This window comes from Brachyhypopomus gauderio, chromosome 9 (assembly GCF_052324685.1).
Source record: "Brachyhypopomus gauderio isolate BG-103 chromosome 9, BGAUD_0.2, whole genome shotgun sequence".
NCBI classification, from domain to species: domain Eukaryota; kingdom Metazoa; phylum Chordata; class Actinopteri; order Gymnotiformes; family Hypopomidae; genus Brachyhypopomus; species Brachyhypopomus gauderio.
The window spans coordinates 13,990,148-14,116,351 of NC_135219.1; the positions used below are offsets into that span (position 1 = coordinate 13,990,148).

Below are 126,204 nucleotides of genomic sequence, written 5' to 3' on the forward strand. Positions count from 1 at the left end.
GTTCTCTATGTAATTTCTATTTATTGCTGTGTGTATTGGTTGTAATCGGTTTGTACTGTTAAGACTTTATTTACAATAAAATTAATGACTGATCAAAAAAAGGTGCTGCTGTGAGGATTTAACAACACCATATTATTACATACGTTACATACATAATATCCACTCGGTAGAACATCTGACTACAAAACATTTGACTGAAAATGTAAATCTGATTTAACATTCTTCCAAAATGTTATGCAAAACAGTGTGTTCATAATACTCCTTATGGACTCAGGTCTTCCCGTCTTGTTCAGTGTAGACAGCAGTATTGTGTAAATGTTTCCATGGTGATTTCTCCCGATATCTCGGCTGTGATGCCCTAATCAGTGGGATTTCCTGCAGCCAGCTCCCAGTGAGACAGGCCACGCCTCCCGCTCTAAGAGACCACGCCTTCATAGGCTACGCCCCCAGCCTCGTTCTGAACACTCACATTGTCCCTCTCACCTGCCCACATTCCTCTCTCTACTCAGTTCTGGACCTGCAGACAGGCGGGGACCACCCAGAGTGCCGGGCTTGTCCCATCGGAATGCTGTGCAGGGGGGCAGCGGTGAACCCTCCCTCTCTACGGTCAGCAGATCACGTTTCTTGAGGTCGAAATCAGAGCTAGAGATGCCCAGGCCCAAGGGCGGTGGGCGAGAACAATCTGAGCGTCTGTCGGCGTTCACTGGGAGAACACAAGGAACATCATATGTGGGCCACATTTAAACCCAGAACAGGACGAGATTACCAACAGTAACCGAACAAAGCATCCGCCACACATCCACTCAGGGCCGGAGTGGGACACTTTTTCAGCCCGGGAGTTTCATGCCCAAATCGGGCCCAAAATTATTTTCCCTCCCAATCGGCCCAAACTAGAGATTGACATGAGCGGAATCCTCCCGATTAGTCACTGCGGCTCTGCATCCACTGCAGCCTCGTCTCCAGCGCATTCCGTGGCACTATGAAGGTAGCTGTCTCTCTCGTTCCGCAAAGCGTAGGAAAAATAATGCAACGGCCATGATGCGGTCGCAGCGGGCACCAACAGGCTCGTTATTATTCTGATAGCAGCCAAGAGATCCGCAGTCAGCCGATCGGTTATTTATTAGGGCGGCGGTGCCAGGACGGGCGGGGAACCCTCTGTGTCCTAACCGACATAATTGGCTTCACGCTGGGACGGTGCAGAAACAGATGCGTCGGCATCACGGATGAAAACCACCGGCTTCGCAAAATATGCATGAATTAAACAGTTATCCGTTTCGGCTCTCTGAATCATACTTTCATTGGGTTTTTAACGATTCGTTATAGGGGATCCGTTACAGTTGTATCGCCGAGCACGGAGTTCTGTACCTGCGACACCAGAGAGATTCAAGCGTGTTCTCTTTCATTCGGGATCAGAAGCAAATAAAACACACATTGGACTGAGCAAAACTGTTAGAATTCCGCCTTGCACTAGTTACGTGTTTTATAGTATTAAAATAGTTCTGTAATAATCGGATAATATTAAAACGCCTTACTGTATAGTTCACACTGGTTAACTATGAAAGCGAGGAGACCTAAGCCGAAAACAAGACCAGTAGTCTATCAGACGTGCACATCACCCCACAACAGCCCCGACCCCCTGCTGACCCCCCCTGCTGATCCCCCCCCCGCCTCGGAGAAGGTCAGAGGTCAGTGTGTGGACAAACACCAGGCGCAGTGCCCACAGCAGACCCGCTCTGGCTCGGTGCGAGGAGAGGCACAGAATCCACGTTGCTCGAGGTCCAGTGTAAAGTTCCACCGTTACTGATGGTTTGGGGTGCCCTGTCATGTGCTGGTGTTGGTCCGCTGTGTTTTCCGAGGCCCAACGTCAACGCAGCCGTCTACCAGGACGTTTTAGATCACGTCATGCTTCCTGCTGCTGACCATCTTTATGGAGATGCAGATTTCATTATCCCAACAGGACTTGGCACCTGCACACAGTGCCAGAGCTACCAGTACCTAAAGACCATGGTATCCCTGTTCTTTATTGGTCAGCAAATCTGAAAATATGTGGGGTATTGTGAAGAACATGCAATGCAGAATCCAGACCCAACAGTGCAGAAGAGCTGAAGGTCGCTATCAGAACGTCCTGGGCCCTCATAACACCTGAGCAGTGGGACAGACTGATGGACTCCACGCCACGCAGCATTGCTGCAGTAATTCAGGCAAAATGAGCCCCAAAGTATTGAGTGCTGCAATACAAAAAGATTAACTTTTTGAATGGAATTACTGAAATAAATAAACTTTTCATGAAATTCTAATTTTATGACCTGCACTGATTGTAGTCTTTTCTGTCAGCGTTATTTGTAGTATGTTATAGGGCTGTCGCAATAACCGCAATATTGTAATACCGCGATATTCACCTGCCAACCGCAGGGAATTCCAAGCAACCGTCACACCGCGATGTTCGTGTTTTCTTTTTTTCCACAAGGTTCTTCTTGTTTTACACGTAAGCCACTTCGCTGCGTGTGTGGTGGATGTTAATTACTATTTAAAAACTTTCGTATCCGCTGCTTCTGAGTGGCCTTTTTATGGAAACAATTGCGGCTACTCTGGTCGCAAAACCAAATGTGACCGCCAGTTTGGGAGCATTTCGGCTTTCAACCGAATGAAAAGAGAGAGCCGGACAATTTAGACGAGGCAATATGCAAAATCTGTGCGCGAAAGGTTGTTGTGAAACGGGGAAACTAAGAGAGCTCGCGCACATGCCGAGCTCGAGCTACCTGCACGAGCCCTAACGCAGATCCCATCGCCTGGTGGCGCGACAACCAGGTTAGATTTCCTCTGCTTTCTAAAGTGTCCCGCAAGTACATGTGTATTTGTGCAACGCCCACACCACCAGAGAGAGTTTTTAGTGCTGCCGGAAACATTGTTACCCCACTTAGATCCTCTCTGAAACCACATAAGGTGAACATGTTGGTTTCCTAGCACGTAACAAGGACATGATAACGCCGGACTAAACCTAGACTTTATTACTAAAGGAAGGGTTTCGTTTTCCTTCTTTTTTTTAAACGAATTCTGATCTCATGTGCTCAAGTTTTTTTGCCTTCTTTGCACAGCGCAGATCAATCGTAGGCTATAAGCTGGACTTTGTTTCCATGAAAGAGTAAAGGAGCGTTCTTATTGCGCGTCATTAGCCTTACGTGCTCTGCATTTAACAATAAGGGCTGTTTAATTTGTCCTACAACTGTGTCGGCTTTGTTATAAATATATAATATTCTTAATAACAACTGCAATAAAAACGTGTTTATAATAGCACTTAAATCAGGATATGTTTGTGAAAACAACAAAAATGGCGATAATACCGCATATCGCGGTGTGGAGCCCTGTTAATTTACCGCAGTGGAAATTCTTACACCGCGACAGCCCTAGTATGTTACACGGTACTGCTGCGTTCCCAAACAGACATCAAATCATCATGAAAAATCATTCACCTGCTCGCTGTTCTCTTCACAAACTCGCTCTCTTTATTTTGGTGGTCAGCAATATGATATCAAACATCGTATCACAATATTTTTAAAAGCAAACCTTTAGAGAGTTTCGATAGTTTTACTCACACGAGTAAACGACAAAATTTAAGAGCAAACGACATAATCTACTTCTTGTTTCCACAGAAAATGGTTCGGCTAAATATCCTCGAATGCTGGATTCAGAGACCCTTCCCAGGCCGCGGTATCTGGAGTGAATTTAGCTGGAATGGAAGCGGGAAAATAATAATTTCAAAAACAAAGTCAGTAAATGAAAATTGTCACAATTTGACTCACTCGTGCCTAAATTCGCGTGGGCTGTGGTGCCCTCTAGTGGACACGAACAGAATGTCTTACCCTTCTTGGTGAACGTCTGAACCAACAAGACAATCAGTCCGGCTCCAATCAGCAAACAAAGTGACGACCCCATCCCGGCAGCGACATACACAAGCATGGCAGTGCCTAATGGTGTTTCCTCCACTGAAACACACACACACACACACACACACACACACACACACACACACACACACACACACACACACACACACACACACACACACACACACATAAAGGGCTTTTTAGCATCATAGTGAACATACTGAACTTCAGTACCTGCTGATTTAGTTTTCTCTCAATTTCTCTAACGTAAGAATAACCGGTGATGTCACTGACCACGTTAAGAAATACACTGGCAGTTTAGCACTACAACAGCTGGGATCACGCCCAGCGTGTGTGTGGTCAGCTCACCCGGTTCTTCTGCAGTTCACTCCTGTTTCACTCCAGTCGGCGCTGTGTTTGCATGCTGAGGTACAGAGAAATCCCAAAAGGATCGGTGGTCTTACCCATACAGGTGGGAAAGGCCTCCGTGTGTGTCCACAGCCCGCTGGAGGTGCAGTTCAGCTCACTGGTGCCGTTCAGCACGTATCCTTCGGGACACTGGAGCAAACACTGGGAGCCGAAGCTGAAGAGAGCCCTCGGGTGGGTGCAGTTCATGGACGGGACAGACGGGACACCCGGCAGGTCCGGAGAGGAGAGGGGCTCGCACTGAACAGCTGTGTGTGCGTATATGTGTGTGTGGGAGTTTGTGTGTGTGTGTGCATGTGTTTGTGTGTATTTGTGTACATGTGGGTGCATGTGACACATGTAATAAAAACAGAGAGGGTGGTAATAAAAACAGCAGGTCATGTAAAGACAACAGAGGGTAAACTTCCGTCACGCCTGAAACATCCGTACCTGTGCAGGTGGGAGTCTGATGTGTCCACTGTCCAGTGTGATCACACTGGGTTATATTTGAGCCAATCAGCTCGAAGCCCTCCTCACAGCTGAACACACACGTGGAGTTGTAGCTGTCTGTGTTGATAGGATGGCTGCAGTACATAATCCAACCACTGGAGGCAGCAGAGAGTGGGCCACACTGAACAGCTGTAAATTCACACAAACAGTATATCAATGGTGTGTTCAGGTAATATCGAAAACATACATGGCTATAATTCAATCTTCAAACTGACTTCTCACAGGAAAGGAGTTTTTTACAGAGGAGAACTCAAACATTGGTAGATTACCTTGACAAACAGGAAGTGTGTCGCTCCACGTCCCCTGGGAGGTACAGTGGGTGACGTTTGTGCCCACCAGCAGAAAACCGACGTGACACTCTGACCAACAGGAGGATCCATATCTGAACTCTCCCACAGGGTCCACGCAGTGCAGAGAGCCGAACGGGACAGACTGGGGTGCACCACACATCACAGCTTTAACGATATTAAAGCACAGTAAACAAACACAGCACAGAAACTCATGATAAGACACATTCATGTACTGATACTCGACACTATGGCAGTTTATTCTACTTTTCTATGGACTCAGCAGCAGGGGGCACTGTTGCGCAGGATGACTAGAACAGTGCTAGAAATCCCTTTAAGAACACCAATTCAGACCTGTTAATCGACAGTGCCTGGTTTATGGCCATCCATTCACACTCCTTCATTGACAAATAAACTGTTTCAGAGGTTGACACAACACACTGTGGATATGTAACGATGTGCTAGCAGTTTAGTGAGGGACCTTCTGAAGACCTCGTGTCTGCTTCAGTCCACACATGGTCGAGATTTTCTAGCGAAAATACAGACATTCCACAGGAGGCCAGATTCAACAGTGGATGTGCCAGATCCAGGTGGTACTGACCAATTGTGACTCTATAACTGCTAGATAACTGATTGTACTGCCTAGGACAGAAGTGTGTAACTGAAACATCAGTACCTGTGCAGGTGGGAGTCTGATGTGTCCACTGTCCAGTGTGATCACACTGGGTTATATTTGAGCCAATCAGATCGAAGCCCTCCTCACAGCTGAACACACACGTGGAGTTGTAGCTGTCTGTGTTGAGAGGATGGCTGCAATTCATAATCCAACCACTGGAGGCAGCAGAGAGTGGGTCACACTGCACCGCTGTAAATTCACAAAGAGTGTATTAAATCTAGGCAGGCCAGGCTCATGGTCTTCTATTCACAATATTCTGTATTAAAAACTAATATTAATGTGTAAAGGTTTAAAAGATTCATCTGTAAAATGCCCCATTACTGAATACAGCACAGTAGTTTTGACAACTGCTGTCTGTGACAACACTTTGACCTTTGATGTATCTGTTCAAGTAATATCGAAAACACATTCACTTTTCAAACTGACTTCTCACAGGAAAGGAGTTTTTTACAGAGGAGAACTCAAACATTGGTAGATTACCTTGACAAACAGGAAGTGTGTCGCTCCACGTCCCCTGGGAGGTACAGTGGGTGACGTTTGTGCCCACCAGCAGGAAACCGATGTGACACTCTGACCAACAGGAGGATCCATATCTGAACTCTCCCACAGGGTTCACGCAGTGCAGAGAGCCGAACGGGACAGACTGGAGTGCACCGCACATCACAGCTTTAACGATATTAAAGCACAGTAAACAAACACAGCACAGAAATTCATGATATGACACATTCATGTACTGATACTCGACACTATGGCAGATTATTCTGCTTTTCTCTGGACTCAGCAGCAGGGGGCACTGTTGTGCAGGAGGAAGAGTGTTAAAAAACCCTTCAAAAACACCAATTCAGACCTGTTAATTACAGTGACTGGTTTCACGCCCGTTTATCGAAAGATAAACCGTTTCAAAGGATGACACAACACACTGTGGATATGTAACGATGTGCTAGCAGTTTAGTGAGCGACCATCTGAAGACCTCGTGTCTGCTTCAGTCCACACATGGTCGAGATTTTCTAGTGAAAATTCAGACATCCCAAAGGAGGCCAGATTCAACAGTGGATGTGCCAGATCCAGGTGGTACTGACCAATTGTGACTCTATAACTGCTAGATAACTGATTGTACTGCATAGGACAGAAATGTGTAACTGAATCATCATTACCTGTGCAGGTGGGGGTCTGATATGTCCACTGTCCAGTGTGATCACACTGGGTTATATTTGAGCCAATCAGATCGAAGCCCTCCTCACAGCTGAACACACACGTGGAGTTGTAGCTGTCCGTGTTGATAGGATGGCTGCAGTTCATAATCCAACCACTGGAGGCAGCAGAGAGTGGGCCACACTGCACCGCTGTAAATTCACACACACAGTATATCAATGGTGTGTTCAGGTAATATCGAAAACATACATGGCTATAATTCAATCTTCAAACTGACTTCTCACAGGAATTTTTTACAGAGGAGAACTCAAACATTGGCAGATTACCTTGACAAACAGGAAGTGTGTCGCTCAACGTCCCCTGGGAGGTACAGTGGGTGACGTTTGTGCCTACCAGCAGAAAACCGACGTGACACTCTGACCAACAGGAGGATCCATATCTGAACTCTCCCACAGGGTCCACGCAGTGCAGAGAGCCGAACGGGACAGACTGGGGTGCACCGCACATCACAGCTTTAACGATATTAAAGCACAGTAAACAAACACAGCACAGAAACTCATGATAAGACACATTGATGTTCTGATACTCGTCACTATGGCAATTTATTCTGCTTTTCTATGGACTCAGCAGCAGGGGGCACTGTTGCGCAGGAGGACTAGAACAGTGCTAGAAATCCCTTTAAGAACACCAATTCAGACCTGTTAATCGACAGTGCCTGGTTTATGGCCATCCATTCACACTCCTTCATTGACAAATAAACTGTTTCAGAGGTTGACACAACACACTGTGGATATGTAACGATGTGCTAGCAGTTTAGTGAGGGACCTTCTGAAGACCTCGTGTCTGCTTCAGTCCACACATGGTCGAGATTTTCTAGCGAAAATACAGACATTCCACAGGAGGCCAGATTCAACAGTGGATGTGCCAGATCCAGGTGGTACTGACCAATTGTGACTCTATAACTGCCAGATAACTGATTGTACTGCCTAGGACAGAAGTGTGTAACTGAGACATCAGTACCTGTGCAGGTGGGAGTCTGATGTGTCCACTGTCCAGTGTGATCACACTGGGTTATATTTGAGCCAATCAGATCGAAGCCCTCCTCACAGCTGAACACACACGTGGAGTTGTAGCTGTCTGTGTTGAGAGGATGGCTGCAATTCATAATCCAACCACTGGAGGCAGCAGAGAGTGGGTCACACTGCACCGCTGTAAATTCACAAAGAGTGTATTAAATCTAGGCAGGCCAGGCTCATGGTCTCCTATTCACAATATTCTGTATTAAAAACTAATATTAATGTGTAAATGTTTAAAAGATTCATCTGTAAAATGCCCCATTATTGAATTACTAGCATTTTGACAACTGCTGTCTGTGACAAAGCTTTGACCTTTGATTTATCTGTTCAGGTAATATCGAAAACACATTCACTTTTCAAACTGACTTCTCACAGGAAAGGAGTTTTTTACAGAGGAGAACTCAAACATTGGTAGATTACCTTGACAAACAGGAAGTGTGTCGCTCCACGTCCCCTGGGAGGTACAGTGGGTGACGTTTGTGCCCACCAGCAGAAAACCGACGTGACACTCTGACCAACAGGAGGATCCATATCTGAACTCTCCCACAGGGTCCACGCAGTGCAGAGAGCCGAACGGGACAGACTGGGGTGCACCGCACATCACAGCTTTAACGATATTAATGCACAGTAAACAAACACAGCACAGAAACTCATGATAAGACACATTGATGTTCTGATACTCGTCACTATGGCAGTTTATTCTGCTTTTCTATGGATTCAGCAGCAGGGGGCACTGTTGCGCAGGAGGACTAGAACAGTGCTAGAAATCCCTTTAAGAACACCAATTCAGACCTGTTAATCGACAGTGCCTGCTTTATGGCCATCCATTCACACTCCTTCATTGACAAATAAACTGTTTCAGAGATTGACACAACACACTGTGGATATGTAACGATGTGCTAGCAGTTTAGTGAGGGACCTTCTGAAGACCTCGTGTCTGCTTCAGTCCACACATGGTCGAGATTTTCTAGCGAAAATACAGACATTCCACAGGAGGTCAGATTCAACAGTGGATGTGCCAGATCCAGGTGGTACTGACCAATTGTGACTCTATAACTGCTAGATAACTGATTGTACTGCTTAGGACAGAAGTGTGTAACTGAAACATCAGTACCTGTGCAGGTGGGAGTCTGATGTGTCCACTGTCCAGTGTGATCACACTGGGTTATATTTGAGCCAATCAGATCGAAGCCCTCCTCACAGCTGAACACACACGTGGAGTTGTAGCTGTCTGTGTTGAGAGGATGGCTGCAATTCATAATCCAACCACTGGAGGCAGCAGAGAGTGGGTCACACTGCACCGCTGTAAATTCACAAAGAGTGTATTAAATCTAGGCAGGCCAGGCTCATGGTCTCCTATTCACAATATTCTGTATTAAAAACTAATATTAATGTGTAAATGTTTAAAAGATTCATCTATAAAATGCCCCATTATTGAATTACTAGCATTTTGACAACTGCTGTCTGTGACAAAGCTTTGACCTTTGATGTATCTGTTCAGGTAATATCGAAAACACATTCACTTTTCAAATTGACTTCTCACAGGAAAGGAGTTTTTTACAGAGGAGAAATCAAACATTGGCAGATTACCTTGACAAACAGGAAGCGTGTCGCTCCACGTCCCCTGGGAGGTACAGTGGGTGACGTTTGTGCCCACCAGCAGGAAACCGATGTGACACTCTGACCAACAGGAGGATCCATATCTGAACTCTCCCACAGGGTCCACGCAGTGCAGAGAGCCGAACGGGACAGACTGGGGTGCACCGCACATCACAGCTTTAACAATATTAAAGCACAGTAAACAAACACAGCACAGAAACTCATGATAAGACACATTCATATACTGATACTCGGCACTATGGCAGTTTATTCTGCTTTTCTCTGGACTCAGCAGCAGGGGGCACTGTTGTGCAGGAGGAAGAGTGTTAGAAATCCCTTTAAGGTGTTTGGCAGTGCGTAATTGAACATGCACGCTGTACCTTCACACGTAGGTGTCTCTGCTGACCAGCGGCCTGTCTTTAGACAGGCCAGCGTGTCCTCTCCCCTTAATGTGTATCCTTCCTCACAAGACAGAGCGCAGGAAGAGCGGAAGGAAAACTTTCCCAGGGGATCAGCACAGGTCATGTGACCCTTTTCAGGGGTCACAATGGGGTCACAGGTCACTGCTACAATAATAAAATACCATAATGGGTCAAACATGAATGCATATTTTTTTCAGAATTTAATTGACTGAAGAATAGCAATTACCTTTACTTCTGCATTTACGACATCAGTGTGAGAAAAACGTGGTAATGTTACCCAATGAATTGAAAAATGTTTCACAAGAAAGGAAGGGAGAGGCCTCAACGCTGAGAACTAAATGAACTAGCACGCGTCATCTGATCTGTACCACCACAGATAAATCACAATGGAGGACAGTGGTAGCAAAGCCATGTCTGAGTCAGTACCTGTGCAGGTAGGGCTCAGGAGTGTAACTGAATCATCATTACCTGTGCAGGTGGGGGTCTGATGTGTCCACTGTCCAGTGTGATCACACTGGGTTATATTTGAGCCAATCAGATCGAAGCCCTCCTCACAGCTGAACACACATGTGGAGTTGTAACTGTCTGTGTTGAGAGGATGGCTGCAGTTCATACTCCCACCACCAGGGGTATTGGTCATCGGAGGACACTGAATAACTGTAATTTTGAAAGATTAAATAGGTCTTAAGTGTCTGCCATAATATATAAGGTTGACTGCTATAGTGGAGACAGAGTGGAGTCAGGACACGCACTCTGGCACTGGGGAACATCACTACTCCACTGTCCTGATGCTAGACACTGTAGAGTCTCAGAACCCTGCAACCTGTAACCGCGGGAACAGTGGAACTGGCAGGACGAATTCAGTTTAAACTCCCCATAAACGTGTTTACACTGCACAAAACTGTGGTCTGGATGTCTAAAGAAACCACAGTCTACAGCTACAACAAGAGAGAAAAAGATAGACATTACAAAGTGTGTAACACACACACACACACACACACACACACACACACACACACACACACACACATTACTGTACCTTTCTCACAGAGGCGACCACTGAAGCCTGAAGCACATAGGCAGGTGAAGTTACCTATGGTCTCCACACATTCAGCGTTCTTACTGCAGGACGACTGGAAACAGGATGCTGTATACATGAACAAATATTTTTTATTATATATGTCAAAAATGTATATAAAATAATAAAATAAATTTAAGAAGGTTGAACTAAACAGTGCTATATGTGAGATGAACTCTGAAATAATGAAAGTATTTGATTATTTATAAATTATTTTTATACTTATTAACTGGAATGTGGCAGTGTCAGTCCTGTGTTTGTCAGGCTGCATCATTGTACATTTTTAAATCTGTGTAGATGTCTACATCTATGACATTTCAGCTCAGTGTGGTCCTGTGTTTCAGGGGTGAGACTTATAACAGAGAGATAAAGACTCAGTACCTTTATAACAAAGAGATAAGAACTCAGGACCATTATAACAGAGATAAAGACTCAGTACCCTTATAACAGAGGGAAAAGACTTAGTAGCCTTATAACAGAGGGATAGGGACTCAGTATTCTTATAACAGAGGGATAAGGACTCAGTACCTTTATAACAGAGAGATAAGGACTCAGTACCTTTATAACAGAGCGCTGCCTTCTTTAAGCTGCACTTCGCATCATTCCACATGGCTGTGTCCTTTGACCTCTTGATGTAGATCTCCACACAGTCTTCACCAACGCCCTTGTCGTTGGGTTCGTCTGTGGCCCAGTTGGCTGCCTCGGCGCTCAGGGGTTTCTGGGTGGCCACCCACACCCACTGGCCCTCCACCTTCCGGATCCCGATCCAGTAGTAGTTCTTATGGAAGGGCAGCACCTGGTTCAAGTGGGCGATCTCCTCCTTGTTCTGGATGGCCACCATGCCCGTGTGGTGCTGCCGGCACCAGTGGAACGCCGTCTTCCAGTTCATGTCAGTGTCCACATTGTAGTGGTATGTCCAGGACTGCACTTCTAATTGGTACAGGATTAACTCTGTTAGAGTTACACAAGACTTTCCCAAAGCTTACAATGAAGTCTGAGGAAGTCTGCTCGTGATACGCTGCAGTAGTTATTACTGGAGTAAAGTATTATGAGTAACTATAATTATTATAATATTATAATGATCATTTTCACAATTATTGTTATAATATTAATATTAATATACTTACATAATATATAAGTAATTATACTCTACCTTAAATAAATACTTCATTAAGCATAAAAATACATGTAATCCAGAATTGACAGAAATTTTAATTGGAACTATGGAGTTACACAGTTACAGACGATACAAATGTCTTTTTAAGCCCTGTGGAAATCCAGGAGAGACTCTTTTCTGGTTGCATCTGCCACTTTAAAACCAACTATTTTACAAAAAGTATCTGAAAACCATTGTAAACTACTCTGAGTACTGAATAAAACATTTTAATTTCTTTGAATATTGAATCAAACATTTAAGCTACTCAGAATACTGAATGAAGTGTTCAAGCTGCTGAGTTAAGCACTTCTTTAGATCACTGGCTGGAGATGGAGGAAGAATTTAGGCTCAATGAGTGTGAACGTACCATTATAGGCCATGACAAAAAGGGCCAGCAAGCCCAACCAAAGCCTCACATGCATCTGAGGAGACTTCTAATGGACAACGTAACAGGAACGGTGAGCGTGTGTCTGGCAGAGATGTTACAGCAGTCCAGTACAGAGTGCACTTTGCAGGTGGCAATAAAGTCAGTGAAATAACTAGTAAAATAAATTTATCAATAATTAGTGATAATAAATGTATAGTCCAAGTCATTAGAATATACTCTGGGTGTAGCAATGGTTTACCTTAATAGCACCGTCGGAGTAATAATTCTACACCCGTTCTGCACATGTCCAACTGCAGTTTAACATGGTGGGTTGTGGGTAAAATTGTCTTACACATACAAGGAAATGATGCAATTGGTGCGTTGTGAGAGTGCCAAATGATACTGTTAATCATACTGAAGGAAACAGATGGAAACAGAAGTCAGATAATCATTGGTGCAGTTCTGCAAAAACATGTCCCTGTGGAAGCCTCATCCATTAGGAACTGGAGCCGCAGCTCTGTCTGGGACTCTTGCAGTGTAGTCTCGCATGTCTGGTGCATCTGGGATTTGGATGAGTGATCTGGACTAGTGATTTGGACGAGTGATCTGGACTAGTGATTTGGACGAGTGATCTGGACTAGTGATTTGGATGAGTGATCTGGACTAGTGATTTGGACGAGTGATCTGGACTAGTGATTTGGATGAGTGATCTGCCAAGGACAAGGGAACCTATAGAGGGTTCTACAAGAAATCACATAAATAAATGAAAAAAATGAATACATGAAAGCATAAATAACATTTAAATGAGAGAAAAAGTGTTATGGGATGCTCGCAGTGCCAAAGAGTGGCCACCAGAGGGAGGCCATGAGCTAATCTGGTTAACCTGATCTGTAGGTGTCCCACCCTATAACTTACATTTACATTTACGGCATTTAGCAGAGCATCTTATCCAGAGCGACTTACAAAGTGCTTTGCTTCTGATCACAGAATACATCCTAGGAAATAGTACAGATAGGCCAGAATTCAAGACACCATTGAGTCAGACTACTACTAAACTACAGGAGTCAATGTCATTACCTAGTGTTTTGCAAGTTAGACATTTGCCAAGAAGCACAAATAACCATAGACAGACAATTTAAGAACACGGCAAGTGGTATCAACTGAGTTATAACTCTGTGAGCTTCCCAGCACTGAAGCAGAGCAGTGCTCTCTAGCGCCCCCACTCTTGCAGGTCCATTCCCTTCCCTGTAGTGATTTCACCTTGTGGTTGGATTATGCCACTTTTCTCCACTTCCCTTCCTTGCTCCAACTCATCTGCACTCAAGTCGATTTCTGTGTTTTCAGAGTCCTAAATGTGTAAGTGACAGCATCCATTTAAATGACAGATCAGTGGGTGTTAAGCTAAGAGGCTTTAAGACCAAAGGGAAGTGAGAAAGGGAGGGGTCAGAGGAACACAATAAACTACTGATTTTGGTCATTCTGTTCACACACGCACGCAAATGCACACATGCATACGCACACACACACACGGGCACAAACACACACACAAAGTTCCACGACTGTCCCTAATGTAGAGCTGACGCTTAAAAATGCTAAAAAAAAAAATCACCAAACATTTAGTGAAAATTTCAGTAAACGTTAAATATCTTTCGGGAACACGTCAGTTTATAATGTTTTTCATAATTTTCCCCTTTTATTTAGACAGCTGGTAAAGCTTAAGGAAAACAGCCCTGATTTTCATCGTGATCTTTGCAAGGAGCACATAATCCCTGACTATGAAAAACAATGAATACAATGAATAGAATGACTCCCAGTACATGGTAATCGAAAAGAAATAGCTGGGAAATCCTGCTGATAATGATAAACCCTTCCAGATAATGATCCATCCATCCATCTATTCATCCATCCATCCATCCATTGTCATCCGCTTATCCGGGTCCGGATAAATTGAGAGCTTTGCCTTTTGGCTCATATTTGACTGGATAGCCTGTAGCAGCTGTAGCAGCTGTTGTGGAAAATTTCTGAAAATGGATGAGGACTCAGACGTGGTTAAAATGATTATATATTTATATCTTTTAATAAATTAAATAGGACAAAGACAGACACAGACATGAGAGCAGAGCCGGAGTGGCTAATCGGGAGATTCGGGAGGATTCCCGATGGGCCGGCTCATGTCAGTCTCTAGTTTGGGCTGATTGGGAGGGAAAAATAATATTGGGCCGGATTTGGGCATGAAACTCCCGGGCTGAAAAAGTGTCCCACTCCGGCCCTGCATGAGAGTCTCATTCAAGCATGACAACTCTGAAAGAAAGGGGGCAGTCCCCCTGCTTATATACAATCCTAAACACAATTCAGCAGTTCTAACAAGCAGGTTATCTTAAGCACAGCATGTTCCAAAACATAGGCGCCCAGCAGGCTACTTTGTCTCACATATGTGTATCTCCTAATATGGACTTCCTTGAGTTAGCGTAAGCAACTGATGTATCAGTTGAATGCAGAGAAAGCTAAATGACCCAAGTATAGTAGCCTAGTGACCAGTTAACAGAGTGCTCTTACCCTTTGCACTCCCCTTGACTTGGGTCACAGTATAGCACACATGCATAATATGAACTAAGCATGGTTACACTGAATCACACTACTTCAGTATTGTCTAATCAAATGACATGTACTAAATCATAAAGTTCATAATGATCTCTTATAATCTAAATGACATGACCTAATCAAGAATGACATAATTTCTGTCACACAGCGGGCCCAGTACCCTATACTCCACAAAACACATGTGGACTGGTTGAGCAAACTCCCATGCACCCTCTAGGACCCTCACATGGGTGAAAAGCTGGACCAGTGTTCCACGACCAGGACGGAACCCACATTCGACTATCAACCAGACTCTCTTCTCCAGGACCCCTTCACAGACCTTACAGGGGAGGCTGAAGACTGTGATCCCCCGATAGTTGGAGCACACCCTCCAGTCCCCAGGAGATATGAGGGCAGGTCACCCAGACCAGGAGATATGAGGGCAGGTCACCTAGACCAGGAGATATGAGGGCAGGTCACCTAGACCAGGAGATATGAGGGTAGGTCACCTAGACCAGGAGATATGAGGGTAGGTCACCCAGACCAGGAGATATGAGGGTAGGTCACCTAGAGCAGGAGATATGAGGGTAGGTCACCCAGACCAGGAGATATGAGGGTAGGTCACCTAGACCAGGAGATATGAGGGTAGGTCACCCAGACCAGGAGATATGAGGGTAGGTCACCCAGACCAGGAGATATGAGGGTAGGTCACCCAGACCAGGAGATATGAGGGCAGGTCACCCAGACCAGGAGATATGAGGGTAGGTCACCCAGACCAGGAGATATGAGGGTAGGTCACCTAGACCAGGAGATATGAGGGCAGGTCACCTAGACCAGGAGATATGAGGGCAGGTCACCTAGAGCAGGAGATATGAGGGTAGGTCACCCAGACCAGGAGATATGAGGGTAGGTCACCTAGACCAGGAGATATGAGGGTAGGTCACCTAGACCAGGAGATATGAGGGCAGGTCACCTAGACCAGGAGATATGAGGGCAGGTCACCTAGAGCAGGAGATATGAGGGCAGGTCACCCAGACCAGGAGATATGAGGGCAGGTCACCTAGAGCAGGAGATATGAGGGTAGGTCACCCAGACCAGGAGATATGAGGGTAGGTCACCTAGACCAGGAGATATGAGGGCAGGTCACCTAGACCAGGAGATATGAGGGTAGGTCACCTAGACCAGGAGATATGAGGGTAGGTCACCTAGAGCAGGAGATATGAGGGTAGGTCACCCAGACCAGGAGATATGAGGGTAGGTCACCTAGACCAGGAGATATGAGGGCAGGTCACCTAGACCAGGAGATATGAGGGTAGGTCACCTAGAGCAGGAGATATGAGGGTAGGTCACCTAGACCAGGAGATATGAGGGTAGGTCACCTAGAGCAGGAGATATGAGGGTAGGTCACCCAGACCAGGAGATATGAGGGTAGGTCACCTAGACCAGGAGATATGAGGGTAGGTCACCTAGAGCAGGAGATATGAGGGAAAGTCACCTAGAGCAGGAGATATGAGGGTAGGTCACCTAGAGCAGGAGATATGAGGGTAGGTCACCCAGACCAGGAGATATGAGGGTAGGTCACCTAGACCAGGAGATATGAGGGTAGGTCACCTAGAGCAGGAGATATGAGGGAAAGTCACCTAGAGCAGGAGATATGAGGGTAAGTCACCTAGAGCAGGAGATATGAGGGTAAGTCACCTAGAGCAGGAGATATGAGGGTAGGTCACCTAGACCAGGAGATATGAGGGTAGGTCACCTAGAGCAGGAGATATGAGGGTAGGTCACCCAGACCAGGAGATATGAGGGTAGGTCACCTAGAGCAGGAGATATGAGGGTAGGTCACCTAGAGCAGGAGATATGAGGGTAGGTCACCTAGAGCAGGAGATATGAGGGTAGGTCACCTAGAGCAGGAGATATGAGGGTAGGTCACCCAGACCAGGAGATATGAGGGCAGGTCACCCAGACCAGGAGATATGAGGGCAGGTCACCTAGAGCAGGAGATATGAGGGTAGGTCACCTAGAGCAGGAGATATGAGGGTAAGTCACCTAGAGCAGGAGATATGAGGGTAGGTCACCTAGAGCAGGAGATATGAGGGTAGGTCACCTAGAGCAGGAGATATGAGGGCAGGTCACCTAGAGCAGGAGATATGAGGGAAAGTCACCTAGAGCAGGAGATATGAGGGTAGGTCACCTAGAGCAGGAGATATGAGGGTAAGTCACCTAGAGCAGGAGATATGAGGGCAGGTCACCTAGACTAGGAGATATGAGGGCAGGTCACCTAGAGCAGGATATATGAGGGTAGGTCACCTAGAGCAGGAGATATGAGGGTAAGTCACCTAGAGCAGGAGATATGAGGGTAGGTCACCTAGAGCAGGAGATATGAGGGTAAGTCACCTAGAGCAGGAGATATGAGGGTAGGTCACCTAGAGCAGGAGATATGAGGGTAGGTCACCTAGAGCAGGAGATATGAGGGTAGGCCACCTAGAGCAGGAGATATGAGGGTAAGTCACCTAGAGCAGGAGATATGAGGGAAGGTCACCTAGAGCAGGATATATGAGGGTAAGTCACCTAGAGCAGGAGATATGAGGGTAAGTCACCTAGAGCAGGAGATATGAGGGTAGGTCACCTAGAGCAGGAGATATGAGGGTAGGTCACCTAGAGCAGGAGATATGAGGGTAGGTCACCTAGAGCAGGAGATATGAGGGTAGGTCACCTAGAGCAGGAGATATGAGGGTAGGCCACCTAGAGCAGGAGATATGAGGGTAGGCCACCTAGAGCAGGAGATATGAGGGAAGGTCACCTAGAGCAGGATATATGAGGGTAGGTCACCTAGAGCAGGAGATATGAGGGTAAGTCACCTAGAGCAGGAGATATGAGGGTAGGTCACCTAGAGCAGGAGATATGAGGGTAGGTCACCTAGAGCAGGAGATATGAGGGTAGGTCACCTAGAGCAGGAGATATGAGGGTAGGCCACCTAGAGCAGGAGATATGAGGGTAAGTCACCTAGAGCAGGAGATATGAGGGAAAGTCACCTAGAGCAGGAGATATGAGGGTAGGTCACCTAGAGCAGGAGATATGAGGGTAGGTCACCTAGAGCAGGAGATATGAGGGCAGGTCACCTAGAGCAGGAGATATGAGGGTAAGTCACCTAGAGCAGGAGATATGAGGGTAGCTCATTCTTGCCATTCCTGACACTCCCCCCCCTCATTACCCAGCAAACACAAGATTATGGTCTAAAGAGGTTTCCAGTATTTCCAGCTCACATATAAAGGTATTTAAATACACATCACACTTCATATCACAGTTCATCAGTTTTTTTTTATTGTAGAAAAACACACTGTTATAATAATGGCACATTTATTGACAACCAACAAGTTTATAGACTGATTCACATTGGTATGATTGTTTAAAAAATACACACATATATAAAAACCTCACAAAAGCATGTTCAATAAATTACATAATAAATGCTTCCAATGGGAAGAGTATATTTACACAGTAAATTAAATAACTGCTAATAAAGTCCATTTATTCAGTCATGGCTCAGTTTGTTTCATTCGTTCACTCTGATGTCTTTGTGTTGTATGTCCATGCAGTCGAGTCCTGGGTCAAGAGAAGAAGGAAAATATCAGTGGCTAAATTCACTTCAAACACTTAAACAGTGACATTACACTAAATACAATATTCGTAGTATGTACTTTACCTTGAGGAGGTGTGACTGTTTTAAATTAAACTGTCGGTGCTACTCTTGTATGTCTGGTGGGGCACGTTGATGTCCGAGTTACTGAAAAGGAAAACCACAAATGCAAAAACATCAGCTATCGGCATAGACCGAGCCACCAGTGTAGGTATCAAAAGGGTTCCACATCAATAAGGTTTCACAGAAGCAGAAGTCATATAAATCCATAACTCACCTCAGATTAAACCTTTTAGCTATAGGCAAACGAAAAATAATATAATTAGTATCATTGTCATCATATATAAACTATACAATGTGTTAATTCATCTCAATATTATAGGTACCAGAGAATTACACAAACACATGACAAAAACATGAAAACATCAGGACAGAGTGCTGAGGTGCTCACCTTTCTGCCTGAGTCTCTTCATTACCCAGAGAGCCAGACCAATGAAGGAGAGAGCAGTGGCTCCCGCCCCCAGAGACAGGCCAGCCATCAGGGGTCGGGACAGGCTGGGGGCTGGAAGATACAGGTCTGACGTGAGGTCTGATCTGAAGTTTGATATGAGGTTCTGATCTGAGGTCTTTTGCGAGGCCTCATCTGAGGTCTGATGTGAGGTCGTGTCTGATTGTTATACCTTGGCACTCAGCCTCTTCCCCTGACCAGTTGCCGTTGAGATTGCACATCACCATCTCGTAGCCATGGAGATGGTAGCCATCGAGACAGTCAAAGGAACAGACAGTACCAACGGTTGCCTTCTCTGAGGAACAGCTGATGAAGCCGTTGACTGGTTCCTGGAGGTGTGGGCACATCACTGCTGAGGGGCCGAAAACACAGGGAGGAACGTCTGAAGCTTTTTCACACCTACTGTGAAGTTTTACTGTCAAACATTTCATTGTGTAATGAATGAAGGACGCATTGAAGTCCCTGGCAGTACCTGTGCAGTGAGGAAGTGCACTGCTCCATTCTCCCGTCTCTGTGCACTCTGTGCTCACTGCCCCCTGGAGGTCAAAGCCCGTCTCGCAGCTGAAATGGCAGGTTGAGTTGACTGTGAGGTCATCTGAACTCCTGCTGCACTCCGAGCTCAGATGAATTTGTTCCCCTGGTAACCTGCATCTGATAACTGCAGAACGTACACTTGAGTCAGTGATGAGTTGGAATAAAAGGGTTGTTTGTTCACTTTGGTATGATCTAATTTGATTAGAATTGGTATCGATGTCCTTGTGTAAGGGGTGCTCAACTCTTCTTGGTTGAAGGCTGAAGTCAGGATCAGTTTGGTGGATTCTCAACTCTTTGGCTAATTGCCAGGTTTAGTGTGTGTTGTGACTGTAGGCTGTGGTTTAGGTGGAGGTAGTGACAGTTAAAAGAGGAGGATGGAGGTACACGTGAAAGGAAGAGAAGCAGAGAGCAGTAAGATGGAGATCCAACAGCTACAGGTCACAGGACAGTAACTGTGACACACACTAATCTTACATGAACACAGGCACTCAGAGGGAAGGTGGGAGGCAGATCTGTGGGTGAAGGAATCACCAAACTGTGCTGAACTTCAGTTCTCCACCCACTCCAACCTCCCTCACCACCGGGTCCCCAACACCGCAGGCCTCCCTTATAAGAACACTCGGCCAGAGTCAAGATGGTGAAGGAGTTACCTTCACAGTATGGCATCTTCTGGCTCCACTGGGCAGACTCGGTGCAGGTGATCTCTGGCGCCCCCTGAAGGCGAAACCCGTCATTACAGCTGAAGCTGCAGGTGCTTCCAAAACTGATAATGTCCCCACTGCAGCTCACGGTGCCATGCTCAAACTCCTCCAGAGAAGGACAGTGAACAGCTAGGATGGAGAAACCAGAGTGTAGGTGATCTGAAGTCTGATCTGAGGTCTTTTGGGTCTGATGTGAGGTCGTGTCTGATTGTTATACCTTTGCACTCAGTTTCTTCCCCTGACCAGTTGCCGTTGAGACTGCACATCACCATCTTGGAGCCATGGAGATGGTAGCCATCGAGACAGTCAAAGGAACAGACAGTACCAACGGTTGCCTTCTCTGAGGAACAGCTGATGAAGCCGTTGACTGGTTCCAGGAGGTGTGGGCACATCACTGCTGAGGGGCCGAAAACACAGGGAGGAACGTCTGAAGCTTTTTCACACCAAACGTTTCATTGTATAATGAATAAATGACAGAATAAGAACACTCGGCCTGAGTCAAGCTGGTGAAGGAGTTACCTTCACAGTATGGCATCTTCTGGCTCCACTGGGCAGACTCGGTGCAGGTGATCTCTGGCGCCCCCTTAAGGCGGAACCCGTCTTCACAGCTGAAGCTGCAGGTGCTTCCAAAACTGATACTGTCCCCACTGCAGCTCACGGTGCCATGCACGAACTCTTCCAGAGGGGGACAGTGAACAGCTAGGATGGAGAAACCAGAGTGTAGGTGATCTGAAGTCTGATCTGAGGTCTTTTGGGTCTGATGTGAGGTCATGTCTGAGTGTTATACCTTGGCACTCAGCCTCTTCCCCTGACCAGTTGCCGTTGAGATTGCACATCACCATCTTGGAGCCATGGAGATTGTAGCCATCGAGACAGTCAAAGGAACAGACAGTACCAACGGTTGCCTTCTCTGAGGAACAGCTGATGAAGCCGTTGACTGGTTCCAGGAGGTGTGGGCACATCACCGCTGAGGGGCCGAAAACACAGGGAGGAATGTCTGAAGCTTTTTCATACCAACTGTTTCATTGTGTAATGAATGAATGACAGAATAAGAACACTCGGCCTGAGTCAAGCTGGTGAAGGAGTTACCTTCACAGTATGGCATCTTCTGGCTCCACTGGGCAGACTCGGTGCAGGTGATCTCTGGCGCCCCCTGAAGGCGAAACCCGTCATCACATTTGAAGCTGCAGGTGCTTCCAAAACTGATACTGTCCCCACTGCAGCTCACGGTGCCATGCACGAACTCCTCCAGAGAAGGACAGCGAACAGCTAGGATGGAGAAACCAGAGTGTAGGTGAAACCAAACAGACACCATCATGAAAGACAACCTTAATTAGACAGAATCAGTGGTATCTAGCACTGTTGGAATTTTTATTTTTTTTAAACTGCCTAAAATGAAATGAAATTTATAACATTAATAATGAAATTTATATTAAAAACAAGATTACTATGTGCTTTACAGTATGAGCTTAGCAGTAAAGGGCGTGTCAGGGACACCACCATGCCACTGTAAAGTGTACAGTGTAAAGTGTACAGTGCACTGTTAGTGTATGCACTTATCACATCCCCTTACCTTCACAGGTGGGCACAGAGTCATTCCAGTGTCCAGTGGCACCACACACCAGCTGTCCTGAGCCCGTTAGCGTGTAGCCTTCCTCACAGGTGAAGCCACAAGCTGACCGGTAGCTGAAGTGTCCCAGGGGATCTTCACACTGCATAGTTCCCTGGGCTGGGGGGGACATCTTCGAGCACTGGACAACTGCACACGTAGCAAAGCAGTGTGTGGGTCAATTGAAGCAAAGCTGTAAATGGTCTCTTTGTGGTTTGGACTATGGCAGAATTAAAGGTGCTCACCTTCACACGTGGGTGGCTCGTTAGACCAGGTCTTGGAAGCTTCACACCGCGTTGTTTGAGAGCCAGATATCTGGTATCCCTCACTGCAGGAGTACTGACAGTGAGAAGCGTAGGCGAAACGTCCATTAGAATGGGAGCAGTGGACAATGCCATTCAGAGGAGATGAGACTTCCTTTGCTGGGCACTGGATAACTGCAGAGGAGAAATGATGGTGGTGGAGATCAGCTTGCACAGAACTAGGACGCCCGAGTAGACGTGTACGTGTAGGTGGCCAATTTGGTCAGGACGTCCAGCTGAAGTCACTCACCATGCTCACACTTTGCTCCGTAGAATCCTTCAAAGCATTCACACTTGTGACTGTCGATGATCTCCACACACTCGCCATGCTGACCGCAGGAGTCGGCCGTACAGGACGCTGAAGGACAGAGGAGCAGTGTTACTTTGCCTGACCCCAATTACCTTTCGTGTTCTTGTTTTACATACAGTGCTCATATCATACACTCAATAACTTGCAGGTTGACCATATAAAACCATAGAGGTAATGTGTCTCGGGTAATGTAATGTCACTGCGGTCTTTTTCAACACCTACCTGTGTAGCACAGAGCTGTCTTTTGATTGGTGCAGAAATCATCATTCCACTTTCCCGCATCGGTTTTCCTCTTGATGTAGATCTCCACACAGTCCTGCCCTATGCCCCTATTATTGGGCTCTTCATCTGCCCAGTTCTCAGCATCCGCCGTGAGTGGTTTGCCCGTTCCCACCCAGACCCACGTGCCATTGACCTTGCGAATGCCAATCCAATAGTGCCCGTGCTTCTTGGGAAGGATGCTGTTGAGGTGCTCGATCTCATCGTGGTTCTGGATGGCCACCATGTTTGTGTAGTACTGCTTGCACCAAGACTCAGCCTTGCTCCAGGTCATCCTGTGGTCGGAGTGGTGGTAGGACCAGCCTTCTGCTAGCTTCCACAGAGACACCACTGGGGTAGGAAGCAAAGACAGGGGCTCACCAAGGCTCCAGAACACCAGGCATTTCTAATACACGTGCTGGGAATATTCAGAGTAGACTACACACAACCTCTAGCATTTTTAATAGAATTACTGAGAATATTCAGAGTAGACTACACACAACCTCTAGCATTTCTAATAGAATTACTGAGAATATTCAAATTAAACTACACAGAACCTGTAGCATTTCTAATTCAAATGCTGGGAATATTAAAATAAGACTACACAAAACCTCTAGCATTTCTAATAGAATTACTGAGAATATTCAGAGTAGACTACACACAACCTCTAGCATTTCTAATAGAATTACTGAGAATATTCAGAGTAGACTACACACAACCTCTAGCATTTCTAATAGAATTACTGGGAATATTCAGAGTAGACTACACACAACCTCTAGCATTTCTAATAGAATTACTGGTAATATTCAGAGTAGACTACACACAACCTCTAGCATTTCTAATAGAATTACTGAGAATATTCAGAGTAGACTACACACAACCTCTAGCATTTCTAATAGAATTACTGGGAATATTCAGAGTAGACTACACACAACCTCTAGCATTTCTAATAGAATTACTGGGAATATTCAGAGTAGACTACACACAACCTCTAGCATTTCTAATAGAATTACTGAGAATATTCAGAGTAGACTACACACAACCTCTAGCATTTCTAATAGAATTACTGGGAATATTCAGATTAGACTACACACAACCTCTAGCATTTCTAATAGAATTACTGGGAATATTCAGAGTAGACTACACAGAACCTGTAGCATTTCTAATAGAATTACTGAGAATATTCAGAGTAGACTACACACAACCTCTAGCATTTCTAATAGAATTACTGGGAATATTCAGATTAGACTACACAGAACCTGTAGCATTTCTAATTCAAATGCTGGGAATATTAAAATAAGACTACACAAAACCTCTAGCATTTCTAATAGAATTGCTGTGAATATTCAGATTAGACTACACAAAACCTGTAGCATTTCTAATTCAAATGCTGGAAATATTCAGATTAGACTACACAAAACCTCTAGCATTTCTAATAGTTTCGCTGTGAATATTCAGATTAGACTACACAGAAACTCTAGCATTTCTAATACAAATACTGGCGATATTTAGATTACACTAAATCCTTCATTACATGTTTTTCTTACTTGAAAAGAGAATTATGAGGGAGAAGAGCATGCATGATGTGTTCAAGCTTCGTGTCCTGAAACAGTCCTGAAAAAACAAATCAGCGCTTTCAATAAATCAGCCGTTGACATTCAATTACACACAAATATTGCAAATAACTGGCAAAATGGATGAATGACTTGGATTCATTGTACTTACCATTGTAAGTGTCTCTCAGGGAGTATTCCTTCAGCGGTGGTGTACGACGGTGGAAGAGATATGCCTTTATCAGAGATGTGTGTGGTTCTGAGCTTAAGACGCTGAGATGCTGTATTTATATACCAAACCATTCAGCAGTCTGGCATGTGTCCACTTTTCCCGTAATCTGAGATGACGCTGAAAGGGAGAGCTTTGGAAAGCCATCCCCTGGAAATACCCTCCTTTGATACACACCACACTCTGATTTTTTTCTCACTTTCCCCTATGGGCTGAAGGAGGAAGGAAGACGTGGTGACAACACCCGGAAACTGTCCTGTCGCCCGTCTCCCGCGTTTTCCTCGCATGCCAAAGACATTCCATACAGATCAATAAATTAGCACATCTGCAATTTACTACAGTGTGATCATAGCATACTCTATATAAGAGGCCTGTTGCATATTAGTTGACCTTAGATTATATACATTACATAATTTATAAAATAGTATGTATTGGTCTTATTTTAAGAAATCTGAATACATTTTTGTTCCATTTACACATCTTTAATTCACAAATATTTAGTCATAAATGTTTATTTTAATAAATGTTTAATTTCAACAAGGCCTTTTATTATCATGATTATTAATATTATTATTATTAGGCACCATTCGTGGCTTGAAACCTTAAATTAGAATTAAAGAATTAGAATTAAATTAGATGAATGTTCGTTTTTGTTTAAACACACCATAGCTCTCCATACATCCCATACATCGATTTTTACACACATTCTAAGTAGAAAGTAGTGAGAAAAAGGTATTTCCAGTATTGACTCATTTAGTCATTTTCATCCACAAAATTAATTATTAAATCCCTTTGATTTTCCATGTCTGAAAAGGTAATAGTACAGCTCTGGAATCTGATTTTTGCAGTCCTGATTGTTAAAGTGACTGACAGGTTTCCTGTCGAGGTCCCAGTAGAGGTGTCTAGTAAGCAGGATATGAACCATGCTCATTAGGCGCTCAGACAGGCGCCTCTGATTGCTATGTGTCTCCTAACAACTCCATGTCCTGTAAATCCCTCCCCAGATTCCCTAGACCAGCCCCCCAATGACATAAAATAACCTTTTGAAGTAAATCTATATGAGAATGATAAAGGCTTTGGTTAAGCATGCTTTAATATCGTTCAGGTTTGTTATAATGTGTCCTGGTAAAGCATTGATGAATTATTCAAAAAGCCATGTTTAAATCTGTATAAAATTTATTTGATTTTCTCTCAGAATGGGGTTTTGGATTCTTAACTTACTTGTGATTATTCACATCAGTAATACCCGGGCCTTGAACTCACATCTCTTTGTATGAATATGAATAACCCAGCCTGCCTGGACAGAATGGTAGAGCCCATGTTCACAGGGGTCATGTGTCTGATATACAGTATACTGACAAATATATGAAAGCCATTCTGAATGACAGCAGCTCCAGTAGGGAACGTGGCATCCATCTACGCTGTTTTAGCCCCCAAATCCCCTGCAGTGACATTGTGTTGTCTTTCGAATCTGTGTAGCTCTAATAGAGGAAACTTTCTCCTGTGTGTGTATTACGTGCTAGAGTGAAGGATAAAGCTGAAGTTCAGCTACTGTTTCTCCTGCAAGAACAAAGACAGGAATTCTGCACAGTACAAGATGCATATCAGATCTCAGCATGAAACAGCACCAACGTGACTGCAGAATTCAGTAATGTTTTCCACTGATGACGCTTTGTTCTTCACATTTACAAATGTTCAGCACAAAAAGATTTCTCACCTCACTGTGCTGATTTGAGGAAACTGCTATAGAAAGCTTTGAACCTTCACTCACAGATGGCCCAAAGCATCGGCACAGGACTGCACGGCCTCTGCTGGGTCCAACGACAGTGATCAGACTGCAGTGAGCAGACTGCAGTGATCAGACTGCAGGGTGTACAGGTGACGTTGGTCATGCCTGTGAATTTGGCCCCTGCGGTGTTTTGCTGAGGTGGCGACTGAGCCTGTCACACACGGCTTTACTTGACCTTTGGTCCAGGGTGTTTTCACAAGCGCTTCCTCTCATCCAGAACAATAGAGGTTCTCTTGATAGGCTGGTGTCAAAAACACACACACACACACACACACACACACACACACACATACCACATTCTCACCCATATTACATGTTTACACTAAAACACATTTATTTAATCAATGCATCAAGTATAATGTGCGTCAGGCCGTGATATAGATTCCCTGAGATACAGATTCTTGGGAATGACATATACAAGTCCTGCACAGTGGTCAGAGGGATTATAAGCAATTCTTCTTGCAGGATAGTGACCAGGGCTCTACGTGATGCTGGTGGAGGAAAATACAGGCCCGTAGCCAGCATTGTGATGGGGGGATCTTTTTCCCCCAAAAGTGGAGTGAGAGGGGGGGGGTTATGTCTTATATGTTTCCTCTATGCTGCGCCTATAGCGATCGATCGCCAGTGGTTGGCGCCAGAGCGAACTAGTAACTCAGTGGGTTTTCCATCCACCGAGTTTTTGCGCATTTTGAAAATGCGCATGAAAAAAGCTGGATGGAAAAAGACCAAAATTCGAAAAAAGCCCCAAATATGGCAAAAAGATGTTTACGCTAGGAGGAGGTGGAAAAGTTAGACTATCGCATCGCCAAAATTCGGAAAAACTGGATGGAAAAGGGTTTTTCGCATAAACGATGACGTATCATGCCTCAAGTCAAGTGGTTCTGTACATGATCGCGATGTAAAGATGGCAAATGGTTCTGTACATGATCGCGATGTAAAGATGGCAAATGCATACAAAAACAGTTCTGGAGAGAGCAAAAATTGAATTTAACTTCTCCATGTAAAGAAAAGAAAAAGAAAAAAATGTTTCACGACCTCAACGTGCAAAAATACGTAACTGCCAGATGGACGTAAAACCACTATTGTTTGGCGTCCTCTCACGTGATCTAGTTTATTCGCCTAACTGTAATGAATGGAAACAAGGCTTAATTCACATTTTTTTCTGCCGAAAATTGGAAATTGCGCATTATTTTTTCGAAAGGTTTGGATGGAAACCCGAATCATAGATGTAGATCGAAGATAAATAAACTAGATTTTTTTCAGCGTGAGAAATCGGATGTATGGCGTGTGAGCGTGTGAAAACGGTCAAATGCGCGTGTCTCACGCTCATTGCGTGAGAGTTGGCAACACTGTTATAAGTTTGTTGTGAGTCTGTTGTTGCTGTCCTTATTTGTTTGTCTGTATATTCACCGGAGATTAACAATTCATTCATTGAATAGCCTACCTATCTTGAGGGACATGTGTGTACGGAGGGAGGGTGCGGGTGCGGGTGCGGGGGCAGGGGGGGGATCGAACGAACCCTTCGATCCCCCCTGGCTACGGGCCTGAAATATTTGTGTGTGTGTAGCTGGCTTAAGGTTATATATATATATATATATATATATATATATATATATATATATATATATATACTGCTCAAAAAAATTAAGGGAACACTAAAATAACACATCCTAGATCTCAATTAATAAAAATCTTTGAAATCAGTTGAAAATCTCTCATTTCTACCTGTTGTCTGTTCCATTTGCACACGAGCAGATGAAATTGATTCACAATCAGTGTTGCTTCCTATCTGAACACGAAGTGTGGATGACTTGAAGTTACATTGTGTTGTTTAAGTGTTCCCTTTATTTTTTTGAGCAGTGTATATATATATATGTACATACATACATAACCTTAAGCCAGCTACATCAACAGCTTATATAGTTAAAACACATACAATTATAACTAAATTAGCTAAAGAATGTACAGTTAACACAAACACAAAATGTATATAAAACAAAGTTAAAACACATACAGCTAAAGTATACATAGTTAAAGCATAAATTGTTAAATCCAGTAAAATTTAAACTTGCATATGCAATCACAAACTAACTTAGAAATGTCAAAGCAAGAAATTTACATGTGAAGTTAATTTAATGTTGCAGGGCAAAGAATAGCTCAGGTCAAAATATGTATGTGTGTGTGTGGGGGGGTGTCCTAGTTATAAGAAAGAGAGTATTTCACTGTACGCTTTTTATATTTTGTCTCTATAGAAACTGAAAGATTTTAAAATTCCTGCTGATAAGTCTGGACTGGGAAATTCCGTCTGCTGATATGTCATGGGATGAAATTAGAAGAGGAAGTGTAGGAAGGCAGTGAAAAGATAGGAATGGGAGAGAGAGATAGAAAGAGGGAGAGAAAAACAACACCACTTAGTCACTTTAAAATAATGGAAGGATGTTCAAAAGTTCATTTCCTGTCAGGGGTTTTTCTAGGATTTAATTACATCTTAAAATAATCCTGTATTACTTGCCCCAGACTCAGGCTCACACACACACACACACACACACACACACACACACACACACACACACACACACACACACACCAACTATACACATTGGGCCTCCAGCCCCAACCCCAGGCCTACACACACACACACACACACACACACCCGACCTCCAGCTCCAGGCCCGTCCGCCTGCCCACTCACCCACAACACAATGCAAACATCTCAGTGCCGTGTATACTCAGTTATGGCAGTAAAGTTGAATTTAAACAAAGATTCCATAATTTAAACAAGTCATTAAAATGCAATATTGAGTGTATTATATGCGTTTATCTAGCTCTTTCATGGCAACCTTGTGTTTTTCAGTCCTGCTGCTTTAAGTGGGAGGAGACGCGACACAACTGCTGATTTGAGAGCATACTGAAATATCCGCAGACTGGTCAATCGAAATTAAAATGACTGACAGTTTAAACCAAGTCTCCGACGTTGAGATTGATCCCGATGGGAAATTTAAATACATTTTAGTGAGGGTGACGGTTAAAGGTGGAACGGATCATAAAGACATAGTCAGGGGCACAAAGAGTGCAGAGTATCACAGTAAGTTGGTAGCAAAGTGAGCGAACCTGCCTGTGCTAGCTAGCTACTTAGCGGACTGTTTGCTTTTGGCCAAGAACCACAGCTGCCTAATTTTAGCTGTCAAAACTGCGACTTCCCAGAGACGCAAATCGTGTCCGATCACGATTTACTAGAAGAAAATTGGGCGAATTACTCACTTGCATATGAAACACCTTTTTGCATATTAAAAGTTATTTTCCAGGTGTACTTTATTACTCTGATACTCTAGGAGGAAGCCATGGACCCTGGAGCTGTGTGAGGTGTTTAATCATGCTCGAATGTCTCCCACTTTAGACCACATCTTTGAAAAGGTCAGCCCTGCTGTGGAGAGTCTGGGTCTAGACTGCGTCTGCCTTGGTGGCGGGAAAATAGAACACGACAGCAAGGAGAAGAGACTGCGCGTGTTTGGAGAATCTACGGTAGTTAAATATTTACTGTTCAACATTATGATATATGCAAAAGAGAGATCTGAAATCTGAGCTATTCTTGATTGGAAATCTCATAAACAGGTCATTAGGTCAGTGCATGGGGTGATTTATACCTATTTATTCATAAATGATAACACATCATAGTGTACAGTTCCAGAAATTAATGTAAAATGGTGTCCTGAAAACAAACAAAACCAACAAAATGTTCTGTGTGTTTGTAGGGTTATGGGAAGGCTGACCATGCAGTGACGGTGGAAAAACTAAAAGCTGTCTTTAAAGATTATGATATCACAATGGAATAAAAGCAAGCACAACATATGTGTGAAAATGGCCTCATTACAACTTTCCCAACCTTCAGCCCTTCTAATGTGTGGGCTTCACAGGAAGATATGTGTCCTATCCATACAAGAGTATTATGATACACTGTAAATGATTAAATTACTTAAATAAATTCATCAACACTTTTCACTTGTATGTGTGGTCCTGTATCCATTCTGAAATGTCTGTCTGTTATGCAGGAATAGAATAGAAGTCCAGATTGAGTTTATTAGATTTATACTGGCTTGTGATTTTATTAATCAAAACATTCATTTAAGTGCAGTATAACATCTACCGGGGTGGTTGTGTTCATTATCAATACTCCATTACTACTGTGAGTAGTCACTAAAGATTATTGTCAGTAATTTCAGAATATCAATTTGAAATCGAAATCTGTGTTTAACTGCTGTTTTTCTGTTGCCTTTGATCAAGCACAGATGAGGAGGCAGTTCTTAATGGAGTTAGACTTCCGCTGAGATTTCTGCTACACGATTTGAGGCTTCTGAGAACAATAGAAATGTATTTTGAAGGTGATGAACATCAGTTCCTAGAGATGTTATCAGCTTTCCCGTAGTCCACGTTTTCCTTCCTCCACTTATTAAAACACCATTAAAAGTGAGAAATTAGAAAGTGTGTTTTAAGAGATTATACAGTAAATGCCAAAGTGGCTGCAGATTAGTGCATTTACAGTAAAGATAAAGTGGCCTGCAGTTATCAAGGCCCGCAACACAGTGTTTTACTCTCTCATGCAGTTAATCCAACACCCTGCAAAACTTCAGGGAAACACTATTCTCTAATAATGAGATCTCTGTTACAGACTAATCTGAAAAATAGAAACTGAATAACATTCAATGTGCAAAATAATCATAGGGGTGGGAGTAATTGTTAGTTATAGCACACTATCAAACAAGAACATTTAGTACTTATTATTTCTTAAAAGGTTTTTTCTTTCATTCTGTATAACAGAATAGGAGCCAATATCTAATGTTAATACAATGGCCTAAAAGTATTAACTAGCAATATCTCTTCATAAGGAGGAAGCAACTCCCTGTTTTTCAGGCACGCTCTGTTGATGGCCAAGACACTGAATGTGTGCCATTAAACCTATTGATAGTCACAGGAAGCCTTGAAGACTCATTCCCGCACGCGGGAGGAAGCCACTGTTTATGAATCTATACTGGCATCCTGCCCAGCTGGATCCTCACCTACGGGAATGCCGGAGCCCTTCTCCAGACCTCTATTCAGCAGAAGCTTCATGCCTCCTACATTTCGTGGAAATAGTGAGGTCGGTTAAGTGTTAAGATCTGCCAGTGAACGAGTGCTACATTCATTGTGTTTTTGATACTGGTATGATTGTCCTCTCCAGATTCCACTGCACTCCAAACTGAAGTAGGTGCAGGTCAAAGATTGGGCTCACCTTGGCAATTTTACTAAATTAAAATTTAAGGAAAACATTTAAAATATGTTACATTTATGTTCTCTAAATTATTATTTTTGCTATACTCTGCAATAGATTAATTTATTTTGCTTTGAAATGTGAAATCTGAAGCATGGTTGTCTGAAAGAGGGAGCACAGCAGTGTTAACCCAGCACTGGAGACACACTCCTACAGAGAGCACAGCTGTATTTACTCAGCACTGGAGACACACTCCTACAGAGAGCACAGCTGTATTAACTCAGCACTGGAGACACACTCCTACAGAGAGCACAGCTGTGTTAACCCAGCACTGGAGACACACTCCTACAGAGAGCACAGCTGTGTTAACCCAGCACTGGAGACACACTCCTACAGAGAGCACAGCTGTGTTAACCCAGCACTGGAGACACACTCCTACAGAGAGCACAGCTGTGTTAACCCAGCACTGGAGACACACTCCTACAGAGAGCACAGCTGTGTTAACCCAGCACTGGAGACACACTCCTACAGAGAGCACAGCTGTGTTAACCCAGCACTAGAGATACACTCCTACAGAGAGTACAGCTGTGTGCACATATTCGATTTAGCATGTCTGTCGGTAGTTTAACTAGATTTTTTGACGTCACCCTTCTCATGCAAATCGTTTTAGTAACTCCACCCTACCCACTTTCTACGTTAGTGTTCTGTGGGACAGATATATAGGTGTTCAGGTACTGAAACCTCTAAACAGGGCTCTCAAGTTTTGGATTCATGTCAGAGTGTGAGAGTTGTTGACGGGGGGGGGGGGGGGGTGTTGTATATCGCGATCGATCGCCAGTGGAGGGCGACATAGATATGGATCGGAGGTAAATAAACTAGATTTATTTTTCTCGCCGTGTGAAATCGGAAGTGTGGCGTGTGAAGACGGTCAAATGCGTGTCACACGCTCAATGCGTGAGACTTGAGAGCCCTGCTCTAAAGAACCGCGGCAGAAATCACCCACGTAACTTTCTGAGAGTCAACACGCGAGCTAATGACGTATTTGCTCAGGGAGGATGCGCGCGCGAAATGTTGAGCTATACCATTTTCTCCCCAAATGAAACGTATTAACAGATAACATGTCAGAGCACACAACTACAATTACATTAAATTGGCCTTTTCATTTATATCTCTTGCACTATGCAATGCTATATATACGGGCGATTTTGATCGCTTTAATAAACTGTCCGTCACAAATACCCCTTCACAACAGACAAATGAAATCGTCCGTGTTTCGGACAGACGAGGTAAATTCAAAACGGGGACATGATCTTTCCCGGTTTTACATTAAAGTTTCTTTGGTAACATATATTTCATTCTTTATTTGTCTGGTTGGTAAGTGTACTACGTTTCGCTAACTATCTAGCTAACGCTTTATAAAAGAACGCGAGAACTGGCTAGTTGTTAAATACGCGTAAATAAGTGTGGTTAACTACTAACGTTAGCGTGTTAGCTGTCCCAGCTAACTGCTGGACTACGGACCTTTAAACGTGTCGTTGGTGTTTCTTGTTTCTCCTCAAACCGACGTTTCTCGTTGACCGACTGCAGTGATTTCTCACCGCGCAGCTGCTTAGAAATGTCTCAGGCCACCCTGGTGGAGGAGGTCGTTGGCTGGAGCCCGGAGACGTGTCGCCAGGAGCTCAAAGTGGTCCTGCCCAAGCTGGTCATATCCTCTCACGGCTCTCTGTTGTCAGAACAGAACCAAAACTGATGTGTGGTTGTTTTAGTTTTAGTTTGTACCGTCCTGAACCCACTCCTTGACTCCTTACACTCCGTGCATGAGAAGACCAGTAGCCGGGAGGAAAACCTCAGTACGTTCTGTCATTAAACGCTCAAACTGAGCCACTGGTTACATATATCGCTTATTGACCTGTATGGGTTTAATATTTGTAATGTCATAGTGTATAATGCACGTTGTTGGTTTGTGTTCGCAGACGTTTTGCGTATTATCGTAGACATGTTCCTTCCTCACCTCCCCTTGTCCGAAGTGGAAGATAAATGTTTCTCCAAAGTCCTGCCAAAGGTACGACGTGCCACTGCAACAGGTGTATTAAAGATACCTGGTTTAATCATTCCATAGACATTTATCAGTCCTCAATGATAACAGGTGGTGGAGATGTTTAACAGCCTTTTGGAAGAGCTCACCAAGCAGATAGGAGGACTTTCTAGCCAGAATACAGAGCTGCAAGCCTTCCTCAGGAATATTCTGCAGGTGCACCACCAATCTTCTGCCTGGCTTACTGCGTACCATTTTAGAGAAATGTATAAAACCTGTCTCATCAAACAATGGCGTTCATTCATGATCAGCAATAATCATGTTCACATATGTGCAGTATAGGGAGTAGTATTCTGGGAAGTGGTTGCAAAACTCATTAAAACAGCATCACACTCGCATCTCTGCCAGTGCAGAGAGCATCATGCCGACGTGTAGGTGCCACTGAAGGTGTTGTCACATTGAGTTGTTAAAGTGCAGTTATGTTGTGCTGGTCCAGATGATGGTGCAGACTGTGGAGGTTCTCTCCGCATGCGTGCGTCACGTGTGCTCCTCCGAGGAGCTGCTCTCCCTGGTCTCCATCCGCTCCCTGCCCCCCTCTGTCCTCCACGTCCTTAAGGAGACATTCCTGCACTGCAAGGTAAGCCCTTGGCACACCTGCATCACAGTGTTTAATAGAAAACACTGTAACTCATTATTATAAACATGCCCCTATGTATAGCTATGTATGTAGAATTTTTCATAATCAAAATATTACCTATAGTAGCTACAAATCGTCTAAATGATGGTCAGTAAATCTCTGTTGATCTATATTTCGTGGTCTGCAGGTAATGCCTGATGGCTAAGTTGTAAGGTATGATGGTTGTGTGGCTGATGTGTGCAGGAGAGTGAGGTCATGTACAGTGGGAAGCTGTCGCTGGTGGGCGACCTGCTGCAGACCCTGTTCAAAGAGGCGTACTCGCTGCAGAAGCTCCTCATGGAGGTGCTGGAGAAGAGCAGCTTGGAGAGCAGCGCCTCTGAAGAGGAGGTCGTCACCATAGTGATGGGTGTGTGACGGGAGGGAAGCTCAGGACTCCACCATTTGTGTTACTGGAGTGACACTGTAATAAGTTGATCCAAGCATGGATGTTGGTGAAGGATTGTGGATGTTGGCGAAGGAATGTGGATGTTGTTGACGGTGGCATTTTTTGTTTTAATGTGCAGTGATTCACAGTCTCCTGGACATGTGCTCAGTCATATCCAGTCTGGACATCGCCCTTCATGCCAACACATGGAAATTCATCATCAAGTGAGTGAAACAGTCTCAACTGTTAATTACCTATTTTTTAATTTCTATTATTGTTTAGTTTGGACTATAGTGCCAGACTCTCACACTAGCACTAATTCATGGTCTGTTTTGCGCTGTAGTACCTAATCTTTACTACGGCTGTGTTGGGCCGCTCCAGACTGGGGAGTTTCTTTTTCCATTAGTGTTTGAAAGTGTTGGCTCCTTTATGTCGAACCAGTCAGCGAATGTTTGAGTTATTGAGCTATCTGTGCTGAGAAATCTATTGAGCATGTTTGTAAGACTGGAAGGGTTAATGTCCATACTCAGAACACTAGACTGGAAGGGTTGATGTCCATACTCAGAACACTAGACTGGAAGGGTTGATGTCCATACTCAGAACACTAGACTGGAAGGGTTGATGTCCATACTCAGAACACTAGACTGGAAGGGTTGATGTCCATACTCAGAACACTAGACTGGAAGGGTTGATGTCCATACTCAGAACACTAGACTGGAAGGGTTGATGTCCATACTCAGAACACTAGACTGGAAGGGTTGATGTCCATACTCAGAACACTAGACTGGAAGGGTTGATGTCCATACTCAGAACACTAGACTGGAAGGGTTGATGTCCATACTCAGAACACTAGACTGGAAGGGTTGATGTCCATACTCAGAACACTAGACTGGAAGGGTTGATGTCCATACTCAGAACACTAGACTGGAAGGGTTGATGTCCATACTCAGAACACTAGACTGGAAGGGTTGATGTCCATACTCAGAACACTAGACTGGAAGGGTTGATGTCCATACTCAGAACACTAGACTGGAAGGGTTGATGTCCATACTCAGAACACTAGACTGGAAGGGTTGATGTCCATACTCAGAACACTGTACTGGTTATGATTCAGTGACCTCTTTGCTTGCAGACAGAGTGTGAAGTATCAGTCCCTGGTAGAGGAGCACTTACGGCACAATGACATCACTTCTGCTTTGTGTGAGGACCTGCTCGTGTCTGTGCGTGGCTCTATGGAGTTGGCAGCTCAGGTTCAGCAGGTGCGTGGGCAGGTGCGTGAACCGTTCTTTTTACTCGTCATAAATCTTTGGGACAGATAATTTTGGGAATTATTCTTCACATTATGAAACAAACATTCTGACATCTAGTGGTCTGGATGTATCGGAGCCTGAGCCTGCAGGTTTTCGTTCCATCCAAGATCACCTAATAGATCAGCTGTTAGATCAGGTTAAGATGACCTGCCTTCACTCCCTAACCCCGCCCTCGCTCCCTAACCCCGCCCTCGCTCCCTAACCCCGCCCTCACTCCCTAACCCCGCCCTTGCTCCCTAACTCCGCCCTCACACAGGCCCTTTGCAGATGACCAACTCCTGGCCTAAATGACAACAAAAGTACACACTGCACATGCAAATATATACAGACTATCCAGTGGTATTATACAAACTACAGTGAAGGTTGGCTGTCCTGTTAGACAGTTATTACAACGTCTTCTCTCTTATAATTCTCTAAAGGAAACGATGCATTGCCCTGAATACAAGCTTTTTCAGAAGACCACCAAGATGTGTAGGTTTTTTACCAACACATTAGTCCACTACATAAAGGTACCTACAGACAGACAAACATTTTATCACATTGACTTAAAAAACGTGCTGTTGTGGTAATGTGTTGGATTCTTTCTTTGGCAGGAGTTTAAACCATTCCTTTCCAAGTCCTGTAGTCATTTTTATCAGATCTACCTTCAAATCCTCAGGTAAACCAGGTGCATCATAGAATAATACTCTGTGCTGTGGTAATATTGCTACAGGCTGCAAAATATGATATGCAGAATATTATTATTATTAATGTGTAATAATAAACACACATTCTTGATGTAGGTGTGATGTGTTCATATGTCTACTACACTTTAGTACAACTCGGAACACCTCATGTTTTTATATATTTGCAAAATATTAGCGACTGTACAAGGTTGCTGTTTAACACGGTGCTCTCAACACACTTTTGATTCACAACGGTGAACTTATTACAGCAACCTTGCACCCGTTCTGTGAAAGCGTAGTTTAGACACATACTGTGAAAGCGTAGTTTAGACACATACTGTGAAAGCGTAGTTTAGACACATACTGTGAAAGCGTAGTTTAGACACATACTGTGAAAGCGTAGTTTAGACACATACTGTGAAAGCGTAGTTTAGACACATACTGTGATTTTAATAAAAGGATTTTACGTCCTAGTAGAGTATTACAAAAGACAGTTTTGCAGTAACTAATCAGTGATATTTCTGGTGGTTTCTCTCTCTTCTCTCTCTTCCTATCTCCTGTCTGTCTCTCTTTGAATATGGTGTGATCTCTCATGCCTGTCTCTCAATGACTGCCCCCCCCTCCCACCACTCTCTCTCCCTCTAGTAAATTTCCCCCGAGCCTCTCCGCCCCAGCTCTGCCCCCTGCCCTGGCCCAGGAGCTGAGTGGAGCCGTGTTGGTCTCCATGGATGCCATGTTGAGTCAGCTTCTCTCCCTCCGGTCTTTTGCTGAGTGTGCTCTGGCGCCGGCCCCCAGTGAGTCCACATCACTCCAGCTGCCCCTCAGCTGCCCCTCGCCGACACCCCCTGTTACTGCTGTAGTTCCACCAGCTTCAGGAAACATGGAGTATGCCAGTGAATATTTGCTGATGGTCATACATACTTTCTTAGACGGAAGTGTTTGGAGGGTCTGATTCATTTGATTCTATTTCCTCTCAGGGAAAACAAGTTTATGTAATGTAAGTGTGTGCAGACAGATTTTATTTGTGTGCATGTGTGAGGGGAAATGATTTGGAAAGACTGATGTCTTGAACCCTAGTGCTCTTGAGTGCTGAGTTTGTGTCCTTTTCAGCGGGTTTATAATCGGGACACTGTAGCTACACAGTAGGTCATCGTGTAGGAGGTGAGTGTGTGTGTAGGTCATCGTGTAGGAGGCAAGTGTGTGTGTAGGTCATCGTCAAATATGTTCCCTCAGGCAGATTCGTGGGAGCAATCTCTGCTGTGTTCACATCTTTGGGAATCCAAGGTGCTGCTTGGCCCTCACTGCGGTCGTATCTGAGTTATGCAGAGAACTCCCCTTGTTTTACTAAAGCCCCCCATCTTTGTGCTAACTCAGCGCAATCCAAAGTTCTGGTTCTGCACCTAAGATAACACACTTCCCAGGGTCGTCTCCTCGGGTCGGCTTGGGGACACGGTGGTGTGATGAGTTAGTGGTGTGCACACTGGGAGACCGAAGGAGAGGGCTAACGTGGAGGCGCTCGGACACGCTGGTCTATAACTGCCACACAGTTGCCATTTAGGATAACGCACAAAATTGAAGAAAGGTTTACGTTCTTTAGCCATGACTCTAATCCCCGTTTTTTGTGTTGGAATACGTGTAGATGGTGTCCTGGCTTTTGTGAGGATGGGGCCACAGTGGTGTCCTAACCCTGGATGGTGTTTGTGTTTGTGAGGATGGGGCCACAGTGGTGTCCTAACCCTGGATGGTGTTTGTGTTTGTGAGGATGGGGCCACAGTGGTGTCCTAACCCTGGATGGTGTTTGTGTTTGTGAGGATGGGGCCACAGTGGTGTCCTAACCCTGGATGGTGTTTGTGTTTGTGTGGGTGTGTGTAGCGTGCGGACCCCTCCCTCTGCCCCACTGCCTGCTGCTGGTCACCGTGCTGGGGAAGCTGTCCTCCCTGCCAGAAGAGGCGCTGCGTCTGTGGTGTGATGGCAGTCAGTTCTCAGAGGAAACACCCAGGTGTGCCATCTTGAACATTTTTGTTTTTGCTTTGCTTTGTTTGTTTTGGTTTTGTCTTTACAATCGCTTTCTCGTCGGGGAGGGGTCACATGCAGGCCACGCCCCATCCAGTTTGGTAACAGTTGTATAATGGGACATGGAGATCACGTGGGAGGTGTGGCTGCGTGAGATATCTAGATCAACGTGGGAGGTGTGGCCGCATGAGATATCTAGATCATGTGGGAGGTGTGGCTGCGTGAGATATCTAGATCACGTGGGAGGTGTGGCTGCATGAGATATCTAGATCACGTGGGAGGTGTGGCTGCGTGAGATATCTAGATCACGTGGGAGGTGTGGCTGCGTGAGATATCTAGATCACGTGGGAGGTGTGGCCGCGTGAGATATCTAGATCACGTGAGAGGTGTGGCCGCATGAGATATCTAGATCATGTGGGAGGTGTGGCTGCGTGAGATATCTAGATCACGTGGGAGGTGTGGCTGCATGAGATATCTAGATCACGTGGGAGGTGTGGCTGCGTGAGATATCTAGATCACGTGAGAGGTGTGGCCGCATGAGATATCTAGATCATGTGGGAGGTGTGGCCGCGTGAGATATCTAGATCACGTGGGAGGTGTGGCCGCGTGAGATATCTAGATCATGTGGGAGGTGTGGCCGCGTGAGATATCTAGATCACGTGGGAGGTGTGGCTGCGTGAGATATCTAGATCACGTGGGATCAGCCTGTTTTCTCCCTTGCAGGCTGTCCGTGTTTGAGGCGACGTTCCTGAGCTTTCGCCAGTGCCGTGTGGAGCGGGCCGTGCCCGTCTTGTTGCCAGGGGTGATGCTGCACGGCCAGGCGCAGGGTGATGTCAGCCTTCACCAGCACGTGTGTGTGCACCTGTGTGCCTGCATCGCAGCGCTGCCTGCTCACCACTTCCCCCTGCTGGTCAGTACACTGCACCGCACACTTATTTATTTATTTATTTATTTATTGTTCTACTTGCGGTACTAGACATCTAAGCCAGGTTTCCCAGTTCAGACATCAGTCAGCGTCTTGGTTTTATGCAACATCCTCTCACACCTGGCCCAGCTAAGCCCTGCTCAATCAAACCCAAGGCTTTGACCTGACTGGTGTCTGATTTGGTGGTCAGCTGTTAACTGATCTCCAGGGGCAGAAATGGTGTATGTGGGTCAGCTGAGCAGCTCAGCACATTGACCAGGGTCATTTGGCTTTAGAAACCTGATCTCTTTCACACAGTAACACATGTGTTCTTGTGGTCCAGGAGCGGGCCCTGTTTGCTTCCCTGCTTCAGTCCGATACCCAGACTGCCGTCTTGGCCTCAGATGTCTGGTGCTTTCTGGCTCGGTGAGTGTGTGCACATCCCCAGCACTGACCACCACGATCCCATCACACTCAACTGGGAGCAAACTCATGGCTCCAAGGGTCTTTCCACATTTATGTGTGAAGTTTTGCATTCTGTTTGAAAGTTTCCACTGTGACTGATATCACTGAAATGTAAACCAAGAAACAGTGTTGTGGTTGCACAGATGCCAGCAGACAGACAGCAGGTCCAATTCAGCAAGACAATGGCTTTAAAGCTACTGTGGTTGATTATGATGTTCTTGATAACTTCCACAAGCTACCATAGCTGTCCAGCCCTCTCATCAGTGCTACACGCAGCATTCTAACCCCACCCTGTCCCAGAAATCTCCACCCTACAAAGCCCCAGGGGGTAGCTGCAGGCTGTAGGCTATATGCTGCAGGCACAGCAAAAAGGATCAAGACAAGGAAAGCTGCCTCTGCATAGAGAGGCTGATGTTTAATGCCACCTCAACCAGGCCTTCCTGCTATAAGAACTGTAGCCCCAGAGGCCATTGCTGTACCATAGATGTGAATAGATATATAAGTGCTCAGTCTGTGCTGATTTGTACATGGGCCAGTTAAAAGACCTACAGTTCATTGCTTAAATATTCTTGTGTTCTCTCTCTCTCTCTCTCGTCCTTGTTCAGGTTTGGCACGGCTGAGATCTGTTTTCACCACGTGCTCCTCACTGCTCACCTGGTGAATATGACCTTTTTATTGGTGCTTATGGGTGTTTGGGAGATTGACATGGGGGTAGGCGTTGATCCTGCTTGTCAGCTGTGCAGAAATTAACATTAAAGAATACCCAGAAATACAAATTTGTTAACACCAGGTCTTAATATTATATTATTATTTTAATATTCATATTAATATTCTATTCAATAAAAACTTTTTTTTTTAACGCTCTAGTGGTGATTTTTAAATGTTTCCTGTGTGTGTGTGTGTGTGTGTGTGTGTGTGTGTGTGTGTGTGTGTGTGTGTGTGTGTGTGTGTGAGTATAGATAAAGTCATGTCGCAGTGAGGGTTATTTGAAGTCCCACCTTGGCCTGCTGCTCCGACGCCTGCTCTTCCTCATGTCTTCACACCACCAGGTCAGAGTCACACACACACACCGAAATATCCTGTTCAGTTTGCCCCTGGCAGTGACCTGTTGTCAAAATCAAGACACTTTTTGATTCAAGGACTCATTTGCTTTATCTCCAGCACCTATTGTGTGTGTGTGTGTGTGTTTCCTCAGTTGGAGTTTGTGGAGCGCTTCACACCATCCCGGTCTGAAAACCTGTGTGTGTGGCGTGCAGCTCTGCTCAGAAGTCTTTGCTTGGAGGCACGCGTATGTGTAGAGCGAGAAGTGCTCAGCAGCGCCACCTCTGCCCTGGACGCCTGGGGTACTGCAGGCTACAAGCTGCACTCCATGGACACACTGGTGAGCTGACCTGATCTGTGAGGGCAAGCTGACTGCGTGGGGCTTCCCACCTCATATTGTGTTTCCAGTCATGAATTTTTGGGCGAATTTCCTTGGTATCAGATGTTTTTGCTCGGCAGTTGACAAAATGTTGTGGGCTGAATCTTCACTTGTATTCACGGATTAATCACTTCTTAGTCAGCCAGAGTGACTGTTATCAGTGTTATTGATATAGTTGCCTGGGAGTGTAGAGGTGGAGTGGAGGTCATTCCTGTACATCTGCAGTGTGGTGGGCGGACGCTGGGTTTGTGTTCTCGTCTGGTGAGCTACTCGGGGTCTTAAGCACGATGGCTGATGCCATGGCCACTAAGCCAAGGTTTCTGTATTCTGTCCCCTTTCCAAACTAACCCTTGATAAGCAGGGACAAAGAAAACACAAACCACACCCACAATATTTCCTTTATAAAACAGTGCTTGATTTAATGGGTCTGACCATGATGTCTTCACTGCCTTTTTGACCACTTTTAGATTAGGAGTTCTATTGAATTAGCAGAAGGACTTCTTTCCGTTTGACGTAGTGGTGGCTGATAATGCACATAGTGAAACAGCCTTCATCATTTATATTTAAACAATGCATTTACATGTGAGCAGAAAATAACTCCCCTGCTTCCATTTGGTCACACACAAACCCCCACAGTTGCTTTAGACCTTTTCATTGCCATAAACACAGAAAGGATCCTCTGTAAAGACAGGGCAGTCTGTAAACACAGAAGTCTATATAAAACCGTATATGGTTCCCAGATTAAGTGGTTAATTTTTTCATGAACAAGTTCTTATTTTTAGCTAGTTGCATGTCATCACCTCGCCTGTCCATAAGGTCTTTTCCCAGGTGTCTTTTGTGATATTGGTAAGCTCCGACACATTGGTGGTCAGCATGTGGTGGTGAAGGGGAGGTGTTGAGTTCCTCAGTCATGACGTGGTCTCCTGGGCTCTTTAAGGTCAGACGCTGTTGCTGAACTCACCCGTGGATTTCTGCTCTGCACCATAACAAGCGGTTCATATTGACAGGCCTAATGTTTTGCTCATGTTTCTGGCCGTGGTCATTTTCTGCCTTGTGGTGTTTTGTTTTGGCATTTCTTTGGCCACTATTTTGAGAGACAACCCCAGTGTCTTTGGAAAGGTCACAAGCAACAATTCGCTCTTAACCTTTAAAGGCTTTTAAATAATGCTTGACCTTTAGAAAGCTTAAAACATGGCATAAAAGAAAGAAACTTGGCTTAAAAGACAAGACACAGTATTGTCCCTTCCCTCTCTCTCCCTCCGTCTGGGTTCAGAATGAGGTGCTGTGTTGTGTGCTGGAGGTGGTCCGATTAGACCCTCTGCAGCCTGAAACTGAGGCTTCTACACTGAAGATTATTCACCAGCTGTGGAGTCGTATGAGTGCCGGGCAGGTGAGAGAGACCTCCACACCACACTACCTGTGCTAGCCAGGTGAGAGAGACCACCACACTACCTGCGCTAGCCAGGTGAGACCACCACACCACACTACCTGTGCTAGCCAGGTGAGAGAGACCACCACACCACACTACCTGTGGTGAGCTCTGATTGTGGTGTCTCCTTGGCTTAGGTTCAGGCCCACCCTTCTCTTCAGGGGACCCTGAGGGTGCTTCTGTCCGTCTCTGCCATCTTGATTAAAAACATCAAAGCATGCACCATTGCTCAGGTAACGTGCGTTCTCTCGGTTGTCCCATCCTCTCTCCATCCCAGCTGTCTAGTCATCGATCGCTTTTCCTTCCCCTGTAACTGTTGCTTTATCAGTATGGAGAGTGTAACAGATCTACAAGGAAGAATGTTCCACTGTCATTTCTCTGCTGTTTGCTAATGTGTATTTGTAAGGCAAGGCAACTTTATTTATATAGCACCTTTCATACACACTGGCAATCCAAATTGATTTACACAAGAAAATAAGAAGCTTATTACGACCTGAGGTCTATCACATTAGGAAGGTCATTGCCAACAATATATAATACATAGAAATTAAAATAAGATTTTAAAGGAATAAAATAGAAATGAAAAATTAAATAATGAATTCAAAGAGGCGTATTGTAGCCGTTTTCTGTGCCATTTGCTATTGTGGTGTATTTGTAGGCATTTTCTTGTCTAAGTGGCCTGGATCTACACGCGCTTCCTGACGACCTGCTCCTGGCTGCTCTAGAGTTCCTGTCCTCCATGGGGAAAGTGTTCATTCCCTCTGACATCCAGGTAGGGTTGGTTCTGTGGGCCACAGGGTTTGCCCTTCTCTGTCTGTCTGTCTGTCTCTGTTTGCCTTGGCTGTGTGTGCTCAGTTATGTTTCTCCACATGATGCCTTGAGTCAAAAGATGTATTATTATTTATTTTAAATTTATCTCCACAAACCACGTAACTTTTGACTGCGACATACCACCATATCAGATCAAAGGACCTGCGTACACAGGCTTGGTGGGATTGTAATTTCTTTTTGCATAATTTATTTCAGGAAACAACCAAATACCTCAGAAAAGAATTAGTCTCTAGTTATCTTATGTTTTATTATGTATACATGTTTATTTTTAATAGTAATCATCAAGTATGGATTGTAGAACAATGATGAAAGAAGGCAGTGATATGACTAATGTCATTGGGATTTAGGGTGGTGGGATCACCAGAATCTTCCACTCCACTAATATAACTGCACCTTCTATTACTGAACTATGGCTGAACACATTAGTGCTTTGATCCTGACAATATAATCTAGTGAGAAGCCACATACGACATGTGAAGTATGAGAGAGGGTAGATATGTCGGCCAACAGAATAACCTTTGTGTGCACATATCTTCACGTGCTACCTGAACCCCCTCTGCAAAGAGCTTACAATAAAATACAAATGACCAAGTCTGGGTTTTCACTGGTTACTGGAGTAATCTCTTTATTTTTGAGTATCTCTCTCCCCCCTTTTCTGTGTATGGAATATCGGTGTCTTTGTCTGGAATCGTCACCTGTCTGCTGTCTTGCTCCTCCTCCCTCTGTGTGCCGTGTGTAGTCTCAGGTGCTGCCCAGTATCGGTGGTCTGTTTGGGGTTCTCCTGGCCCACCCGTCCTGGCTGCTCCGACAACACGCACTGGAGGCCTTTGCCACCTTCGCTGAGGTCAGCACCCCCACCTCCACCCAACGACCTTCACGCACGCCACAACCTTATCATAAGAGCACGATAACAGAACACCAGACAAGCCACGCTCTATGTCAGAGCCAGTTACAAATAACTGAGCTAGAAACATTTTAGTATTTTTGCATTCTTCCAAGGATACCACCCCCCTCTTATTTGTGTTCAACCCTGATGTTAAGATGTGTTTTCCTTCATCTAAAGGTCACCAGTCACGAGGAGGTCATCTCTCAAAGCCTGGTGTCAGAGGAGACCAAAGACAAAGTGGTGAACTTCCTCAGCAAGGTGCGTCACATGCCATAAGCCGACCTCCGGCCTGACGGGGTTGTGGTTGGTGTGTGTGAGTGATGATGTCTGTGTGCAGACCGTGGCAGGACGGGGTTGTGGTTGGTGTGTGTGAGTGACGATGTCTTGTGTGCAGACCGTGGCAGGACGGGGTTGTGGTTGGTGTGTGTGTGAGTGATGGTGGCTGTGTGCAGACCGTGGCAGGACGGGGTTGTGGTTGGTGTGTGTGTGAGTGATGGTGGCTGTGTGCAGACCGTGGCAGGACTGGAGAGCCGGGAGGCCCGTGTGGAGAGGCTGAGAACGGAGGCCATGCTGACAGAACGACACAGCCACACCCTGGAGAGAGCAGCGCACACACCTGTACACACACCTCAAGAGGTGAGATGTGTGTACTAGTGTTGTCAAAAAAATCGATATATCGATACGTATCGATACTGAACATTCTGAAACGGTACAATACTCGTTTCCCTTAAGTATCGATTCTTTTTACATAAAATGCACTTTCGTTTGACCCACCCAAGCTGCCGTAATGCACAGGACAGTTTGTAATGCTAATATGGCAGCTAAAGCAAACGCAGTGCTGTTGGATTCGAAGCAGATACAGATGGAAAACCGAAGGATATGAACAAGCCCGTTTGCAAGCGGTGCTTTTGGAACATTTCAACGAAGGGCGCTAAAGCCTGGTTGAGTGACCATAGCGCTCGACTCCGCCCACCTCGCGCGAACCTCTGCGAGCGGTGGAGGCGTTTATACTTTCCGCTTTGCAGTGTTGTCCGAAACTATATGTGGTAGTATAAAAGAAACACCCCTCAAAACAGGGGAATGCACACTTACCTGACGAATTTTAATGCTGCTTTGTGTTTCAGGTTTGAAAAGTGCTGCAATTTAGGCTAAAGTACTTGAAATGTTGAATGTTGAAACTACTTCGTTTCACAACAAATATCTGTCTGACTGAACAGTTTTCTTGTATTACATTAACAAATACGAGCCTCTTGTAATTCCAGGATGAAACATGAGAGAACGTGAAGACGTTAAGATTGGGCGTTTTGAAAATAAACAACCATTAAATAATGTGATTAAAAGCGCATTTCGAATCATTTCGAGTATATGTATAAATATTTAACTTAATTAAGTTTAACGTGCTGGGAAATATTGGTACAAGCGCTTGAATTGAACCCTGCAAACATGACTTTGTTCATTGCGCTGAGGCGCGGCGCGTGCGAAGTGAGGTGCACGACCTCGCGTGCGCCGCGCTTCAGCGCGATGAACAAAGTCATGTTTGCAGGGTTCATACACCTTGTGGAATTCAAACACTTGTATGTCACTTTCAAGGTCCATTTCAATATTTCCCAGCACAAGCAAAGACACTTTGTCAGACGTTCAAAAGACGTCCACTGAAAAGCCAGAATGAAAGTTTTAGCGACGTCTTATTAAACGTCTATTACTGCCGTTCAGTTGCAGTTTTTGCACGTCCTGACATCCAATAAAGGTCCTAGTCAGACGTTCAGATAGAAAACTCGTCATAGACGTTCATGTTAAGTTAAAAGGTTAAGGTCCTAGTCACACTGTCAGATTTTGAACCAGTTTTGAACGTCCACCAGACATGCAAAAATGGGTCTGGACTGACCGACGTGATACAGACTTGATTTTAACGTCTTTCTGACGTCGCATGTTTGTTGGGATAAGTTAAATATTTATACATATACTCGAAATTATTCGCTTTTTTATCACATTATTTAATGGTTGTTTATTTTCAAAACGCCCAATCGTAACGTCTTCACGTTCTCTCATGTTTCATCCTGGAATTACAAGATGCTCGTATTTGTTAACACAAAAGAACCAGGGCTCTCAAGTCTCACGCATTGAGCGTGTGACACACGCATTTGACCGTCTTCACACGCTCACACGCCACACTTCCGATTTCACACGGCGAGAAAAAAAAAATCTAGTTTATTTACCTCCGATCCATATCTATGTCGCCTTCCACTGGCGATCAATCGCGATATACAAACCCCCACCCCGCTCAACAACTTACGTTCGCCACCCAACAATTAACGTTCGCCATCCCCCGTCAACAACTCTCACACTCTGACATGAATCCAAAACTTGAGAGCCCTGCAAAAGAACTGTTCAGTCAGACAGATATTTGTTGTGAAATGAAGTTACAATTTCAAGCATTTTCAAACACAAAGCAACATTCATTTGTTTGTTTATAAAAAAATTAATAAAAAGGCTTTAAAACGGAAATTAGCACCGTATCTGACTTTGGTATCGAAAATGGTATCGAATTTCAATATTTTTTTAAGTATCGTATCGAAGTTGTAATTCTTAGTATCGTGACAAGCCTAACACACACACACACACAGAGCTGGCAAAGTGCCCTGTCTGAATCCCTGAACATGTGTGTATTTTCCAGTATATTTGGGTAGATAGTGATGTAGAGGGTGCACACGGAGTGCTTGGTATCAGTTATGGAAACTCGGGAAACAATAATTCACTGGCTATACAAGATCACAAATACTGAGGTTGTCTGAGGTTTGCAGAGTAATGCCGAGATGATCCTAGTGAGTCTTAGAGCAGTGTGTTACAGACAGATGAAGTGTTTACGAAATGACGTCTGTCAGTGATTGAAATGTGCACTGATCAAGGAATTCACTGCACTACATGAGGATTAGAGTACGTCCCCCCTCTCTTCTGTAAAGGATTAGTGTGCTGTAGTTTCTCTTTCTGAGTCGTGTGGTTCTAGATGCATGTGCAGTCTGACCTCTGACCTCCCCCTCTGCCTCCACCAGCCCCTCCCAAAGCGAGCGCGCCAGGAGCCCAGCAGCGAGGAGCCCAGCAGCGAGGAGTACCAGCGCCACCTGCAGGCAGCAGAGAGCGCCCTGCGAGCACTGCAGGACATGGGGACGGCCGCCCCTCCCCCGCCGTGGGTGCTGGCCAGACTCCAGACCCTGCAGACGCTCATCGCCCACACCAGCACTGGCTCCGCCCACAGTGCCCACACCAGCACTGGCTCCTCGAGCTGCTCTTAACAAACTGCCGGGTGTTGAGGTGCAACAGGACAAAAATACTGTCCCTGGCCAGCCTTGTTTACAAGGACAAAATCCATGTTCCCTTTTGTAATATTTGTATATCTTTATTACTTTTTTGTATTAAACTTTATTACAGGAATAATTATTTGCAATCAGATCTTGCAATTTGGATCTTGTAATGTCCATATTGAGGGTGCAAGCTCTTAACCTTGCGGATAGTTAAGCCAACACACCCCGCACACACACAATTTACCACAAACCATTTTATTCCATTGACCGCTGTCAGTACAAATAAATTACATCATTCTCTTTCATTCACACATGTGCGTGCGTGCGCACGCACACACACACAGCCCCATCCCAAAATCAAGTAAACACATGTTCAAACAATATATTATATATCTTTATATTGACACTGGCTGTTTTTTGAAGGCCCGTCCTTGTAAAAGGTCAAATATGGAAGAGGTTCATGGCAACAACAACATTTATGTGTCTGAAGGTGAAACGCGAAGCAGCAGCCGGCGTTGCCATGACAATCACCCTTCATGTTTGGCAGAAGCTTCCTATGTGATTCATGTGTAGCAACGAAACTCACAGCATCAGTCATGGACAGGTGCATGCAGTCAGCCCAGCACCGTCAGAAAACCCCCCCCAAGAAGAGATATTCTTAATCCCGCTTCCTTAGAAATTAAATGACCGCTTACCAGAATGACTAATCTCTGGATTTATAACATGACTATTGTAGTGGTCTTGACCGAGATACTAGAGCACAAATATATTAGGCAAAACATGATGCGTCCAGTTCTCATTGGCTACTTTGAACACATTTCATATTTATCGATTGCCAATCTATATAAAATAGATTGCCCCAAGTTGGAAAAATGAACCCTGATATAACGGATATATCCTGCAGAAGCGGATGCCGGTTGAAGATGTTACTGGGGACAGCCGTAAACGTCCTGCTGGCGTGGGAGGTCCCGCTACAGCAGGCCTGAAGCTCCAGGCCTGTGCTGTGCCGTCGTGGTATGAACCGGCCCGTCTGCCGAGACATGAGCAGCGTTCCTGTTCGTACCACCTCGGTGAGCCCATTTGTCTCACGTGGCCTTTCATGCCGTTGCGTGTATGGGTCAGAGGTCACCAGGCATTCTCATCCTCCCAGCTGATGTCCTCACCGTCACCCCAGCCCTCTCCTTCAGCCTGAGGGAGGAAGACAACAGCGGTCAGTGCAGCCCACGAGAGGACAGAGACATGTCCACACCTCCAGGCTTAACTGCAAATGCGTCATTGAAGATACGCTGCAGTACCGGAGATGTGTACTGGACTCCTGTTAAAACAGACTGATTTTAAAATAGTGAAGCCATATAGATTAATCAAAGACCAGCTTAGAAAAGAGTATTAGTAGCTTCAAAAACCAATATGAGATTAAAACCTGCCTAACTTTGTCATCAGTGAAAAACCTGTTTACAAGTCTTCCTGTTTAACTCATTGTTACTGAATGGCTTTCTGAAATTGCAACAGAAAAGATATGCAGTTATTTTGTGTTTTGAACTGTGAACTTTGAACTGCCCATTTCCTGCCAAATGTCAAGCAGAATAAACCCCTGCTGTAATCATTTCTACCCCAAGTCTAATTCGAGGGTGTGATCACCAAGCAGGACATGGTGATCATGACAGACCTCCTCACCTCCGTCAGGTCTACTGCTGCAAACCTGGCCGTCAGTCCCAGTGTGTCTAGACTGGTGGGGGTGTGGCCAGCGTCACGCTGCGATGGAACTGCACCTGCCGCCAGGTTGCTGAGGGAACCGTTTGATTGGAAGAGCATGCTGGGAGATGACAGCTTTATGTCTGGTACCATATCAGCAAAGAAATCCAGCTCGGGGTCGGTGTACGGTCTCTTTTTCACTTTGATGGTGAACTCCTCTCCCAGCCCCAAAGCCGCCGCTCCCCTACGAGGACCTGTGGGTTTGGGCTCGGTGAGCGAACTTGGTTTGGTGAACTTGGGATCTTCTACAGTTTGGTGACAGTCAGTAAGCCACGATGCGTTCTGCTCCTCTGGAGTGGGTTTCCCAGCAGAACTCAGCTTGAGTGCTTTAGACACTCGTTCGTGTCCAGGACCGGATGTAGACCCACACTCTTCTCCAGGCTCTCTTGAGGACTTTGCGGCTAGGACGGGTGTGCGGGGCAGTTGGTCTAAGGTAACCTTAGAATCCTCAAAATCGTCCCAAGGTTCGTCCGCACCGTGGGCCGTCGCGGGCGGTGGGTCAGAGGGGCCGTGCTCATGCTGCGTGCTGGGGTGGAAAGGCTGGCTCACGTCTCCGTTGGGCATTTCATCCGCATCACCCCAGTCGGGCCACGCCTCCTCAGGTGGGCCGTTCCTCACCTCCCCTTTCACGAGTGATCCATCCATCTTGCTCATCCCTGTCACACACACACAGAGCACCTTCATCATCCTCATTACTCTTCCCTCCGCCAAAACACAAAATCACGCTGCACAAGTATTAGAAGGACAGCTGGTGTGCAGCAAGTGTTTTGTATGGAAGAAGAAGAAAAAAAAAAAAAAACCCCAAAAACCACCCCGACTCCCCCAGCCACGCCCGTCTCCCCCCGGCTTACCCGTCTGCACTGTAGCGGTGCGCAAGACAGCATCGTGGTCTCTGACTGGCTGGAGGCAGTCCAGGTTTTCCAGAACCAGCTCTCGGCCCTCAAAGGGCTTAGAAAACTGGAAAACTTTGGAGGGCTGTGATACGTGAGGAACTGGAGCACCTATGACGTGGACCGGCGAAGCTGCACACACAAAGCCAGAAGCAGATTTTGATGAACCACCATACGTTACTGCGTTAAAACACCTACAGGCCTCAGGAGAGCCAAAGAACAAGTGATGAATAAGCTTTCACACACACTGACTCCATAAATAAATGAGTTCACAGTAGAAAAACTTGCTTTCGGGGGTGACTTCTGCTGACTTAGTGAAGTTGGGCGTGGTCCGTTTGAAGACCTTCATCCTTTCCCCGCCCACAACGACCTGTGCCCCTAACAACGGAACCAGCACAGCCAAGGACTGCAGCGTCATGGCAACCAGTGTGTCGTTTGTGTCTCTCATTCCCAGCAAAACCTGCGAGACAATTTTAAATCTTTTAAATCCTGACAGGTGAACGGCTACAAATATAATGTTATTATATAATATAATAATGCTGTGAATATTCTTCAGATCCAAATCATCTGCACTAAAAGCCCTGTCAAAATACAGTGGTGCCATTAAGCAGTACAGATTATTGAGACCTCAGATTTATCCATCAGTACATATTATTGAGACCTCCAGAATTAATGAGACAAGCTCAGAATCTCAGGTGGTGTAGTCTGAGGCCTGTATAATCTCAGATTGTGTCTCATGGGTGATGTTCCTGGACTGTTCTCACTGCTTAGACATCATCACACATGAACACACATGCATGAGCGTGGACGGTATCTCCTGTACCTGAGGTAGTATGTGGCTCTTCAACTCGTCATGGGAGAAGAACTCTGCGTAGATGTGCATGTGAGAGAGGAGGACCATCCTGACATGCTCCTCGTTTCCTCTGAAGAGCTTCAGGAGCTGTGGAACCACGTACCTCCGATACATCGGCAGAGACAGCAGGAACTCATCCCCAGCCCTCTCACTAGGATCTGACAGAGGACCACCACACACAGAACATCACACATCAACAGGAGCCATCAGGACTTAACCTACTGCAATGGACCGTTCTGTGGACCACCCATGCATCAGCGTAAATGTGTGATGAAAACAGAGTAAAAGACATGGCATGTGTGAACATCTGCGTACCCTTCCTGGGATGTAGCAGGTGAGGCAGGAAGCTCCTCACAGCTGTGGGTTCAGCCAGCACCAGAGAGTTCAGCAGCTTGGGGACCAGACGGGCTCCAGTCAGCTCTTCCGGGAGGCTGTGAACTCTGTCCAGCAAAAATCTGGGAGAAGCCACACAAATCCTTAACAACGCGAGCGACCTGTATCACCTGCTTCACGCTACAATAAAATGTCCATGAGGAACGAAGAGTCTCTGGTGAGACTTTAGAGCTCATTCCTATATGGGTACACTACGGAAGACACAGTCTCACTCTGTACTCCGTTCAAAGACAGTGATGAGAGAGTGGCTAGGGCTTACTTAAAGAACTCATTCTTTTCCTCCTCCGATTTCAAAGTCAAACTCTTCAGAAAGTTCATGATGTCCAGAAAGTCATTCCTGTTGAGAAGACCAACATAAAAGTTCTGAACTGAATTTTCTGAGCAAAAATTACCACCTGCAAACAAGCAAGAAATTAGTCAGAATGTAGTTTTGAAAAATGTTTCCGAAGACCCGGAATCTTCCCATGTTCAGGCGTTACCAGGGCAACAGGAGAATCACACCTGAAAAACTCATGCGTGAGTAGACGGCTGAGCGGCAGACGATCCCTGGGGTCAGAGGTCAGCAGGCTGGCCTGCAGCGTGCATCTCAGACTCTCGGCGAGCTCCTCAGACACTGAGTCAGAGAGACAGGAAATGACATCAGCCAAACGTGCACCGGCAGACACAGAATGTGCAAGACCCTCCCTGTGAGCGCAGCCACGGAAACCGAGAGTTAGACAAGGCAGGGAGGCGGAGCCTAAGGAAGGATGTCCCGGGAGACAGATGAGGACACACTGGATAGACTAATGACTGAGCAAGATGGAAAAATCTGAGCAGAGTGTGGGGCAGTGACGGGTGTGCTCGTCGCCACTCCAAGAAAAACACGTTTATTCTGAAGAACAGCTGCTGAGAGAGTGACTAACCGTATCCATTCAGGAGAGGGATGAGGGAGCCCAGCAGCACGCCGAAGGAGAAGGCGTCACGCGCGTGGGCGTGTCTGTCGGGAAGCGTGCTGAATCCATCCAGCTACAAACAAACTGGGGTTTGTTACTAATCCTGGTCCACCAGAGCCCCACCTGTGTGTGCGGAGGGACAGTATACTGCACCTGCTCCTCGGGGGGCACCGCCGCGCTGTCTCTTACAGCCTGGACACTCGCCAGGAACTAGAGGACACACAACACACACGGTGGACAAAATCACACACCTTCACGTCCTTTAATACAGAGACTCGGACCGAAACCTCTGGATCTTGTTCAGCACAGACACAATAGTGAGGAAGATGAACACTGCGTCAGAAAGGCGGTTCAGTCCAAAGACCACTCAGCTTTCATCAGCCTCCTGGGCTCCAAACTGAAGGGTTGGTTCGTTTTATTGTCTCTCACCTCTGGTGTTGCCTCGTTAAACTTGCAAACGGTCTCCATCCCTCCCAGCTTCCAGTGTCCGTCCTCGCTGACAAACACGGAGGACATGCACACGTTGTTGTGGCTCAACGTTCCCTGAAGACACACGGGCAAACCGGCCGTGAGCAGACCGAAACGCCACCGCCGTGTTAGCGCGCGCGCTGGCTTACGCCCCCGCAGGAGACGTGGGGTCTCACCCTGTCGTGCAGGAAGACGAGGGCCTGCAGCAGGTCGTAGATGCCGGAGCAGATCTCCTGTGGGGTGAGGTCGTCCAGCAGGGGCCCCAGGGGCCGGACTCTCTCCGTCACCAGGTGAATGTCCCCGTCCTGCATGCAGCACGAGTGGAAGCGCAGCAGACTCGGGTGTCTCAGAGTCTTCAGGTGCTGCAGGCAACAGACCAAATACGAATGATACAACCACCAGCACAACACCAAAGAAACCTAAACCCGCATCAACTGGTGCTCTTAATAATAATACTGATTATTATTATAAATTACATAAACTATAATTATTTAACAAATTATAAACTTATAGAGCAGTTTTCATACTTAAAATCAGCTGATCTTTTTTAACAAAAAAATACTAAAATATAGTAGCCTACAATACATACAATTTGTTAACTTAAAACATAACATCCTCATACATACAGGATGAGATTTTGAGTATCCTGTGCCAAACCATGAGAGGTTCACACAAGGTCTCCCAGAAACCACAGCATCGCGAGCTCATCTGGAGCTCATCTGTCATCATGGACACACCTCCCTTCATCAGTTATTCACTGGGTTAAGCCCGTGACACCTCCAGAAGGTGTAGCAGAGGTGTAAACCCACACAGGCTTTCAGATGTAAACCCACACAGGCCCCTAGAGTCTAATGCAGATCCAGACATTGTTAATGCACACTCAGTAAACAGTGCTAATCTCTCTAGATTTACCCTCTGCACTGATCCTACACAGCCACTCCCTAACCTGTCTAGTTTAACGCGTGTTCGTCGTTCAAACGTCACATGTCTCACGTGCATCTTGACGGCGCAACGTACCTTGGCCGCTTTGTTCACTTTGTCTCCGTTGCCCTGCTTGTAGACGAACACGGAGGCAGACTTCCCGTCCTGGAGCAGGGCGGAGTACATGCGCAGTCCCGAGGGCAGCGTGAGCAGCGGCTCCTCCAGCACGCGACCCCGCAGCGCGCTGCTCTCCGTACCCATGCTCGCGCCGTCCGAGCAGGCGACGTCACTTCCGGGACGGAAGTCCAGTTAGCTCAGTCTGCGAGAATGATCACAAATCCTGTCATAATTCTGCTTAAAATAAACCCCCTCCGACCCAGAGACTGCTGAAGCGCGCATAAATGTCAGTGACTTTAAATCTCGTCGTGGTGAGAATTCAGGTCGGACACAAGAGTAGTAAAACACACACCAGTTACGCAAAACTAACACGGTCCAAGAAGACCTGGACACCTGCGAGAAGCGGGATGTCCGCGGGGACGTGTGTCCTCCTGTGTGTGTGTGTGTGTGTGTGTGTGTGTGTGTGTGTGTGTGTGTGTGTGAGGGGGGGGGGGGGGGGGGGGGTCACCGACTGTTTCTGCTGTCTGATCTTTCTACATCGGATCAATTACTCCAGAAACAGTCGGACAGGGAGTTCAAGTCTTTCTGGGTTAGTCAAACACAAGCAGCCGTCACCCACACATGACAGGCGGGGAGAGCAGCTGGTGGGCCGGTGTGCGGTGATCTACCTCCCCGCCGTGTCAACCACCACGAACCGTGACGAGTACGGAAGAGTTCACCATGCAGCCTTAATACAACAAACCCCTTCACCTTCTAGTTAGGGCTGCTAGGCAGGGTATAGACGCCTGACTGCATATACAACAACCCGTTTCTACTGTGCACGAACACCCGAAGACTGTATATATATATATTTATATACACTTAAAGTTGAGACAGTAAAAACATTGATAGTCCGAAGCGACACCGTCCACTCACGTACCTGCGCCGCCGCGTCTCTGCTTGGCGAGCTGGCTAAGAAAATCAGTTTATCTTTCTCACAGATCTCATTGCGGCCAAAGAAGCTAACGCTTTAAATATCTGGTTTGCATCCGAATAAATTCGTGTGGGTTTTAGACAAAGAATTTTCGAGACTACCAACCAGTTATAGTCACTGATTGTATCAAAAATATTCTTAAAAACGCGGTTCACTTCCTGTTTCCCCAATAACAAACAGAGGCTCTTCCGGTCATGGCGGGACAACCGTTGGCAAATCATTTTGTTATATGTCAAACTGTGGGTTATGTATCCCGTCAGACAGACACTTGTGTTTATGCTTGTTGGTTTCTTCTTTTTTTAATTTATTTTTTAAAAGATATATATCTAGCTAATCGGCTAGCTAGTTTGTTTTGGACATTTTATGAAGATCTGTAAACCTGCTGGTGTGACTTTGGGACTAACGATTAGACAATATTATAAGACCGACTAAAAAAATTATTTTAATTCAGAATTCTGATTTTTTTTAATTCAGAAATGTTGTTTTCAGATTAAATTTTGCATTTCATTTGGAAATCAAGGTCTCAGTCTGAAGGAAGAGTGGCGAGGCACACAATCCAAGCTGCTTGAGGTCTAGTGTGAAGTTTCCATAATCAGTGATGGTTTGGGGGAGTCATGTCACCTGCTGGTGTGACTTTGGGACTAACGATTAGACAATATTATAAGACCGACTAAAAAAATTATTTTAATTCAGAATTCTGATTTTTTTTAATTCAGAAATGTTGTTTTCAGATTAAATTTTGCATTTCATTTGGAAATCAAGGTCTCAGTCTGAAGGAAGAGTGGCGAGGCACACAATCCAAGCTGCTTGAGGTCTAGTGTGAAGTTTCCATAATCAGTGATGGTTTGGGGGAGTCATGTCATCTGCTGGTGTGGGTCCACTGTGTTATACCAAGACCAAAGTCAGTGCAGCTGTCTGACATGTCAATTCTTATGGCAAGGCATTTTAATGCTGATAGACATTGTAACAGAGTTCACCTGACTTTACACTACAGTAGTACACAATATGTACCAGGTACAGTGTGTCACCTGACTACAATAGCAGTGCCAGAAGTGGAGTGTTAAAAACAAATGCAACTTACAAGCAACTGTAACATGCATTGCATTTGTATACCTAACCTATGTCCCATACAGTTACAGTCACATATTAGTCACACAATTACAATCACATATAGTTAGTCACGTATTAGTCACACAATTACAATTACATACAGTTACAGTCACATATTAGTCACACAATTACAATCACGTATTATACAGTCAGTTCAAGTGAACATTTGTTTTTTTTCATTGACTGTCACTGACCACAGTGGTCATATGTAAAAATCTCACTAGTTGACTTGTTATAAGTTATACTACTACATATGAGTTATACTACTGCAAAATGCCTAATCGCATCAGCCACTAGTCTCTCTCACAGCGTTCCTGAGAGCTATGCCTGCCTCGCCTGGTGGTGACTAGTTCACAAGGCCATGAAGTTACGGAAAAATGTTTACTGACTAGAGGACTGTAATTGGATTATAATTGGACTTTCTTTCACACTGGAAATGCCTGTTCAGTGCTAGTAGAAATTATAAGTTTGTCTCAAGGTATGACTTCAAATGATGGTTGGATGGTTTCCACTAAAGGGGGGTTAAAGGCTAATTTGAGGAACCTAAGGTAAGTGACCTTTTGTAACTTGTAAATTACATCAGTCCAATGGTGACAGAAATGAAAATGGTCTCATTCCTGGTGAGACAAGGTAAAAACAGGACAGTAGCCAAATTAGCATCTCATCAACAAGTAAATTTCCAATAAACAAACCTTAGTTACATAGCCTAAACTTTATTTTCTTCCAGTTAAACTATGAACAATACCGAGTTTCCTCGAATATCAAGGCTTATGATGTAATTGTTATAAAATTACATTTCATTAATGTTTTTACTACTGCAATTCAAATTAGGCGCAGCTTTATAGATCAGTAAGGCCACACGTAGTTTCAAGAAAATGTCTGGTTAGTGGTGCTTATTGTAGTCTAATGATCACCATTTGAAGAATTTGTCTTTGACTGATCATTTCAGTAGGCTTGACTATCGCTTAAGTTGCGTCACTGTAAAACGGGCCATGCCAATGGAACATTTGAGCCGTGAGACGACGGTGGTGCCAGGTGGAGGGCTACTCTCTCCTCATGTCCGTCCCAGTCCTTGGATAATGAAGGAAAACATGTTCAGCGCAGTCTGCGCCTGAGTCCTTTCCCGTCGCCCGCCAGACGATTACGAATCCAGTGCTTCTGGACTAATTGGACGGGATAAGGACCGGCCCAGGAGAACAACACCTACGCGTTCTCCCTCTATAAAAACAGCAAAAGACTAACATCTGACAGAGGATCGTTTATAAGGTAAGGCGAGACCCCTACTCTACTCTAGTGAATAATTATTAGGGTATATTCGTGGGCTCTCTGTGTCCGCTGAATGTGCACAGGTCACTGCTGAGATGACAAGGCCTTCTTATCTACTTCTGGTGTTGGCGTGTGTTCTTGTCACATGTTGTTCTGCCCAGAGTGAGTAAACACCGCATCTGTTTGTTTTGCACCATTATGAAAATATATTTTGCTATTTTTAAAATGTAAACATATGTCTTTCAGAACCATGCAGCTTGTTTAATTCCTAAAGTTGTAAACCTCTTTTTGCACCTATTTGATTAAAACCAAATAGAAAAAACTAAAAAAGGGACACATATATATGGTATATATAGTAAATATATATATATAAACATGTGATTTCACAGAAAGTTGTGCCGGTCGATGTGGAGAATCTTATTATCGGGGCAGCGCGTGCCAGTGTGACGCCGAGTGCCTCGCGCACAATGAATGCTGCCGAAACTACGAGGCACTGTGCACTACAAGTACGATTCCGCGTCCGTCAGAAACTCAAAAATGTCCCCCCGTTTTTTTGTTACTTAAAAACAAATGGTAGCCGTAATGTTTTTTTTGCCGTGTTCCTGTCACAGGAGACTCGTGTAAAGGGCGCTGTGGCGAGCGTTTTAAGAGAGGAAGAAAATGCCACTGTGATACCGCGTGTGTCCAGTACGACCAGTGCTGTCCAGATTACGCGTCCGAATGCACCGTGGAGGGTGCGTGTCCAACTGCTGTTTAAACTTTACTCATTTATTTAATTCATACCGTAGGACATACTATAACATAGCCCATACATTTTACAATTGAGTATTAAAAGTACAAGTTAACAATTTAAATATTACATGCACTAACTTAAGTATTTGACGTTAATTGGCATTAACATTACATCATGTCACATCATGTCTATCATAGACAGTGCTGTCCAGCCAGAGAACACACTATAGCTGGGCTGCTAACCTTTACCTCACAGAGGAACAGTCGTGCATGTACAAGTGTGTGAGGCTGTGGAAGCAGATGTGTAGTTTATCATGTCCTTGCTGCAGAATCCAACAGCATAGACGAAGAAGGAGATGAGTCCGAAGTGGACCCTCAGGCATCTGAAGGTGAGATTATTTTTTCCTCTTTAAAAAGAGAGTGTGGCATTCCATCATCCACGACTTATTTTGCAAAAGTGAAATCTAAAAAAGCACCTACCTACGGAAGCTTATATATGATTGAAGGAAAAAAAGTCCATATAGTATTTCATAATTATGACTCAGTATCTCGTAATAATGACTTACATTCTTATACCAAGTCATAATTACGAGATACTAAGTCATAATTATGTTTTACCTTCTCATAATTATGACTTGGTATTTCATAATTATTATGACTTATCTCAATCATAATTGGTGTCATAACTATGACTTAATATTTCATAATAATGACTTACAATCTCATAATTATGTCTTAGTATCTCATAATTATGCCTTAGTATCTCATAATTATGACTTAGTATCTCATAATAATGAGATGAGATGCTGAGATATTAAGTCATAATTATGAGATCGTAAGTCATTATTACGAGATACGAAGTCATAATTATGATAAAGTAAGTCATAATCATGAGATTGTGAGTCATTATTATGAGATATTAAGTCATAATTATGAGATACTATACTCAAGCAGCTGCAATGGGCTTCCATACTTTCATACCAACCGATCAACTCATCTTGCAGGTTATTGTAAAGAGAATCATATGTTTCTGCAAGTAGTGTCTCGCCCTGTTTGATCTTTGATGTTTAGTTAATCAGATCAAATAAGTTTTTAAGAAATCTGGAAAAATTCCAAACGTCATGTATGACACCAGGACTAAGCAGACCACTTAACTCAAATAGTTTTAAATAGCACTGTTTTCATAGTTTGTTCACATCTTAATTAAGTTGATTATACTTACCTTAATTAAGTTAATATAAAATAATTATCGAAATGTAAATGATCTAATGTTAATATTCTTGTAACAAAATCTGACATTTAACTTTTTTTTCTTTTACACTGACATTACAACTGCTTTACAAGACTTAAACTACCCTGAGGCAGAAGGTAAGTGTACTACAACACAGTGCCTTTCCATATTTTTAATTCTTAATTCTAATAGTTAAAACAAACTCTAAAAAGGACACTGTCCCAATATTTTGCAGAACACTTATCCACAATATTACAGTAGTATTTCTTTTATTTATTAGCTTGGTTTATGCAGTGCATTACATCTGTTTATACACAGTGGCTTATACTAAATGTTTTCTTTGATCTAGTGGTGGTTGGTACCACCCCTGCTGTGGTTGATAGTGGCAGTGGAGGACTGTCCTCCTCAGATATGGAGCTGGAGCCTGCTGTGGTCCAGCCATCCCCACTCCCAGACCGGCCTGATGTTGACCCTGACGTTGCCCCTGATGTTGACCTTGAGCCGAGTGAAGTCAGTGTCACTCCAGAAGTGTCTCAGGCAGGTGGAGACATCTCTCCTCACCCCGAAGACACGGACACCCCAACGGCAAACACATCTGTCACCTCCTTCCTTCCTCCGGGCGGTTCAACTCCTGAGACGGCAGGTGATGACCTCATGCATGAATGTTCTTCAGCTATCATCAGGATCCAGAGTTTGTCCTGTTACTCTGGCTCACTGTCATAACACTGTCATAAATCCCCATGGGGATTTTTCCCCCATGGGTGTTTTTTTGCTGCAGTATTTCTTATTAACACTCTTTTCTTCTCAGATGTGAATCGACCTGAGATGGTCCCTGGCAGTCTCACCACAACTCCTGCCACACCAACCAGTACACCAGCATCTGAGCAGCCAGTGCAGAGCACACAACCAAGCCCTCAGGGAACCTCGGAGACCAGAGCCACTACTGCAAGCACTGCTCACACAAATAATACTGAAATCGATGCCTCCAATTCAACCAGTCAGCCTTCTGACTTGCAGCAACCTAACAACACACTGGCCCCAGAAACAGCTGCAGTTACTCAGGCTGAACATGCAGAGCACTTTGAGAACGTCGACTCTGAAACGGTGGAGATCCAGAACAAAGACCCAACAGAGAAGCCCAGCAGTACAGAAACAAACACAAATGCACAAGATGATAATATGACTGTTCTCCCCTCTCCAGAGGAGGACAAGCCTGAACCTGTAGGACCTTCCTCAGGAGCAGAGCTCAGACCTACTAACCCAGACCAGCCTGGAGAAGCTCCACTTCCAGAGGACAGCAGCCAACCACACACACTGCAGGATGAATCAGGGCCCAGTGAAAAGACACCCTCAACAGGGGTGGACACCAAAAATGTGGACCCAACAGACACGCCTAGCACGACGAATAATGAAGGTGAAACTGTAAGAGGGATCTCCTCTACAAAAGAGACTCCCACCACCCCAGGCTCCCCCGAGAACCCTTCTCCTCCTACAGCAACACAGAAGCCAACCAAACCAAAGTCAGACACTGCGGACGCTCTTGATGAAGGTAGTCCTTGGGATTATCAGGCGGGTAAGATGTTCAGGTTTCCCTCACATCTGCTTAAAACTAATGTCAGAAATGTCATCAAGCAGTTTGGAGCAACATGGCAGATCATTTAAACAAAATCTTCACATGTTCTAAATGACAGTCCATACTTGGCTGTAGTACTGGTAGTTGTTAAAAACATGTTCTGCTCCTTCTCCATAGATGCAAACAACGACACTAATCTCTGTAGTGGGCGACCAATCAACGGCTTGACCACACTACGAAACGGCACCATCGCAGTTTTCCGAGGTCAGGGCCAAGCAGCCAATCAGAGCGGTTCCCTTCGTTTCTTTCTCCAGCAGTGATGGTGTTAAACACAAGCCCACAGCACAAGGCCACTCTATTTCCTTATGACTCCAAATAAATCAGAAATACAAAATCAAATGTATTTATATAGCGCTTTCTACAACAGCTGTCGTCACAAATCAGCTTCACACATGTCTGAGTCCAAGCCCCAGTAGGTAAGCCAAAGGCGACCAGTGGCAGAGAACATCTCCCTAGAGAGAACCTTCACCAAACTGTGCTGGACACAGGCTGACCCAGGACACACCCTTGCTTTAAGAGAACACTGACCTTATTTAAGTCTAAGGACTAGCCTTTAACAACACAGTGAGCTATCAAAATGAGCCATCAACAGTTTTGTCTACACGATTGGTCTGAATTCACCCATACACCTGTATAAAAGGCAACCAAGCTGTTGAAGTGTTTCAGATGTGTCCCTCACCACTCTGTACTAGGTCACTATTTTTGGATATTGGACTCCAAGAGGAACCCAGGACCTGCTCAGGGTATCACAGATGTCTGGGGAATTCCCTCTCCAATCGACACGGTCTACACACGCTGTAATTGCCAAGGAAAGACCTACTTCTTCAAGGTACGGGCAACAATGGCCCTCAGATGTGCAGGCGATTAACAAGTGCCTGCCCAACATCCTAGTGAACATCACCTGTGTTCAACAGGGGAACCAGTACTGGAGGTTTGAAAATGCACTCATGGACCCAGGCTTCCCCAAACCCGTCAGTGAAGGTTTTGGCTTGGGAGGTCACATCACTGCTGCACTGTCAATGCCACGGTACAGAAGCAGGAGGGAGTCCGTGTTGTTCTTCAAAAGAGGTACGAGTCAGGTGTTAATCTTTGTGTCACCTCCCTCAGTGGAAAAACATAAAAGAAAACACCTCCCACAACTGCTAATAATGAGTGTAGTTAGCGCAAGCATAATTTTGTATCTTCTTAAAGGTTATTTTAGCCAGTTAATGTTAGTCCCTTACCAAGGATGTTAATATTTACGGCTAGTTACTGACTTTGGTTAGGATACAGAAACATTTGTAGAGAATGACCCGATGTGTACAATGTTGAATTTCCTTTTTGTTGGGTGTGTGCAGGTGGACTGGCTCAGAGATACACATATCGCATCGCACCTCAGTGTGGCAGCAAGCTAGCAGTATACACGACCAGCAGGAGAGTCAGGAGGAGCAAAGGTAAGAGTCTCTGTGCTCACACACGGGGCGAGACAGTGGGACTGATCAAAACCTGCTGCATTGTAGTTGTTTCTTGGAAAACATTAAAACAACCAAGAAATGAATGTGCAAAGGGAGTAGGCGAAGTCTGTGTTTACATAAGCACTTACGTAAACATGAAAATGGACAGAACTCTGAGAATTCACGACCACGTGCCAGTCTGTGATGCAACTCTGTTCTCCAGGAACAAATGCGTCACCAAGTTCACTTCAGACTGTGATTCCGGGCAAAGGAGCTCTGCTTCCTGAGGCCTAAACCTGACCAGTGTTCCACCATTTCAGATCCTGAACTGGGGCAGGAGATCAGCATCAGGAGTTGGACCGGATTCCCTCCACTCGTCACCTCTGCGGTGTCTGTTCCCACCACCACCAGTATTGGTGATGGGTACAAATACTACATTTTCTCACAGAGTAAGTTCACAGCCAGCTCTGGATTCAAGGTCTTTCTAAAACTGGGACACATTTTCTCCAAACTTCAGTAACAATCAGTACCACATGGCACATCTGCATTTACTTTGGGCACCACCTCAAATTACCATTAGTGGTTACTGAAGATGTTGGTATGTAGTTTTGGCTGGTCGACTCTGAAATCATGTCTAGCTTGGGTCTCCATCAGGGGTGGGTGGGGTCGGTGTAGCAGACCAGACGCTCGTAAGGGCTTGTGTTAGCGACCATGACGCAAGGCAGTGCCGTCTGGCCACGCTGTCAGTAGCAAAACACGAAGGTCTGGCCTCTGCCTTCCTCATGTCCGTTATCGGTCTGCCAATACTTAGTCAAGAGTCTGCCAGATGTGTTTAATGAAATACCTATGTCATGTAGAAAATACACTTTTTAAAAATAAGATCAACAGTTGTATAATTAATTGCTTACAGCCTTCATAATTGGCTACACCAATAGTACTAATTACCGGTAATAATCGTATTATTGCTAGTAACAGTGTGTTCTCTCTTCCAGCCAAATACTACAGTTTAAAGCTAGAGGGTGAAACGCCGGTGATCCTGACCCCCAAGGATGGGCCAGGGAAACACAGGACGGCCAGGAGCTGGTTCAGATGCCCAGAGACACCCAGTATGTAGCACTGGAGGGCTCTGTCTCAGGGTGCATTCCTATTGGTCAAGCCAGAGAACCACACATACACACGTAGTGATACTTGGGAACATTTGTAGATATTATTGACTCAGTAAAGTTCTTTTTTTGGCCAGAAAACTCTTTATTGTTTACACATAAAATCAGCCCATAAACATAAAACAAAAGGACACGTGTATAATGAAACATCTGAAGCAGAGATGTGGAAGGAACTGTATTCGTCCAGTTTGTGTTGAAGGACTGGAATGACAGCAACACCTACAGCAGGGTCTTCACCTGGCAAACCGTCCTTGCACCCCCATAACTCCTAACCCATCTGCAACATCAAACCAACAGCATTGCCCACAGTGAACACACGTCTGTCAGGGTCGTGCTGGAAGTACACGGTAACGCTTTTCACCAACGACTGTAAGAGTTTCAAACCATTATTAAACATAACGTTCTGCTCGAGTCTGGGTTGTCTGGGTTTGATCATGTGACGAGGCGTGGTTGGCTAGCGAGTGGAGTGCGGTGAGTGTAAGGCGGTCGTACCCCTCTTAACGAAGCCCCTGGCGCCACGTCCTCGCGTCCACTGCCTGCCCGACCCGGCTCCCGATTTGGGGGGCTGGCTGCTACTCGGGTCTGAGAGAGCGCCAAAGCGTTCGGCCCAGAGAGACACGGGAGCAAGACGAGAGACGCAGAGTGAGACAACAGCGTTTGTGTGATGAGTCACTGTGGTCACAGCACACTGGCCCATTAAAACCAGTTAAAGCCCTGTTGGAGGTGGGGATGCTGGAGACTGGTTTTCTTTGGTTTGATGGTTTTGTGCAAACATCAGAATGAGTGTCATGTTCAGCTGCTCTGTTCTACAGGGGGTTGAAGTGGGACTGATTCAAGGCCAAACATATTTAAGCTCAGCAGATGTTCAAGACACAGGGAGGTGTGTGAGTGTGTGTGTGTGTGTGTGTGTGTGTGTGTGTACCTGCAGAGCTGGAGGAGGGCTCTTGGCTGGTAGATGGGACACTGGCTTCATCTGAGGGCTTTCCTGACCCCTCAACCTCTGTTGTCTGGGAGACAGGATCCAGTGCAGCTTCAGCACTGCTTCTGTCCACACACACACACACACACACACACACACACACACACACACGTTTAGACACGCCCATTTCAAGCAAACTACATGTACACTGCAAAACCACAGAACCCAATGCCTATTCCCAATGAACCAATAGAGGGCATGTACATGATGTCACAGTTGGTGGGAGTCAGTGCAGTTATGACCATTGAGTGGCAGTGAGACCGGGTGGCAGTGAGACTGCTGTGCAATTGAATGCACAAATAGATGCGAGTCAAGTTTTAACAGACTTCCAAAATCTAAAGAAAAGTCGCAAAGACAAAGTCTTTAGACAGCTAACCAGGTATCCTTGTAGATCTGGACGTTAGTGAACAATAAAAGATGACCATCACAACATTTTGTCAGATTTAGGAGTAGGGGCCATTTTACCTGAACAATTACACATTACTGAGGGTAAAAAAAAAGGTTCTAATAAACGATAAAACCAAAATATTCACTTGGTGTATTTTCCCAGTGTTGAAGTCAGGGAGACTCCATATAGAGTCCAGCTGCATTTTAAATTTAAGCAAAACCTTTCTCGTTTCGTTCACAGTTGTCCCTAGTGAACACAGCCACGCTGCAGAATGTGCTGACACCAACGCCAACACCAACGCATACCCTCTATACTTATGACCAATAACCCACACCCAATAACTTGTCTTCCTTTACTGTGACCGTATCACCCCAGTGACCCAGACCAAAGTGCACAGCACTTCAGCGAGAAGTGGTGGGCGGGTAAGGGTCATTTTACGGTACTTTGAGCTCACCCGTCGCCCCCTGGCTCCAGGAGGAGGGAAGTGCGCTCCTCGCTGGTGCTGGGTCCAGGCGTGGATGTGCTCACCGTGGGCACAGACTGGCAGGCGTGCTCCGTCGCCTCCGTGGAGAGGGTCTCCGAAAAGGCAGTCACTGATTGGATAAGGGAGAAAACTGAAAGCTTTGCCAGGAAACGAGAAACAGACAGACAGACAGACACACCCACCGTACAGATTGAGGGAGGGGCAACAGTGCACTGCGAAGGTGGTAATTAAGGCCCAACCAAACCTACAGAGGTGAAAATCCTGTTCATCACCACTGGGCTATTACAGCAGGACATTAGCTTAGCATGGCAGGCTAGCCTGGTCAGGGTTATATAATAAATGCTGTGAAACGTAGCACGTGTTGCTGGTTATTTTCCCCTCAGGAACTAAAGCTGTGAAATGGTCAAACTTTCTCTGCAGATTCAGTAGAGCCCGAGTCATAATGGGACAGACACACCACTCGCTGCACCAAAGCCTGGATGACACATGCGTGTGCGAACACCAGGTCCATACCAGGGTTGGCCAGCTGTAGGGGGGCGGGGACACTGTGTCCCTCTGACTCCGCCTCATTACCGGGCAGGAAGAGGGGGCTGTCGTACAGACCCAGTCCTGGAAACACAGACACAGTCAGGATGGGACGCTCACATACTCGTATCCAAAGCATACACAGGAACAATTTTGAGGCCACAGATGTCCGGTCACACGAGAGGAACCCTACGAGATATGCACGAGTGAGCGTTTGCTGGTGGTGGCCGTGGACCAGAGTGGCAGTGTGTGGGGTTGGTGAATGGGGAGAGCACACTACCTCCTTGGGAAGCCAGCTGTCCCAGATCCGAGTGTGAGGAGCTGGTCTGAGGGAGGTCGTCCGGGAGACCGAACCCGAACCGTGGCACGCCTGCTACCTGCGGAGAGCTTCCACACACACAGAACACACCAGTCAGCACTACTCACAGCACTTTGTGGGCAGTGTAATCCGGATCTGTGATCATGGACAGATCATGGACTTGACTCACTGGATGGCCTCGGCAAAGCCGTCCGAGCGGATGGGCACCACCAGCGTCGGCGTGCTGGGGACCATACGGTCGTCGTCCTCCGGGAACAACTGCTGCTACAGGGAAAGGACATGAGGACATTGATGAGGAGAGGACAGTCTGGGGACGCTGGACTCCACCCAGCCCACACACAAACACACTATACTTACTGCACTGCTGGCTGTCCCTGGGGTCAGCTGGCGTCGGACAGGAATGCGCTGAGGACACACACACACACACACACACACACACACACACACACTGAAGTTACTGACTACACAAACAGCAGGTCATGGGCCCACACAACACCTGCGGTTAAAGAGATTGCTCTATACATGCAAATAATCTGACTGTTCTAGATTATTAATTGACCCACTTACCTGGACCGGAACAGATGGACCCAGCTCCTGTGTAGGCGGGGCCAGGATGTTAAGTCGTGGAGGAAGTGGGTGTTGAGGTCTCCTTGGCGATGGCAGAGTCCGAGGAGCAGAGCTGCTGATTGGTGGATCAGCTGAGAAGGGGTCCAGAGGGCTGGATTCAACTAAAGGGGTGAAACAAGATGTCTTAGCGTCAGCCGTCCTGCATGAAGACGTCTGTCTGCAGTCCAGACCTCACGCTTCACTGCACATACCTCAATGACATCTGAATACACCACAGGTCACAGAAACAGTAGGAGCAACCAGACTAAGTGAAAACGTCTAGACACGGTGCGAGTGGATCAGCTTACAGCTGGGCGTCTGCGAGTCGGCCATCCGCTGGGTGGAGTCCAGCGTCCCCAGACTGTCCTCCGTCTCAGTGCCTGGGTCTGTGGCGTCAGGACCCTGAGAGACCACCAGAACACACAAATGAGGGGGAGGGACTAGTCAACATCACACCCTCCACGTGGGACCGACATCCCTGGGTGGAACCAATGAAAACGCCAGTCACAAATCACGTCCTGTTATCATGAGACAGGATGAAGTCGTCCTCCAGACAGGGGGACATGCGAGGGTTGTCCAGTGCCCACACGGGCTTTGCTGTGACCTGTGGTGTGGTGAGTCACAGCAAACACATGGGGCCTATAATGCGGCATCCCAGTCTCATATTTAGAGAGTGAGTGTGCATGTGTGCATGAGTGAGACCCTCTGGATGGTCACCTTCATAGGCCTCGTTGTGTGTGTGTGTGTGTGTGTACCTCCGGGTCAGCACCCTCATATGAATTGTGGGTGTGAGTGCGCCTCCGGGTCGTCGCCCTTACAGGTTGTGTGTGTGTGTGTGTGTGTGTGTCTCCTACCTCAGGGTCGTCGCCCTCATAGGCCTCGTTGGGATCTCCACTGCCACTTCCCTCGTTGCTTTCCTCCCCCTCATCTCCGATTCCTCCTTCATCATCTTCATCATCATCGTCTTCCCCATCTTCCTCCTCCTCCTCCTCCTCCTCTTCCTCCTCATAGTCCTGAAACAGTGGCAGTAACAGTGCAGCTGCTGAAACACAACAGCCTCCCAAGAGCAGCAGCAGACAGAATCTCCTGATGGGGGAACAAGATCACTGCACGTGGCCTCTGCCAATACAGACGACTGCACGTGGCCTCTGCCAATACAGACGACTGCACGTGACCTCTGCCAATACAGACGACTGCACGTGGCCTCTGCCAATACAGACGACTGCACGTGGCCTCTGCCAATACAGACGACTGCACGTGGCCTCTGCCAATACAGACGACTGCACGTGACCTCTGCCAATACAGACGACTGCACGTGGCCTCTGCCAATACAGACGACTGCACGTGACCTCTGCCAATACAGACGACTGCACGTGGCCTCTGCCAATACAGACGACTGCACGTGGCCTCTGCCAATACAGACGACTGCACGTGGCCTCTGCCAATACAGACGACTGCACGTGGCCTCTGCCAATACAGACGACTGCACGTGGCCTCTGCCAATACAGACGACTGCACTGCTTTTAAGCAGCTGTTCAAAAGATGTACTAGGCACACAGTCAAACTTGTGTTTTAAACTGACCAAGTCAACACGGAACATTACTCAAAACCAGGGTTAAGACGTTCAGATGAAGGTGTGCATCACCTGCTCCTCCTCGTCTGTCTCCTCCTCCTCCTGCTCTTCCTCACTCTCCGAGTCGGTGATGATGACGATGACCTTCTCTCCAGAGTTGTCCTGGCTGTGTGCGTGAGCCGTGCCGGGTCTCTGGGTCAGAACGAGCTCCATGGGGACGGCCTTGGTGACTATGGGCTCCACTTCCACCTCCTCAAGACTGGGGTAGCTCTCCAGCTCCTACACACACACACACACACACACACACACACACACACACACACACACACACACACACACACACACTTACCATGACTCAAAGACAGATACCTGCTCTATAATACTGAGAGGGTCTTCAGAAGCCTGCTGAGAGCCCACGCCCACACTTACCTCCACCAGGTCAGGGCCGTCCCGACTCTCTCCCGTCACCATGCTCTCAGCCTCAGTGCTGTCCTCCGCCAAGATCTCCTCCTACAGCCACACACACACACCCAGGGTGAGGGGGGGGGGGGGGGGGGGGGGGGGGGGGAGAGACATGTATACACACACTCATCGAGTCTCTTGATTCACTAAACGCCCCCCACACCAGCACAGTCTCTCACCTCCATTCTCTGCACACGCAGTTTCTTGGAAATGGGGGGTTCACTGGGCTCCTCCTGAAGCTCCGCCTCCAGACCCACGCTCTCTGGCTCCTCCTCCCGAGGCCTCTTACTCAACACCCCGCCTGACGTGGCCGACACTGCAGAACACAGCAGTTAAAGCCCCTGCACACCCCACACACTACACCAGGTTCCGAATGAGCAATCGCACCACCGTTCAGCTCACCTGTTGGAAACACCGCCGTGGACGTGGAGGGTCTCTCCACCTGCGAGGTACTGGGCGTGGCCTCCATCATCACAGCGGCGGCCGTGACGGGCTGGGCGGGCTCCTGATTGGCCGGCTCGGCGGCGGGGGGCAGGCTCTGCTGCGTGGGCTGGACGAAGGCGGTGGTGTGGCTCTGCTGCACGGCCAGCACGGGCGGCTGGGACAGGGCGGGCTGCACGTTGGGGCTGGTGGAGCGGGTGGAGGCGCTGGCGTAGATGGGCACGTGCTCCACCGCTGCCTCGGCTGCCTGCAGGGCTGGAGGGGAGGAGGGAGCTGTTAGAACATTCAGCAAAACGTGGGAAAACTGAGGAAGAACAGCAAGCAACACTCACCCTCCTGGGACTCCAGCTGGGTGGTGGGCATGACCGTGGCGGTGGGCGTGGGCTGTGGGCACCGGGGCGGGCGTGATCATGGGTTTGATGCTGGCCCGGGGCGTGGGCTTGTTCCCGGGGATGGCGGGCGGTTTGCTGGGTGCTGCAGCCAGTGGGGTGGGTTTTATATTAGCCGTGGGAGGCTCAGAGGAGCTCGCACTGAAAGCAGGAGAGAAACACGAGGAATAAAAGCTTGCACTGATATTACACTGCTGCTACAAACCTCCTTCCACCACACCAGAGTGGCAGCACTGCTGGACCCCCGACACACCCACTAAGGGCAGGGAGACACAGCCCAGTTGCAGAGCCATGCCCCGCCCCCCACAGGGCCCCGCCCACCACAGTACCTTCCCCGCTCTGCCGCCGGCGTCGGCTTCAGTGAGATCTGCCACTGTTCTGCACCCCTCTGCTGGTCCTGGGTCTGACGACAAACGACGGGTCAGAACGGGTCAGACTCATCCGTGTATCACATTGCTGGTGCCCTGCTCCGGGGCCTCGTTCGTGTGTGTGTGTGTGTGTGTGTGTGTGTGTCACCTTGCTGGTGCCCTGCTCCGGGGCCTCGTCCCTCTGCTCGCTGTGTCTCTCGTGTTGCTCACGCAGGTCTCGCAGTTCCTTCTCCTGGCGGTTCAGGCGTCCCTCGTACTGCGAGCGGAGTGCGTTCACACGCACCTCCAGCTCGTCACGCTGCTGCTTCAGCTCCTCGTTGTCCTTGGCCAGCTGACCCTTCATGTCTGCCAGACGGACCACACACAGGGCTCAACTAACCCCTCGGGACACACACCAGGTCAGTAAGAACTGATCCTGGATCAGCTCCCAACAGATTTAAGCAGCTCACCCATAAGCTGGTTGATCTTCTGCTTGGCCCCCATGATGGCCTTCCTGGTCCTCTCCTCCTTCTCGGCCAGCTGCTGCTGGAGTCGCTCCTCCTGGGCGGATTTGTCCTGCAGCTCCTGGCGCGAGTGCGAGAGCTCCCCCTGCAGACGGGACACCTGCTCCTGCACCGCCCGCACCTCCGCCTCACGCTCCCCGGCCACCTAGAGGAGGACGACCACGATTACGTGAACGAACCCAGCAGAACACATCTACCCCTCCACTACCACCTACGTGCTCCACCTCTCACTACAGATACCTAATCTGGGACGGGGGGGTTGTGTCCATAATATATACATTGTGTCTGGAAGGGTTACACAGTGCTCAGACCTTCACTGGACTCTTCATTGGGAGCTCTTGGAGTGGATTTAGGTGTTCCTCATATGAAAGGGAAGTGTTCTGAATCAAACCTACACCTTTACTTCTGCCCATAAACATTAGAATCCTAGAACAGCTGATGAAAGGACAACTGTGCATGTTAACCGAAAAGAGACCTTGGGTTCCTTGAAAGGCTCTGCATAAATACAACTTCATTATCACTCGCACGTATGAAACGTTTCCAGTGAACACATTGGCCAGTCAAGAGAAAAACATGGAAAACAATCTATTAAGGCCATAACTATTCCAACAAATGAAGAATATGAAGGAAGTAAAAAGTATCAAGTGTTAAGACATCAGGTGTTCAAGGAAACCCACTCTGCCTCATCATGTGACCACTGAAGCTAACGAGGTCTTGCAGTGACTCACTCTGTTGAGAGTTTCTAGTTGGCTCTCCAGCTCCCTGGTCCTGGTTTCTGATTGGCTGAGCGATTCCCGGAGGTTCTGCAACTCTTGTGCAGACGCCTGTTGTGCCTCTTGGTCCTGGGCAGGAGCCGAGGCTGCCGCTGCCACCACCTGAGGGACAGGAGAGAGTGTTACACCGTCACCACCGTCACCACGACCACCGTCACCACGACCACCACCACCTGAGGGACAGGAGAGAGTGTTACACCGTCACCACCGTCACCACGACCACCACCACCTGAGGGACAGGAGAGAGTGTTACACCGTCACCACAATCACCACCACCTGAGGGACAGGAGAGAGTGTTACACCGTCACCACGACCACCACCACCTGAGGGACAGGAGAGAGTGTTACACCATCACCACGACCACCACCACCTGAGGGACAGGAGAGAGTGTTACACCGTCACCACCGTCACCACGACCACCGTCACCACGACCACCACCACCTGAGGGACAGGAGAGAGTGTTACACCGTCACCACGACCACCACCACCTGAGGGACAGGAGAGAGTGTTACACCATCACCACGACCACCACCACCTGAGGGACAGGAGAGAGTGTTACACCGTCACCACCGTCACCACGACCACCGTCACCACGACCACCACCACCTGAGGGACAGGAGAGAGTGTTACACCGTCACCACGACCACCATCACCACGACCACCACCACCTGAGGGACAGGAGAGAGTGTTACACCGTCACCACCGTCACCACGACCACCACCACCTGAGGGACAGGAGAGAGTGTTACACCGTCACCACCGTCACCACCACCTGAGGGACAGGAGAGAGTGTTACACCGTCACCACGACCACCACCACCACCTGAGGGACAGGAGAGAGTGTTACACCGTCACCACGACCACCACCACCTGAGGGACAGGAGAGAGTGTTACACCGTCACCACGACCACCACCACCTGAGGGACAGGAGAGAGTGTTACACCGTCACCACCACCACCACCACCTGAGGGACAGGAGAGAGTGTTACACCGTCACCACGACCACCACCACCTGAGGGACAGGAGAGAGTGTTACACCGTCACCACGACCACCACCACCACCACCACCTGAGGGACAGGAGAGAGTGTTACACCGTCACCACGACCACCACCACCTGAGGGACAGGAGAGAGTGTTACACCGTCACCACGACCACCACCACCACCACCACCTGAGGGACAGGAGAGAGTGTTACACCGTCACCACGACCACCACCACCTGAGGGACAGGAGAGAGTGCTGCACCACCACCACCACCGTCACCACCACCACCACCAGGTCCGCAGGCACATGCTAAGAGGGGAGCTTGTCGTACTCACCTTGTCGTGCTCAACCCTGAGCTCCTCGTACTGGGTCTTGTAGCGGCGGCCGATCTTCTTGACCTGCATGATGGTCTTCATCTTCTCCTGGATGTTCTGACTCTTGGCTTCCAGCTCTTTCTTCAGGCCGTCCCTCTCTGCGGTCACCTTGCCGAGGTTCTCCCGCAGGTTCTGCACCTGGGACTGGAGCATGGTGACGGTTCCACTACTCCTGCAGGAGAAAGAGACGTTACGAAGGTCCAGCCCCTTGAGCAGGGCAGGTCTAGACCAAGCAGGTCTAGTCTCAGCATGGTTACTTCTGTAACTGCACAATAAAGACAGCACTCTGGCATCCAGCCAGCAGGGAGTGGAGGATCTGCACCTGGCTGAGTCGGCCTTCAGACGGGCGGACTCCTCCGTCAGCTGCTGGATGCGTTTCAGGTGGGCCTCCCTCTCAGAGCTCAGCCGCTTGTACTCCTCTGGGTCCGTGTCCTTCTGCTGGCTCACCAGGGTCTGAACAGACACGATCAGATCAGGGCCACCGCGTGACTGGGTGGTGACTGGGTGGAGAGGTGGGAGGTGCTGACCTGCGTACGGGCTTTCCAACGTTTGATGTCCTCTTCCAGAAGTTTCTTCTCGGCCTGAAGCATGCCGCTCTTCTCACTCAGCTCAGTGTTGGACTCCTGCATGGGCAGGATGTCCGACTCCAGCTTGCGCACCTGAGTGGGACGGGACCCGAAGCATCTTTTCAGTATAACCGCCACTGCGTAAACCATGTCAATGTAACCACTCTAGACTAGCCCATCTGTCTACACTATAATGCACTATAATAATAATCTTTATTTGTATAGCACCTTTCATACATACATGCAACTCAAAGTGCTTTACAGAATAAATAAAAAGAAACATTAAAAGGAAGCAAAGACAAAAAGAAAATGTTAAGAAATTAAAGATAAAAAGGAAACAAACAGAATAAAAATAATGACAAATTATAAAGTAATAATAATGTAATAAAATAAATATTAAAATAACTAAATAAAATGTAAAAAAGTAAATAAGAATCTGCAAAGCTATTAAAATAATTAGAAAAGAGTTAGAGTTTCTTAACTAAAAGCAGATATAAACAGGAAGGTTTTGAGACTCTTCTTGAAGCTATGCAGGGAAGAAATGCATCTGAGCTCTTCAGAAAGAGAGTTCCAGAGCTTTGGGTCATAGTGGTTAAAAGCACCCTCGCCAATCTTTAATCGGCTTTTATCAAAGGTAACACCCAGGTTCTTAACACATAGTTTGGCATTCAGATTCATTTGATTTAAATAAATCTGGACATCATTCCTTTGTGAATCACTACCAAGAACAAGAACCTCTGTCTTCTCTTTAATTGCAGAAAATTGTCAGACACCCATGTCTATATCACCTATGCAGTCAAACAATAAGCAAATTGATTTTAGGGCTTTAGGTTCTAGAGAAATGTAAAGTTGAGTGTCATCTGCATATTGATGATAACTAATACCTTGTTTTTTAATATGTGGTAACGGAAGCATATATAGGTTGAACAGTAACGGCCCAAGAATTGATCCTTGGGGGACGCCACAAGTTATTTTTTGACGTGTGGAGGAAGAGGTACCTAATGCAACATAGTAATCATGCTGCGCTTAAATCTAGCAGAAAAAGGACTGAGAGTTTGCCTGCATCCTTATTCAATCTCAGGTCATTTACTACCTTAACTGTGGAGAACTCTGAAACCAGACTGAAAAGTGTTATTTATTTGATTTACTTTGACAATCATTCAACTGGATTGACAACTTTTTCAATGATTTTGCTAAGGAAAGGAAAGGTTAGATATAGGTTGACAGGATCAAGATTTCTGTTCTTTAATAGTTGTTTAACCATAGCAGTTTTAGGAATATTAGGGAATTCTCCCAGTTGCAGAGACTGATTTAACAATCTTTAGAACTTCATTAACTAATGAGTACAGAATCTGCTTGAAAAAGCATGTTGGTAAAGGGTCCAGTTCACATGTAGAGGATTTTAGTGATGGTCACATCAAGTAGTGTTACCATGTAAACTTCTTGGAAATAAGACATATTACAGTTAGGCTGCTTGTTGCTATGTTCTGCCTTATACTAGTAGTCTTGTCCCTAAAAATATTGCAAACTCCTCACATTTTTTAACTGAAACTGTTTCAGGGAAGACACAGGAGGTGGGGTTTACTAGTCGATCTATACTTCTGAACAAGGCAGCGGAGTTATTATTGGATGAATTGATTAAGGTAGATAAGTACAGTTAATAATACAGTTCCTAACTCTGTGTGTGAATGTTTCAACTAATTCATTCCCATTTTCTGAGAGAAGGGAGGGACTGTATCATGTCTGTGAAGGCCACGGCACTGCCAGCACTGAGATAACGCTTGGTTATTGTGCACTTTTTACCAAGTGTTCTAGTAGATAATGACATATTGAAAAGTACACCAAAATGATCAGAGATTGCAACATTATTAACCTCTATGCGTTTAGAAATGATCAAATCTAAAATGTGGCCATGCTTATGAGTTGGGCTTGATACATGCTGTATGAGATCAAAAGGGTTAAGCATCCTCATGAATTCTGAAGTGATTGGATTTGTGGATATATCCATATGAATATTAAAATCCCCAGCAATTAAAACAATCAAAAGCCATTAAAATCCTAGAAAGCATTTCTGCAAAATAGTCAAGAAAATCTGTATGTAGTGTGGGAGGATGATGGATAATCAAAATAACTGAATAAGTACTGTTGAGATGGTACTGCCAGATATTCAAACGTAGGATGTTCCCCTAATGAGATCTACTTACAGCGGAATGGTTTATAGTAAAAACATGCAACACCACCACCTCTCTTATTTACTCTAGAGATATTAAAATAGTTAAAGTCAGGAGGCGAAGCTTCATTTACAATATTGCTGAGAATTCACTGAGTGTGCAGGAGAAGTAGGTGAGTTTCTACAAGACTGCAGACTGTAGTGTTGCAGAACCTCTTCAATCTCCTGGAGTTTACCTATGAGACTGTGGACAGATTCTGACAGGAGATGGTTGGGTGCAAGTTCCACATGTGGGTGATTCCATACATTAGATTATCCACAAGCATTTGAGTCCCAGCCTTGTTAGGGTGAAGCCGATGAGGTTTAAAAAGCTCAGGACGCCTTCATAAGATGCTGAAATTGTCAATGAAGTTTACCTTCTGATGTGCACAGGCTGTAGTGAGCCAGCTGTCTGGTAAAGTGACCACTGCCCCGACGTGCAGTTGGTTTCGGTCCAGAAATGAACACTTCACACTGGGAAAACTCCAGTATGTCGAGCAGATGGTTAGAATTCTGTTTCAGAATCTCAGACTGTTGTTTGTAAACATCACTAGAGCCAACATGCACGATCAGTCTTTCCATAGCTGGATGATCATGCAATATGCATGGAATCATGGGTATCACTTCACAGACAGTGAACACAAGGAAAGCAAAAGGCCTTAATACTGTTGCTCCATACATCTCTGATGACTGAGTCCCCAATCAGCAGTGTTTTGGGCTGTGGAGGTGTTCCTCATCTCCTTTCACCGTTAATGCCTCGGCGGCTAACATGGTTAGCATCCCGATGGCTAACATGGTTAGCATCCCGATGGCTAACCCTATTAGCATGCTTATTAGTTAGCTGCTGACTGGCATGGTTTGCAAACTGGTGGTTGAGACGCGTGTGGCCGCACTGACGGCAAAAACTCTTAGGATGCTTGTTAGCATGCTGCTAGCTAGCACGGTTGGCAGCCTGATGGTTAGTCCGCGTGTGGCCAGAGTTATTTGCATGCTGTTGCTTAGCAGCCAGACTGGAGTTGGTTCTCTGATGCTGATTGGGGTGTGCTTGATGTCCTTGATGTCCTGGAGAGGGAGGCAGTATGTTGTGGTGAGACTGCTCGATTTCTGCTACTCCAGTTGAGGCGAGAGCTTCATATCTGTTATCTAAAAGAATGTTCTGTTCTGGAGATGGCTGCTTGCCACCGCTGCTGTGCTGGTTTCTGCTGTGTTCCTTCCCCCGAACAAGAGCCCAGCCCTTATCATTTTTGTTGTTAACGGGATTGGGAGTTGAGACCAAGATGAGCTTAGGCTTTGCCCCAAGTACATCCCAGCGACAAGGCAGAGAGACGTCTCTGTCTTTGCCAGTCGCAGTTTTATTAGCAGTTTGTGTGGCTAGAATCGAGTCCAGATATTCTTCATCCTCCCTTATAGAGTGTAATGTATGGATTCTTCCTGAAGTTCCGCAACACTCTGAGACAGTTTGATAGACTCAGAGCAAATAGATGATGTGGAAGCATGAGTCATAATCAAAACAATATCAAAGCACCGGGCACACAAGGCTCAAATATCCAAATTAAAATTCCAAAATGCAAAATTAACACCCAAGAAGTTCTGGCAGGTATTTCACAGCTGGGAACAATATCAGCCGCCGATAGAAACAGTGCACAAAAACCACTCACTCACAAGGTTAAGGCGCAAAAAACAGCTCACTCGCAGTGTCGGACTGTTAGAATGTGAAAAATGCGAAACAATCCTTTATAGATAAATTTAAAAAGCTTACCAAGTGAAGTAATGAATCCCTTTAACTTGTAAAAATAACTTTTATCTTGTAAATATAAATCAAATAAATGAAATAACTGTACAGAACAAGCAGAGCTAGCAGAAAAGCATCTGAACAGCAAAAAGCAGGAAGTGAATATCTTTATAACTATAAGACCCGCTCCAGACCGCTCACACCACGCCCCCAGAACACCCTCACCATGCCCCCAGACCGCCCTCACCACGCCCCCCCCAGACCGCCCTCACCACGCCCCCCCCAGACCGCCCTCACCACGCCCCCCCCAGACCGCCCTCACCACGCCCCCCCCAGACCGCCCTCCTGTACCTTGGCCTGGGTTTGCTGAAGTTCCTGCTCCAGCTTCTCCTTCTCATCCCGCAGTATCTTGTTGGTCTCCACCAGCACGTTCATGGTCTCGGTCTTCTTCATCAGCTCGTCGTGCTGGGCCAGGGTCTTGGCGGTCACCTGGGCAGGGGGAGGGGGGTTAGTACTGCATGACCAAGCCAGGCAGGGCGTGAAGGCGAAGCAGCCGTGGGTCGGTGCCATGGGTCGGCGCCGGTGTACCTGCATCCTCTCTCTTTCTGCGATCAGTGAGCCCTGAAGCTCCTTCAGCTCCCGTTCCAGGTGTTCCACACGCAGCCTGTGTCTCAAACTCTCACCCTGAGCCACTTCGAAACGAGACTCCGCGATCTCCTTCTCCCGACGTATGAACCTGCGTACACACACACACACACCAGGTTCTCAACAAAAAGCTGCCAATTTATGTACAGAATAAACAAGTATTCTTCTGAAAAGTAAAAGAGTCAAGTGGAAGAGGTCAGAGTTCAGCAGTGTGAGGGGAGGAGGATCTCACCGGAGGATCTGCAGGAGCTGCTCCTGAGACTTGTTCTCCTCGGTGACGGAGGTGTCCAGGGAGGCCTCGCTGGCCGCCTGCTGGAGCCGGGTGGCCATGCTCCCACTCAGACTCTGGAGCTGCTCATGGAGAAGATCATTCTGCCTCTGCAAGTCTTCAACGCGCGACTCCATCTTAGCCTGCTCCTCCTGAGACGGACACACAAGGAGCTTCAAACACCAACACTGCCTACACTTAATACCCACTATGCACTGTGTCCGTGAGCATCTGTTCATTGGTTCTACTGAGCCATGTCTTCGTGTGCGTCCATGTGCGTGCGAGCACCTTCAGGATCTTCTCCTGCTCCTCCCAGGACACGCGTGCCTCCAGCAGCTGAGCGCTGGCCCTCTGAACCCTCTCCTCCAGCTGCAGGCGGTGCTGGCCGGCCTGTAGGGCCTGGGCCTTGGCCGCCTGTAGGGCCTCCACGTCGGCGGCGTGAAGCAGCATCTCCTGTTCGTACTTGTCGTGGGCCTCGGCGGCCAGCCGTGCCTGTTCCTGACAGTCCAGGAGAGCCTGCTGCTCCTGGGCAGAAGCCACGCTGGCCTGCTGTAGAGCGTCCTGGAGCTCCACCTGCAGCCGGCTCACGCTGGCCTGAAGGTCACGCACCTGTGAGGGGGCAGCACCGTACAGGTCAGCTGCTCAGAGTATGAGGAATCGGCTTCTCTGGACGACAGGGGTGTGGGACGGAGAGAAACAGACCTGCTCCTCGGCAGCAGCTACAGATCTCTGCCTGTCGTCCTGGACGTCCTGCTTCTGCTTCTCAGCTTCTAGAAGCTTCTGTTCCAGATCTCGCAGCCTCTCCTGCGCCTCAGTTACCTGGGTCTCCACGGAGGACCTGACCTGCTCAGTCACCTGAGCGAATGTGTGTGTGACAGAGAGGGGGAGAATGATTGAGAGAAGGATCACAATTGTTCATCCTATACATCACATTTCCAAAAGCTTACAAGCCTAGTGCACCATACGTAAAAAAAAACTCCTAGAAATACAGTATAATCAGTGATTGAAGGTTGAATTAATTTCCTGTTTCTCTGGAATGAGTGTGATTGTGGATGCGCTGAACAGCTCCCCCTAGAGGTCACCGAGAGCTGTACCTGTTTCTCCTTGTCCAGAGCCTCCTCCAGACTCACACACATGGTCCTGTACTGCTCGAGGGAGGAGGCGCTGCTCTTCACCCTCTCGGCCAGCTCCTCAGCCCTGACTTCAGCCTGCTTCAGACGTCCTCGCAGATCCTCCACCTCGTCCTCCGCGTCCTGCCGTCCTGCACGCGGGACACAGGTCACAGGTTTAACCCGCAACATCCACCTTAGGGGGATTAGGGGCACCCGTCGGTGGAAACAACTGCGGTGACGGTGTGGGGCGAGAGCACAGGCGCTGCTGACCTGGAAGGCGGGCGGGGACGGTGGGCGTGGCCAGACTGCCCTCTGCGCTGCTGATTTGCTGCTGTAGGGTGCTGAGCTCCTGCTGGGCGGTGAGCAGCTGCTCTCTGGTCCTCTGGTGCAGCGTGCTCTGGGCCTCCAGCTGCTTCTTAGCGTCCATCAGCTGCATCTGTAAACAACGACACCTGTCCGAGTCTGGGACTGAAGAGTGGCCCAGAGACGGGCATGAGGACAGGAAGAGACGGGCATGAGGACAGGAAGAGACGGGCATGAGGACAGGAAGAGGCGGGGCATGAGGACAGGAAGAGGCGAGGCATGAGGACAGGAAGAGGCGAGGCATACGTCCTGATTGCGTCCCAGCAGGTGTCTCTGTTCCACCTCGTGCTCCAGCCGTTTCTGCAGCAGGGTGATCTCACGCTCCTGCTTCTCCACCTGCGCCGTCAGACGCTGGCGTGTCTCTGTCTCTGAGCGCTCCAGGGTGGTCTGTGAGGACAGGGAGGATTAAGAACAAACTAATGTCACCCGGGGGAACGCGGGGGGGGAGAGGTTGTCTCTACCTGGATGGATTTGAGGTTGGTGAGCAAGAGGTTCTGGCCACGTTGCTGGGTCTGGAGGGACTCCATCTCCTGGGTCAGCCTGGTCTCCACCATCTTCAGCAGGTCCCGCTCCTTCTGCAGGTTCTCCACTCGAGACTGAGGGCAACCAGTACCAACAGTTCAGCACACACACACACGACTACTCAAAGGTAAAGAATTTTAACCTCAAAGGTAAAAACATAATACAGCAGACCAACAAACACCTGGCACAAGTAAAGGGGGAGTGGGATCCTCGAGACTGGAAAGAGGAAGAAAATAAGAGAGAGAACAATGTGAGACACCACGAGATGCAGCGAGACCTCACCTCAGCCACGCTGAGCTTCTGCGTCGATGAACGCAGGTCTTCTGTGAGGGTGTGGATGGTCTGCTCACTCTTCTGGGCCTCGCTGGCCTGCTTCTGGGTCTTCTCCCTCAGAGAGGCAATCTCCTTACGGTAGCCCTCCACGTTATCCTGCAACATCTCATACCTGACACACAAATATACGTCCATTAGACCTGTAAACCCGTTGTGTGTGTGTAGTGCAGTCCACTGGGAGTGTGCGCGTGTGTGCCTGGCCCACCGTTTCGAGGCGAACTCCAGCTGAGTGGAGATCCTGGAGTTCTGGGAGCGTAGCTCGGACACCTGATCCTGCAGCTTCTCACAGTGCTCCGTCAGAGCCTTCTCACTGTCCACCTTCTCCTGCTTATAGACCGCAAACACGTCCTGGAGCTACACACACACACACACACACACACACACACACACACAAAGCTTTTCTACACGAACATTAATTGCTTGACCATTACTACGATACATACATTTTCCATGACCACACGTATCTGACTTTTCACATTTTGATCAGCTCTCTGCTGCCCTCTAGTGCACATATACTGCCATTCACCTCAATTCACTGTCCCCAACATACCTGCTTCAGGGCAGCCTTGGCCTCCACAGTCTCCGTGGATTCCATCGCTGCGGCGACGAGCCCGGTGGGCGTGGCTGTAGTGGGTGTGACCGCAGGGGAGCGGCGGGGGGTGGAGGTGAGGGAGAACTCCTCTGGGGTGTTACCTGAGTGACATTACACTACATTACAATACCACACTAAGGAGTGCGTTTGTGGACAGGTGTGAGTGTGTGTGTGGACAGGCGTGTACCTTGCGGAGGTGTGTGTGAGTGAGTGTGTGTGTGTGGACAGGCGTGTACCTTGCGGAGGTGTGTGTGAGTGAGTGTGTGTGTGGACAGGCGTGTACCTTGCGGAGGTGTGTGAGTGAGTGTGTGTGTGTGGACAGGCGTGTACCTTGCGGAGGTGTGTGTGAGTGTGTGGACAGGCGTGTACCTTGCGGAGGTGTGTGTGAGTGAGTGTGTGTGTGGACAGGCGTGTACCTTGCGGAGGTGTGTGTGAGTGAGTGTGTGTGTGTGGACAGGCGTGTACCTTGCGGAGGTGTGAGTGAGTGAGTGTGTGTGTGGACAGGCGTGTACCTTGCGGAGGAGTTGCGTGTGCGGACAGGTGTGTACCTTGCGGAGGAGTTGCGTGTGCGTGTGGACAGGTGTGTACCTTGCGGAGGAGTTGCGTGTGTGTGAGTGTGTGTGTGGACAGGTGTGTACCTTGCGGAGGTGTGTGTGAGTGTGTGTGTGGACAGGTGTGTACCTTGCGGAGGTGTGTGTGTGTGTGTGGGGACAGGTGTGTACCTTGCGGAGGTGTGTGTGTGGGGACAGGTGTGTACCTTGCGGAGGTGTGTGTGTGTGGACAGGTGTGTACCTTGCGGAGGTGTGTGTGTGTGTGTGTGGGGACAGGTGTGTACCTTGCGGAGGGAAGCTAGCCCCGGTTGCCTGGGCGAGGAGGAGGCGGTACGTGTCTCTCTGGCGCACGATGGACTCGGCCAGCTGCATGTGGTGAGAACGCTGCTCCTTCAGCTGCTCCAGCTCACACTGGGCCTTCTGCAGACTGCTCTGGAGATCACTGCGTCTACACACACACACACACACACACACACACACACACACACACACACACACACACATATAGTTAGCAAACGTGGGGTCTATTAAATATCCAGATGAAGACTGAATTGATGATATCAACTTAGTAAACATCACTTCAACACATCTCTCTCACACACTCACACACACACACCTGCTGCTCTCCGCCTCCATCTCCACCTGCTCCTGCGCGTCGCTCAGCTCCCGCAGGGCCACCAGGAGGCGCTGGTTCTGCTGCTGCAGCTCCTCCACACTGCGGAAGGTGACCAGGTGCTGGGAGATCACCTCCGACGTGCTGCTCACGTCTCCTGAGCTCACATCATCTTCCTCACGCAGGACGTGGTTCCCGCGCGCCTCCTCCAGCTCAACCAGCAGGACCCTCACCTGAGAGAGAGAGAGAGAGAGAGAGAGAGAGAGAGAGAGAGAGAGAGAGACACACACACATACACAATGAGCAGTTACAGGACCAGCTGATGGCCACCGTTTGGGAGGGGTGTGTCACACTCGAGGAGGCCCCGCCCAGCCCCGCCCAGCCCCACCCTCACCTGCTGGGCCAGATCAGCCAGCTCCAGCTCCAGCCTCTTCTTGTCCCGCTCCAGGACACACGAGCGCTTGTTGGCCTCGTCCGCCTCCCTCTGCAGACGCTGCACCTCCTGGCCGGGTGGAGCACAGGAACGTCAACAACCCCGTCCACCCGAGTCACTGCGTGAAGCTTCCCGTGTCCTCCCCAGTTAAGATCACCACAGCATATACGTCCAACCTGCATGGCCTGCTCCAGCCGGGCGGAGACGCTGGCCACGGCCTTCTGCGCCCTCTCCAGCTCCTCCCGCTGCCTCTTCAGGAGCGGCGCCTTGGCCTCCACCTCCCGCACGATGTCGTCCAGGTACTTGTTCGCCCGTTTGCTCTCCAACCTCTCCAGCTGCAGCTGCTCCTGAGACTCCACGTACGCCGAGTAGATCTGCAGGACACGCACAAGATGGGAGCAGGGCAGTGGGAGGGGCTTCTGGAAGCCAGAGAGCAGGGCGAGTGGGAGGGGTTTCAGTAAGCCAGAGAGCAGGGCGAGTGGGAGGGGTTTCAGTAAGCCAGAGAGCAGGGCGAGTGGGAGGGGTTTCAGTAAGCCAGAGAGCAGGGCGAGTGGGAGGGGTTTCAGTAAGCCAGAGAGCAGTGCAGGGGAAGGGGCTTCAGGAAGCCAGAGAGCAGGGGAAGGGGGAGGGGCTTCAGGAAGCCAGAGAGCAGGGGAAGGGGGAGGGGCTTCAGGAAGCCAGAGAGCAAGGGAAGGGGGAGGGGCTTCGGGAAGACATGGGATCACCAGCGTCTGAGCTCAGCGCCACTTCCCATGCTGCTTTGTGTAATTAGTTGTGTTAAGCTGAACCAGTCAGTCTAAGACGCAGTACCTCTGTGAACTTCATGCCTGGCTTCATCTTGGCGACGGCCATGGCGGTGGGGGACATGGTGGTCAGCTGCTCTTCCATCACCCCCGAAGCACACGCAGGACCTCCTGTCAAAACAAACAAGCCAATCAATTCCTCCCACAGAGGTGGAGAGTGAGGCAGGGGGCGGGGCTGGGATGTGAGGGGCGACACCCACCCGCTCCACGCTTGCCGTCAGTCAGCAGCTGATTGGCTCTGTCCAGCTCCACCTCTAGACTGCGAATGTGGTCTTTCAGCTCACCGGCGTCCCTCTGTTTACTGGCCTCCAGCTCGGACATCTTCTCCTCCAGAGCTCTGTGGGCTGCACACACAGTTCTACAGTCACACTCCTGCACCACGGCCGGCAGCAGACGGACCAACACAAGCTGCTCCTGGTTACTATGAAGAAGCTGTAATGCCAGAGGTGCTTCAAAACGTCTGAACATCAACTAAATGTTCATCCGTGAACAAACTCATCACACATCTTCAGGTTGAAGATATGGTTGAATTCAATATCCTGATCTAGGTTTGCCGCACGTACACAACACACAGCACCTTCACAGTTCTCACCCTGACTGTACTGGGGTTCAGGACTACACACTAAACCTTTAGCCCAGGCTGCAGCGTCTGGCAGAGCCTGGCACACTCACCCAACACCCCAGCGCAGGACCTCCACGTTCCGGAGTGAGGCACTCAATTCCCACGACCTAGTGCCTTTGCTAAACGGCAACTAAAAACTATCATGCAACCGTAACTACCACAAACACGGGAAACATGCCAAAACACTTTGGTAAGATGCCACACTAACCAGAAACACGATCAGACCCCCTGACCTCGCATAGAGTTTTTGAAATTACCCAACATTCCCAAAGCTGCCGTTGTCGTGGGAACGCCGCTCACCTTCTCCTGCCTCCTTCAGCAGCTTGTGTAGCTCCTCCACCGCCCGACTCAGCTCCTCACTCTTAGCCTCAGCGTCCGCCGCCGCTGCCTAGCAACGCAGCGCACACACACATACAAACACACACACACACACACACACACACACACACACACACATAGGGTCCGTGCTCCAGACTGAAGTACACATGAGCTCTGATAGGACTGATGGTCGGGGTCGGCTTTACCTTGTACAGGTTCAACAGCTTGATGTTAGCGTTAAGCTCATTCCTGAACTTCTCTTCCAAACTGGCCTGCTGTTCCTTGGCCTGGACGAGAAGAACTGGTGTTAGTGCTGAGGGGCATGTGTGGTGATGGGGGAGAAGGTGAGGGAGTGTTGGGTGATGGGAGAGAGGGTGAGGAGGTGCTGGGGGCCCATGGGGACTTAACAGTGGAGCTCACCTCCTTCAGCCTGCTGATCATGTCCTCCGTCTGCTTCTGATGGTTCTCATTTGAGGTCTTCAGACTGGCCACCTGGTCCTGTAACCTGGCAACCTGCAGAGCAACAGAAACAAGCACACATGACCTCATGTATCCTCGTGGTGCGAGACGGCGCTGTGGGGGGGGGGGGGGGAGCAGGGGGGCGCTGTGGGGGGGGTGGAGCAGGGGGGCGCTGTGGGGGGGTGGGGGGGGGGAGCAGGGGGGGCGCTGTGGGGGGGGGGGGGGGGGGAGCAGGGGGGCACTGTGGGGGGGGAGCAGGGCGTGTCTACCTCCTCCTCCCTGGAGTTCAGGCTGCACTTCAGCTCCAGGATCTCACTGCCCTTCTGCCGTGACAGGGACAGCACCTCCTCACTCTTGGCCTTCAGCTCCCCACTCAGCCAGGTCACCTGACCCTGGAGCAGCTCCTTCTCCTGCTCCATGCGTTTCTCCTTGTACTGCAGGGACAAAGACTACACCCTCAGCCTGCTGTGATCGCACAGTGGACGTCTTCGCACCGAACCGACAGGACCTGCGGGAGGTCACAGGGGTCGTGCGTGTGGGAGGAGCGTACCTTGATGGAGACCTCCGAGGCCTCCAACTCGTCCAACTTCAACTGCAGCTGCATGCGTGCTGCACTCACCTCCACCAGCCTGTCGTTCAGCTGTTTGAGGTCCTCTGGAGAAGGAACACCACCAGCAAGTTACTAACGCCCATGTTCTCCTTTAAGTGTCCAGCGTGTTTACCATCAATGCACGAACGTGACCGTGGCACCCGCACCGTTCTGGTTCTCCACCTCCTGAGACCTCCTCTCCAGCGTACGCACCAGCTCACGCTTCTCTGCCTCCAGCTCCTCCTTAGCTTTGGAGAGCTGACTCTGCGTTAAAATACAAACATCAGACATTTCCCTCACACAGAAATATCAAGATCACGGATATCTGAGCTGGTGTGAATTAAAAAGACCTCAAACGCAGATGGAGAATGACATCATATCTGAAACAAGATTTAAACGCAGCAACTCACATGCTGCGCCTCCAACTTCGCATACGAGGACTCATGTTCCTTGGTCTTCTCACGCAGACTTTTGAGCTCCTCATCTGTAAACACAACAGAGTTCTTATGGTGGCGCGACTGTTTCAGACACACAAGTCTTGGTAAACATGGGACAAGATAAACGAGACCTTACCGAGCTGCTGGGACTCTTCCTTGAGTTTATGGTGCTCTTTCGTTACTGACAGATACTGGTCTTGGCTTTCTGCACAGCGCTTCTCCAGATCAAAGTACTGTTGCTCTAAACAAAACGAAAAGGGTTATTACAAGTGGACCGTTTTACACAGAACTGATAGTTTTCAGTTACAACATTCACTGGTTAACCCGTTGATATTTATAATCGACACGGTATTCATCAAACCTCCCAACGTACACACAGATCTGCTAGACGCGCCATGGCGAACTTTCAAAGCGCACGTTAAGCCTGGTTCACACTACACGACTTTTCAGTCGTCAGGTTTTTGTGCCGTCCGCACTACATGACTGGTCGTGCTGTAATCGCGAGTCTTTCAGTTGTTGTGGATTTCACACTACATGACTGATCGGCGACGCGGACTCACGAATTACACGACTGGGGAATCGCCGACTCATCTGGCTGCCGTCCAAAAACACGAGAACACGAAAACGAAACTCTCCCAGAACCAGCAACACCACGTAGAAGAAAAAAAAACAATGTACATGTACTCCACATTTTCGTTATTATTTTTTTTACCGTTTAAACACATCATAGTCCCAAGTTGCCAGAATTATTTCATCTCTCCGTTGCAGTGATAAATATAATCAATCGCACTATTTCTCCAGTGCTGTTACAATAACTTAAACAGTGTTGTAGTAAAGTTGTAAGAAAGGTGAGGATTTTGTGTGGTTACTGTTTTGAAAGCATTCTTGAAAGTTTTCTCTCCGCGTTCCCATTGGCTGTAGCTAGACGCTGCTGCCGACTCTCAGTCGCCGACTGCTAGATATTAAACATGCTAGATATCTGCCAGTCGTCTGCGACCAGTCGGCGAAGCAGTTCACACTACACGACTGAGCGAGCGACGAGTGATCGCCGATTTGCCTCCGACCACAGTTTTTGTCGGCGACTGAAAAACCAGCCTAAAATCGTGTAGTGTGAACCAGGCTTTAGCAAACAGGCTACTTAGCTAGCTTGCTAACGCACAATTTAACAGTTGACTCTACGTTTTTCGTAAGGATATCGGGTACCGCTTCTACCGAAAGTTTGGGCGAATTCTCACTAGTTCTCCAACTAGTCAACACAGTAAATTCAGCGAACCGGCTTGTTAGCCGCCACGGCTGGCCAGGCTGTGTTTTTGACTAGCGTCTCTACTCAAAAGTAAGTGATTCGCACACTCGGGGGAAGATATGGTTAGCTTATTTACCGCTGTCCACTCGGAGATGCTCATGCTGGGCTTTTACGTGATCGATCTCACTTTGCTGGTCAGTGAAATACTTTTCCAGTTTACTCTGAACCGCCTTTGGAAGTTTAGATATCTCAGAGCGCTCCAAAATCTGCTGCAGCACCGCCGCCATTTTCCCGCTCAAACGCGCCCTCTTGCGGCCTGTTTGGCTTTATATGAACATTACTGAGACACGAGGTTCACCGCCAACTACTGGCCCGGAGTTTCACCCAAATGAAGAGTAGCGCTGTAGTTTATTTATCTTTATTTCATATATACGGCCACAAGGTGGCATGATAACGGAAGATTACTTGTGGCTGCACAAACATTGCCACCATGGGACTTCCACTATGGCCAGGCTCAAACAGACTGGTCATCTTCATCCACTAAATGTACTCTGTACGCTGCACTTCAGCGGTGTCACTACCATTTAACATCACTTTCATTTCTACTTTAGTTTATTTTTATTATTAATTTGAGCATTTTTAAATTTAATTCTTAAATCTTTAAATATCACGTATTTTAGTCAATATGTTTAAGCCCTTTCATTTTATTTCTTCACATTCTTTGATTACTATATTGAAACAGTAGTTCTGTAAATATAAAGTTCAACCTCTCTGAACACAGAGAGTATTTTCCCGTTTGTGTTGATATAGCGCTCAGATAAACGATACACGCAGTGGCACAAATGTGGTCAGCAGGGGGCACTCTCTAACAAAACATGCTGTGACTCCACTGACTCCAGATGTGTGCAGGTGTTTTTCTGTTAGTTTCTTCTTTAAATGTTTGGGCATTTCTAAACATTTTGGACTGAACTCTATCAACCTTGTGCTGTTTGTTATTTTGTGTTATTGTTTTTAGTGTCACCTTTATTGTTTGATTCACTATCACTCATTTTCCCCTAATCTCTCTCTTTCTATCGCTTCATCTCTGACTAAACCAGCAGACCAGTCTGAACATGTATAAGGGTGTCTAAGATGAATAATTAATATGGAATTTTTAAATGAGTGGCAGAAGAAGATGAAGACAAGAGAAGCTGGTAACAGCTGTTTTGCACACACACACACACACACACACACACACACACACACACACACACACACAGATACACACACACACATGCACGCACACACACACGTAAATACACACACACACACGTAAACACACATACACACATATACATACATGCACACGCGCACACACACACACACACACACACACACACACACACACACACACACACACACATACACATGCACACCCACCCACACACACGCACACGCACACATACATACATGCACACATGGAAACACACACACACACACACACACACACACACACACATGAAAATATCACTACAGATCTCTAACCTTACTAAAAATGAAAATCTGTTAGTAAGGATTTTATATCTAGTATGATTATTGAGAAATACGTATAATGTAAAGTGTTTGCATCCTGTGTGGTGCTCACAGGTCACTACAGCACTGGTGAATTACTTAGGAGGTCAGCATTTTGGACACCCTGTCACATATTTCAGTGCTGAGAAGTAAATGCACATGGTTTCCTGTGTACAAGATCCCAGAAGGCTAACCCGTCCCGTGATGAGTATGTGCACATGTGTGTTTGTGTTACAAAGAGACAGAGCATTCTCCTCTTTACTCACAGATGTGTGTCTGTTTTCTTTAGTCATTCATTTTTATCTGCTCTCTCTCTCTCACACACACACACACACACACACACACAGCTGTTAGAGGTACTATGGTAACACACTGTGAAAATAAACCAGGACTACACCATTGCGTGACAGTACTAGATAAGAGGCAGTGTAGGAGGCTTCCCTGTGTGTAAGAGGGTGTGTGTTTGTGGGTTGTAATTTCCACACAATGACTTTTCCTCCATTACCTCATTCTCCTACCCCTTCACACCCCAGCCAACCTCTATAACACACCAGTCGCATCCAGTCGGGGCACCTGAGGTGCTCAGCACTTTCATGGCTAACGTTAAGTGAACACTAACGCCAGTTAGCATCTCATCAGGGTAACAAGTGACTTACTCCTCTGACAAACCCTCATATGCTTCAGTCTCACGTCACCTCAATCTCACGTCACTCCAGTCTCACATCACTCCAGTCTAACATCACTCCAGTCTCATGTGTTTTAGCCCTCAACCGTTTCACCTTCACACAGCTAAACAGGAATATTGAAATAACTCTTAAAGTAAGTAGACTTACCAGACCCACAACAGAAATAGGGATTTTATTATTTTGTTCATGTTGCGTAAGTGTTTATTTTGGGGGGGTACATGTTTTCCATCTGGGCAGATCAGGCCAATCCCTAGTGTCATACTCACGCCACTCAACTGAAACAGGTGATAATCTGAAGCAGGTGCTAATCTGAAGCAGGTTTATTGTTAATCCCTGTCAGCACTTGTAGCTCAGCTAGTGGAATATGTTTTTATTACATACATCCTAATCTCTGGAGTATTGTTCCAGAGAATATTAAGAGTTTAATCTTTATTGTTGCTTTAAAATGTAGATTTAAAACATACAATGGAGAGACAATGACAAGGGGTATTTGAGGTGATTATTAATCAGGAGGAAGATTATTAAGGAGAGTAGTGAGGTGGTGAGGCTGCCCCAGACTAGCCACACTCCTGTCCCAGACTGACCACGCCCCTGCCTCAGATTGACCACGCCTCTGCACAGACTGACCACGCCTCTGCACAGACTGACCACGCCCCTACACAGACTGACCACGCCCCTACCCAGATTGACCACACCCCTGCCCCAGACTTGTCCTGTTTTTAGTTTCTTTTCTCTTTGTTTTGGCTCATTTGCGTTTACTCTGGAGAATAAAGACACTGCATCTGGGCACTGGTGTTCCAGTCCTGCTGTGTCCTCACTATGGGAGGAACTGTGAACTCTTACAGTCATCAGGATACCTACATGACTGGCTTGTAAAGAACCGTGATCTTCATTTGAGTTGCAAAAATAAATAAACATATTTTTCATTTACATTTATGATATTATTTTATAGCACCATATTGTTATTGAATGAATGACTGAAACAGTCAAGGTTACAGGTAAATAATGGCCTGCTGGGAATCAGGTGATCAATCATGTCATAAGAACATGTTCTGTGTGCCAGAGCTGTCCGCATGGAGCTCATTGAATCTCAGCACATCTTCAGACCCGTGGCAACATGTCTGAGTGCAGGGGTGTGCATGGGTGTTCAGGAGTGTTCAGGGGTGTTCAGGAGTGTTCAGGGGTGTTCAGGTGACTACACCACCCATGCCGCGAGACTGGCGGAGACCATGGAGAGTGCACCGTCTGCCAGGAGGCTGTCGGAACACGCTTTTCCCCAACGCAGATGGTCTCATCTCACGAAATACTGTGGAGAGGACGCAAGAGAGGTGGGAGATGTATTCCCCGCAACACCTCCCCAAGCTGGGAGCAATGGGCGGAGCCGTGGGTGGGGCCGTAGACAGGGGCAATGGGTGGGGCCATGGACAGGGGCCATGGGTGGGGCCCTGTCTGCACAGGTCCAGTCTGGAGAGCACAGGTGCTAGTGCAGTTTGTTGCTTTGCGTGATATTCGCAGTGGGCTGAATGGAGGCAATTAATATGTTCGTGCCTCGTGAATGAAATTATTTCAGGATTAGTTACGACCTTCCCAGGCTTAAGGCCACAAAAGGAGAGGTTTACATGAGGTTTTCAGAAGTTGGGGCATAGTTGCATGTCAACATGGAATTAAACAGTGCATAGTTTCTAGACGAAGGATTCAGAAGAGGATAAACCATACCCTGAGTGCACATAAATATGCCTTTATTATAAATCAGGCCTAAAGGTGAATGTAAACATGTTTTATATGTGCTATACTTGAACCTGCAGTTTAAAGGTTAGAATTCCATTCCCAGTATTCTGTCTTCCTCCTGATGTTAGAACCTGGCGGGTTCACAGACGACAACACCTCATCTCCACTGCAAGCTGATAGGGCCAAATGCTGATACGCCTCACTCTCATAGGCCCACACTCCCATAAGTCCACACTCTCATAGGACCACACTCTCATAGGCCCACTCTCATAGGCCCACACTCTGAGAGGCCCACACTCCTATAAGTCCACACTCTCATAGGACCACACTCTCATAGGCCCACTCTCATAGGCCCACACTCTGAGAGGCCCACACTCCCATAAGTCCACACTCTCATAGGACCACACTCTCATAGGCCCACTCTCATAGGCCCACACTCTGAGAGGCCCACACTCCTATAAGTCCACACTCTGATAAGTCCACACTCTCATAGGCCCACACTCCGATAAGTCCTCACTCTGATAAATCCACTCTCTCATAGGCCCACACTCCCATAAGTCCACACTCTCATAGGACCACACTCTCATAGGCCCACTCTCATAGGCCCACACTCTGAGAGGCCCACACTCCCATAAGTCCACACTCTGATAAGTCTACACTCTCATAGGCCCACACTCCGATAAGTCCTCACTCTAATAAGTCCACACTCTCATAGGCCCACACTCCCATAAGTCCTCACTCTAATAAGTCCACACTCTCATAGGCCCACACTCCGATAAGTCCTCACTCTGATAAGTCCACACTCTCATAGGCCCACACTCCGATAAGTCCTCACTCTGATAAATCCACACTCTCATAGGCCCACACTCCCATAAGTCCTCACTCTGATAAGTCCACACTCTCATAGGCCCACACTCTGATAAGTCCACACTCTCATAGGCCCACACTTTGAAAGGCCCCCAGTCTGAAAGGCATTATAATTTCAATTTTCAAATGCATAAGGAAGCAAAACAGTTGTTATAGAACTTATACAGTTCAGTTTTCTTATGGCATGGTTGTTGTTATACTGGACTCTCCAGACCTCTTTGCATGTGTGTCGGCTCAAACTGCTCAGAAATTAATGGCGTATCAAATGAAGTCTTATGTAAGGCGTAAACTTCTGAACTGGTGGTGGGTCTCCATGGATTCATGACGAGCAGAAACATCAAGGTTCCTGAGCATGTGTCATCTTGCTGAGAGCCTTGAATAATATTTTCCGCTATATGTCTGTTTTCACTTAGGCTTACACAAAGTAAGTCCATCAGGAGCTTTAACTAAAATCGCTAAGAATATAAAAATTGATTTATTTTCAGATGTCCTGTAATGTCCTGTTTACACATGAAAATTTAATCATATCTCACAGGAAACCTGAGCAAATTGAACATATCCACAACCAAGGGTCTGAAGAAACTGGAAATCCCAAGGAATGATTCATTTCATTTTATTTTTTTCATATATTTAATTTCAGACAGCTTTGATTATATATGCACCACATATATGTCATTAATGTAAAGAACTTGAATCAGTTGTAAACATCTGCCACGGGTGAAGAAAGGGAAGAAAGCAAACATCTCCTATTGAAGTGTTTAATACAAATAATGAAACTGAACATAAATGTGCACTACCTACAGCAGAAGAAGAAAATGTGGCATCAACCACTGACAATGGTCACGAAACTAAACAAAGATTAAATAAGTTGTGATGTAGTAACATAATAACACCCAGGTGGTCTGACTACTGATGGACAGCACACAGATTCCGGGGAAGGTGTGGACTAACAAAGAAGATAAGTAACAATGAACACGGGAAGAAAGCAACAGTTAACCTGAGAACAAAGCAACAATTAACCTGAGAACAAAGCAACAATTAACCTGAGAACAAAGCTACAACAAAGTGAGAACAATGCAACAAAATATGTGAGAACAAAGCAACAATTGTGAGAATAAAGCAATCAATAACAAGTGTGAGAACAAAGCAACAATTGTGAGAACAAAGCACCGACAATCGTGAGAACAAAGCAACAATGAACGTGAGAACAAAGCATCCACGTGCTGTACCTCCGGTTTTTGTCACAACAAAGACATAAATACTAAGTATTTCCTATGTAACCTTTGTCATTTAATAAAATAATGTATGAATTAACAATGAAGATGTAATAATTAGGCTTTGTTATATACTTATAGATAATGACAATACAATGACAACATAGACTTAATTTATCTTAATAGATGTAGACACAATACACATAGACTTAATTTTAAAAGATTTGGTTATATGTCTACAGCTTTCAAATTATAATATATGTTATGTGCTTGTGTGTGTGTGTTTGTGTCTGTATCCTTGTATATGTATTCCTGTGTCTATATCCCTGTGTATGTATTCTTGTGTATTTATTCCTGTGTTGATATCCCTGTGTTGATATCCCTTTGTTTATTTCCCTGTGTTCTAGGCCCACACCATGCTGAATCCGTCCCCCTCCCTCAGTCCACGTCTGCGTCAGCACCTCCTGCTCTGGACTCCTTCCCCGGCAGCAGTCCGTACTCAGTGAGGAAGGCCTCCACGTCTGTGGCGAAGAACTCCTCCCCAAAATGTTGTGTGACAGCCAGGAAGTTCCCCAGCATCTCCCCGGCTTTGTAGACCAGCACAGCGGGCAGGACGTCATCGGAGAAGCGCTCTCCGGCCCCCGATGCTGCCGCGTCAATGCGGCAGAACCGGACGGTCGGGTACTCTGCGGCGAGGCAGTCCAGGCAAGCGCTGAGGGCCTGGCAGCCTTTGACGGTGTCCCTGTAGATGAGCGCCACCACCAGGGTCAGACGGTGCTCGCTCTCCAGCATGGCCAGGAAGGCGTCGCCGCTGCCCAGCTCCTGCACGCCCCCAAAGCTCCGCCCCCGGCTGAGACGCTCATGCATATCCTGCATGCAGCGTTGGCGGTACCGGGTGAGCCCGCACTCATCATCCTCCTTCAGCAGATCGTATTCCTCCACGCTCATCTGCAAGAGCAACCAGATGATTACGAGGACTGGTACCATCCGTCAAACGCCAAAGCATCAGGGGCTTGGCGGCTGTGTGTTTTGTTAGGAAATCAGTTGAGTTGCTATAATCGCTGTAATTCAGTGGAAATTTCAAAGCTCACAATCGTGAGGAAATCAGAAGAAAATCACAACAAAATTGTTGGCACTGAGTACGGCAGTGGGACAGGTCCACCTTGCAGTTGAGGCTGCTCAGCCAATCATCTTTGGGTTTGTGTGCAGACGACATCTGTCTGAGAATCTTCCTCTGGCATTGAGGCAGAGAGCCCTGATCCACACTCTCCAGTTTAAACCTCCGCCAGTCGTTAATCACTCCCTTAGGTCCTAGAGGTGGTTGGGAGTGCAAACAAAGGTATGTACAAATGAACAAGACCAGTCTGCTATCACCAGACCGGGCCTATCTGATAGGACCAGCTTCAGCTGGGACTTTTACAAGGGAACCAGTCATATGAAGAACCCGTTCATGATGTAGCAGTTGGAAATGTCAGAAAGAAACTGCCGTCATACAGGAGTTGCAGGATTCATTAGGGTTAGGATTAAAAAAACGTAAAGCAAGCTGGTAATTGAAGTGTGCGTGTAAGACAGGTATCCCCCCTCCAAATCAGCTTCTCACTTATGTTGAACTATAAAGACAGAATAACGTCGTCCTCTCTGATGACACTCATGCCAGTGTCTGTATCTTCAACCGCCAGGATTTTTTCCTTTAGGGCACTTCTGCTGATGGAATATGGTGATGCAGTTGAATCTTTTCAGTGATTGTCACTCCTTGGATGAAATTAACAAAAATAGCCAGTGTACTGGTATTCATGTACTGGTACTGGTACTGCAGGCTTACCTGTGTTAGTTACATGTCCTTCCTCTTCATATAATCCTCTGCCAGACATTTTTGTCTATATGAACACACAGAAAAAAGAGGGTCCAAACTTGATATGACATGAACATGCTACCGCTAAGCAAACCTGTAAACTATATTAGTTTTACATTAACCTACAGTAAAATATTTACCAGTAAACCATTTTACTGTTTACATTAACCTACAGTAAAATATTTACCAGTAAACCATATTACTGTTTACATTAACCTACAATTGACTAGTAAAGTCATTCTACAAACAATTCTTAGAAAATGTAATTTAACTGAACAATAAAAATGTTCAGCCTGAACATTAAACTAGAACTATAGTTAGCATCTAACAAGAAGCAAGAGGCCTTGGGGGTAGTTATGGTGGGCATGTCTGGAGGAACAGAGCAGCAACTCTACCACACTAGAATGTAGTTCAGTTCAGTGTGTTCGTTTGCTGTCAATGGTACAAGACAACTCCAGTTCTGCATGTCTCAGGGGTGAGGACAACTCCAGTTCTGCATGTCTCAGGGGTGAGGACAACTCCAGTTCTGCATATCTCAGGGGTCAGGACAACTCCAGTTCTGCATATCTCAGGGGTCAGGACAACTCCAGTTCTGCATATCTCAGGGGTCAGGACAACTCCAGTTCTGCATGTCTCAGGGGTCAGGACAACTCCAGTTCTGCATGTCTCAGGGGTCAGGACAACTCCAGTTCTGCATGTCTCAGGGGTCAGGACAACTCCAGTTCTGCATATCTCAGGGGTCAGGACAACTCCAGCTCTTGTCAGTTTGAAGTTCGTACTTCTGTTTGGCTTTCATGAATCTCCTGGTCTAGATGGGCTGTACGCTAGGTGGTCAGAACGCTGTGGGTAAGCTGTAGTAACATCTGAGTAAACGTGATCTAAGACATTAACTCCTCTCATGTGAGATATTTTGAAGATTCAAGATTAAAATCACTAGCAACAAGGACAGCACCATCTAAATACAGTTTGTAGTTCATTAATAGTAGAACCTAAATCATTCTCATGGGCTGATGGAGTCTGCAGTCTCAAAATCAGCACAGCAGTAGGTCTTAATAACAGGGAGGCTCCTGCACTAAACCTTGTTTACAAAGATGAAGAAAAAACCCACATTGTTAGAGTCCATCACTGTTCTGTCAGTCGTGACATGACTGGTGTCCGTTGCACCAAGGGACGGTATGACGTGGTTTCACTGCACACATAATAATAACAACTGTGACTATGTAATAATGGGTAATTCAGAAAGTGCACAGTCATGACAGCTTTACAAGAATGACTGCTGCACTTAGGGGGAATTAGGCTGATCAGGTATTACAAGATTACTCCCTGATCCGATCTGTCATCGTGGTTAGCACGGGTGGCGATTGTGATGTCACTGTTGTGATGTCATGGATTTGATTTCTCAAGAGAGGACAGAATGTCACAGGATATGACAAAACCACTAGACCACAAGACCACCGGTGTCTTATGAAGCTGGGTGTGATCATAGCTAATCATGTTCAGTCTGGACAATTCCTGGCAAATTGTTGCCATTAAATATACTGTGTGCTGAACTGGTGTGAACAGGACCACTGGAACCTAGAGCAGCATTAACCTCTCCTGACACTCATGCTCATTCATGTATCCGTGTGGTGTATTTAGGTGCAATCTCAGAACCATGCAGAATGATTCCTCATAAGTAAATCAACATGTCAAATTCAAAAGAATACAAGTCTGTCTACATCTTTCTCCTACAGTTTTAGACCAGTTTCCCCGACATTTTGCAGAGCATGTTGTGCATCGGCAACAAAAAACTGAGAGAGTGATGTCTGCTCTCATCACAGAGACCTCAAAGCTTCTCCAAGTCCTCTGGGTTTCAGCTGAGATTCAAACCTGGATCCCAGTGTTACCTCTGTTTTACTAAACAACATTTTACTGAGGGCACCAACCATGGGCCTAAAGACAGCAAACACCCCTTTATATAACACTAAGTTCATTCAAAACTGCAGATGCCAATTCAGCAACTCAACTATTAGTTTTGTACTTATATATTTCAGCTGGAAGTGAATGGATCAAGCAATGTCCAACAGCAAACAAGGTTCTCAGAGAAGAGTCTGAGAAGAAACCAGGGTATAAGCCCCACCTGCCTGCTCACTCACCTCACTCACCCTGCAGGACACATGAAACACATGGATGCATGAGGCGTCACTTATGGATTCTCTTTTCTCCGTTCTTATGTAAAAAAAATTAGCATATATTAGATTGACCGTCCAACTGTCTAGAACAGAAAAGTGTTCCCTTACCTCTGAGTTGCGTTTGAGCAAGTGAGTCTCCTACAACAGGAATCCCCCACTGATCCACCGTCTGTGATCACTTTAACGTGGTTTTGTGCGTGTGTGGGGGGCGCGGGGAAGGATGCGGGATAAAACGGCTTTCTGAGACTGAGGAGCACCGAGTGACACCTGCTGTCTGCAGGAGGCTTGTGATCACTAAGAAGATTTGAGTGAAAGATTTAGCCTGTGGTGCACAGTTGGAGTAAAGCCAATGAAAGACGGGAAGAGAAAAACAGAACATATGACATGAAGGTCACACAACAAGATTCTAACTAGTCTTTCTGATGTTTGTGAGAGCTTTTTTTTTCTTGGGGTGAAACCACACTTACTCAGATTGGCTGTATTTGCAGTTGACCCAGATAGTTCAAACCATCATCCAGAAAAATCATTTAACCACATAATCAACCCACTCATAGAAAGTCTCTCCACACTGTCTTGTGGTCCTATTTAAATAAAAAAAGACAAAGATATGTGAAGTATCCTTCTTCAGCACAAATAATTTTTTCTTCAAAGCAGCTCATTCTGTGTCAGTTTATGTCCTCCCTAATTTGGACTGAGCTTAAATTAAAAGAGTGCATGTTTAAAAGGACACTAATGCGGAAACTCAGGAAGAAACATTGGGATGATGAGAGCAAACTTGCCCTCTGATGTCGGATGTGTCCTAATTTGGAAACATAATAGCCAAAGAGAATCCTACCGAGCTACAGGGAAAGTGTACCCACATTCCCAGTGGGGGAGAAAGTGTACCCACATTCCCAGTGGGGGAGAAAGTGTACCCACATTCCCAGTGGGGGAGAAAGCATGACTCAGCGGAGAGAGACACAGAGTCACATATGATCATAGGATGCGTCATCACCCTTTACCTCTGTAGCTCCTGTGTTTGAATTTGACAGTTGAGGATTCATACAGAATAAACATGACTCCTGGGTGTTATTTAGACAGCCGGTTTGAGTAGGTGGATGAAAGGAAATGCACATGGTGGAGGTGTGACATCAATGGATGGTTTCATGGGTGGGGTCATTAACAGTAAAACATCACCCTCGCTATGGATAAAATCAGTGCTGTTGTTGTCGTTTGAAAGGGCACACTATTGTCTCCTCATTGCATCATTCCAGTTTCATAAAACTCAAACTGACTTTCGAGCTTGCTGGTTTCATAACCAAAATGTTCAGGGTTTGTATATGATGTAGGAAAAAATAAAAATTGACAGTGAAAACTGCTGCATGGAAAGTTTTTCTTACTCTGGAACACTCCAGAACACTCCGGAACACTCACTTTGGAAAGAGCTGGAGACTCCTGGTTCACAAAATCAGCTGTAGCTGATCAACACCCACAAATAAATGCTGGAAAACTTAAAATATGTTAGTGGGGCTTTAAGTCGCTCTTCTGCTTACAGAGCTCAGTGTTGACATGGCTCAGATATGCATCCCACATCTGTTTGAATTTGATTTAGGTGTACTGAGTGTACTAAGTGTTCTGAGTGTTAGGAGAATTTTGAGTGTTCTGAACACTCTGAGTGTATGAGTGTTCTGAATATTCAGAGTGTTCAGAGTGCAGTGTGTTCTGAGTGTTCAGAGTGTTAGGGGTGTTAGGAGCATTCTGAGTGTTCTGAATGTTCTGAGTGTTCTGAGCATTCTGAGTGTACTGAGTGTTCAGAGTGTTATGAGTGTTAGGAGCATTCTGAGTGCTCAGAATGTTCAGAATGTTCAGAGTGTTCTGAGTGTACTGAGTGTTCTGAGTGTTAGGAGCATTCTGAGTGTTCTGAGTGTTTCGAGGCATCACAGTCAATGTTAGTCTTGGACACCACACAACACTTCAGACATCTGCACTTGGCAGTCACTATAATTTGCTTCCAGAATGATAATTAGCACATTAAATTGTCTTTTTCTGTAAAATGAAATTTGCATGTGGTGAAGTGGGATTTCTGCCATCATTGGCTTACCTTTAAAGAGACACTTCAAATACTGGAATGTCATGCTTCAAGCATAATTTATTGCTTCACTGTTCTAATTAACCTCAGTATGAATCACTGTGGATGTTTTCAGGACAGCTGGCAAAGTCACATGGGACACAAACCAATGCACAACAATGCTTAATTTTACAAACCTTTAATGTGTTAAAGGTAATACTGAAAGTCAAATATTTTTGCCTGTTTACCTAAGATTAATTTGGTGCCTTTTACAGTTTTTGATGACTGCTAACGTGCGTTTGTCCAATCTGTAGTCACATTTTCAAAACTCTAAACACATTGAACACAACATCAGTCTTCAGTGGTTATACTATTAGTTCAATTCATGTTGTTATGGCACAAAATGCAGTCATTTTACATGTTTTTATAATGCTTTAATTTTCTATACACACAAGGTTATCCAATAACAAAATTCTGGATCATTTTTGTCTTATTTACAATTGCTTGCACACAGCATGTCAAAAATGAAAACCTAAGGTTCAAAACCTTAAATACTGTATAAAATGCAAAGTTCTGCAAAAACAAAGGCAGCTGAAAAGCTATTACTGTAATACATATTTTTTGCACATATAGATCAATGAAATAAAATGAAGTATAGTAATGTACTGGGTCAGAGAGGAGCAAATATAGCAATTTGTCCTGCAATCTCAAGTGCTGGTTTGGTCCTTCACAAATGCCAGATTGGTCCCTATAACAGAGACCTCCTTCTTTCGTTTTTGAATGAACTCTACCAACAACTAGTTCCAGAAGCAGAAATGAAACAGGTGGGAGGAAACACGAGGACACTTGTGATGGGACAATGTAGCATTTTGTCATTCTCATGCCATCACAAACTGGTTTATAGATTATCCAAGAGTGATGTCCCTTTTCCTCCCGCCCATCTCACCTTTCCTCAACACCACTAAGGAACTTTTTTCAGTCTGGAGGTTGAAGGTGTATGATCATCGACCCCATGACCAAATGTCCCTCCTGGATGCAATGGATCCCGACTGCAGAGACATTTCAGCTGAAGACTGCCAGGGGTGAATAAGGCATACCAAGCTTTTCTATCCCAGGTGCATGGCAATGGCCAATATCAGATGTAATGTGGATGAAAACGTGGTCAACTGCTGAAGACCACTTACATTACACATAACAAGACTGTTCAGTTTTGTATTCTGTTTTTTCCCCCTTGTGTGGCTTTTTTTGTATATGTGTATTTTTACACATATGGGACCATGGTTAATTATGTTTACAATTACGGTAATTGTTTTTTAGGTTAGGCCACAATTTACAGTAATGTCCCTAATACAGTAAAATATAACCTTTACTGCAAAACTGTTACTGACTCCTTTTTTGTCTAATCTACATTCCATATAGTACCTAACAGTAAATATCACTCATTGTGTAGACAGTATGTTGCTAAAAATGTACATTTGAAAAAAAGTCCAAATGAAGCGGATTACAGTAAAAACTGACTAAGGAAACAACAGATGTTACTGTAAAATATCTGTTGTTTTCTGGGAGAGAGTAAAATATTACATGTAATACTGTTTCTGTATTGCCATCAAATGTTAGTTTTTTTACAGTGCTTGTACAGCGTTTGACTATGTTCATCTCGAATAGAGAATATGTGCTAGTGTTTGAAAGAATGATTGGATAATGAACCAGGTTTGCTGTGTTTTAACAAAGTTGGTGTATTAAGAGAAAACTTTGTTTGCGTTGTGAAATGCAGAGTTGTTATTTAGTTAAGAAAATGCGTTTTTGAACACAATATTAACTATTTGGCTATTTGTGTGAGGTCAATGTGTTGCTGTGTTTAAAGTTTTGACAATGTATCACAAGTATTGGGAAACGCATGTTAGCAGTCGTCAAAAACTGTAAACAACACAATGTAAAGTCAACCACACTTCTGTGAATCCAACCTGTTCAGTTAGGAAGCAACACAGATTGTGAATCAATATCACCTTCTGAACAGACAACAGGTAGAAATGAGAGGCAATTAGCAAGACACTCCCTATAAAGGAGTGGTTCTGCAGGTGGTGACCACAGACCTTTTCTCTGTTCTTATTCTTTCTGGCTGATGTTTTGGTCACTTTGGCATTTTGTCAGTTCTCTCATGATAGAGGTAGCATGATGCGGTGTCTACAACCTACAGATGTTGCTCAGGTAGTGCAGCTCATCCAACATGGCACATCAATGCAAGCTGTGGCAAGAAGGTTTGCTGTGTCTGTCAGCAGTGTCCAGAGCATGGAGCAGATACCAGGAGACATGGAGGGGGCAGTAGGAGGGCAACAATCCAGCAGCAGGACCACTAACTCCTCCTTTGTGCAAGGAGGAACAGGAGGAGCAGTGCCAGAGCCCTGCAAAATGACCTCCAGCAGGCCACTGATATCCATGTTTCTGCTCAATCTATCAGAAACAGACTCCATGAGGGTGGTATGAGGGCACGATGTCCACAAGTGAGGCTTGTGCTTACAGCCCAACACCGTGCAGGGCGATTGGCATTTGCCAGAGAACACCAAGATTGGCAGATTCACCATTGGCGCCCTGTACACTTCACGGATGAGAGCAGGTTCACACTGAGCACATGACAGAGTCTGGAGACGCCGTGGAGAACGTTCTGCTGCCTGCAACATTCTCCAGCATGACCGGTTTGGCAGTGGGTCAGTAATGGTGTGGGGAGGCATTTCTTTGGAGGGCCACACAGACCTCCAAGTACTGGGATGTACCTGGAGTACCGGGATGAGATCCTCAGACCCATTGTGGGACCATATGCTGATGCAGTGGGCCCTGGGTTCCTTCTGATGCATGACAATGTTAGGCCTCATGTGGCTGACATTTGATTTTCCACTTTGATTTTGAGTATGGTTCCCAATCCAGACCTCCATGGGATAATAATATTGATAATTTTTACATTATTTTGTTCTCAACACATTCCACTATGTAATAAATAAAAATTTCCAACTGGAATATTTTACTAATTGAGATCCAGGATGTATTGTTTTAGTGTTCCCTTTATTTTTTAACAGTATTTATAATGCTTCACAGGATAATGTAAATTAATCATGTCAAAAATATTTCAGCTTATATACCAGAAAGTCCAAGCCTGAAATAACTCAGTCTGAACATAGAACTGCCTGAGGAGTCCTCAGTCTACCCAAGCACATACATGCCCACTAACTGAACCCAATTTCACATCTCTTCTTTATGTTGTAGACTCCTTGACATTTTGTGAGGCAGTCTACTTCACACGAAGCCCAGACACATTTGCAGACGCTCACAACAGGAATGTACGCTACATTTGTCACGCACTGCTTGATTTCTTGAGATGAAAAACTGCCCTAGGTTATATGTATCCGTGTGTGAGTTTAGGTATGTATATATACATATACATACATACCTAAACTCATATATATATGAGTCAGTGTGTGTGTGTGTGTGTGTGTGTGTGTGTGAGAGAGAGAGAGTCAGTGTGTGTGTGTGTGTGTGTGTGTGAGAGAGAGAGAGAGAGAGAGTCAGTGTGTGCATGTGTATGAAAGCGAGTCAGTGTGTGTGTGTGTGTGTGAGAGAGAGAGTCAGTGTGTGTGCGTGTGTATGAAAGCGAGTCAGTGTATGTGTGTGTGTGTGTGTGTGTGTGTGTGTGTGTGAGAGAGAGAATCAGTGTATGTGTGTGTATAGATACAATATAGATAGATTCACTCACTCTGGGGCCTCGTGAGGACGAAACAGTTGAATTACCAGAGATGCGCAGAGGTCTGGGGTGAGAAGTCCTGAGCAAGCCGCACTTTGGGAGTCATGTTAGCAGCAGCTAGATATCAAGGGAGCAGTGCAAACAGGTGTTAACAGTGGCTAACAGGTGTACTTGGAAGTTGGATAGGTTTACTGTGATAAGAACCACTGTATGCGTATACCTCTGTTGTGAAATTACATGCAACTTAGTTTCTACCTAATTAAGGGAGCCTACAGAGCTCATATGAAGCTCCATGGTGTTTATCAGACTTATGTATGTCTCTCCATCTGTTGACAGAGTTACTGTAGGTACGTCTCTCCATCTGTTGACAGAGTTACTGTAGGTACGTCTCTCCATCTGTTGACAGTTACTGTAGGTACGTCTCTCCATCTGTTGACAGTTACTGTAGGGATGTCTCTCCATCTGTTGACAGAGTTACTGTAGGTACGTCTCTCCATCTGTTGACAGAGTTACTGTAGGTACGTCTCTCCATCTGTTGACAGTTACTGTAGGTACGTCTCTCCATCTGTTGACAGTTACTGTAGGGATGTCTCTCCATCTGTTGACAGAGTTACTGTAGAGTCTCTCATGTTGAGCCAGGATCTGACAGACAATGTCTGAGGAAGTCAGTTGGCCATTAGAGGGCAGCCATGCACAGCAATAGTTCAATCTTTGTGGAAGGTTTGGCTAACCCCAACCCTGGCAGGCACACCACAGTGTCTCTTGGCAGTGTCTCAGCTTATATATTTAATTAATAAAAAAATCTATGTGGGATCTATGTGGGATTATTGGTGACTTGTGAGGAAGTATTGGATGGGTTTGGCAGTGAGAGGGATTGAAATGCCACAGTTTTGGCCTTTCAGCTGAGATTAACTCAAAGTAAACACTCAGCTGGACCACGCAAAGCACTTGCCCTCGTTAGTATACAAACACTCTTGAAAATGACGACTCATAAATCCCCACTCCTTTTTCTCTTTACGACTTGACTTCCTTTGTGTATTTTATGAACATCAATAACATGGGCAGTATAAATGGTTTAGAGAACAACTATCCAGTTCTTCCTGAAAACAAGCCCAACTCATACAGCTGGGAGGGCTCGCAAAGGGACATGGGACACAACAGGACACGTCTGTCAAACGCCACAGACACGGGACATGTCTGCCAAACGCCATAGACACAGGACACTTCTGTCAAACGCCGCAGACACAGGACACGTTTGCCAAACGCTGTAGACACAGGACACGTTTGCCAAACGCTGTAGACACGGGACACGTCTGTCAAATGCCGTAGACACAGGACATGTCTGTCAAACGCCGCAGATGCTGTAGAAGAGTCTATAGTTCTTCTGTAAAGAATGACAACTGATGAACAGAATAGGGGTGCATATACCCTGATGATAGCATTCATCCGCAGATCAAAATATGTATTAGTGGATATCACTTCCTGTCTTAATGGTCTGTTTCATGAAGTGCTTAGATACCAGTTTACATTCTTATTCATTCTTCATATTCAGAATTCCTCACATATCTGTGTTGCTTACACATCACCTGCTTTCCGCCGTTTCCTGAGGCCCAAACCTGAGAACAATGTAGTCCAGTCTATAATTAGATGACTGATCAACTGAATATGACTTTTCTATCCATATTTCTTTGTTGCAACACATTAAAGAACATTATGCCATTAAGTTCTAGTCTGAAATCTCAGGGTTGGGGTTGAGGTTAGGGTTGGGTTATGGTTAAGGTAGGGTTGGGGTTGGGGTTGGGGTTAGGGGTGCTGACTCTGGGACAGCTCTGCATCTCCTTATGGAATCATATGCATAGAAAGCAAATATATATTCTATAAGTACTACAAGCTGTAGGCCAGTTATACAGTATATGTATACAGTATATAGAGAGATGCAAGAGCATACAAAGACTTAGACATTTAGACATAAGCACAAGCTTTACACGTTTTATGCACAACCTACATTATGGTATACAGAGCTACCGCTAACCCTTAATTACACTAACCCTAACTAACGCTAACAAACATTAACTATCCATAACCCCTAACGTACCCTAACCCTAACTAATCCTAACCCTAACCCATATGATTTATATTTACATTTTATGGCATTTGGCAGACGCCCTTATCCAGAGCGACTTACATTTTAATCTAATTTTTATACAAGTGATCAATTGAGGGTTAAGGGCCTTGTTCAGGGGCACTTCAGTCAATCGAACCCACGACCCTCCGATCACAAGACCAGTTCCCTACCACTAGGCCATGACTGGTATAAATAACTCATACTGAGTCTGTTCTGCAACCCTACGTGTACAGTAACCTAAAGGTACCTCTGGAATGTGTTCCTGCAGAATGTCTGACTGGTCACTGCTGCCACGAAGGTTTGTGGAAAAGTCTCACGTGTGTATCCCACAGCTGGACCATGTGAGTTATATGACCTTTGGAGTCATATGACCTTTAAACCAGAGAAGGAAGCATTCTTTTTTTCCTAAGTGCAGATGAGACGATTCAAAAACAAATCCAGGGAGAACTAATGGGTCTGGCAGGAAGGGTGACGATTACTGCCATGACTGCCATGTTGGGGATGTTCAATGAAACAGGCATCCCCTAGTCCTGGAGCTCCCAAACCCTGGACTGGTTCTATTTCACCTTCCGGAAGTCTGATTATAGTTAGGTCACCCCTGTTAGCTTCCAACATCAATCAATCAATCAAATTTTATTTATATAGCGCTTTTTACAACAGTTGTTGTCACAAAGCAGCTTTACAAGTGCCGAGTCCTAGCCCCCAGTGAGCAAGCCAAAGGCGACAGTGGCAAGGAAAAACTCCCTAGTTTTTTTGCATGAGGAAGAAACCTTGAGAGGAACCAAGACTCAGGGGGGGGAACCCATCCTCCTCTGGCCGACACCGGTCACCATGACAACAACAACAATTTAGACAGAAAGAAGAGAAAGAAAAGGAAAAATATGTAATAATGTCCATCATGATGTATGCATCCGGTTAGGCAGGAGGTGGCTGGCCCAGGATGGATCGCTGGTCTCCTCATCTCATTATTCCTCAAGCAGGCGGGCAGCCATGTGGAGAAATGAAACAGGGAAAATTAGCTCTGTATGAGGACATATACAGGACAGGTAAAATTATAAACATTTCCGGAGTGTGGCAGCAACTCCGGCATTTAGTTAAATTATTACAGCCTAGCTAAAAAGGCAGAACCAGAAGGTAACATAGGCTTGGGGGCATTCTGAGACAATGGCATCCGTCCACTGCACTGTCAACAAACTTGAGTGACCACGAGCAGTGACAGGACGACAGCACCAGCGCCCCAGTCTACCATAAAACCCTTCGTCTATGAACCCCTGGATCTGTACTTTTATCTAAGGGGGGATATTAATTATCAAACGCTAAACTAAATAAGTGGGTTTTCAACCTAGACTTAAAGATTGTGACTGTGTCGGAGTCCCGGACGCATTTAGGAAGATTATTCCAAAGCTGGGGGGCCTTACAAGAAAAGGCTCTTCCCCCTGCTGTTACCTTATTAATTTTTGGAACTAATAAAAGACCAGCACCCTGTGATCTTAGTGGGCGTGGGGGTTCGTAATAGGAAATAAGTTCCTGAAGGTACTCAGGAGCAAGCCCGTGCAATGCTTTATAAGTTAATAAAAGAATTTTAAAGTCAATACGGAATTTAACTGGGAGCCAATGCAGGGCTGATAGGACTGGACTGATATGCTGAAATTTTCTAGTTCTGGTCAGAACCCTGGCTGCGGCATTTTGAACTATTTGAAGTTTATTTAGATTCCTATTTGAACATCCTGACAGTAGTGCATTGCAGTAGTCTAATCTAGAGCTAACAAAGGCGTGCACCAATTTTTCCGCATCATCCTGTGATAATGCATTTCTTAATTTAGCAATGTTACGGAGATGTAGAAAAGCTATCCTAGTAGTATTATCTATGTATTTATCAAATGATAGGTCAGAGTCGAGTATGACGCCTAGGTTTTTGGCTACTGTGCCAGGTGTAATGGGGTAGCCTGTGAGATTAAGCATTAGATCTGGAATTTTCTGTTTTGAGGCCTTAGGGCCCAGAAGGAGAACTTCTGTTTTGTCCTCATTAAGTTGGAGGAAGTTTAGAGACATCCAGCATTTAATATCTCTTACACAGGCCTCAATTTTTCTTAAACTGAGTTTGTCATCAGGTTTGGCTGATATGTAAAGTTGAGTGTCATCTGCATAGCAGTGAAAATTGACACCATGTTTGTTTATAACTGTGCCCAATGGTAGCATATATAATGTAAATAATAGTGGTCCTAGAATGGAGCCTTGCGGGACCCCATATTTAACTTTTGTATGTTTGGATGGAATATTATTGAGCTCTACAAACTGATAGCGATTTGTTAAGTAAGAATGAAACCATGAAAGGGCTGTGCCAGAGACTCCAACCCAGCGTTCTAACCTTTCTAGCAAGATCCTATGATCAATTGTGTCGAAAGCTGCACTAAGATCAAGAAGCACTAACAGCGATACATAACCTTGATCTGAAGCAAGGAGGAGGTCATTTGTTACTTTAACTAATGCTGTTTCAGTACTGTGATGGGGCCTAAAACCAGATTGGAACTTTTCAAATATGTGATGCCTATGCAGATATAGGCATAATTGCTGGGCAACAGCTTTTTCTATGATCTTAGATATAAATGATGTGTTTGAAATGGGTCTATAATTAGATAGTACAGTAGGATCAAGATTTGGTTTCTTAATCAGAGGTTTAATAACTGCTAATTTACATGATTTGGGCATGTGACCTATTGTAATGGATGAGTTAACTATAGTTAGAAGAGGTTCAGTTACCGCTGGTAATACCTCTTTTAATAACTTTGATGGAACCGAGTCTAGTGTGCAGGTAGCACAATTTAAGGAAGAAATTATTTTCTCTAATTCTGATTGTGGGAGTGGATGAAAAGCATCAAGTTTTTCTCCCAGTATGCGATTTAAATCGATGTCAACCAAACCAGATGACATACCAGTTGTATTGCTAATAAAAAGTTTTATATTTTGTCTAATATTCTCTATTTTATTATCAAAAAAATCTATAAATACATTACTAGTGAGGTTTACTGGAATCTGAGGTTCTGCGCCTGCTTGATTTTTTGTAAGTTTGGAAATAGTATTAAAAAGAAATCTAGGATTGTTTTTATTTTTCTCTATCAGTGAGGCTAGGTATGCTGAGCGTGCTTTAGCGAGTGCCCGTTTGTAGTCAATGATGCTATCCTTCCAGGCACAGTAGAATACTTCCAACTTAGTAGATCGCCATTTACGCTCTAATTTACGTGCTATTTGTTTTAAGTTTCTAGTTTGGTCAGTGTACCACGGAGCGAGTTTTTTAGATCTAGTCTTTTTATATTTGAGTGGAGCTACTATATCTAGAGCTGATCTGCAGGTATTCTCTATGCAGTTGGTTAGACTGTCTAACTCTCCTGGATAGGATGGCGAGTGGGCTAGAGCAGTTAAATCAGGGAGGGCTTCAATAAACTGTGTTGCTGTTAATGAATTTATCGAGCGCTTTATACACTGCCGAGGAGACGGGCGGGTATTTATGTTAAGATGAATCTCAAATTTGACTAAATAGTGATCAGAGATAGCTACGGTTTGCGGGAGTATATTTATATTATCTACGTCAATACCCAACGTTAAGATTAAATCTAGGGTATGATTTTGATAGTGTGTGGGTCCTACAATGTTTTGTGTAATGCCAACAGAGTTCAATATAGAAGTAAAAGCCCTTGTCAGTGGATCCTCCGCATTATCAAAATGTATGTTAAAGTCTCCTACCATTATTATTTTGTCACTACTAACTGCTAAATTTGCTGTAAAATCTGTGAAATCTTTTAAGAAATCTGAGTAAGGCCCTGGTGGTCTATATACATTTGTTAGGGAAAATGAACTTTTATTTTCAGATGGACTAATTACATTAATAGACAGCATCTCAAATGAATTAAAGATATCCAAGTATTTCTGATGAATTTCTAAACAATCACGATATATTATACATATATAATATGTATGTATCCTCCTCTGCCTGACAATCTAGGTTTATGTATATAACTATATCCCACAGGAGTGGCTTCGTTTAGAGATAAATAGTCACCAGATTGAATCCACGTTTCAGGTAGACATAGAATATCAATTTTCTGGTCAGTTATAAGTTCATTCATAAAAACTGCTTTAGAGTTGAGTGATTGAATATTAATTAATCCAATTTTCAGATCGGTCATATAGGTAATAATTGGATGTGAAGTTTGAATATTAGTTAAAAACTTAGGACGGAATATTTTCTTATGATTTAATTTAACCCGGGGCACAGACACAGTCTCAATCCTATGGGATCTTGGTGACGTCTCTAAGCAGCTCGCAGACAGGTTTAGCCCGTTAGTCTGCGGCCTGGTCGCGACTCTGGTTAGTCAGCAGCTCCTAGTACTACACTGCCCACTAACTAACAGACTACGGGCTATGCTGCAAGATAACAGGGCAGCGCCATCCCGGGTGGGGTGGACACCGTCCCTGCCTAAAAGACCAGGCTTGCCCTCAAACTCTTTCCAATTATTAATAAAGCCCACTTGATTTTCGGAGCACCACTTGGACATCCAGCGGTTTAGCGACGTGAGCCTGCTGTATTGCTCATCACCGCGCCGCATTGGGATGGGGCCAGAGCAGATTACGGCATCGGACATCGTCTGGGCTAATTTAACCACCTCTTTAACATTAGCCTTAGTCACCTCTGACTGCCGCAGACGTATATCGTTGGCCCCTACATGAATCACTATCCTAGAAAACCTCCTATGAGCTAACAGTCTAAGGTTGCCACTAATGTCCGGCGCTCTGGCTACCGGTAAACAGCTGACTGTAACCGCTGGTGCCCCTACAGGAATAGCGACTTTCACGTGCCGGACTATAGAGTCTCCTATCACCAGAGTCTCCTCAGCGGGTGTAGCACTGACATGACTGGATCAGTCTGATTATGGTCAGGTCACCCCAGTTAGCTTCCAACATGACTGGATCAGTCTGATTATGGTCAGGTCACCCCTGTTAGCTTCCAACATGACTGGATCAGTCTGATTATGATTAGGTCACCCCCGTTAGCTTCCAACATGACTGGTTCAGTCTGATTATGGTCAGATCACATGTGTTAGCTTCCAAGATGACTGGATCAGTCTGATTATGGTCAGGTCACCCACGTTAGCTTCACCACAAACATGACTGGATCAGAGCATAACATTTTGCATTCCACTGTGACATCAGTCCTTCAGATGGACACTGAAACAAATATGAATATATGAATTGAGGCTCCGGTTCTGCTCCTGATAACCACAGTAGCTTTGATAACACCATGTAACAATTTTCAAAAAAAATTTTGTTCCCAGTTGTTAAGTGTGTTTTCCTGATTGTTTCTACCCTAAATGAATAGAAAAACGTTATTATTCCCTGTAAACTTTGCTTTTGTGGTCAGCACAATGATATTTTGAAATTGATCTATTTTTAAGGATATTCGCTATATTTCAAGATACTTAAGAAGCTTCTGGAATTGTGAGAACAATCAAGAAGTTTCTAGAACTGTCCAGAATTATCTAGAACTTTCTGGGACTGTACAGAATTGTAGGTAGCTGTATAACTACAGTTATATAGGGCCACTATAGCCCTTCCTGAGAGACGGAGAGACATGATCTAATTGATTGGGATTGCATAGTATGTGGGCAACAGCCATCACAGACAAAGGGGAATTGACCTGGACAGACAGGTGTGAATTCAATATCTATTCAGATTCTGATAATGACAGTATTCACACTTCACCCCAAACCCATTACAGGAGGAGCTTAGGAAGGACCACTACTTCAAATGTATATATTGTGTGTTACTTTGCTACCAGATGATCAATCTTGCTCTGCTGAATCCTCAGTACACTCTTGTACTTTGATACTGCATGGAATAAAGATTGACCATTTTTATCGAGTTTGGAGGGACATCCTTTTTCCTTACAGTACACAGCAACTTAGTCAATTTAGATGGCATCAAGAGGTTGCATACATCCAGCAGACGCATTTTGCTATGAAGGCCTATGTGGCCATTTTATAAAGACAAGAGTGAAAAAGTACTCTGCTGGTGTCAAATGGTGTAATTCCTGATGGGCCTCCAAGGTGGTTTTACTAAGTATCCTTGCTTTATTTGCCTATGGGACAGCCGGGATACTATAGCGCACTATCACAGGAGGGACTGGCCTCAGTGGACAGAGTTGACTGTGGGGAAGAACAATGTAAAGTGGGAGCCACTGGTGGACCCACGCAAGGTGCTGATGCCACCACTGCACATCAAGTTGGGGCTCATAAAACAATTTGTCAGGGTTCTAGATAAGGAGTCGAGAGCTTTCAATTACCTCCAAGATCTTTTCCCTAAGCTGTCTGAAGCAAAGATCAAAGTGGGTGTCTTCGTCGGACCACAAATCAAGAAGATCATAGAGTGCAGTGAATTTCCCAAGAAGCTGAATAGGAAGGAGAGAGCGGCTTGGAACAGTTTTGTCGCAGTGGTTCGCGGCTTCCTAGGCAATCATAAAGATGAAAAGTATGTACTGGTTCAGACTCTGATAAAGAACTATGCTGCAATGGGCTGCAGGATGTCACTCAAAATCCAAATCCTTGATGCTCATCTTGATAAGTTCAAAGAGAACATGGGAGTTTATTCAGAGGAGCAAGGCGAGCGCTTCCACCAGGACATTATGAACTTTGAACGCCGTTACCAAGGACAATATAACGAGAACATAATGGCCGACTATATTTGGGGATTGATTCTTGAAACTGATTTGCAGTATAGTCATAAATCTCGGAAAACCACACACTTCTGAACAGTTTTTGGTAATCTGTGTAAATTTGCAATGCCTATAGTGTTCTTAGTCTGACTGTATAAATGAGAAGATGCAAAATCGTCTGTTTCTATAATAAAAATTCATAATTTTCGTTGCCGTGGTCACAAAAGCAAAGTTTATGATAAATGTAAGCAATTTTTAATTTGTTTTAGACATAAGCAATTGGAATATAACATTAAAAAGCTGGGAACAAAACTTGTGTTACATAGTGTAATGTGAGAAACATTTTGTCCTCTCATTGATGCGTGTAGAGGTTCATACCTCCATTCTCCAGTCATCAGTGAGGTGAGCGGGACACGCCTGTATGAGAAGGTGCTTTCAGCAGGTGCCCAGAGCATGGCTCTTTTACGCCCTACCTGACTCGTCACACTTTTGAAATTGGGTGTGACCTAGTAACAGGTAAACCAGAGTAACAGTTCTTCTCAGGTGTTGCTACTGGTCGCCAGACCACAGCTTCCTGCTCAGCATGTGATTAAGAATCCATCTCTCATCCTCCCTCAGCTCCCAGTATCGTGTGGGTTGGTGCCATGATACACCAACCTGTACTAATCACTCACCTGTTCCAGCTTGTGTCTAGGTATGTGTTTAGGCATCTCCATGCAAACCTTCTGCTTTCTGCCTCACGTTTATTGTCTGGTGATGGACACCATGGCACTGTGGAGACCCCATGCTCCTTACCCACAATTCACACATGAAGAGAATAGGGAGGTGGTGGAAGGAGCTTCAGGAAGAAAGAGGGAGGGAGGAGGCGATTAGAGAGAGGGAGAGAGTGGGTGAGAAAGAGAGAGAGAGAGGAGGAGATGAGAGAGAGGAGTAGAGAGAGAGAGAGAGAGGTGGTGAGAAGGAGAGGGAGGGAAGGAGATAGAGAGGGAGGTTAGATGAGTTCTTCCTGAACGTAGTCCTTCCCGTTAAGGTCTTCTCACCCAGAACCTCAGAGCATGTGATGTATCTAAAACCTCTGGCTGAACCTAGGTTATTATTCCTAATCTATTACAAGCTCTATGGCATTAACATTACTACCATAAAGTAAAAGGCAGGGCTCACGGAACTTAAGCAAGAACCAAATAAACAATTAGCTGTGGAAACTCCAGTCTTGACTAATCCAATCTGACAAACCACATTCCGGGATATCGTAAGAAATTCAGGATAAGAGAGATTATTTATCCAAGTCAGTTATACTGTGTGTTATCACTGGAACTGACTGTCTGCTTGTCTGTCTGTCTGTCTGTCTGTCTGATTAGTCCCCTTGAGTCTCCTGAACTCATAGCCAGGCTTTGTGAATCTGTGGCAGCAACTCTAAGGCAATGTTAACTCATTCTATCATTAGTACCTCTAACATCTCATGTTTGGTTAATTCTTTCACATTTCTTAACCACTTTTTAAATGACTTTTTAAATGTATTTTTTAATGTCAACTTTAGCAGTCTTGCTGTCCAGTCTGGGCACTCTGTGGTCCACGAGGCCTATCATCCAGACCTCTCCCAAAGCCCTGGGTTATGACATATGAAGCTGTGTGTACAGGTCAGGCAGAGTCTGCATACTGCTGTAGTAAATATGTCTGTAGTCATAGGTGAATAGAGTCAAACACCTCAGAAGAGACACAATGTTGAGTGGCAGATATTCTTCTGCTCTTCATTAATGAGCTGTTATTATGTCACCACTGAAATACAACCGTGCCAGTGTAGCGATCTGTGCCAGTTTCTGAACTTCACTCCTGCAGTAAGGTGTCAGGTGAACACACGCTGTGGATTTCCACACGTGTTCAGTGAATCTTTTCAGTGACACACACACGCGCACGCACACACACACACACACACATACACACACACACCATAAATAGTATCAGCTCACTTTCACCCAATATTGTAATGCGAATTTCATTTTGACATTATAGGTTTTACACAAGTCAATGAACTTAAACGAATAAAATGTCACAGCCAATGTACGTCATCTTGCGTATGAAAGCAAATTAAAGCAGCCCAAAGCCATAACTTCAATTTCATTTTAATGTCTAGATTATATTTCAATGGCTAGGTTATATTTCAGAATGACATCAAAAACGTTTTTTTTTCAACGTAATCTCTATTGAATCAAAGCATGCAAAATTACTCCTCTATGTAAAGTACCAGTTTTTTATTCTAACAGTGACACATCTATTATATCTCATTCAGGCAGAGATAAAGGCAGAGGGTAGGTATTCCAGTGTAGGGAACAGGGAGGAATGTCGTTTTGTGCTCCTGAATAGTTGTGTAGTTATGCTGTGAATTTTGGGAGAGTGTACAGCTTCAGCAGGAAAATGTTCACGTGTGTTCATGATGTGTGAGCACGTGGATATCCACGTGAGTGCCGCTGAAAGTTAGACAGGGCCTGGTTTCACTGCTGAGTACAGAATCCTGAAATGAATCATAAATACTAGGTCATGTGGTATTTGGGTGGAAATGGTAGGAACCATTAGTTGGGTAGTTGGGTAAATGCGTGTTTGACTTCTGTGTTACTTAACACATATACATGCACCCACGCACACATGCACAGAAACACACACACACACACACACACACACACACACACACACACACACACACACACACACACAGGCATGCATGCACACACAAATGTGTGTTTGAGACAGCAGTTTGTGGTGACCCAGTGACATGACTAGTTATACAGGTGCAGAGAGAGCCTGAGGGAGACCTGTTTACATTCAGATGCCAAGTTCTAAATTCAGGACTTGTCTGTCAGTAAGGAGAAGCACATGATCATAAGGTTCAGTTTTCTTCATCTGCACTGTCATTCCTAGCAATGGTATCAGAGTCATACTGGTATCAGTCTTACTGGCATTGGAGGTGGTGCAGAAGTTGACTGGATCTCATGGATAATCTTCAGAACCAGGTTACCAGGTCATGACATGTTGTCACAGAACAGCTATACAGAAATCACTTAGTCTGACCTCCTCTGGTAGATACTGTAGCCATTTTGGAAACTGGTAGACAGTAGATACTGTGTCTGTTGAGGATGTACGGATGTGTGTGTGTGTGTGTGTGTGTGTGTTGTTTTACTGTGTGTATGTGTGTGTATTAGCTCACACGTGTTTTGATGGTTCCTTGAATGGTTCTATGTTGGAGAGGAAAACTGAGGAAATGTTTGTCATCTGATCTGTATCTGTTTGTGATAAGGGAGCATGGAATAGTAGAACAGCTAAAGAAACAAACAGAAGTAGTTTCTCACCTCAGTTATAACGTCCCCAAGATCACACCGATGCAGACACAACACTGCAGAGGAGGCAGTGTTTACTGATTACTCATCTTCATTCACAGATTATGCTGCCTTTGGGCTCTGGACACACAATAGCAGCAGCCAACGCCCTCTTCAGACCACTAGGTGGTACTGCAAGCATACCCTGAAGAGGATGCATTGAAGTATGTTTAATATCTCTAAAACACCTCAGTGTTCTTAAAAGTGATCAGAGAAGCGGTCATACTACATTCCTACAGAGTTTATCTGAGACCATACTGCATTTCCTGTAGAGTTTATCAGAGAGAATATTGGATTTCCTTTAGAGTTTATCTGAGACCACACTGCATTTCCTGTAGTTTATCTGAGACCACAGTGTATTTCCTGTAGAGTTTATCAGAGACCACAGTGCATTTCCTGTAGAGTTTATCTGAGACCACAGTGTATTTCCTGTAGAGTTTATCAGAGACCACAGTGCATTTCCTGTAGAGTTTATCTGAGACCACAGTGTATTTCCTGTAGAGTTTATCAGAGACCACAGTGCATTTCCTGTAGAGTTTATCAGAGACCACACTGCATATCCTGTAGAGTTTATATACTGTGTGTGTGTGTGTGTGTGTGTGTATATATATATATATATATATATATATATATATATATATATATATATATATATATATATATATATATATATATATAAGAGTCCTTGGGCAACACTCTTAGTCCTACAGTTCACCTCTGAAACTGAAACACCAGATTCCATATTCACCGCTGAGCAACCAGGACAGTTCAGCGGTCAGTGGGCTACTGTAACTACCGACAGAAGCAGGAGGATGGACAGCTTTAACACCAGGGTTGTCCCAGTGGTGACAGGGGTGTGTGGGGCAGAGACGTCCAAGATGGAGGAGGGACACTTACAGATCTCAGGAATGACATCATTATCAGTCAAGAAGCGCACAATCACAGGAACAGCAGAACACTGTCCCGCACACACAGAATACTGTCCCGCACAGAGTCCCAGGCCTCGAGTAGAAGACTTGAGCGTGGAGAAATGAAGGGTGAACAGATGAAGGGTGACATTGAGATAATTATTTTAAGCATCACAGAGTTGTACCGGTACCTTTTAGAAGCAGTTAGAAACATTTGCCGTTCATGCAGCTAATTCTCTTTGAAGGTGCACTCATGTGTTACGAACTGCAGGAACCCACAGAAGAAATGTTGCTCTTTCACACAGTTAAAAGAGAAAAACCTGTTCTCATGTGAGGGCCAATTTCTCCGGTCTCTTCTGTTGTCTGTGTTGGGGAAAGCACTGATAGTGAAGGTGTTCAGCTGAGACACATTCAGGGGTTTCCAGGAGAAAGTTCATGGTGACTGCAGCAAATTACACACTTATTCATTTCACTCCATTCCTTTTAATAAGAGTGGGCAGAGATGCCAAATTGCAAATCTAGTGTCAATAATTTTGTCAGTAGTATTAATTTTTATTTTGTGATTTTGAAAATATACATTATAAGATCCAGCACGGGAAACAAAAGCACTTGCTATGTTAATTTTTTAATAAGCTTAATAAAGAATCGTGGAGACCAAAGAGTTCGGTCTGTTAGTCTTTTGTGTTTTTTAGTATGTTCTACGATGATGGCAGTATTAATCATGTACGATGGTCGTGAAATTTAGCCTGTACAATGTGTTTTGTATGTTGTAAAATGGCAGCGGTATTTAGCATGTTGTACAGTGGTGCCAGTATTTTTGACAGTCACTGTTTACGCTGTGTGACGCTCGGTTATGTACTAGTTGTTAGCATGTACAAGCCAGTGTGACTGCTGTTGTATCAGTGTGTGGACCACACTACCGAAAGACTTCCGCCGGAAGCACAGCATCTGTGTCCTTGGGTACGTCGCTGTGTCCGGTCCACGTGCTAAACACGCCATCTGTCAGTAGACAGGGGATCAGAGTAATCACAACGTCACAAATGTCGTCAGCTGCTTCACCTGATCTTAGGTCAGTTTGGTGAATGAGTCGTATCCAGCCTTTGTGGGTCCTCTTTAGAAATGTGTTTATTCGGCAGAAATGTTTATCCACAAAAATAACACAAGGCCTTGAGTATAAACACCGACACGGCCCTGATGATTCCTTCTTAAGAAAAGTAGTTCAATGATGGGACAAATAGTTGTTATCACTGCCGTACTTTCTTCCAGTGTCTGTTTCCCAGACCTTTGACTTTTACTAGTCAGGGAGATTTCGACACATTTATGTATTAAAAACAGGATGCACAGTGTACACGTAGTTTGCCTATACTGTGGGTTTCTCCAATCAACGATTGCATTTTTTCTTTTTTTACAGTAAACCATATTTAGGTAAGTTATAATCCTGTGGTATGCTAATCCGTTCTTCTACATTTCATTTTTATTCTGTATTTTGTGGCCCATAGCACTGACAAATGAATCAGTGTTGTGAAAACGCCTCCCTTCAGGAAGTACAGCGTGGTGAAGGCATGACCATACAGGTCTTTGTCAGCCTTTTCCTGGTGTGCTCAGGGTAACTGGTGCACGCATAAACCATGACCTACTACCGTGGAATCTGTGGTCACACATTAAGTACCTGTATAGGTGATGTTAGAGATTTTTTTGCTACAATGTTCAGTAAACTTAACTGTGAATGATTCATCAGCTCATGAGAAGAGATGAAATAGGTACGAAAACTGCTAGATGAGGTAATGGTAGTGTTCAACATGTCTTAGAGGAAACTGGTGTGAGTAATTGTTTAAAGGTATTTGACAGATTCAAGGATGTGATTCTACAACTTTCCCCAAGATGTGGGTGAAACATTTCCATCCTAAATCTTAGAGAAGTGACGTATCCAGAAGAAAACAAAGTGGCGATAAATAATGAAATGGTCATAAACATGCAGGTTAAACATTTCATAATAAACTATTTACTAGTTATAATGAACCCCCCTTTAAAAGCAGTCCATTGTGAAAAAGCCGAACTGTTGACTGGGATGTTGGCTGGGGCCGAGTAGCTCTAATTTATTAGTATGGTGTAGGGCCTTCTTTAGTGGCCAATACAGTGTCAATTCGTCTTGGGAACGACATATATAAGTCCTGCACAGTGATCAGAGGGATTTTAAGCCATTCTTCTTGCAAGATAGTGGCCAGGTCACTACGTGATGCTGGTGAAGGAATACATTTCCTGACTCGCTCCTCCCAAACAGGCCATGAGAGATGTTCAACTTCAATTTCATGTTCATCAAACCAATCTTTCACCAGTCATGCTGTGTATTGGTGCATTGTCATCCTGATACACGGCACCGCCTTCTGGATACAATGTTTGAACCATTGGATGCACATGGCCCTCCAGAATGGTTCAGTAGTCATTGGCAGTGACGCGCCCATCTAGCACAAGTATTGAACCAAGGGAATGCCCTGATATGGCAGCCCAAACCATCAGTGATCCACCCAGTATGTCACCCATAATGTTGTGTGCATTGCAATATTTACTTACTCTGTTAATTGAACCTTCACACACTGCTCTTACTGGTGCAATGTGCAATTAATGAAGACTGGCCACCAGGCTGGTCCAATTTAGCCATGACACCTCCCACACTAAAATGACAGGTGTTTCAGTTTCATTGTCCAACTCCTGTGTGTATATATATATATATATATATATATATATATATATATATGTATATATATCAGTAGCGAACCGCTGGGCCAGCTCCCATCCAACCCCTCCCAAAAAAAAAAATTGTTTCCTCTCCTAATTAACTGCAATAAAGGAAAAAAAAATTTAGATGACAGTACAGCTTTAAAAACGCAATAAACAATAACATATGTACTAGATAACTTCTTAAGCAAAATAACAGGGTTGCCAACTTTTGAAGATCACTTGGAGTGAGATTTGAACCTGGAGGATGTGGCGAGTGTAAATTGTTGAGGGGGGTGGGGGGTGGCGAACGAAAGTTTTCAACTGGGGGGGAACGTAAAATGGACACAAATTAAGTGTTATATGCCGGTGGTTGGCGCCAGAGCGAACTAGTAACTCATTGAATCATATATGTGGATCAGAGGTAAATAAACTAGATTTTTTTTTCGGCGTGAGATATCGGAAGTGTGGCGTGAGAGCGTGTGAAAACGGTCAAATGCGTGCGTCTCACGCTCAATGCGTGAGAGTTGACAACCCTGAAATAAGGTTCCACAGCTTCGTGTTCCTCGGAAGCGGAATATGTAAACAACACGCACGAGCGCATCAAAGGACTGAATCGAAACTAGCTAGCGGTGGTACGCTAACGACAGCTAGCATCGCCACAGCGGGTGGAAATTATCATACAGTTAAGCCCGCCCACTAAGAGGGAAGATATGATTGGTCAATTTTGCTCACATTTGAAACTGGTATTGCGCACAACCTGGCGGCCCCACCAATCACCAACATTCTGCGGAGGCATCACAGTCCTGATAGGAGGAGACACAGGCTCACAGGCTTTCACTTAACATCTTTTATAATTTTTTTTTTCTGTGTTTCTATTAATGAAGTGAACTTGAAGTCTCTTACTGACATACTGCTATACAACATAGTTCACATACTGCATGCTAACATTCTGCCCATCAACATACTATACATACTACATGCCAACATATTTGCGTACTGAATTGAACTTTTGATGGTCTACTCCTGGAACTGTGAGTTTCACAGGAAATCTGTGATGGCAGGTGCATAAAACCACAGGCATTAAAATGACATTTAAGCCCTGACCAAGTGACAGTTATCAGCCCTACCATCTGACTTTCTGTTCTTATACCAGGAAACCCCAAATGTAATAATTCACTGATCTGAACACCAGGAACCTTCATAAAGGAGCTTAAAACCAGTGTAAATGTAGACCTAAAATTCCATCGGGTTTGAACTTACCCCGGAATGTGCACATCTCAAGGACACTTCCTTAGGAACTTACTAGCAAGCGCTATCAGTATGTATAAGAAAAAAAAATTTCTGTCATAGGTGCACAAGTTCACCAAGCAACCCAAATTAGTAGCACTTTAATGATATTTGTCTTACAGTGGGTACAGAAAGTATTCAGACCCCTTAAAATGTTTCACTCTGTTTCATTGTAGCCATTTGCTAAAATCAAAAAAGATATTCATTTTATTTCTTATTCATCTTAACAGAAATGTAGACATTTTTGCAAATTTATTAAAAAAGAAAAACTGAAATAGGCCTATCACGTGATCATAAGTATTCAGATTCTTTGCACAGTATTGAGTAGAAGCACTCTTTTGAGCTAGTACAACAAAATTTTCACACCTGTATTTGGGGATTCTCTGCCATTGTTCCTTGCAGATCCTCTCCAGTTCCGTCAGGTTAGATGGTGAACATTGGTGGACAGCCATTTTCAGGTCTCTCCAGAGATGATCAATTGGGTTTAGGTTAGGGCTCTGGCTGGGCCAGTCAACATGTCACAGAGTTGCTCTGAAGCCATTCCTTTGTTATTTTAGTTGTGTGCTTAGGGTCATTGTCTTGTTGGAAGGTGAACCTTCGGCCCAGTCTTAGGTCCAGAATACTCTGGAAGAAGTTTTCTTCCAGGATATCTTTATTCTTGGCCGCATTCATCTTTCCTTCAATTGCAACCAGTTGTCCTGTCCCTGCAGCTGAGAAAACACCCCCCCCCCCCCATAGCATGATGCTGCCACCACCATATTTCACTGTTGGGATTGTATTGGGCAGGTGATGAGCAGTGCCTTGTGTTCTCCACACATCCCGCTTAGAATTTACACCACAACACAATCTTCGTCTCATCAGTCTAGAGAATCTTATTTCTTATAGTCTGGGAGTCCTTCATGTGTTTTTGGCAAACTCTGTGCAGACTTTCATATGCGATAGTGATAGTGGAACTTTATGGAACTTCCATCTCCCTACTGCATTTCTGGACCTCAGCCACAGTGATCTTTGGGTTCTTCTTTACCTCTCTCACCAAGGCTCTTCTCCCACGATTGCTCAGTTTGGCTGGATGGCCATGTCTAGGAAGAAGTCATCCCTAACTTCTTCCATTTAAGGATTATGGAGGCCACTGTGCTCTTAGGAACCTTGAGTGATGCAAACATTCTTAAGTAATCTTATCCAGATCTGTGCCTCGCCACAGTTCTGTCTCTGAGCTCCTTGGGCAGTTCCTTTGACCTCATGATTCTCATTTGTTCTGATATGCACTGTGAGCTGTGAGGTCTTATATAGACAGGTGTGTGTAAAATTTTAAGGGGTCTGAATACTTTCCGTACCCACTGTAGTAGTACTGTAATGATATATTTGTCTTTCCATATCACTGTGAACACAGTGTTAACCCTTTAAGTTTTTCCCCTGTGGGACTTTTATCTGTGAGCCTGTGTAGTCAGTAATGTCTGTTCACCTTAAGGGAACTTTTCTGATTCTCACCGTTACACTGTCTGCTGTTTTCTGTCCTTTGACTGTTTGCTTCAGTCAGCCTTACTGGTGTAAAATTCTGGTGTTTATTGTTAATCTTATACCAACCATTTTTTAAGTTGTTGTAGCCTAGGTAACACAAAATGGTAGGTAATTGTGTGTTAACTTGCTACAATGTTTTATTACTTGTGTTATGATCATGAGGTATGAAACTATGAAAGAATAACTTTATTTGAATTTTCTAGTGCAATTGTTAAAGAGGTTGTCTTAGGAGGTCTGTTTTGTTCTTCAGAGACAGACCTTTACAGTGGACAATGGCAGTTGATGGCTCCTACTGAATCAAAGGCATGATAAATCATAATAACTCCATTCATATGTGCAAGCTGATGCCAGTAACACAACTGTAAATCAGTGCTGGACACTGTTGTGTAATCCACCCTTTAATCCTCTCCCATCTCGTCTGTTGCATTAATAGCAATTTTATTTCTCTTATTACACTTATTTCACCACTAATCCTGTTAGGTTTTGCAGGGGATCCCACTGTCTAAAGGTGCTTAATGTCAGTATGTTACTGAACTATAGGAGATGGATTTCCGTAAGAAAGAGGAAAGAGGAAAACAGCAAGTCAGTATCATTACATCTTTACTGTACAGTCATTTTACAGTCATTGTGGACTTTTAAGTAAAATTAAAGTAATACAATTGTAAAATTTAAACATTATTCTACTTTATTCTATTTTCTACTTGCATACTGTTGCAGGATACATTTTGTACTTTATTGTACCTTATTGTACTTGTATTGTGATAATTACTGTAAGATATTGAGAGGAACTTACATGCAACAACCACATCATGCATGAGCAACTTGAAATAGTGAAAAAAAATTGTGTGTAAGTGTATAAGTGTGTAGGTGTGTAAGTGAGTGAGTGTGTAGGTGTGTGTGAGTGTGTAATTGTGTGAATGTGAGAGTAGGTAAGTGTGTGTGTAAGTGTCTGTGAGTGTGTAAGTGTGACCATATGAGTGTGTGTGTGTAAGTGTGTGACTGTAAGTGCAAATGTAAGTGTGAATGTATAAGTGTGAAAGTGTGTGTGTGTTTTAAACAATTTGAGGTTTGTAACATCCACCACAGCCCATATAGAACAATGACCAAGCTGAGGACATTCAGGGGAGAGAGTCCATCAGTCACCACCTACCTGTGTCAGGGGGTTGATTTAAGGGCAGAAATAGTTACTCATTTCCTTTAGTAAACAAAAGGGAGTTCAAGGGCATGTCACTGATGTCAAAATTTTAACATTTCAAAGGAACACTGTGGTGATCTCAGGTGAGCTGGTTTCAGGGGAAGTTTGATATCATCACACACACTATTATTAATTTCAAGGCTGTGAAATGGAATGCAACCAAAAATGTTTGCTTGTCTGGATGACAGTGAGACTGGGAGATTGGAGACTGGGAGAAGGGAGACTGGGAGACTGGGAGATGGGCAGTGTTGGGAACGTTACTTTAAAAAAGTAATTATAGTTACTCACTACTTGTTCAAAAAAGTAACTGAGTTAGTAACTGGATTACTCTATAATAAAAGTAACTCGTTACAGAGGTGGGACCAAGTCAGTGTTTTGCAAGTCTCAAGTAAGTCCAAGTCTTTATCCTCAAGTCCCGAGTCAAGTCTCAAGCAAAGACAGTCAACTCAAGTCAAGTCTCGAGTCAAGACAAGCAACCGTCAAGTCAAGTCCCAAGTCTGAAACTTGGAATTTCAAGTCCTTTCGAGTCTTTTTTTAAAGGCACCAACGCTTTACGAATGCTACGCTGATGCATTTCTTTACTCGTTTTTTGGTGTCCTCCAGCCAAAAGATGACAGATCATTTACATTTTATCTTCTCTTAATTACATAAATGTACTTAAACAAGAATGTTTCGTTACATCATTTTACACGAAAATAGCAAGCGTCATCGTAAGCAAGATGCTGTCATGGTTATTCTAAACATTTGGATAAAATGTTTAAATATAGACTAATAAAAGGTTAGGGTTATTTTTTCATTGTTTTCTGTTATTGTGGGGTCACGGTGTAGGCTACTATTGTTACCTGGAGATTCAGTGGGGTCACATATTCTGATGGCTGCTGTCAGAATTGGTGACCCCAGTTAAAAAGGCTCACCTGTACATCCCATTCATGATTTCTTTGTTGGCTGCAATGGTGAGGGGATGGTAAATCTTGTTTAAGTACATTTATGTAATTAAGAGACGATAAATGTAAATATAAACATCTGTCATATTTTGGCTCGTGGACACCAACAAAACGAGTAAAGAAAGTGCATCAGCGTAGTTTACGTAGCATTCGTAAAGCGTTTGTGCCTCTGAACAGAAACTGTGAAATAGCACCCCCTGTGGTCACAAAACTCGTCGGTCACAGAATCTGGTGTAACGACGGTCTGCGAAGGACGGAAATGAAATTAATGGGGCGCACTTTATAAATATGCGTTTTAAAATTTAGATTTGGGGTAAAAAAAAAATCAAGTCTTTGCAAGTAAACAGGTTCAAGTCCAATTCAAGTCCCAAGTTATTGGTGTAAAAGTCCAAGTCAAGTCTAAGTCTCTGAATATTTTTTCAAGTCAAGTCAAAAGTCTTAATATTAATGACTCGAGTCCGACTCGAGTCCAAGTCATGTGACTCGAGTCCCCACCTCTGACTCGTTACCAGGGAAAGTAAAACTATTTGCATTACAGTAAAAAAAAAAATTATATGCCAATGAATAAGGATTTTTTGAAAAAGCAGTTTTTACAGTCAGTTGAAATGAGTAGATCAGAAAGGTGTTTAACTTTTGATATTTATTGCACATCCACAGACCTGTGCAGCATAAAATCGTTTAAAATCCCAAATCTTTGTTAAAAGAAATTCTCTCAACCTGAGACAACTGGTTTGTTCACAACAGAAGTAAACGTAACAATAAAACCTCTATTCTTCTTTTGAAATAAATCAAATACCCAGTCTGGTAGACATTCAGGAACCTCAAGTATTTTCTTAAATAATGTTTATATCGCCACCTTGAAAATGCTAATTTTTCTTAGGCTTGCTCCTGACTCGCCATTTCTGCCTCTTCTCCGTTTGTGTTGTGTGTCACTGGCGTGCTTCGGCGTGCGTGTAAAAACACTGGCTCTGATTGGCTACCATAACGCTGCCTTAGCCAATCGCTTACTGACTTGTTGTTAAGTTAAACAGGTGTTACACCAAGAACTGTGACCTATCGGGATCTGTTACTCCTCACTAGCCTGTGCAGCGGTGCGCTCGATTACTGTTAGTATATCAATATATAGTAACGCACCGCATTTAATGACCAGTAACGTCAACGGCGTTGTAACGACAGGAAAAGTAATTAATTATATTATCCCGTTACTGACAAAATGACGCCATTACCGTTATTCGCAACACTGGAGATGGGAGACTGGGAGATGGGAGACTGGGAGATTGGGAGACTGGGAGATGGGAGACAGGGGAAACTGTGAGACTAGGAGATTGGGAGACTGTGAGACTGAGAGACTAGGAGATTGGGAGACTGGGAGATGGGAACCCTGTGCCCTAGAGACATGTCAGAGTCTGAGATACCAGGCAGTGTCACAGCTTAAACAGGAGAATGATATTATAAGGAAATTATATTTATAAATAACTTTATAAGTTTTTAATATTAAAAATAATAGTTAGAATTATTACTTTAAATGACCTTTAAGTTCAACATTTAATGTCACAAACAAAACATATTTTTCTTTCCTTGCTTCATTATAATTGAAGATAACACTTATTTGAAATGGGAAAAATCTGTTTAGATATCATTTATGTAAAAGCTTAATCTGTGGTGTTAATAACCTTTATTTTAACAACGGGAAGATAAAAGGATATTTTATACTGTTGATTATTTACCTGTTTGTATATTTTGTCAGTTAGCAGGATGTCTTTCATCTGTGACAGAAAATGCTGACGTGATGTGAAGAGCTTGCAGATGTGAAGAATGAGAGTGAGTCTACAGGTGTGATGAGTGAGAGTGAGTCTGCAGGTGTGAAGAGTGAGTGAGTCTGCAGGTGTGAAGAGTGAGAGTGAGTCTGCAGGTGTGATGAGTGAGAGTGATTCTGCAGGTGTGATGAGTGAGTGGGAG

General features: G+C 45.5%; 9 protein-coding genes and 1 long non-coding RNA gene across 26 annotated transcripts in view; 4 read left to right on the forward strand and 6 right to left on the reverse strand.

The window, feature by feature from the left end:
- The window catches only part of lmx1a (LIM homeobox transcription factor 1, alpha), a 21,438-nt gene extending 21,374 nt beyond the window's left edge, over positions 1-64 (forward strand). Inside the window, exon 8 of the mRNA XM_077017378.1 lies at positions 1-64. This exon is cut by the window's left edge and continues 401 nt beyond it. The gene's annotated coding sequence lies outside the window, so the exon portion shown is untranslated.
- Positions 65-3,480: 3,416 nt separating this feature from the next.
- On the reverse strand, positions 3,481-13,003 carry selp (selectin P). Of its 6 annotated transcripts, none has more exons than XM_077017364.1 (20): positions 12,873-13,003; positions 12,614-12,785; positions 11,649-12,020; positions 11,052-11,159; positions 10,765-10,950; positions 10,481-10,669; positions 9,971-10,156; positions 9,582-9,767; positions 9,106-9,294; positions 8,412-8,597; positions 7,936-8,124; positions 7,242-7,427; positions 6,918-7,106; positions 6,243-6,428; positions 5,763-5,951; positions 5,069-5,254; positions 4,740-4,928; positions 4,349-4,558; positions 3,861-3,983; positions 3,481-3,727 (listed from the first exon to the last, which is right to left on the reverse strand). In XM_077017364.1, exons 2-20 carry the CDS (start codon positions 12,666-12,668, stop codon positions 3,663-3,665), a joined length of 3,369 nt encoding a protein of 1,122 aa, XP_076873479.1. In that variant the 5' UTR covers positions 12,669-12,785; positions 12,873-13,003; the 3' UTR covers positions 3,481-3,662. The 6 variants fall into 6 exon arrangements, with proteins under 6 accessions (XP_076873479.1, XP_076873480.1, XP_076873482.1 ...); XM_077017365.1 differs by having other exon boundaries at positions 12,614-12,680; positions 12,873-12,942; XM_077017367.1 differs by lacking the exon at positions 10,765-10,950.
- Positions 13,004-18,491: 5,488 nt separating this feature from the next.
- LOC143523153 (E-selectin-like) lies at positions 18,492-25,079 on the reverse strand. 4 transcript variants are annotated; one of them, XM_077017380.1, is made up of 17 exons: positions 24,778-24,989; positions 24,600-24,666; positions 23,017-23,403; positions 22,735-22,842; positions 22,428-22,619; positions 22,147-22,332; positions 21,663-21,842; positions 21,361-21,540; positions 21,093-21,272; positions 20,791-20,967; positions 20,523-20,702; positions 19,811-19,996; positions 19,511-19,690; positions 19,282-19,392; positions 19,108-19,126; positions 18,897-18,977; positions 18,492-18,796 (listed from the first exon to the last, which is right to left on the reverse strand). In XM_077017380.1, exons 1-16 carry the CDS (start codon positions 24,778-24,780, stop codon positions 18,917-18,919), a joined length of 2,397 nt encoding a protein of 798 aa, XP_076873495.1. In that variant the 5' UTR covers positions 24,781-24,989; the 3' UTR covers positions 18,492-18,796; positions 18,897-18,916. The 4 variants fall into 4 exon arrangements, with proteins under 4 accessions (XP_076873495.1, XP_076873494.1, XP_076873496.1 ...); XM_077017379.1 differs by having other exon boundaries at positions 20,791-20,970; positions 24,778-24,987; XM_077017381.1 differs by lacking the exon at positions 19,811-19,996 and having other exon boundaries at positions 20,791-20,970; positions 24,778-25,079.
- A 4,424-nt stretch (positions 25,080-29,503) lies between these two features.
- LOC143523157 (14 kDa phosphohistidine phosphatase) lies at positions 29,504-30,618 on the forward strand. The gene is made up of 3 exons (XM_077017390.1): positions 29,504-29,708; positions 30,021-30,145; positions 30,376-30,618. The coding sequence occupies exons 1-3, from the start codon at positions 29,567-29,569 to the stop codon at positions 30,454-30,456; spliced, it is 348 nt and encodes a 115-aa protein (XP_076873505.1). The 5' UTR covers positions 29,504-29,566; the 3' UTR covers positions 30,457-30,618.
- Positions 30,619-32,715: 2,097 nt separating this feature from the next.
- Positions 32,716-48,316, forward strand: firrm (fignl1 interacting regulator of recombination and mitosis). 6 transcript variants are annotated; one of them, XM_077017383.1, is made up of 25 exons: positions 32,716-32,734; positions 33,456-33,572; positions 33,678-33,718; positions 33,842-33,930; positions 34,015-34,119; positions 34,400-34,540; positions 34,784-34,946; positions 35,104-35,188; positions 36,097-36,235; positions 36,694-36,783; positions 36,868-36,932; positions 37,585-37,733; positions 38,812-38,938; positions 39,676-39,862; positions 40,200-40,282; positions 40,927-40,978; positions 41,281-41,370; positions 41,517-41,702; positions 43,015-43,131; positions 43,308-43,403; positions 43,829-43,942; positions 44,741-44,845; positions 45,065-45,145; positions 45,398-45,523; positions 47,938-48,316. In XM_077017383.1, exons 1-25 carry the CDS (start codon positions 32,724-32,726, stop codon positions 48,175-48,177), a joined length of 2,799 nt encoding a protein of 932 aa, XP_076873498.1. In that variant the 5' UTR covers positions 32,716-32,723; the 3' UTR covers positions 48,178-48,316. The 6 variants fall into 6 exon arrangements, with proteins under 6 accessions (XP_076873498.1, XP_076873499.1, XP_076873501.1 ...); XM_077017384.1 differs by having other exon boundaries at positions 36,097-36,223; XM_077017386.1 differs by lacking the exon at positions 32,716-32,734 and adding an exon at positions 33,136-33,154.
- A 118-nt stretch (positions 48,317-48,434) lies between these two features.
- On the reverse strand, positions 48,435-55,664 carry scyl3 (SCY1-like, kinase-like 3). The gene is made up of 14 exons (XM_077017389.1): positions 55,432-55,664; positions 54,492-54,714; positions 53,651-53,836; positions 53,436-53,549; positions 53,160-53,216; positions 52,977-53,079; positions 52,576-52,687; positions 52,334-52,411; positions 51,997-52,136; positions 51,652-51,839; positions 51,117-51,288; positions 50,790-50,960; positions 49,861-50,594; positions 48,435-49,374 (listed from the first exon to the last, which is right to left on the reverse strand). The coding sequence occupies exons 2-14, from the start codon at positions 54,654-54,656 to the stop codon at positions 49,312-49,314; spliced, it is 2,283 nt and encodes a 760-aa protein (XP_076873504.1). The 5' UTR covers positions 54,657-54,714; positions 55,432-55,664; the 3' UTR covers positions 48,435-49,311.
- Positions 55,665-56,274: 610 nt separating this feature from the next.
- prg4b (proteoglycan 4b) lies at positions 56,275-64,464 on the forward strand. Its single transcript, XM_077017401.1, has 14 exons — positions 56,275-57,861; positions 57,945-58,023; positions 58,251-58,367; positions 58,473-58,595; positions 58,923-58,982; positions 59,938-59,961; positions 60,174-60,467; positions 60,633-61,397; positions 61,575-61,661; positions 62,150-62,286; positions 62,372-62,525; positions 62,795-62,890; positions 63,211-63,339; positions 63,883-64,464. The coding sequence occupies exons 2-14, from the start codon at positions 57,957-57,959 to the stop codon at positions 64,002-64,004; spliced, it is 2,175 nt and encodes a 724-aa protein (XP_076873516.1). The 5' UTR covers positions 56,275-57,861; positions 57,945-57,956; the 3' UTR covers positions 64,005-64,464.
- On the reverse strand, positions 64,134-87,948 carry tprb (translocated promoter region b, nuclear basket protein). Its single transcript, XM_077017391.1, is given in 51 exon segments — positions 64,134-64,330; positions 64,546-64,635; positions 64,976-65,097; positions 65,875-66,013; positions 66,418-66,513; positions 66,710-66,816; positions 66,918-67,012; positions 67,106-67,153; positions 67,316-67,476; positions 67,663-67,756; positions 68,209-68,367; positions 69,000-69,206; positions 69,357-69,437; positions 69,569-69,705; positions 69,792-70,085; positions 70,163-70,221; positions 70,223-70,360; positions 70,549-70,622; positions 70,736-70,932; positions 71,037-71,235; positions 71,819-71,965; positions 73,179-73,389; positions 73,540-73,670; positions 73,745-73,876; positions 78,076-78,213; positions 78,313-78,460; positions 78,602-78,789; positions 78,926-79,246; positions 79,340-79,492; positions 79,732-79,898; positions 80,020-80,185; positions 80,359-80,499; positions 80,574-80,708; positions 80,917-81,079; positions 81,173-81,321; positions 81,518-81,660; positions 82,395-82,558; positions 82,727-82,956; positions 83,118-83,225; positions 83,333-83,530; positions 83,967-84,070; positions 84,160-84,303; positions 84,882-84,969; positions 85,106-85,186; positions 85,320-85,412; positions 85,628-85,792; positions 85,909-86,012; positions 86,115-86,211; positions 86,358-86,431; positions 86,521-86,625; positions 87,764-87,948. Coding segments are annotated over 51 exon segments (7,080 nt in total). The 5' UTR covers positions 87,915-87,948; the 3' UTR covers positions 64,134-64,286.
- A 5,108-nt stretch (positions 87,949-93,056) lies between these two features.
- Positions 93,057-98,045, reverse strand: pdcb (phosducin b). 4 transcript variants are annotated; one of them, XM_077017409.1, is made up of 4 exons: positions 97,805-98,045; positions 95,496-95,550; positions 94,836-95,374; positions 93,057-94,621 (listed from the first exon to the last, which is right to left on the reverse strand). In XM_077017409.1, exons 3-4 carry the CDS (start codon positions 94,887-94,889, stop codon positions 94,112-94,114), a joined length of 564 nt encoding a protein of 187 aa, XP_076873524.1. In that variant the 5' UTR covers positions 94,890-95,374; positions 95,496-95,550; positions 97,805-98,045; the 3' UTR covers positions 93,057-94,111. The 4 variants fall into 4 exon arrangements, with proteins under 4 accessions (XP_076873524.1, XP_076873522.1, XP_076873521.1 ...); XM_077017407.1 differs by having other exon boundaries at positions 94,836-95,377; XM_077017406.1 differs by having other exon boundaries at positions 94,836-94,984; positions 97,805-98,044.
- Positions 98,046-109,586: 11,541 nt separating this feature from the next.
- LOC143523158 (uncharacterized) lies at positions 109,587-115,754 on the reverse strand. Its single transcript, XR_013133236.1, has 4 exons — positions 115,649-115,754; positions 112,982-113,145; positions 112,686-112,813; positions 109,587-110,824 (listed from the first exon to the last, which is right to left on the reverse strand). It is a non-coding gene; the product is annotated as an uncharacterized LOC143523158 (long non-coding RNA).
- Between the last annotated feature and the right edge of the window lie 10,450 nt (positions 115,755-126,204).

Excerpts from the sequence above, each read along its gene's own strand:
- LOC143523153 (XM_077017379.1), bottom strand. Across the intron at positions 20,971-21,092 it reads GAAGATGCCATACTGTGAAG|CAGTGATGTGCCCACACCTC; the intron begins GTAACTCCTTCA and ends TCGGCCCCTCAG. Across the intron at positions 19,997-20,522 it reads GAAGATGCCATACTGTGAAG|TTATCAGATGCAGGTTACCA; the intron begins GTAACTCCTTCA and ends TACGTTCTGCAG.
- firrm (XM_077017383.1), top strand. Across the intron at positions 38,939-39,675 it reads TTCTCAGAGGAAACACCCAG|GCTGTCCGTGTTTGAGGCGA; the intron begins GTGTGCCATCTT and ends TCTCCCTTGCAG. Across the intron at positions 40,283-40,926 it reads GTCTGGTGCTTTCTGGCTCG|GTTTGGCACGGCTGAGATCT; the intron begins GTGAGTGTGTGC and ends GTCCTTGTTCAG.
- prg4b (XM_077017401.1), top strand. The coding sequence starts at position 57,957 with ATGACAAGGCCTTCTTATCTACTTCTGGTGTTGGCGTGTGTTCTTGTC. Across the intron at positions 58,024-58,250 it reads CACATGTTGTTCTGCCCAGA|AAAGTTGTGCCGGTCGATGT; the intron begins GTGAGTAAACAC and ends GTGATTTCACAG. Across the intron at positions 60,468-60,632 it reads TTCAACTCCTGAGACGGCAG|ATGTGAATCGACCTGAGATG; the intron begins GTGATGACCTCA and ends TTTTCTTCTCAG.
- selp (XM_077017364.1), bottom strand. The coding sequence starts at position 12,668 with ATGCATGTGAGGCTTTGGTTGGGCTTGCTGGCCCTTTTTGTCATGGCC. Across the intron at positions 8,598-9,105 it reads TCAGACTCCCACCTGCACAG|CTGTGATGTGCGGTGCACCC; the intron begins GTACTGATGTTT and ends ATATCGTTAAAG. Across the intron at positions 7,107-7,241 it reads CACACTTCCTGTTTGTCAAG|CGGTGCAGTGTGGCCCACTC; the intron begins GTAATCTGCCAA and ends GTGAATTTACAG.
- scyl3 (XM_077017389.1), bottom strand. The coding sequence starts at position 54,656 with ATGGGTACGGAGAGCAGCGCGCTGCGGGGTCGCGTGCTGGAGGAGCCG. Across the intron at positions 53,217-53,435 it reads TTAACGAGGCAACACCAGAG|TTCCTGGCGAGTGTCCAGGC; the intron begins GTGAGAGACAAT and ends TGTGTCCTCTAG. Across the intron at positions 51,840-51,996 it reads CCTGCTACATCCCAGGAAGG|ATCCTAGTGAGAGGGCTGGG; the intron begins GTACGCAGATGT and ends GTCCTCTGTCAG.
- pdcb (XM_077017405.1), bottom strand. Across the intron at positions 94,985-95,495 it reads AGGACATGTAACTAACACAG|GACCTAAGGGAGTGATTAAC; the intron begins GTAAGCCTGCAG and ends AACCACCTCTAG. Across the intron at positions 94,622-94,835 it reads TGAGCAGCCTCAACTGCAAG|ATGAGCGTGGAGGAATACGA; the intron begins GTGGACCTGTCC and ends TTGCTCTTGCAG.
- LOC143523157 (XM_077017390.1), top strand. The coding sequence starts at position 29,567 with ATGACTGACAGTTTAAACCAAGTCTCCGACGTTGAGATTGATCCCGAT. Across the intron at positions 29,709-30,020 it reads AAAGAGTGCAGAGTATCACA|ACCACATCTTTGAAAAGGTC; the intron begins GTAAGTTGGTAG and ends CTCCCACTTTAG. Across the intron at positions 30,146-30,375 it reads GCGTGTTTGGAGAATCTACG|GGTTATGGGAAGGCTGACCA; the intron begins GTAGTTAAATAT and ends GTGTGTTTGTAG.